Source organism: Haliotis rubra, unplaced genomic scaffold, assembly GCF_003918875.1.
Source record: "Haliotis rubra isolate DU_JTF1 unplaced genomic scaffold, ASM391887v1 Scf1580, whole genome shotgun sequence".
Lineage (NCBI taxonomy): Eukaryota > Metazoa > Mollusca > Gastropoda > Lepetellida > Haliotidae > Haliotis > Haliotis rubra.
The window spans coordinates 3,233-147,411 of record NW_025765537.1 but is presented as its reverse complement, the minus strand read 5'-3'; the positions used below and the strand labels follow the sequence as shown (position 1 = coordinate 147,411).

General features: G+C 40.5%; 6 protein-coding genes and 2 long non-coding RNA genes across 9 annotated transcripts in view; 6 read left to right on the top strand and 2 right to left on the bottom strand.

Annotated features, from left to right (window-relative positions):
* The window catches only part of LOC124271173, a 5,652-nt gene extending 2,147 nt beyond the window's left edge, over positions 1 to 3,505 (bottom strand). Inside the window, exon 1 of the mRNA XM_046706264.1 lies at positions 2,526 to 3,505. Coding sequence (XP_046562220.1) covers positions 2,531 to 3,232 — 702 coding nt within the window. The 5' untranslated portion in view covers positions 3,233 to 3,505 and the 3' untranslated portion in view covers positions 2,526 to 2,530. The remainder of the gene's footprint in view (positions 1 to 2,525) is intronic.
* A 4,473-nt stretch (positions 3,506 to 7,978) lies between these two features.
* On the top strand, positions 7,979 to 29,871 carry LOC124271180. The gene is made up of 7 exons (XM_046706269.1): positions 7,979 to 8,121; positions 15,245 to 15,299; positions 16,088 to 16,174; positions 20,541 to 21,577; positions 22,669 to 22,744; positions 25,285 to 25,374; positions 29,456 to 29,871. Exons 1-7 carry the CDS (start codon positions 8,073 to 8,075, stop codon positions 29,571 to 29,573), a joined length of 1,512 nt encoding a protein of 503 aa, XP_046562225.1. The 5' UTR covers positions 7,979 to 8,072; the 3' UTR covers positions 29,574 to 29,871.
* Positions 29,872 to 35,412: 5,541 nt separating this feature from the next.
* LOC124271179 (O-acyltransferase like protein-like) lies at positions 35,413 to 59,281 on the top strand. The gene is given in 16 exon segments (XM_046706267.1): positions 35,413 to 36,420; positions 37,823 to 37,977; positions 39,815 to 39,911; positions 40,838 to 40,925; positions 43,473 to 43,750; positions 46,189 to 46,368; positions 47,351 to 47,447; positions 47,830 to 47,922; positions 48,735 to 48,900; positions 51,987 to 52,066; positions 54,554 to 54,659; positions 54,662 to 54,675; positions 55,242 to 55,362; positions 56,725 to 56,911; positions 57,651 to 57,793; positions 58,546 to 59,281. Coding segments are annotated over 16 exon segments (2,121 nt in total). The 5' UTR covers positions 35,413 to 36,227; the 3' UTR covers positions 58,669 to 59,281.
* Positions 59,282 to 60,150: 869 nt separating this feature from the next.
* LOC124271177 lies at positions 60,151 to 65,899 on the bottom strand. Its single transcript, XR_006896962.1, has 3 exons — positions 65,771 to 65,899; positions 61,326 to 61,404; positions 60,151 to 61,159 (listed from the first exon to the last, which is right to left on the bottom strand). It is a non-coding gene; the product is annotated as an uncharacterized LOC124271177 (long non-coding RNA).
* LOC124271178 lies at positions 61,433 to 63,810 on the top strand. 2 transcript variants are annotated; one of them, XR_006896964.1, is made up of 3 exons: positions 61,433 to 62,262; positions 62,409 to 62,875; positions 63,766 to 63,810. It is a non-coding gene; the product is annotated as an uncharacterized LOC124271178 (long non-coding RNA). The 2 variants fall into 2 exon arrangements; XR_006896963.1 differs by having other exon boundaries at positions 62,380 to 62,875.
* A 15,982-nt stretch (positions 65,900 to 81,881) lies between the features above and the next one.
* Positions 81,882 to 92,178, top strand: LOC124271174. The gene is made up of 5 exons (XM_046706265.1): positions 81,882 to 81,975; positions 85,010 to 85,137; positions 86,569 to 87,832; positions 91,532 to 91,662; positions 92,042 to 92,178. Exons 2-4 carry the CDS (start codon positions 85,014 to 85,016, stop codon positions 91,602 to 91,604), a joined length of 1,461 nt encoding a protein of 486 aa, XP_046562221.1. The 5' UTR covers positions 81,882 to 81,975; positions 85,010 to 85,013; the 3' UTR covers positions 91,605 to 91,662; positions 92,042 to 92,178.
* A 9,495-nt stretch (positions 92,179 to 101,673) lies between these two features.
* On the top strand, positions 101,674 to 114,658 carry LOC124271175. Its single transcript, XM_046706266.1, is given in 8 exon segments — positions 101,674 to 101,759; positions 103,073 to 103,285; positions 106,547 to 107,361; positions 107,608 to 108,800; positions 108,802 to 109,178; positions 111,018 to 111,141; positions 112,058 to 112,250; positions 112,253 to 114,658. Coding segments are annotated over 7 exon segments (3,411 nt in total). The 5' UTR covers positions 101,674 to 101,759; positions 103,073 to 103,256; the 3' UTR covers positions 112,933 to 114,658.
* Positions 114,659 to 118,946: 4,288 nt separating this feature from the next.
* On the top strand, positions 118,947 to 143,799 carry LOC124271172 (nose resistant to fluoxetine protein 6-like). The gene is made up of 14 exons (XM_046706263.1): positions 118,947 to 119,278; positions 131,599 to 131,745; positions 132,524 to 132,708; positions 133,120 to 133,192; positions 133,522 to 133,590; positions 134,061 to 134,151; positions 134,237 to 134,466; positions 135,427 to 135,594; positions 136,150 to 136,243; positions 137,546 to 137,638; positions 139,208 to 139,370; positions 140,443 to 140,522; positions 142,310 to 142,435; positions 143,646 to 143,799. Exons 1-14 carry the CDS (start codon positions 119,077 to 119,079, stop codon positions 143,782 to 143,784), a joined length of 1,860 nt encoding a protein of 619 aa, XP_046562219.1. The 5' UTR covers positions 118,947 to 119,076; the 3' UTR covers positions 143,785 to 143,799.
* The last annotated feature ends 380 nt before the right edge of the window (positions 143,800 to 144,179 follow it).

The following is a 144,179-nucleotide window of genomic DNA, read 5'->3' as shown; positions in this document are numbered from 1 at the left end:
ACTAAAGTCAGGACATTGTCTCTGTAGATCACTAACATTCTGTAGATCCGGGAGGCTGGGGTCATGATGGTCTGCAGCTTCATCTAGTTGAGCTATGATAGGTGGGATAGAGTCATAAAAAGAACTCAACTTCAAGATGTTCCTTGTCCTCTTGTGGTACCGTGACCTCATTGATGGCTGTGGATTGTTCTTGATGATACTCTCGTCTTGACAAGGCATCAGCATTAGCATGGATTTTCCTGGTCTATGGACAATTTCATACGAGTATTCTTGTAATTCCAATGCCCACCTATGTAATCGACTGGTGGTATGCTTGATGTTCTGCAACCAAACAAAGGGCCTTATGGTCTGTAACAATTTTTTAAATGGTTTGCTAGTGAGATAGATCCGATTGGCCTTAACTGCCTCCCACAACTGCTAAACATTCTTGTTCACTAACTGTCAATTCTTCTCATAAGGTTTTGAGACCTACCCCCAAAGTAATTGCTCTTTCACGACCTTTATCATCAAGCTGACCTAAAATATAACCGATTGCTGATCCAGAGGCGTCAGTCGTAAGAGTAAAGGGCTTTCTCATGTCAGGGTAAAGAAGCCAAAACAGGAGAACTTAGGTCAATTTGGATTTTAATGTTTCAAAATGCAGTTTGGCAATCAGGTGACCATTTAAAGATGGTGTCTTTTGCAAAAGGTTATTCAGTGGATGGGCAATTTTGGAGAAACCCTCTATGAATTTTCGATAGTAATTGCAAAGGCCTAAAAGCTACGGAGATCATTTACGTTTTTAGGAGTTGGGAATGTTCTTACGGCCTCTCTGTTTTTGAAGGATCTGTTCTAACACCATGTTTTGACAAAATGTGACCAAGATACATGACTTCTGAACAAGCAAAATGGCACTTGTTTGGCTGCAGTTTAAGATTGGCTGATCGAAGACGATTAAAACTGCTTGTAAGTGTGACACATGTTCCTCAAAGTTTTGCTGTATATGAGAATATCATCTACATATACTAAGCAAAATGACCATATTAAGCCTTGGAGAGCTCTCGCCATGACCATTTGGAAGGTAGAGGGCGCATTTTTCAGACCAGATGGCATTATTTTCCAGGAATATAGGCCACTTTGGGTAACAAATGCTGCTTTGTGGGCTGTTTCTGGATCCATAGGAATCTGCCAGAAGCCAGAAGCCAAATCCAGAGTGGAAGACTTTAGCTTGTGAGTCTCAATTGCATCAAAGGGCATCTTCCAGGCGAGGTAAAGGGAATGAAGCAGGGGTCGTTATCTTGTTGAGGGGCGCGATAGTCCACCGCAAAGCGGAACTCACCTGACTTCTTCTTTACAAGAACCACTGGGCTTTGCCACGGGGAATTGGAACGTTCAATCAAACCCAACGAGGAGTTCCTGTGTCTGGCGATCAGTTTCAGCTTTAGCTTCCGGGTTCTTCGATAAAGGGTAGATGAACTGGCTTGGCTCCAGGGGTGGTTTCAATTTTGTGCTGGTACAGGTTTGTAACAGTAAGTTGAGACTTATCAGATGCAAAGATATCATTATTTGCATGCAATGCTTGATAAAGCTTTGATTTCTGTCTGTTATCAAGATCAGCCTTACTAAGATCAAATGATATTTCTGATTTGGTTTGAGAATGTGTTGGCTTGTCTGTTTCCTTGATAGGTTGAATAGATGCTACCTCAACTGGATGAGCTACAGCAATGACCTTATTCGAAGGTATAGTTACTGGGTCGCTACAAGGATTTAACAATGTGTAATATGTCTTACCTTGGTTTGGGTTGATGACGCATTTGGCACCTGCCAAGTTCATGTATGACAGCTGCGGCACAGGTTCAAGATTAAGGTCTGAGACTTACCTTGGTGACGTTTCAAAGTTACTGGAATAATCATTTGACTATTGGGTGGTATAGTAACTGCAGTTGTTGTACGGATTAAATCAGAACCAACTGTGGTGAGGGGTACTACTATCAGACCATGATGGAAGGAGATAGAATGTGAAGCATAGTCAATAATTGCTTGATTTACCTGAAGAAAATCTTGTCCTAAAATAATTGAATGCTGTACTGCCTCTAAGACAAAGAAATTCATGCTCAATGGCTACGCCACCTATTGATACCACCAATAGTTATTGAACCATGAATGGAATGCTTTTCACCCCCCTACTCCTGTAACATGTGTAAGAGAACATTTCTGTACCCTGCTTAAATTGACACTAGCCCTTTTAATGTAATAAGGGGAGACAACTGACAAAGATGCACCTGTATCTACTAAAGCATGACACTGACGCATTCCAATTCTGACATTAACAGTATTCATGACCTTTCTGTTGCCTGTGCTCGTTACATTTGTATGCCTGTCCACAAGAGGATTCTTATGAACAGGCGGAGATTCCTATTGTTTCCGTAACCTATTCCGACAAACCCTAGCATAGTGACCTACAATTCCACAATGGTTACAAGTTTGGTCACGAGCATGACATTGTAATCTAGAATGGCCAGAATACCCGCATCCATTGCATTTACCTTGATTATAGGACCGTTGATGCTGGGGCTGCTGGTTGTTGGGTTTCTGGTGCCACTGCTGTCGATGTTGAGACTGTGGCTTCTGCTCCCGCCTCTTGGCATGAGCCCTGGTCTCTTCCAGCTGACCAGCTAGGTCGTTCAGCTGCTTCTGCTGGTCGGTGAGCAGTGCTGCGATCTGGGAGAGGGGCTGGATCCGGTGTTGTGACAGCAGACACATTCGGACTGGAAGTTTTTGTGGCATCTACTGTCTTCTGAGCCAGTCGCACTTGGTCGGAGAGGGCCTGTAGGGTTCTGGCGCCTTGAGGCATCACAATACTTTTCAGGTCTGTAGACAGGCCATTCATTATGACCTGAACTAGAAATACCTCAGGTATCTCCAGGCCTGTGGTCTTCTCCATGACCCTCTCAATGAAGGCCACGCCTGACTCATCAGATCTCTGCTGATCTCCCAGGAAGGCCGTCTGTGCTGCTGAATCCTGGACGTATCTCTGCTTGAATGCTTCTTCAAACGCTGCTCTGGTTGTTGGAGCTGGCTGAAGAGAATCCAGCCATGTGATGGCAGGACCTTCCAAATAGAGAGGTAGTAGATTAAGATATACCTCATCTGTCATCTTCTGGTGTTGGCGAAGGCACTCTACTTTTCTGAGCCATTGCCTGGCATTGCCAGTGCCGTTGAATCTTGGTACCAGGTTTGACAGGCTTGCCATTGCTGTTGGAAGTTGGTCGTTGGGTGGGGTTGGCACACCTCTTGTTCCAACAACTGGGCCTGGTTGGGACTGGCTGGGTGGGGGTTGATCCAGGCTCCTCGCTGATCTGGGATTCAGTCTGGGTGTCTGTCTCACTCTGCTGCTGGGTGTGGCTTCGGGTCTGGACTCCGTAGTTGGTAGGTTGATGATAAGTAGCCATGTACCGGAGCAGATTCTCTACCACGTATAAACTAAGCTTTTTCTGAACGCCTACGGCACTAGTACTTATGTGGCTGTTTGTGGGGAATTATAACTCGGGGTAGAGGATGGCTACTCACACCATTCAAATACAAGTTACAAAGAGGTAGAAATATTGGCCAACATACCTGGAAGCAGAGTTTCGATGCGTTTATTACCAGTCCCAGATATTCTCTGGTTTGGGTCTGGGACTGGGCTGCTTATAAAAGGCAGGTATGTCGGCAATTCAACGTGTCAATGTCGGTAAATTATATAATATAGATACATATCTAGCTGAGTTTGAAGTAATGTTGAATAACAAGACTGGCTGTAGTTTGGGGAAACCTGTAGGTATAGCCCTAGGCTGTGTATCATATGGCGTGACACCGCGGTCGGTAGATTGTAAAATGACTTTGAAATATGATAATAGGTTATAAATTTGACCGGGAGATGAATTTAGTTTTACTACATTAAACTTCGTTATCTAAATATTGTGAATGTTTAGTTTCGAAACTGGATTTTGACAATTACTTTAAAGGGCAAAATTTGATAAATTTTGGCATGCTAACAGACTAATTAGATGCATTTTACCAGATAACATATTATCATATTGAGCCAGAGAGGTGGTGGCTGGTATCTTATTGGTAGACAGGAAATGAGGTTGTATTCTTCATGGTTTAAAGGACTATGATTATGTATTTTCATGATTTATTAATCATATATTGCTAGTTTGCTCAGTGGAAATGTATTCGTATAAATAAACTGATTGTTAGCAACACCTGATTTTCTTTAATATTATTAATTATGTTAATACATTGTTACAGGTTAAATCAAGTCTTAATGAATGGTTGTGTCATTTATGTTATTTTAGAAAAAGGTTCCACACGTCTTAATCTGACCAAATGTTTTCTTATGAGCTAATATTGGTTTTATTTCTAAATTTATGTTAAATTCTTTATTTCAGCTTCGTGAATTATCGTTGTTTGAAGCAAAGTATTATATATTTTATGCAGCATATTCTTACTATTTAAGAGTGAAATAAATGCACCACATCGCATCCTAAATTGAATATCCTGTGATAATATTTTAGTAACTGTAATATGATTATAACATTTCATTTTGATCGTGTATGGCTTATATGACCCTCGTCCCAATGTTATAAGGAGGTTGGTCAAGTTCTTCTTTACAGAAAGAATCGAAAATATATCGTTGGCACTGAGGGAGTGAGTATGGGTTTACGCCACTTTTAGCAATATTCCAGCAATATCACGGCGGGGGACACCAGAAATGGGCTTCACGCATTGTACCCATGTGGGGATTCGAACCCGGGTCTTCGGTGAAACGCGCGAAGGCTTTAACCACTCCGCTACGCCACCGCCCCTTATGTTTCATAAGTCAGCACACACAAGACTAAGAGTGAGTGAGTATGGTTTTACGCCGCTTTTAGCAATAAATTCCAGCAACATCACGGCGGGGGACACCAGAAATGGGCTTCGCGCATTATACCCATTTGGGCAATCGAACCCGTGACGAGCGAACGCTTTTACCACTAGGCTACCCCACCGCCCCTAACGCAGCATTATACCCAACTCACTCACTATTACGTACTAACGACAGTGAATATAGCCATACATTATTGTAAATTCATCGACCAATCAACAGCGACCAGAGCGTAATGTTTTTGGACCAAGCGCGAGTGATTGGATGAAGTGAAAGTTCTGCTTTGTACCACGCCCACATTCTGCATTCAAATTTGGAAATCTGCGCGGGATATTTGAATCTAAAATCATTCTGTTTGAGACCGCCGCCGTGATAATACTAAAGACGGCATTACACTGTCACAGTTATAAAAAATAATTACTGCAAATGTTTAATGATGTATTTGTCACCATGTTTCCGACAAAATTATCATTATTTAAAACAAATGTTGGTTGTCTTTTTAGAAGGTTTACATCCATTTGAAACAGACAGTTATGTTTGTTAAACGTAGGCGTGGCTAAAATTGCAAAGAACCAATCAGAGAGTTGCTGTCGATGGCAGCTCAAAACCGTTGTGCCAGGGACCCGTCCATAATGTATGGCTAGGACTGGTGATGATGATTTTTATGGAGAGGCATGTACCATGTGAATGAAACCCTTAAGATTTATCTACAAAGTCAGTGACCACACCTGCGTGTCATGTACAAAGTCAATGATTCATCCACTTCCCATACGTTTTAAGCATCATTTTTTAAATATATTCATGTACAAAATAGCTGACAACACTACCCATTATCAGGTAGAATTAAAGAACAGTAACTGATGATGGGTCCAGAACAAACCCTGAAACGTTGTACCAAACAATATACAAGAAGATGAAACCCAGAAAAGTCTCTACGTTCAGTAATACAGAGTATCTGAGAGATACCTGCAAAGGATTCCACGTTCCACATAGACCTGAAGGTAGTGCCAAGGATGGTAGCATGTAGTTACGGTAAGATAGATTAAACTGACATGACAGCATTAAGATTTTAAGAAAATAGTCGAAAGTAAAGTTGCTTACCTGGGTGAATTTTCTAGACAGCCAAAGAATGCTTAATTGTGACTTTCGTTCCCTATTGTATACCCTTTCCAGCTATCGTAGATAATAGCACGTACTGATGACACTTACGATAACGTTGTTTAGTTTGACCGTAGTATCGAACATGGTCAGTGAATCTGTACAGTCTAAGTAAACGTAAACGTAACACTGCTATCAGTATAGCAGTGTAACGAATAATACTGAGCCTAAGTTTACTTAGACTGTGAATCTGTATGTCATATAATATTTGCATTGTAACCATGCCCGTTGTCTCCTTGTTAAAAGAAAGATCAATTTGGTCGTAAACGGAGTGAGTGAGTTTAGTTTTACGCCACACTCAGCAATATTCCAGCTATATGGCGGCGGTCTGTAATTAATCGAGTCTGGACCAGACAATCCATTGACCAACAGCACGAGCATCGATCTGCGCAATTGGGGACCGATGACATGTGTCAACCAAGCCAACCAGCCTGACCACCCGATCCCGTTAGTCGCCTCTTACAAGTATGGGTTACTGTAGAGGTCGTAAACGGACGAATCTGGTGCTCGAACTACTACACCAAGCAGCGACTGAAACGTCAAAATGTTTGGATTCAGTTGTACCACACTCCAATAGTGCTTACAAATTGCGTGATTGATAAATTATATAAGAGTATGTCATAAATGCGAATTTACCCGGTTTACTTTGTAGTTATTTTGGTGCGTCTCGTTTCACGACTTAAAGTAAGTCATGAGTACATTTTTATTTATCTTGCTGACAAAGCAAACAAAGCCAGTATTCAACGTGATGCACTCAAAATTCTAATAAATCTTTCATATATACATTTATTATGAAATGTCGTAACGTGTTTAGACACAACTCCAATAATGGTTTACGGCATCTAACTTCCGGTTGCAGCAGACGACGAAAACAAGACTCATTTCAGACGCTTGGGAATAAACAGCCAGGTATTAGGTGGACAATAAACATGTGTCTCTTATCTAATCTTCAAAAGTAGTTAAAAGAGTATTTTTTTGTATATGTTCATTCCAAACAAAATGGGTTTTACATGTGGATGTTCCCATTCAACCCGTCAATGATACCGTCTCTTCAAAATCTTTGCTTTAAACTTCTTCAGTTCTCACAGTCACAAACTTGCTCCAGTTGCTTAAAATAATGGACAATGCTTATTACTATTCCATTTTTCAAAATAAGTTTACATTGTTGTTATTACTGGGTACTGTAGTTTTAAATGTGATTAGATAAGATCTTATGGCAGAACAATGGACCCTAATGCCTCATTCCATCTGACAATTTGGTCTTCTGGATGTGCACCTTGGCTACACTTTTCTGTTTTGTTAATAGATCTTTTTGCAAACGAAGCAACTTCCAGCCAAGGCCTACATCGAGCACATCTGGGTATAGTGCAGAGGCATCCAGTTATATATGATGATTTGTATGGAGAAGCATGTACAATGTCAATGGCCCCTCCTAAAATTTATGTTCAAAGTAAGTGACCCCCCCCCCCCATCATATTCCATAAACACTGTAGAACACACAACTGTTAAACCAGTTGCCAAGCACCCAATCAGCAGTATCCACGCACCTGAAATATAACCACAAATTGAGGCTACAAATAGGAGGAATGATACACCAAATCACTCCAAAGAGATTGATTTGTGTTTGGCCATATTGGGTTTTACCTTTCTATTTAACACACATTGCAGAGTGACAAAAGCAACATTTAGATAAAACATATTGCTTTTGTGAAAAGTCATTGGAGTGTGCCTTTGTATCTTTAATGTTTTTACTTTTTGGATGATCACGAGATAGACAAAGAGTGACCAGGGCCTCATTTGGCAGCCCGAACAGGGACTCGAACAATATACCCATGGACCACGGTCTCATATGTCATGATTACAAAGTACAATATAATCATAAATTAGACTTGAACACTTTTCAAACCAAGAGGAGGCTTCACTATGACTCAATAATGTCTGCATAAGGTTGTGGTTATTCTTTTCTTCTAGCACTTATCTCGACTAAGTAGTACACTGTTTTCTGTTGTTGGTAGAATTAGTAGTCATGAACAACAGGGCAAGAGGAAGGGAAAGAAGAAAATGTCCCTCAAAAGGTAGGTACCTTTCTTTTTCATTATGACTGACTTAAGAGCTTTCAAATATTAAAATTTCATACCACACACATTCATATGATAGCCCCATATCATCACAAGGTTACACCATATCATCTCAAGCCTACACCATATCATCTCAAGGTTACACCATATCATCACAAGGTTGCTCCATATCATCACAAGATTACACCATATCATCTCAAGCCTCAACATATCATCACAAGGTTACACCGTATCATCACAAGGTTCCGACATATCATCACAAGGTTCCTCCATATCATCACAAAGTTACACCATATCATCTCAAGCCTACACCATATCATCACAAAGGTTGCTCCATATCATCCACAAGGTTACACCATATCATCTCAAGTCTACACCATATGATATCATCACAAGGTTACACCATATCGTCACAAAGGTTGCTCAATATCATCACAATGTTACACCATATCATGTCAAGGTTCATCCGACATCACAAGGTTACACCACATCAACTCAAGGCTACACCATATCATCACAAGGTTACACCATATCATGTCAAGGTTATGGAATGTTGTGTTAAGTGTTTCAGGTCACTAGTACATATCTAGAATATGTTCTATCTGCCCAAAAGCTCCTTAATTAATTCTCTGTATTCTGTGTCACCAGTGTATTACATATTGCATTCTTTGGAAGAGATTAAATATCATGTTAGAATAATAGGTTTATATTGTTTTGTGACAAGAAACAAGCCTAGATTAACTTTTCCAGCTAAATGGTAGGCATATGGCTACCATTGTAGAATATCATGGAGTTATAAGGTCTTTAAGCTTACATATGTTATGTGGTATGGCCCAGTTGGAGTTACCTTGGATAATTAATACCACAGTCACATAACTAAACATCAATTGTATTTACTTACTTGAAGCATCAATAATCTGCATGTGTGATTGCTCACAAAGACAGGTAGTGTCAGGGATAATTGTCATAATACAAAGCTGATCCAGTGACATGTCCAAGTCTTTGTTGTCTTCGTTGTGTATTCTTAAAGGTCACATGCAACCAAAAATCAAACATAATTAAAACACAATTATCACTTCTTCATGACATATAATATGCATTGCTGATTATGAAAAAACAAATAAACAAAATTATAAGCGTATAATGCATGCAAATCAAAAGTGCAATATTTTTGTACTTGGGTTTACCTCCCTCGAAGCGAAGCAGCCGGGATACGAACCCAGTCAGAAGCGGGTGGGTGTGCACTCAAGTGTAGCGGCTGGTTCATTAGCAGATGCCGCCTTCCGCGGCTCATTGTGTGTGTATATATAGAGATGTTGGGTTTTGTAAATACATGCTCATTTTTGTGTATAACATTTTGCAATCAACAGACATCATAACATGTCATGTGTTCAAATTATCACACCTGCCTGTCTGTGTAATTACATAATGTGACAGAGACCCGAACTTCGGGCCATAAATCAATGCGTTTTGTTTATGGTGTATAGCCTGATTGGTGTTAAGTTCAAATTGCATGTGGTCAGTGATCGCAGTTGTGTATTGAATATTGTCATTAGCAGACAGGCAGGCAGACACACAGGTGTCAATAAAACAAGACATTGAGTTTTGTCTGTGACAGCGACATATCTATATCACAGTTAGAAATTGTGTCAGCTAAATAATGACATTGCTTTTAAGTATCGAACTGAGAAAGTGACTCGGTAAGAAGAGCGTGTGGTGAAATAGACAAATGAAATTATATAAACAGTTTATTTACTGTCATAACATATAAAAGCTCGCCTGTGAGATATCAACAAAACATTATGAAAATAGCTCACACCAAAGCCTTCACCAGAGTATTCACCAGACAGCCAGCTTCCAAGTTCGCGAAACCTATTTCACTGCGCGCGTGCTATGGCGCCAGCCAGCTGTTGAAACCGGTATTCCCCAGAAAAGTCTGGGGAAAATTAGTGAAACGTTTGAACTCTCGATTTCAGCGCGTTTTTTTTTTTCATGCGTTATTTTTCAACTTTATAAGTTGAATTTGCATTTTGGCTTTGTTTGGTAAGTCCATACGAAAGGTATCAGAATCTGCAAAGTTGTGTTTTACGTTGCATGTGACCTTTAAGTTTTGTGTTTAAGTCACATCAGCAACTCTTGTGGGATTTTAGGACCAAAAGTATGGGATAATAATGTTTTAGGAAGAGTGAAAGGCGTTACAGTTACGAAATCGAGCAGACCCTAATTGCTCATTTCAAGGGGTCTTCTCAGGAAACTTAAGGGTCCTGTAAAGTAATAAAATTGTGAAATTGTAATAATAAGTAAGAGAGATATTTTATCATTCTTGTCAACTGTCCCTAAAATGAATAATATTGTGATGTTGGGGTTCAAATCCTATAGTGGTATGTGAGTGAGTGAGTTTAGTATCATGGGATAATAATTCATACAAAATTCATTATTCATTATTACCACTACAGCAATATATTAGGATTCAGATATTAGGAAAATATAAATATAGAATATTAGTAATAGCTTAGAGAAAGACTCCAGTCAAAAGTTGTAAAACTCATCTCACAGACATACTATTGAAAAGGGATAAATCACGGCTACACAATTTCACAGATATCCAAGATAAAATCCTAGCCTAAGGTATTGAGGACTCAAGCTGTTAGCAACCCTTTCAGTAATTCAGAGTTATGACCAGACGATTAAATGCATCTATTGTAATCCAAGCACCTGTAATTGACACATCAGATTAGGCTCATTGAGATCTAGCCCAGGGTAAGCATCCAAGCATCCAGTAAAAGTGCCATCGAGATTAGTGCCAGTTAAACTAGGATTAACAAGGATTAAGAGTGATTGCCCTGTCTGGTCATTGAAGGACCCACCCCATTTAGTATATTCTGTATTTGATAGGCTAATGTAGGTTACACCCATTTTTGTATCAGTCAACCAATCATAATCTCTTTATTGTTTTAATTGTAGATAAAATGTCTCTATCTTCATTTGTCCATCAGTAGGGTTTAGACTCCCAACACAGGTCAGCTCTAGCCCTCAGCCCAGAGGGTTGTACCGACTCTCTGTGGCCACCCCATGTTACTCCGTTCTTGTAAATAAAAGTGTGATTAGCTTCTTGTGACTTCGGACTCTTTGCTGAGTTAATTCCCCAAAGCAGACCAGCACGCCAGTTAGATAAGGTGTTTCACGGAACCATCACTTGGACCCAAGACCCATATCATAATAGTTGGTGGAGAATCATACAAGCACATGTATATATATTTGCTCATACATGACATTTATGTGTTTTATCACCCCATGTACGTTGTATTAACTGCCCATGCATTATTCCAGGTCATGACTTCAATACATAAAAGTCACCTCTTACAATGCACTAATAGACAATTTATTTGCAGGGAAAAGTATCTTTATGTAATGCGTATTCAGCACAAACCAAAATAGTTACATGTATATTGTTGGCAGCAAGCTAACTCTCTTTTGTTTTGAATTTTTCATGTAAATCATCTGTCTGCATGGGATAATGGAGAAGTCAACTCCAAAATCAGGATGTGGAACCATCACAAGGCCTCCTGGAAACATAAAGAACCAGTACACAGAGCCATGACAAGCCCGATTCCACATCCAGACGACCAGATGACAGCAGAAGGAACTTGTGCCCCAGTACCAAAGAGACAATCTAATTACCATTTACTATTCTACCATTGTCCATCAACTAAGTTTATACCATTGTCCATCTAAGAAATCTTTTGTCCAAGTTTGGGGACCAAACTTTTTCAGACAGTGGGAAGTTATCATGGGATAATAATTCATACAAAATTCATTATTCATTATTACCACTACAAGCAATATATTAGGATTCAGATATTAGGAAAATATAAATATAGAATATTAGTAATAGCTTAGAGAAAGACTCCAGTCAAAAGTTGTAAAACTCATCTCACAGACATACTATTGAAAAAGGGATAAATCACGGCTACACAATTTCACAGATATCCAAGATAAAATCCTAGCCTAAGGTATTGAGGACTCAAGCTGTTAGCAACCCTTTCAGTAATTCAGAGTTATGACCAGACGATTAAATGCATCTATTGTAATCCAAGCACCTGTAATTGACACATCAGATTAGGCTCATTGAGATCTAGCCCAGGGTAAGCATCCAAGCATCCAGTAAAAGTGCCATCGAGATTAGTGCCAGTTAAACTAGGATTAACAAGGATTAAGAGTGATTGCCCTGTCTGGTCATTGAAGGACCCACCCCATTTAGTATATTCTGTATTTGATAGGCTAATGTAGGTTACACCCATTTTTTGTATCAGTCAACCAATCATAATCTCTTTATTGTTTTAATTGTAGATAAAATGTCTCTATCTTCATTTGTCCATCAGTAGGGTTTAGACTCCCAACACAGGTCAGCTCTAGCCCTCAGCCCAGAGGGTTTGTACCGACTCTCTGTGGACCCCATGTTACTCCGTTCTTGTAAATAAAAGTGTGATTAGCTTCTTGTGACTTAGGACTCTTTTGCTGAGTTAATTCCCCAAGCAGACCAGCACGCCAGTTAGATAAGGTGTTTCACACGGAACCATCACTTGGACCCAAGACCCATATCATAATATTAGTTTACACTATTTTAGCAATATTCCTGCAATATCACGGTAGGGGCACCAGATATGGGCTTCACAAATTGTACCCATGTGAGGATATCGTACGCGGCGTGACAAGCAAACGCTTTAACCATTAAGCTACCCCACCACCCCTCAAATCCTATGAAACTCTTACCACTGATTGTGTTTTGTTAGTACCCTGATGTCACAGATTGTGTTTTGTTAGTATGCTGATGTCACAGATTGTGTTTTGTTAGTACCCTGATGTCACAGATTGTTTTGTTAGTACCCTGATGTCACAGATTGTGTTTTGTTAGTACCCCGATGTCACAGATTGTGTTTTGTTAGTACCCTGATGTCACAGATTGTGTTTTGTTAGTACCCTGATGTCACAGTTTGTGTTTTGTTAGTACCCTGATGTCACAGTTTGTGTTTTGTTAGTACCCTGATGTCACAGATTATGTTTCGTTAGTACCCTGATGTCACAGATTGAGTTTTGTTAGTACCCTGATGTCACAGATTGATCTCTGTGCTGTGTATTATTTTGAGAGATATTCAGTATGACACAGCTGTTACAATTAGGGCTCTCACGAGTACTCGGGGCCGAGTCGGGTAAAGCAGGACTCGAGTCCAATTGAATGGACTCGAAGACTCGCAGGGGAGATACCTCTAAACATCTCATGCAATCAAGATGGATGATCGTGAGAAAAAATCCAATGTCTGGACGCATTTGTATCTTGATTTAGTGGCCAAAATACGAAATGCCGTCTTTGTGGCGTTTCCCTTATTTACACAAGCATTTGTCCTGTAAGCACCCACAATATAGCACTGTAGACAGAAAACCAGCTCAACAAGCAACGCTGGGGCAGTTTGGTAAGTTTGATAGCAAAAGTCGCAAGCCTGTTGACAGGAAATGGTATGAAGGTATTACGCAAAAAGCAATGCTTATGCGCGTTAAGGATATGCGACCATTAAGTCTTGTTAAAAGGGAGGGTTTCAGGGCTTTCTGTGAACCATTGAACCCAAATTACCAGGTCCCATGTACTGCCGCAATTCACAACTACCTCATAATGTCGTATGAAGTTTGCAAGGAGAACAAAATATCAGTACCCAAAACAGTACCTGCCGTTGCCCTAACTACGGACGCGTGGACAAGCGTAACCACTCACGGCTGTATCACTGTCCCTGCCCACTATACCTATGTTTGAACAACTTGTTTTCTACATAGATATTCAGTCGTTCTTATCCAGCGTATTTCAGTGTTACATATTCAACAATCTACACATACATACGCATTCAAAATAACATTCACACTTGGAGACCTATATCCTTAATAGTGAAAATTTTAATCACAATGAATACCATTGACGTGATCTCCGTTCAGCAGAGTTTCGGAAGAAGAAATACAGCGTAGTGTTACTCAATAAATGGTTAGTCTTTAGTTTGAAACCAAACCGTTTTCATTATAAGAAGTCTCAAATAAACATCAATCCTGTTTTACATATTCTTTAAGTTCCATAGTCGATCCATCTTTACAAGATACTAGTATCTAATGCAGCACCAATCAATGAACGCTTTATCTATGTATCTTCCAGCTTTGGAACGTGTTTTGCCACATTTTAACCGTGATTAAGGTTAATTGATTATGTGACTTATCGTCCAGGTTAATGTTTAAAAGTTGCTAATATGTCATAACTGCAACGACATATTAATATTAGATAATCTTGAAAGCGCAGTCAAACTTAAAACCAAAAGAAAAGAGAAGTAGATTGATTGGTTTCTTTTCCCGGACACATCCAATCATATTACAGCATTTACAGGCGTAATAAGGTATCACCGGCCCAGCTCATGAATATTAATCACATAATTGATCGCGTAGAACTGGGTCACAGTGACACTTACGTTGCCTTCACATTCTGTTTGCAAATAAAAAGGTAATAGATACTTCCATTGACATTGAATACCAATTGCTTTATTCAGGAACGTTTGTATTCACATATACATGTTGCATTATTCGTAGATTGGAAGTTGGAACAGCTACGTGTATGCTTGAAAGTTGGTTTCAGATAAGCATCCAAATTGTCGGGTACTCGGGTCCGAGTCGGGTCTGACACCTCGAGTACTCGAGTCCCAAATTTTGGACTCGTGAGAGCCCTAGTTACAATGAATTTGTGTCTTTCTGTAATAATCCAGCAATTCTGAACTTATTGAGGGGTGAAAATGTGGATCTGGTTTCTTGACCAATGTAAATGAAAGCATATATCATCCATCATGAGCCATGACACTAGTACCTGACACCTGTTTATGAGGCTGTTGTTTTTGGGTTTGTTTGTTGTTGTTGTTGTTGTTGTTGGTTTTTTTTGGGGGGGGGTCTGTTGTTTAACGCAGCAGTCAGCAATCATTCCAGCTTGGCATCTGGCACCTGGGGTATGTATGTGTTAATGACAGTCAGCACAACTTATATTACATTCTTTAAATTGAATGTCCAGTTGTTTTACTTTTCCTTTTCTTTTTTTCTGCAGGGCAGGAAAGTAAGTACTCACAGGAGGAGGTTGTAACCAACAATGAAGAATTCAAGTAAGTACTAGCCTGATTGGTCTATGTAGTCAACAACACAAACAAGGCTTTTTCACCCAATTGTGTCAGGACTATCAATCCTTTCACAAACATATCAACAATTTATTTCTGAACATAGAGCAGGGATTGGGATAGAGAACTTTTACAATGGGCCATTTTCAGGATTATTAGCCATTTTCTGAATTTAGAATGGGCACTACCCTTGTATCAATAGTAAACTTCCAAATTTTAATGGGCTGTTTTGTATTCTAGTGTGCAAAATGGCCCATGGCCCCTGCCCTTCCCAATCCCTGATAGAGAATTTTCTGGGTTTCATCCTCATTTTATTGTTTGGTACAATGTTTCAGGGCTTCTTCTGACCCCATCATCAGGTAGAACTAAACAACAGTAACTGTTGAACAGTTCTAGAAAGTTACTGTTCTTTAGTTCTACAGTAATTTCTACAGCTCAATAAAAAGAATATGAAACCCAGAAAATTCTCTATGTTCATAAGATAGCATGCATCTTCTAAACTGCCAATAAAGCATCTAATTCAATTCTGATACATCTTCTCAAAAGAAAAAGGATATAATAGCCTTATCCTTTTGGACTACATGTACTTACATAGTGAGATACAAACTTTGTAGATGTTGTTTGCTACAATACAAGTTGTCTAAAGGGCTGCTCAGTTACTACAAGGCTAAAGGATTACATACTGTTGTTTTTAGTGTCCTTCATTAAACAAAAGTTTGAAATGAACCAAAACAAATCATAAGTATGACTTCATGCTAATAAAACTTGTATTTCAGGCAGACGGATTCTCAGATCAGGGTTGTCCCTTCGTTTATCAAGAAGAAAAAAGTAGCTATCCCTGCACATGAAAGAATACATGAACAGTAAGTCCCACGTTTTTATGGTGTTGTTGTGAAATCAAGGCAGTCCTTGTGATGATTTCCAGTATATCTCATGTAGCAATACATATCACCTTACTTGAGGCATGATTAAAAAGTTGCATGTTTTATCAATGAAATTTAACAAAATGCTATTACAATTACATACACACAAAGTTAGCGTTCTATCATGGTGGAATAATTAGTAATGAATTTCTGTATAAATTATTTGGAGTAATAATTTACACAAATTTTCCTTATAAATCATTCCACCAATGTGACCATGATACTAGAATACACATGTACTTTACTAAGAAAGTGTAATCCCAAATATAACATATGTTACATGATAGTTCACTGAAATGACTTTAATTTTATGCTCATTTTAACAGTATTGTCTGATTATAAATTTTAAATGAGCCTGAAGAGCCATCAATTTTGGTTATTGTATGCTTAAAAATTACTTTTGTGCTGCAAAGCAGGATTAATATAGGATTTTAAAAATTGTACAGTTTGAAGTATTAAGCTCAACTCCGAACAACTCTGAAGCCTGTGTCTACTACAGTATGAACAGGCTGTTAGAGTAGGGAAGCAGCTTTTGTGGTTGCCCGAATCAGTGTAGTAAAGCTTTTCTGAAATGAATCTGTCATGAAACAGTTGAAATAAATACTGTGAATAGAAAAAATAAAACATTCCATCGTTTTTTTAAATAAAATGTCAAAAAACAAATCGCTGAAATTTTATGTGTGCTATTTAATGTAAACTCTATGTGTGCAAACATATACAAAACATCATCTTACAGTAAATCTACACCTTGCACTTGTGGCTGCATTCTTAGTTTGTTCCGTCTGGTTAGGTCAAATGTGTTGAGACCTGTATCAATTACTATGAGGCAGAGATAGACCCATCTTTAGATGACATCCAGGCAAGGAATGGGTCATGCCCAGAGCTATTTTTAAGTGGAGGGGGACGTTGAAATGTCCCACATATGTTATGGGAGGATGTTCTATTTTTTTTCAAAATGGTTTTAAAAAAATTCCAATAATTCTATATGTGAATTTGAATGTTATTTACAGACTGGTTATAATGTCAATATTCATTACTCACTCGCTAGTCCTTTTTATCTCAAGGCGTGAATTTAGGCAAGATATGAATTCTGAGGAAAAGAATTACTAGAATCTGTTTTATAACATGCACACTCACTGTTTTGCAAGTCTTGAAAGGGGAAATGGTGACTCATGATACACCGACCACCAGTAAGATGCAGGGCTGGACTTAAGGAATTTTGTTTCAGTATTATTAGGTGCATATTGACATTATAAGCTTGTTGCAAAGGATTAAACCAGGTCCATAAATTCATTAATTTGGAAGCATAAATGTATAAAGTAACAGAAAGAAATAACATCTCATATTTTGAAGTACGCAAATATAATAATTAAAAATGATGAGGTGAAGCCAATGAAAGCATGACAAATTTCACACAGCAGGGATGAAATGCTTCATCAGCAATTTCCAGCTATTCATGGCACACACAGCAGGAATTGGTGATGAAGTGGGATAAATGAACATTAGACATTTTTTTGTGAAAAGGATTAGTCCGAGTAAAATGTGAAAACAAATATCTTGCATCTGGTGTGTGTGTAGAGTTAACATCAGGTGGTATTTTTGGGTAACAGGCTGCTCTGGTCCTTGATTTAAATAGCTAACTTTAGAGCTGAGATTCATACATACATTATTTCAATTGAAGAATTCAATTGCATTTATTGAGATTATAGAAAAAATGGGAAATTATGATTAAACTACAAGAAACTTCATATGTTTATGCTCTGATGGTTGATGTCAGCTCATAACAGCTGATAAGCACATTAAAACTGTCATGACACCAAGCTGAACCACCTGATTCAACTAAATTTAACTCCAATCTTAATAGGGATAGAAATCAATAAGAATATATTAATAATTTTTAGGCTCCAACAAATCCACTATGAGGCGACTGTGCTACACATGACTAATAGGGGTAACAAATATGAATATTGCATAACAGGTACGATAACTTATAAGAAGTCAGCAGTTGATGTATTATACCTTAATTTCGTAAGTGAAACAACAGTAAAACAAATTGACTTGTTTTGTCAAACTTGAAGAGTGTCAACTATTATCCTGCCTGGCTTGAATATATTTTATTTTGCACATAAATAACACCAAAATTAAAGTAAAAATACATTATTACAGATATCAATATTCAATTCTAGTGGCTGCAGATAATGAATTGAATTTGTTAAGGGATACAGTTCAAATCACTAAATATGCAAGTAAATCGTAACAGCCCTAATATACTAAGCAGCAAAAGAAACGTCAGTTTGGAATTTTCCTTCGCAGAAACGGATAACTGTAAACTCATTTAATGTTTTGATTGTATATTTTTGACAACATCTCCAACTTTACCTGAGCAAAGACATTCCTTCCCAAACTCAGAATGGAACCCAGGAAATGGTCTCAAAACGCAACCTGATCTCGGAGATGGTACGGTGTTCTCCATGTTTTTCACGCAACTCATGCTGCACATGCTGTTCACAAGGACCAGCCCTATATAATGCACCCCCAAACTGGTTGAAACAATCACATTACAACGTCAGCAGGATGCCGCGACTCACAACAGCTCAGAGGAACCAGGTGCTAGGAAGACTTGAAGCTGTCCACACTGCACAAGCTGTTGCCAATCACTTGCCATGTCAACGTTCAGACCATCTACAGGCTGCAGCAACGTTTCCGGGCCACCATCACCACAAATGATCGTCCCCGTACTGGCAGACCAAGGGTCACCACCACAGGCCCCCACTGCGGGTCAGAAAATCGATAAACTAGGCCCCGGTTTGGTATCAACACCCCCTACTATATAATACATAACGGTTCATCACAGAAATACGGTGACTATATAGTAGGGGGTGTTGATACTAAACCGGGGCATAGTTTATCGATTTTCTGACCCGCAGTGGGGGCCTGTGGTCACCACAAGACGACAAGAACCCCATGTTGTGCGACAGCATGTTCAGAATCCCTTCATGCAGGCATCCGAAACAGCACGCCAGACAGTGGGAACACACGGAAGACCAATCAGTACTGATACAGTATGCCGACGTCTTAACAGCGGGAACCTCCATTGCCGTAGACCTTACCGTGGACCTATCCTCACCCCTCGTCATCGGCATGAATGTCTACAGTTTGCTGTACAACAACAAAACCAGCGATACAAGCAATGGAGAACTGTTTTGTTCACAGATGAGAGTCGGTACTGCGTATCAACTGCAGATGGCAGAACAAGAGTATGGCGACGACGTGGCCAGCGTTACTCAGATCAATGTGTTATGGAAAGAGACTCAGGGGAGGTGCAAGCATCATGGTATGGTGTGGAATCGGCCTGAAGCAGAGAGTGGGCCCTTGTGGTGTTCCAGCCCTTAGTCCTGATTTAAACCCAATTGAACATCTTTGGGATGAAATTCAGAGGAGACTGAATAATATCATACCAACTGTCCAAGGCCAAACACAGCCGATTTATTGTGCCAGGCCTTTCTCAGAGTGTGGTTCCAGGTGCCATCATCAATCGATTGGTGCACTCCATGCATAGAAGCTGTGCTGCAGATATTGCCGCTCATGGTGCAGTTATTGCCGCTCATCACATTAGATACTGAAGTCAAGAGTCTGAATGGACTGCAAACGTTCACGTAATGTCTTGAAATTGTGCTGAGTTATTCATTGATGTGTCAAGATATTATACACAAAAAATGGTTTTGATCCGCTTATTTAATGTCCATTTCTGTAATGATTTGATTACAGTGCCTATCTAATTTTGAATTCGTACTGATGGTATTTTTTGCTGCAGAGTATATTTATAGCTCACATGTTAGGCAAATTGTGTCTTTGTATAACATTGCCAGTTAAAACAACTGATTTATAAGCTAGGTGCATTGTAATCCAGATAGCATTCGGATGTTGGCCCAACGTTGGCAATGTTTGCAAAACCATTTCCAACGTTGGGTCAACGTCTGAATGCTATCTGGGAAATTTGTTAGCTGGATAAGTAGGCACCACTGGCTCAAAACTTGGACTTCGACTCAAAGAGAGTTGACAGTAAAGTGTTATGATGAAACAATCTCATGTGTTTGCATGGAGCTTCAATCTGTTCTTAAATTTTCTGCCTGAACTTATCATCACTGTATCATTTACAGTTGATTTTAGTATAATTTACATATTGTTAGTTGTGCTGAGCTTTGCCAGATTTTGGCTTTGGACTAATATTCTAGACTAAACTTACAGATTGCACACAATGTCATGGTCAGTATTATTTAATCAGTCAGAGATTTTAATGTTGTAGAACAGAATGCAAAGTTAATGAATCTAATGGACAAGAAGAAATTGAAGGATGTGATGCCCCAGATAAATCCCTTCTTCACTCAGAACATATTGAGGAAACTGAAACAGAAACAGAAGTGTCACATGCACAACAGGAAGCAAAACCAAGAGCCAAGGAATTCAATACTGCAGCTGCTGCAAGCCCTAAGGAGGGTCAACACCCTTGCTGCAGCCATACTCCTCACACCTTGCAGACTGAGACATGTAATGAACCTGTTGGAGGTACCACAGATACTAAGATGCTGGAGTGTTCCCCACAAATTGCAGAGGTACCTGCTGACAGAGGTGACTTGACGACACCACCCGGGGAGACATGTGGAGGTGTGGGTGTCGGTGCGGATGGATGTGAGCATTTGAGTGATGAAATACCAGTCCCAGCATTACCTGATGAAGCAGAAGATGTGTCCTTGATTCTTTCTGAAGATGTACTGAAAAGTTTAAAGCACATCAGTGAAGAATGTAAATCATCTGAAACTGATGATGAAAATGTCAAGTCATCATCAGTAGAGAAGGTGGAAGATATGCACATACATGTAGAGATGGAGGAAGCTGATCAGGATTGTACTGCCCAAGGTTATACATCTGAAGTAGTAATTTCTCCAGTACAAGTGCAAGATACAAACCAGACAGTAACCATGGTGATAGATGTCAATGAAAGTGAAGAGGACAGAAAACGTAGAAAGTGTTTATCCCTGAATACAGATGAAGTGATCTCTGATCATCCTGTGCAAGAATCAGGCAGTGTTGAAGACTTCAATAAAACATCTGATCCTTCATCCGTTAACAAAAGCAGAACAAAGGAGAAAGAAATGTATGACATTACATCAGTACATCAAGTTACAGACGCCAAGAAGAATTCAGCAGGGATTCTGCAGTGCCACTCAGTGGTATCCAGAGAAGCGGGAGAAGTTATTGCACCTGAGATGACTTCTGGAGGTGGTGATGAGAGTACAAGTTCTACCACATCAATGAAGAACACAGAAGCTAGCATACTTGCAGGTATGTGAGTATGTGTTTACAAAATTAATATCAGTGCTTCTTCCTTTCTGAGGATTTACTGAAAGATAACTTTTGATCTCAGTTCATCCCAATGGCAGTGTTGGTTTAATACACTGCATACCCCCTTGTTACAACAGTCTTTAAAACACCAACAATCAATTTTTCCACTACTTCATGACATTGTCTGAAAGTATAGTAATGAGTTGGTATGCACAAATATATAACTTTTACACCATTTAGATAAATAGTTGTTTTAGGGTGTATATTTATTTGGTATTTTCAGTACAATTTTGCAGCAAATGGACTGCAGTTTGAAATTTGCATCTGTTCTGGCAGAAGTGAATGGGTAAATTGGTAATTTTACTGTTATCCTTCTGCCAAGGGAGCTGAACCAGGCTAGGTTATAAAGTAGCACTTTGAAAATGCTTGTCATGTTTTTCTTCTCTTCAAGGAATGGGACACTATGCCCAGTTTGTTATGATATATAGTGATATGTTGATGAGCGGTGGATTAGCCGGGAGGTTAAAGTCTTCATTCATCTTGCTGAAAGCTGTATTCTATTCAATACATAGGTACAAAGTGTAAAGCCGATTGACATTGCTGAATTATTGCTATAAACAGCACAAAACCATACTCACTCACTCTAGTGGTGGTCCGATTAATTGAAATAATCGAAGATTGGTCGCAGTGACTAAACGACCAAGCAATCGATCATGTTTTCTCATAATCGAAAACAAACAATTCTAGAACACTTGTTTTCACTAACAGTATTTTTCACTAGGTTGTTTTTTTCTGTTACATTTCATAAGCACTACAAGCTCGTTCCAAGTCATGATTGAATTTATCTTAAAGGCTCTAAGAAATTTATGTTCCTCCATACTAGTCATCCTTTAAAGATGCGAAATTTTGCCAAAAAAAACCCACAGAACTACATGGTTTTTTTCCTTATTATTTTGTGCATTAACACATTTCATAAATGACACTAACCAATTATTTTCGATGATTGATCGGTTGTAATGAACCAATCATCAATTATGAGATTTTAACTAATTCCCAACACTAACTCACTCTTGTAATTTGATGATGTCCAGGAAGTGATGTAGATGCTGAACTGGACTTTACCGACTCCCAGCTGTGTGAGGTGGTCAATATGGAGGAATCAGCAAAGTAAGTAAAACCCAGGTACTGTCTGTAAATAGACATTCGTGGGATATTCTGAGAACGTATGAGATAGAAGAACAGATGGACCATTGACAGTGAGAGTTGTTCCCTAAGATCAGATAAAAGACATTGTACAGATTCCATTGATGTGACAAGATACATCTGCATCACAATACACACGTACTGATACTGACCATGCAGGGGTGGATACAGTTGTTTGAGAAAGGGTGGTTGTACACTATTGGATGGGGTGGGGGGGGTGGTGGCCTCACTTCATTTTCACCCAAGTTTCATTGATTTAATAAACTTTCAGGACAAAAGGATCCGCCTATGCCATGGTACATATCTCAGTACTTAGGTAGTTAATATTCCATATATTTGGCTTTTTTTTTTAAAATTTAAACAGAATTTAAACATGAATATATAAATACTGTTGTACATATTGTTAATTTCATTGACAACAATATTGATTCATTGATATCATTGCACCCATGGATATTGTTATGTTACAACTGATGTGTCATGAATTTGATAACTCTTTTCATCAGTTTACTTCATATTGATAAAGTCATTGGAGTTGCCTCCCTTTACACATGGTATGTAAATCTAGGCTCAGGCATATTCAGTAGACTAACAACTAGTCTCTGAAATGAACATATTTTACTGAAAAATGTTCATAGTAAAAAAAAATATATAATGAAAAGGAGCCCTGAGACTTTCTTCATTTTCAGAAGCTGAGGAAATGTAGACTTGCCACATTTTCTAGACTTGTGTGGGCTTTCTTGGATATATTTGCTTCAGGGTCTGTACGAGAGACTAGCATATTCAGCTTCGCAGTTGGATTCAAGGTTGATTGTGTACCTATCTGCAGCTTGTAAAGAGCCTGAATTACAGCTGGAATTTCACAAATGGCTGAGATGACCATGTCTTGAAGTAGCCAGGCCGTAAAGCAAAGTCTCATGAATATATATCAACTGGGGACCAGTAGATATTGTAGGGCTAGAACAAAACTTTACAACTTTACAAGCCCAGGTAAAGAACATATTCTGGTGTTAAAACAAAAGGGAAATTTTCAAAATGTCTGTTAACCTGCAGTAATTTGTACAGATCCTGGGCTTGCCATTGAGTTTTACATTCTGCAATTATGGTCTTTGTGAGCCTACTGTCATTGAGCTGGAATAATGAACATTCCTGACTGTGGCTTTAAAACACAAACGAATGTTAATGAGTTTTCTTTTCCATTTTCATTACTGGTGACATGTTTTGATCTCAGACATGATGAAGGCCACAACTCCTTATATACATTAAGTAGTTTGAATTTTGGATAAGTTGAATTTCCATATGTTAGATCTTTACCGATGATTACTAAATTGTAGAATCAAGTCAAATTTCTGAGAAGAATATGATACAGTGTACTCCACATAACTGGACATTGTTTAACTGAACCTGCTCTGTAACCAAAATCCCTAGACATTTCTGATAACAGGCCAATTTTATTTTTTTTCATGCTTTGATGTTTACTGACAATTTCACCCCCAAAAAACAAGAAAAATCAAGAGTGGGAAATTTATTTTTTTCAGTCTTTTGTAGCGAGAAAAATAAATGGTCTTTACATAGTAACAAGTCATATTCTTTGTAATAATTAGAATCTATGTAGAGAAATCGTAGTGGTTAAGAAGGGGCAGAACGAGCGGTATTGTCTTACCACAAATGAATGACCAGACAGAGGGGAGCCATTAATCCTATTTGCCTGACAGGCACTAGTCTGTACCACTTGAAATAACAAATGAAGAAATTTTGTATAAATTAAAGTTCATGAACAAAGTGAAGAATCTGCAAACTTTCTGTTGAATATCACCATAAGGGCAGACCAATTATATACTCATGCCAATAATGGGTGTCACCCCACCCCACACACCCCACACACCCTCTCCCCCCAAAAAATTGAAGGGGGTGACAACCATCATGCCAATAATATTATTGGCATGAGTACATTTCTTGCTTTACTGATTTTTGTCCTCAGAAAACTTAAATTAAAAAAATCACCAACGCAAAAACCCACATGAGTTTCCATGTTAACTCGTTTGGTTAGTTTATATCAACTAAATATAAGTTGACTGAGTTTAGGTTTCACGCTGATTTCAAGAATATTTCATATCACATTAACATTGTGATTTTATTTTTTTTGTGGGGAGAATTAATTATTTTTTTTCCTATTCTTGAAAAAATACGACTGGCGGATCCATAAAACAAGAAATATAATTGTTATTTGGTATTTTTGATAATTATATGGTAGTTAAAGACCTGGTAAAGCCAAATACCATAATTTGGTCTACAAGTCTCAAGGACTGATAACTGGATTGACCGATATCTGGACAATTTTCCCAGTCCCTCTAATGTCCAGTTAGCAAGATTGGACACATTTGGACATTTGCTCTTGTATACAAGTGTTTTGTGGTATATAATTTGTTTGCAGTAGGAGAGATATTTGAGTATCTCCTGTTTAATGACAAAACATGTTGGAGATCACTTTAACTATTTTACAGCCAACTGCTGGTGTTACAAGAAGTTCGTAAACAACGTATGGAAGGAAGGAAGATCATCCATGACCTCATTTTAGATCTGTCACACCTCAAGTAAGACCTGATTAAACATGTCAAGAAAGTACCAGACATGTGTGGCAAGGTCAATGACTTGGTTTTACCACGTATACTGACTTGCAATACAATGTGTGGATGCTGGCTGTACAGAGGCCCAGTCTACTGACTTGCAATACAATGTATGGATGCTGGCTGTACAGAGGCCCAGTCTACTGACTTGCAATACAATGTGTGGATGCTGGCTGTACAGAGGCCCAGTCTACTGACTTGCAATACAATGTATGTATGCTGGCTGTACAGAGGCCCAGTCTACTGACTTGCAATACAATGTGTGGATGCTGGCTGTACAGCCCAGTCTACTGACTTGCAATACAATATGTGTGGATTTTGCTGTACAATGTGTGGATGCTGGCTGTACAGAGGCCCAGTCTACTGACTTGCAATACAAGTGTGGATGCTGGCTGTACAGGCCCAGCCCAGTCTACAATGTGTGGACTTGCTGTACAATGTGTGGATGCTGGCTGTCTACAATTGTGTGGATGCTGGCTGTACAGTGGATGCTGGCCAGTCTACAATGATGCTGGCTGTACAATACTGGCTGTACAATGTGTGGATGCTGGCTGTACAGAGGCCCAGTCTACTGACTTGCAATACAATGTGTGGATGCTGGCTGTACAGAGGCCCAGTCTACTGACTTGCAATACAATGTGTGGATGCTGGCTGTACAGAGGCCCAGTCTACTGACTTGCAATACAATGTGTGGATGCTGGCTGTACAGAGGCCCAGTCTACTGACTTGTACAGAGGCCCATGTGTGACTTGCATGCTGGCTGTACAATGTGTGGTCTATGCTGGCTGTACAGAGGCCCATGCTGGCTGTACAGTGGATGCTGGCTGTACAGAGTGTGGATACTGGCTTGCAATACAATGTGTGGATGCTGGCTGTACAGAGGCCCAGTCTACTGACTTGCAATACAATGTGTGGATGCTGGCTGTACAGAGGCCCAGTCTACTGACTTGCAATACAATGTGTGGATGTTGGCTGTACAGAGGCCCAGTCTACTGACTTGCAATACAATGTGTGGATGCTGGCTGTACAGAGGCCCAGTCTACTGACTTGCAATACAATGTATGGATGCTGGCTGTACAGAGGCCCAGTCTACTGACTTGCAATACAATGTGTGGATGCTGGCTGTACAATGTGTGGATGCTGGCTGTACAGTGGATGCTGGCTGTACAATGTGTGGATGCTGGCTGTACAATGTGTGGATGCTGGCTGTACAGAGGCCCAGTCTACTGACTTGCAATACAATGTGTGGATGCTGGCTGTACAGAGGCCCAGTCTACTGACTTGCAATACAATGTGGATGCTGGCTGTACAGAGGCCCAGTCTACTGACTTGCAATACAATGTGTGGATGCTGGCTGTACAGAGGCCCAGTCTACTGACTTGCAATACAATGTATGGATGCTGGCTGTACAGAGGCCCAGTCTACTGACTTGCAATACAATGTGTGGATGCTGGCTGTACAATGTGTGGATGCTGGCTGTACAGTGGATGCTGGCTGTACAATGTGTGGATACTGGCTGTACAATGTGTGGATGCTGGCTGTACAGAGGCCCAGTCTACTGACTTGCAATACAATGTGTGGATGCTGGCTGCACAGTGGCCCAGTCTACTGACTTGCAATACAATGTATGGATGCTGGCTGTACAGTGGCCCAGTCTACTGACTTGCAATACAATGTGTGGATGCTGGCTGTACAGAGGCCCAGTCTACTGACTTGCAATACAATGTGTGGATGTTGGCTGTACAGTGGCCCAGTCTACTGACTTGCAATACAATGTGGATGCTGGCTGTACAGTGGCCCAGTCTACTGACTTGGCTATACAATGTGTGGATGCTGGCTGTACAGAGGCCCAGTCTACTGACTTGCAATACAATGTGTGGATGTTGGCTGTACAGAGGCCCAGTCTACTGACTTGCAATACAATGTGTGGATGCTGGCTGTACAGAGGCCCAGTCTACTGACTTGCAATACAATGTGTGGATGCTGGCTGTACAGAGGCCCAGTCTACTGACTTGCAATACAATGTGTGGATGCTGGCTGTACAGAGGCCCAGTCTACTGACTTGCAATACAATGTATGGATGCTGGCTGTACAGTGGCCCAGTAATGTGTGGATGCTGGCTGTACAGAGGCCCAGTCTACTGACTTGCAATACAATGTGTGGATGCTGGCTGTACAATGTGTGGATGCTGGCTGTACAGTGGATGCTGGCTGTACAATGTGTGGATGCTGGCTGTACAGTGGATGCTGGCTGTACAGTGGATGCTGGCTGTACAGTGGCCCAGTAATGTGTGGATGCTGGCTGTACAGAGGCCCAGTAATGTGTGGATGCTGGCTGTACAGAGGCCCAGTAATGTGTGGATGCTGGCTGTACAGTGGATGCTGGCTGTACAGTGGATGCTGGCTGTACAGTGGATGCTGGCTGTACAGTGGATGCTGGCTGTACAGAGGCCCAGTAATGTGTGGATGCTGGCTGTACAGAGGCCCAGTCTGTTTCTGACTGCTGTGCTGTGTGCAATGCATTTCACCTTTGATCTGATTTCATATTCTGACCCTTGATCAAATGCATCTGCTTTGTCTAAGACATCTTTTCAGAGCGAATTGTGGTGCCATAGACAACTGTTTAAACAGGCACCTATTTAATGAAATGATACAGTACAACCAGAAATTATTGAGAATTTAAAGATTGTAATTTTTGTATTTTTTCACTCTTTACTCGCGTATTAAATGTGAATATTAGCAGAACATAACTCCAGATTCAAAGACAGGTGAACAGTTAGTATTTTGTCAAGTCACCATGGGCAGCAATGCAGGCTTCAATGCGGCAGGGTATACTACTGATCAAAGAAGTTAGAAAGTCGTGGTCCATGCTGTCCCAATATCGGACCACCTCTTCTTTCATTTCAGCAATATTTGTCAGATTTTTCTAATTGACACTTTCCTTTATAAGTCCCCAAACATTTTCTATTGGATTTAGGTCAGGGCTATAGCTTGGCCTATCTAATAATGTCATATTTTGGGTCCGAAACCAGGCCTGTGAATGCTTTGAACGATGTTTTGGGTCATTGTCCTGCTGGAAAATCCAAACATTTCCATAGAACACGTGAGCAGATGGAAGTAAATGTCCCTCGAGAATATCTGTGTACCGCTCGATGTTCATATTCCCTTCAAATACACAGAGGGACGTTTCCCCTAACACAGATATGCCACCCCACACGTTAAATTTCGGACTCTACTTTGGGGCTGATACAAAGGTTTTTCAGTTTGTTTGGTCCAGAATTTCAGTGTATTAGGAAACAGCCACACAGAACTTTCATCTGAGAAAATCACATTGTCCCAGTTAAAATTTCTATGCTGTAACACCAGTTCAACCTTCACTCCTTTTGTTCAGATTTCATGATCGGTGATGGAATTCCTCGACTTTTCTGCCAACCCATTTCATGCAGCTCAGTTCTAATTGACTCCTTACAGACAGCCACAGTTCCTCTATCAATCATATCCAGCCTTAAGGTTTCCAAACGCCTTCGTTTTTTTAGAAACAAGAATACCAAGCCGCCTCCTGTCACCGACAGTCAATTTTCTGGGCCTACCTGCGCCTCCCTGGTGCTCAATGCCATATCCATTTGCAATATTTTTCAAAACACGATGAACAGTGGACAAGGGATGCCTGTTCTACTTGAAATCACTTTAGCTGATCTGATGTCCTTGTTATAATACTCTAAAATCAACTTCCTCTTCTCTAAATCATCCATACTGAGGATCACTGAAAATGTCGTCTGCTAGCAAGTAAACAAAGGGGGATAACTCTTCACAAACTAATGAAAAAGGATTAACGGAGTTGTCTCTCTGGAATGAAACCAAGCACTTGATAGCTGGTCAAGGTTGTTTATACTAGAAATCGAATTAAACATATTCCTAAAATTCTCAATAATTACTGTTCATACTATAATACGACATATTTACTTATCAAAATGGATCTATATTGATATTATTTCTAATATAATATGTATGTAAAGCATCAGTTCTTCAATATGGCGTCCTCATTTCAGCAAACTGGTACTGCACACAAAACGAGAGATAGAGACAGCAAGACGAAAGAGACAACCTCAGTCATGTGTACAGAACAGAGTCACTGGACAAAGCTTCATCGAACACAGGAAATTTTGACAATGTTGTTTTACCACTACTCAAAGATATTTGGGGCGGTGAAATACCCTAATGCATTTGCTCTTCACACCCTGGGTTCAGCCCAGAAAATGCATTTTCTTCAGTCCCCTGACATGATATTGCAGGAAAACAATACTCAACATGTGTTATCACAGTATGCTATGCATCAACTACACAGGCCAGGCTGCTTGTGTGAAAAGTTTCCTCGGTTGAAATGTATATGCAAATGTATTTCTCTGTCGTTTCATCAAACATTGTGATTCGAAATACAGAATTTATCATATTGCTGGACCATGAATATGTCACCATTGTTTTTTCCTGTCCTCATTCAACATGTTACAGACTTTTGTCTTCTGAAATTGACATGTATTTGTGTTTGTTATTTTCACCATTTACCCTGGGTTTTTCTCCAACGACCTCATAGTCCAAAACCACTTGACTTACTGGAATGAAATCTGTCATGCATTTTACACTTAATCAACACTGAAACTTGACTAATCTGTTAATCCAATTTTCAATATAGCATCAATGTTTGCCAAATTGAGAAAGAATCAGAGAGAGAATGTGATATATTATTATAGTGTCACATGTAATATACACTTTGTGCTGAAACACCTACACAGACAATAGAATATCACATCGGTACAGGTATATATAGACCATGATACGTTAAATCATATGATCAATTAATTTACAAAGATGTTTGAACACATCTGAGTAATGCCATAAATTGCTCGCGTGCAGATAATTTGAACAAATCTGGCATACATTCACTCCAAAGAGCTCATATCACCTTGTGGATGGATACAGCGCTTTATATATACTCATTATTATTATGATAACACCATAATGTAAGTCAACGTTCATGTTACAGTCCGTTAAAAAGGGGACCTCAGTCTCGACTGAGTAAAAAAGGGGCAAGTTCTATATTGGAGTGGACGACTGTACTTCATTTTTAAGTGTTAATGAGGAGACTGCCGCTGCGTGAAGCGCCAGATATTTTCTTCTGTTTCCATGGTTAAAGTTAAACATTGTTAAGGGGTCAGGTACTAGATCCTTCTTAAGCAGTCTGTAGACCCTTAGCTTATTAGTACTAGGAATATTTACAGCATTCCACAGCTCTGAAAACCGGTTTCATCGAACTTGGGATAATGTTGGCTTGAAGAGAGTTAAGTATCCGCCAGTCTTCCAGCAAATCCAGGACATTTAAGTTTCTAGTAAGCTTGTATATGTAATTTTCCAATGAACTCCTCTTTCTAATGACCAAGCACAAATAATACAGGGCAGTCTTTTAATTTCCATGCTGTTTGGCAGAACACTATAGGAAATACTTCTAAGCCTTCCTTAGCGACACAGGATTCCCAACGCATGTGTCCTCTCCTCCTCTCCCCTAAGGCCAAGAAAACAAATTGCATACTTTGTTGTGAAGTGTTGTTAACTTTGTTTATGTTCATACAACCCCAGATGGACACACCTCATAGCACGGGGCGGTGGGGTAGCCTAGTGGTTAAAGCGTTGGCTCGTCACGCCGAAGACCCGGGTTCGATTCCCCACATGGGCACAATGTGTTAAGCCCATTTCTGTTGTCCCCCGCCGTGATATTGCTGGAATATTGCTAAAAGCGGCGTAAAACCAAACTCAGACTCAGACTCAGACCTCATAGCACAATAATCTGGACCCAAGATTCATACAGTGAGATATGCTTTGTGTTTGCTGCATTTGTGAATTAGGCTTTCATTTCACCACCAGACAATACCTCAACTGTACTAAAGTTGATATTAGTCTTAGCTCTCTGATTTGTCTGATCATGTGGCACTGTGCTTCAGTCTGGTAATTGATTGGTCCTTGTTCATACACTCTCTGTATTTCCATATTGTAGTGATCATATTTGTTGGAGTATGTTAGGCATCATTCACCAGCGCTGTTGCAATTGCAGCAACACACGTCTCCAGTATCTCATTCTCTTGATACAGGAAACAGGGTGGTCTGGTAGTCTAATAGCTGTGTGATTGTATGCCATTGTTCAGTTCATAGAATGTTCTACAGGAGACTTGCTCCGAAAACTTGCGCCTACGTTATTGCAAAAAATAGTCTATGTGAAAATTATTCGAAGGGGTTCTTAGTTTTCAATCAACTTCCCCAAATACTCCAACTACTTAACGCTTGCCGGCACCGGGTGGTCAAGTTCGCTAACTTGATTAGCACATGTCGTCGTATCCCACTTGCATAGATCTATGCTCATGCTTCATGCTGTTGATCGCTGAATTGTCTGATCCAGACTTGATTATTTAGTTTGCCGTCAGATAGTTGGGCTATTGCTGAGTGCAGCGTTAAACAACAATCAAACAACAATTAATCACGACCAATTCTTAGCATCCCGGGACAAGTCGTCTTGGAGGTTGCACGATGGAATGATAGACTACATGCCGTAGTAAACAGTGTCCTCTCATGTGGAAATCTGTCATTTTATTTATCAAAATATGTATCTGATCGACCAGTTCGGCTGCTATAGCTGGAATGGCGTCTGGCCGTTCGTCTGCCTAACTATTCCCGATATGAATAGCGATATGCCTGGATATCTCTCGGCTCTTTACATAAGTACACAACTCTACACAGGGTAGCGCCACGACCTAACCACGCTCAAAAAAGTAGAGCAACTGAGCAGATATTTTAAGGTTTACTATTTATGGCAGTTCAAAAGGTTCAGATGGCAACATACAAGTATAATTGTTGTTTTGTTTTTTCTCCCATATATTATGTGGAAAGCGACCGGTACAAAGATAAATAAGAAACAGCCCTGATCATGACCCATTCGCAGTTGAGTTCGACGTAATATTTACACAAGATTGCGTGTCCAACTTGAGAAGTCGTTCGAATGGTGAATACCTCCATGAGAAACACCATGTTTAGTTTTGGTAGAGGAGTAACTTGATAATAACAATACATGAGGTATGGACGCCACAGACACGACACGTCGTCAAGGTTCAAACACGCTAGCTGACTTCTGGAGTTTGGAAACGATAATTGCATAATTTATTTCAATTCAATACGGAAATCGAAAAGTAGTAAGTAGTCTTTGCATTGGGAAACGTTTTCGGCAGTGTTACTTCATGGCCGCCTTCCTGTATGATATCGCAGAGTGTTTTTTGACCCAAAACATTTGCTCAGTCGCCTACACACGAAACAGATTATATCTTCCGAGATAACAGGCAAGCCACCCTTCGTCATTGCTATATATATCTAGCCGAGTACGCTAAGTGCATATCGGCGTCGGTTGAGGGAGGCCGTGTATTTAAAGGTCACATAAACCCTAGGGGGTAAAAATACATAAATCACTAACTCGCATCATTATAAATGAAACCCCGTCATTAAAACTACTCATTTCGACCTTTAATTGACTTAAATCGACCTTTTTGACAACAGTGCACAATTCTCACCCGCGAACGAAATTTCAACCAATCAGAGCGGCGCGACTCTGTGACGTCATATGAGGAATAGCTAGGAGGGCCTGTGCAGAATTCATCTACATTTTAGGGGGTTAAATTATCTTGTTTACAGGCTTGTATAAACCTGAAATCGTGACAATTGTTGTGGAAAATGAAAGCTTTATGTTCTCACAATCTACTGGCATTTAATTTTGTCTCATGCTTTGCCTAGTTTCCGAGTTACAACTTGTTTTCATAGACGATTCTGTCAAAATCGATTGGTGTCTTTAGGCCCTATTTGTATAATGACTGATCCAAATTGATCCCATTTCTGTGTTTTTTTACCTCGATATTTAATCATGTCATGTAAAAATCTGTTTGTATTCTCAAAACAGTGTCGGCCCATAAGTTTTCACATGCAATACAGCAATTAATACTCCCTTGTTGTAACCCTTGTTAGGTGGTATAAACCTACACATGTTATTTGTCATCATTCACTTGATGGTCAGTTAATGAATTTATAACAGGTATAATTAGTGGTAACACACTTAAATTACCCGACAAAGGTTCCCATTTGGCATTTCTTGTGTCTGGAGTAAATATTCAACATTATAAACATCGATCAAAGGATTAACCGATAACACGCTGATTGATTAATTACTTTTATCTTACACAGCGGAATTGTCAGAAGGTAGTGTTTATGTATGTAGATTTACTAATCTATACTGAATACACTCTGTCGTGTCGGTGTCTGCGTAAAAACAACGTCCTTCTTTCAAAGGATTAACCGGCAATACATTGATTGATTGCCCATTATTGGCTAACTAAATTACTGTTTTTAAAGAAAGGCGGACATTATGCAATTAGTTGCCAGGTGTGCTATCTTGGGTGACCAATGAGACTATACATCAATACCTGAAAAGATTTATCACTTTTTCGTATATTAAACTGTTAAAAGACACATCATTTGGAACAGTTTTGTGGATATTGATGGATACATTCCTCGAACAAGGTAATGGCCTGATATTGTTCCTATAACTTTAATCTGTTTTAATTTTAATATTTGCATTTTGTTTTTATTCATTTGTCGTAGCATTCAACAGAATCATTGTTTTCGCCGTGAAGTGTAATGAGACAGGGTGTGTGTGCGAATTATGATTCACATTGGCAAACTATAAAATGTCTAGATATTACAGTTCTGTTATAAATTCACTATAAGTATCAGCAGATCGTCTGCTTTTTATTTAGTTTCAAAATGCATACAAGTATGATAATAAACTAATTAGGATTATAAGACCAAATATAAAGACGCACATTGACTAGTATCTACATACTGGTGAGTGGACATTAACCATGGGAATGTAGCAAGAAATTTATCGCGTAGTATTGTGACTTCGACCCCCACCTCGCTTCCGTGGAAGAAATCGTTATGTTATAAGTTCTGTCATGCAAATTCCGTTTGGTTATGATTCCAATACATATTTAACTACGAGTAGAAAGTAGTCTTGATTTTCTAACTTGATGAAAACAAACTATAATCTCCTTAATTCTAACAGATTTTTTATTTTTAAAATGGCGGCGACTTCTGTCGGGAACATCCGCCAGTCTGAGGATAAATGGTATTTAGGTTTGTTTCCACCGAGTTACAAAATCAAAACTACTTTCTACTGGTAGTAAAATATGTATTTTATTGATGGCCAATAGGATTTTGCATGACAAAGCGTAAAACATAACAATTTCTCTCGTGGCAGCGAGGTGGGTGTCAATATAATACTACTTACAATATTATTGTTACTTCGACCACAACCTCACTTCCTAAGAAGAAATCGTTATGTTACAAGTTGTGTCACAGAAAATCTTTATGGTCATCAATCATATGCATATTTTACTACAACTAGTAAGTAGTTTTGATTCTTTAACTTCCGTGAAGCGATCTGAACACAAGTAAGATATCGTTTCAGGCTTCCACAACTCTCGCTTCGCACTCACAAACATAACCCATTTAGCACGAACTGCGGGGTCCTGTGGAAATCTGTGCATGGGGACACCATCACCCGACCCCTAGGAGCAATTGACGACAAAGCAACGATTCAGCATGTCGTCGTTGATGACGAGAAATCATCAAAATGATGAGCGTGCTACACATTTTCTATACAACTAACTGAAAATCGTTCCTCATATGACGTCACTGCAGTGCTCTGGCGACAGAGTTACGTAACCTGTCTGTGGTTTCGTTGGCGGGCGAGAGGGAAGCAGGCGACTTTTTGGCAACTTTTAATCGCTCGGTATTAATTAACCACAAGTTTTTTAAAGAATAAATTTGGTGTTCCGCATAAGACTAACCACAAATCTTTCATATGTAATGGTTAAAAGAGTAACAAAAAAACAAAGTTTAGTGGTTCTTTAAGGCACGGTCATCGTCATTCAAAGTTGGCCTGGCTCGATCGGTTTCAGTTTGTGAAACCATTTCAGGTGGCACAACCAAAACGTTTTCGTTAAAACCATATTAATATATTCCTTTACGTATCAGTAGAACGAGTGTTATATGAACCCGGTCAACGGACAACGAATCCGTCAACCTCTGGACCACCCTGCCGTGCCCATGGCTGAGTAGTGATTTGGGAGGGGGCAAATCACCCACTGTCCTCCAACGTTCGAATCCACTACAACATTCAACCCTCCTCAAGCTGATAAAACACGCCTTCCTATGTTGACGTAGCCCCATTCAGATAACAGTCACACGAAGAAGGGATGTGTCACTGCTCTTGCACAACTGGTTGTCAGCTGGATTGTGGACAGTTTATCAGTACGTATGTCCTACATGGAGAGATAGTTATCATATAGCACGGGTATAGCACTGATTCATACACATATGTCATTATCGCATAGACACAAAAGTTGTCCCGCTTAGAGTGAGTGTTTCATTTGGCTGTGTCTACACATCGAGAACCAAGTGACTCAGATATTGTTTGCTAACTGTGAGCGTGTGCCAAGTCCAAAAAGGGACACACACTATAATCAGGTTGTTGTTTCAACCACAATGTTCAAAATGCTGCTGTTAGTCACCTTTGTTTGCTGTGTAAGTACGTTATTGGGTCAAGAGGATGCGTATCTTGACATAGAACGGAACCACAGGCTATTAAACGGGAATTTTGAGTCTCAATTTGTTAAAAACCTAGTCATAGATACTGTGTCGAAGAAATTGTTTAGCATCGGAGAAAATGTGGACATGAAAAGCAATACCATTCAAAGAGGGGAGTTTGATGAAGAGGCTGAGAATGCTCCCGTGGACGACAACACTCAGGGGGAAGGTAATCTCCATCAGATGCTGGGGAGTCTTCAGGACACACGAGATGTCTGTAACAACCATACCCAGAACGTGATCACTGGTGTTATGGAAAACAAAGAGTGGGCTCTACAGAGTAAGTATATTCCATATAGATGTGACAATTGTGACTACATGCAAGTTGTTGCGACGGAATATGTGCGTTTCATTGTAAAAAATAACGTGCCTTAAGAATCGTTACCAGAGCCATTTGTGGCAGGACCATATTTCGTCGTTGATGACAGCTTAGTTGAACGGATCGTGACCAATGGTGTTGCTCCCACGGTGTCATTTAAAAAAACGCATTGAAAGGAAAGCAACCTGCACCCTGCTCACAAAGGTCGATCCACACTGCCTCGGATTTCACCGTGCCTCACAAACTAAGTTGGAGGTACGATATGTTAAGTATGGTGAGTCGACAGTAGATCTCGATAACGCGAACAGAGGTCATGACACAACAGCGAGGTCATGATGACCTACAACCATGTCATGACTACATCTACACTGTCACACATATTACCTGCCTAATTAATTATTATAACGGTGAGTCTGAGGCAGAAATGCCCGTGTCGATCCTGCTTAGAACTGATCTTCAGTAACCCATGCTTGTCGTAAGAGGCGACTATCATGATCGGGTGGTCAGACTCGTAGACTTGGTTGACACATGTCATCGTATCCTAATTTCGTAGATCGATGCCCAGGTATGCTGAAGAGGAACACTTTTTATGGATTGACACCTTCTTTATTGCAATTGATGCGACATTTCGTTCGGTGTAGATCCCAACACCGTTATCATTGGCTTGTTAAAGAGTTAGATCTACACCGAAACATCACATCTATTGCTGTAAAGAAGTTGAACATAGAGATTTTTTCTTGGTTACATCTTCGGTTTATTCTCGAGTACAACGTTTCAGGGCTTGTTCTGGCCCCATCATCAGGTAAAACTGAACAGTAAAACATAGAGATTTTTTCTGGGTTACATCTTCTTTTTATTCTCGAGTTGTTCAGTTTTACCTGATGATGGGGCCAGAACAAGCCCTGAAACGTTGTACTCGAGAATAAAAAGAAGATGTAACCCAGAAAAAATCTCTATGTTCATCAAATATCATCTTCTAAAATACCAATCAAGCATGTAAAGAAGTTGTCAATCCATAAAACGTGTTCCTCTTCAGCATACCTGGGCATCAGCTTTTATTTGCCACTTAAAGGGACGATGCCCATGCTTTTGATCACTGGATTGCCTGGTCCAGGCTCGATTTTTTGGAGACCGCGGCCACATAACTGGTATATTGCTGAGTGCGGCCTTAAACAACAAGGCTAACAATCTGAGACGGATTGTGAGGGACTGAAGTTAACTGGTTGAGACAGCTACATACTATAACACTGGCTGGTATACATCTGCTTCCAGCTAAATGTTTTCAGTATTCGTACAGGCCATGTTCACGATAATAGACTTAACCCTGTCTGTAAATTAACACTTTGACCACTGGCATATTTAGTGCTGGATGCGTTCGGTAAGCCCGGCAGTGGCATTCTCAAGGGAGAGCTCAAGTGGCTGGGATCATTTGATGAATGTATGGGAGTCATCACCAATAGGACTGAGGTGGATTTCGGTGCCACGTATTGCAGAGCTCTCTTGCTGCCCCCCAATCAGGTAGGCGATCAAACTGTTTAATACTTGATAGACATCCAAAGAAAACCAGGTTTTGTTGTTAGATATTTCATCATCTTTTGAAAATGACGCGTAAACCAAGTTCAGTAAGACATTAATTCCAGATAATGACTTTGAGGTTAGTGGTCCCAATGCACAGCAGAAACAGTTTTGTCGAAATGAAGAATAGCGTTAGTTTCGGTCTGAGAAAACCATCAGTTATTTTGGTGCAAATTTATAACGGAAATCATGTAGAAATGAGTTAGTGCATGTTTATGCCGCAATTTTCCTCTCATATGACAGGCAGATGGCACCATATCGAACTCTATGCTTGCCGCGTCACGAGCTAAGGATTTAACCACTTACTGAGCATCCATTTGATTTTCAAAGCACTTAGGGACAGATGTCACAGTCAATAACTTAATGTGTGTTTCCCACACTCCATGCCCTTGAACTCTGACAGAACATATGTTCTGCTTTAAATGAAATATCCAAACAGCTGTTTTACTAAAGAATAAATTCACATGCCTGGCATCGTCTTCAAGAACTCATTGCTCAAAATGACAGAACCTGGCAAGAAAGGATTGTAAAGAGTTGTATTGCTCCAACTCCTCACACTCGAAGAGCGTGTCAGCCTCATCACTGTGTATGTTCCAGCTGTCTGCTCTTCCCAGAAGGTGAAAAACGAGTTCTAGTTCTATGTCAAGTTCAATGCAGCAATCTAGGGGACCACCAAGAACAGTTGATTCTGATTGACGACTTCATGTGTGAATCGTGGTCTGGATACAGCCCGGCCTGGGCAGTGACAACAGCTGGACCTGATCATCACAATACAGTGTTGCCTCTGTAGAGTGCCTATCACATCCTTTTATCTCGGTGCCGACACCGACCATTCCTGGTCTATCCCTGGATCAGATTCCAGTCAAGGACAAAGCATCACTCTCAGCTGGAGGTAAAGACGCAGGAAGTCGACTCCTGTTGTAGTGGCGGCCGGATGTTTATCTGGTTAGAAATTGTCCACAGGAAGATGTTCATCAAAGATGAGGCCACATAAAAGACAATCTTCGCTTCACTTTAGAATGAAGCAGAGAGGTTTCGTGAGCTCATCCCTGTCTCTGAAGAAATGTGCATACCACTAACATATTACGAAACCTCTTCAATGCATGTCCTCAGAACAGATAGAAGCTTGTCCATAAGTGAACAGTAGTGAATATCTACTCGCTGCATGTCTCTGAGAGCATTTAATTATTGACTGATGATTGACGGACCATGTAAGTCAGTACGACAAAGGAGCTGTAAGACCGTTTAGAGTCATGTCATTTACTCTGCGCTCGGAATATATGGGACCCCTACAAGGGACTTCTGCTGATCGTCCGGTCCATCGTTTTCAGTGACTATGTTTCTACACCGGTGTCAAGTTAACTGCTGAAGCCTGGCCTGAACCCCCTCTCACAGACACTTTGGAAACATGGCCGATCTTCAGGAGTCGAGGGAAGAGAGTCAGGGTCGCGGTGTCAATTGGTCACACAGCAAATTATGAGGATGCTTGTAAAGAAAACAAAGAAATATGTCACCACGGCCCTGGACAGAATACTATATGGAAATGTCTAATACTATTTTTAATTATTGAGCACCCATTTCTGTTGCAATGAAAAACATTAGTAGGGGTACTAAAACTTGCTGATTACAAACAACAACACCGCATTCGCCTTGAAAACCAAATGGTCGCTTCTTTATCATCTAATATAATCATTTATTGTTTTTTTTTAAAAAACGTGTGGATTTTCTTGTGGTTAATTTACGACACACAGTAACTTTCCCGACTTTTTTTTCATTGCAGACTAATCCTGCAGATCCAACTCAGCTCGCCATCACTCTCGGATTATGCATGCCAGACTCCTGTACTGGACAGGACGTCTCCGCCATCGCCACCGACCGTAAGCTATCACTTATTCGTACAAAATGTTCCCAGGCACATAAGACATTCCTCAAAACTGTCTTGGCGGCGCTTCAGTCGGAACTGCTTCTATACTTTAGATTTCTTCATTGCTGCATCCCCTTAGTTCACCTTCGCCACATGAGTCGACTCATCCAGCACTGTGGCCAGTCCACATTAGAATTAGTTTCTCAAGTTCGCATTGAAAGAGCAATTCGTCACACTAAAGTTTATACAAAGATTGCAGAAAATTTCATTGTGTACCTCTATGTCTTAATCCAATTTAACGTCTCTTCCGTAACATTTCAACCAAATCGTGACATTAACCATTTTATTTGAATCGCTCGTATTGCCACACGAACTTTATGCAGCCAGATCCAGCGTTACAGTGAGCCAGTGAGGTAAGAGTAGATTTTACGCAGCATTAAGCAATATTCCAACAATATCGTGTCTGGGACACCAGAACTTCTCACATCCCGTATTTCTGATGGGAACTATTGTTCGGTGTGAGGAGCCTAGGCTCCCTCATCCCTGATTAAGCACACTCCAGCGATTACTAAAATGGGTTGCAATATCGTTCTTCCATTGCTTCAAGGGGCATTAAACCCGTGAACATCCGGGTTAGACTTGATCTTCAGCAACCCATGTTTGCCATCAGACGAGACTAACAGGATCGGGTGGTCAGGTCCGCTGACTTGGCTGAAACATGTCATGGTATCCCAATTTTGTAGATCGATGCTCATGCTGTAGATCACTGGATTGCCTAGTCCAGACTCGATTATTTATAGCTGGAATATTGCTACGTGTGGCTTTGAACAACAAACATACAAATCCAGGGATATTATAAGATAATATATAATAACTGAATGGCCCCAAGATTATCACTACTTCGATCCCTTATTGATCAGACCCTCTTTTCACTGTCAGTGCTGATGTCTCAGAACATATCCCTGCTGGCGAGTGTCACCTGTTATGAGAAGGACTTCCCCCTTGACACCGATGCCATAGTCGCCATGTAAGTCCAGAGGCTTCGTTCAATGTCATCAACATTTTGCATCATGTACTCGGAGAAGTTACCTCTGCCTGAGGATCTGACAATTTCTACCTATTAGGTCGTGTCGGGTGAACGTTTTACAAAACCGGTTAGCGTCGAGTATTCTGCATATTCGGAACAAGCATTTTGACCTATTTAGGGCTGATTTCTGTATTTCAAAACAAACATATACGTGCAGTTCCGAATGGAGCAAGATAAAAACCTTACCTTACTATCTGAAGAATATTTGGTTTGTGTTGCCTGGGGGTTCAACTGACGCCTTTACAGGACTTGTCACATGCTGACGAACACGATTATCGTAGTTTCTTTACTCTGTCAGTACGGAATTAATACAACCAAAGCCACGCTACCTGCATTGAGAATCCGACAGTAGGACTATGTGATTTGATGCATCAAATAAACAAGAAACGCGACTATGTATACTTCGGGTTTCTTCGTGAAGTGTGACAAATTATTTCGTATTATAATAACTAAATTCAAAAAGCTTCAATTTGAAAATGGAAGTCACAGATATATTCTTTACGTTTGTCGATTCAAAGTATTAAGAAGTTTAGTTTGTCCGGCGGTTTCTTAATAATTTTTGTAAGCTTTTGCACACAATGTATTAAAAGCGACAATATTCACACTGCATTATAGGAACAGTATTCACACCATGCATTATATGAGCAATATTCACAACATGCATTTTTGAAACAATATTTACACCATGAATCATAAGCAACAATATTCACAATGCATTATGTGATTTTTATTTACACCACGCATTATATGAGCAATGTTCACATCTTATTTTATTGATACTATCCCCACTATATATCATATGGATAATACACACCATGTATCACCATGTATCAATGTATGATAAACAATATTCACACCATGCATTCTATGAACAATATTCCAATCAATGTATGATAAACAATGTTCACACCACGCATTATATGAACAATATTCCCATCAATGTATGATAAACAATGTTCACACCACGCATTATATGAACAATATTCCCATCAATGTATGATAAACAATATTCACACCACGCATTATATGAACAATATTCACATCAATGTATGATAAACAATATTCACACCACGCATTATATGAACAATATTCGCATCAATGTATGATGAACAATGTTCACACCACGCATTACATGAACAATATTCCCATCAATTTATGATAAACAATATTCACACCACGCATTATATGAACAATATTCCCATTAATGTATGATAAACAATGTTCACATCAGCCATTTTATTGATACTATCCCCACTATATATCATATGGATAATACACACCATGTATCACCACGTATCAATGTATGATAAACAATATTCACACCATGCATTCTATGAACAATATTCCAATCAATGTATGATAAACAATATTCACACCACGCATTATATGAACAATATTCCCATCAATGTATGATAAACAATGTTCACACCACGCATTATATGAACAATATTCCCATCAATGTATGATAAACAATATTCACACCACGCATTATATGAACAATATTCACATCAATGTATGATAAACAATATTCACACCACGCATTATATGAACAATATTCGCTTCAATAGATGATAAACAATGTTCACACCATGCATTCTATGAACAATATTCGCATCAATATATGATAAACAATATTCACACCATGTTGTGTAAGGAACACTATCCCCATCAATGTATGATAAACAATGTTCACACCATGCATTCTATGAACAATATTCGCTTCAATAGATGATAAACAATATTCACACCATGCATTATATAAACAATATTCCCATCAATGTATGATAAACAATGTTCACACCACGCATTATATGAACAATATTCCCATCAATGTATGATAAACAATATTCACACACGCATCAATATGATAAACACACACCACGCATTATATGAACAATATTCCCATCAATGTATGATAAACAATATTCACACCACGCATTATATGAACAATATTCCCATCAATGTATGATAAATAATATTCACACCACGCTTTATATGAACAATATTCCCATCAATGTATGATAAACAATATTCACACCACGCATTATATATGAACAATATTCCAATCAATTTATGATAAACAATGTTCACACCACGCATTATATGAACAATATTCCCATCAATGTATGATAAACAATATTCACACCACGCATTATATGAACAATATTCCCATCAATGTATGATAAACAATATTCACACCACGCATTATATGAACAATATTCCCATCAATGTATGATAAACAATATTCACACCACGCATTATATGAACAATATTCCCATCAATGTATGATAAACAATGTTCACACCACGCATTATATGAACAATATTCCCATCAATGTATGATAAACAATATTCACACCATGTTGTGTAAGGAACAATATCTATACTCTGCATACTTACCCAGGGAAATAGAATAAGTCTAAAGAATAGCAAAACAATTATGAATATGATTCGTCATTAACTGTATGTTGAATTTGGTTCATTTCAGTGTCATCTGTTCAATATTTGGCTTGCTGGTCATACTTGGAACCGGATATGACGTCATATTCATTCAAATGCGCAAAGGTAAATTTGTTAAGTCAAGTGATAAATCCACTAGGGCGGCGACACCTGTTAATGGCAGACATACAGTTGACTCTGAGAAAGTGCCATTGCTGTCGGAATCAACCTCTGTGAGCATTGAAAATGCTGAGGCGGTACAAGAAATTGGACAGGACCGTCGGCCCGACCAAAACACCGCCAGTAAACCACAAGAGCAAACATCAGGTAATATTTTGGAGCTTTGTGACATTTGTTGGCTTGTTGCTAATATGAGAAATCTTCAATATCTTCTTGTGTACATGTATCGCTTAACTCGACAATATTGATACGTAAGAGAATGTGAACCAGATAAACCAGTGATTAATATTATGAGCACCGTTCAACACCATCGTGGTCCGATGATACGCAGTCATATAAACCACCGGGTCAGCTTTACATAGCTTGTGTTTCGTATTTAATTGTTCCTTGTATATCTTTATCAACAGAGGCGGTGGGGTAGCCTAGTGGTTGAAGCGTTCGCTCGTCACGTCGAGGACCTCGGTTCGATTCCCTACATGGGTACAATGTGTGAAGCCCATTTCCGGTGTCCCCGCCCTGATATTGCTGGAAAATTGCTAAAAACGGCGTAAAATCATACTCACTCATTAGCACATTGTTACTCAGTGTATCGCATATCATGCTTGCGCGTTTGACACTCCTTGAAGGAGTATTTCGTGACTCTATTGGCAATAATCACAACAGCAGGAGTTTAGAGACTATTTTCCAGCAATATCACGGCGGGAGGAACACCATGTTTCGAACCCGGGTATATTCTTAATCCTTCATCAGACGAAGGCAAAACTAGGAAACAAATAGCTATATACGTATGGCTATATAGCTATATGAAACACCAACAGTGATAAGATTACAAGGGGAGCGGGTAGTTAATTAGTGTTAAATTGGTACAGAGATATGGTATTATTTTTCTCACAGTTTTGATCCGACATGTGTTCACCCATGGACATGAAACGCTTGAAGTACCAAACACAAAGCACAGTGAAATATGGAACATGATCAGAGTTATTAATGTCAAGTGACATACTGTTGATATTTAAGAACACATGGCCTATGATATTGTAAACATAACAATTGTTGACATAGATTGATATGGACTTTGAAAAGAGTGTCACACAGGTAGATAACGATAGCACGCAAAGCGATTGATGTGATCAACTTGTACTGAAGACACAGGCTGTCAAATCGATTCTGTAGAATGATGATTATAAAATAATGAATAAAATATGTTCTCCATTTGGCTTTAATAAAAGACAGACTACGAACAGATTACGATTACGAACAGTCAGCGTGTCCGTCGCGCCGCCGATGAATATTTCTTGTTCAGATCAGTGTAGTGATGAAGTGGGGCCTTGTGACGATTTACCGGATTTCTGGATGACACATTCTCTTAGAACCATCTCCCGTGAGGGGTGTACGCTGCTGTCAGTATTCTCTGTTCACAGAATCATCTCCCGTGAGGGGTGTACGCTGCTGTCAGTATTCTCTGTTCACAGAATCATCTCCCGTGAGGGGTGTACGCTGCTGTCAGTATTCTCTGTTCACAGAACCATCTCCCGTGAGGGGTGTACGCTGCTGTCAGTATTCTCTGTTCACAGAATCATCTCCCGGTGAGGGTGTACGCTGCTGTCAGTATTCTCTGTTCACAGAACCATCTCCCGTGAGGGGTGTACGCTGCTGTCAGTATTCTCTGTTCACAGAACCATCTCCCGTGAGGGGTGTACGCTGCTGTCAGCATTCTCTGTTCACAGAACCATCTCCCGTGAGGGGTGTACGCTGCTGTCAGTATTCTCTGTTCTCAGAACCATCTCCCGTGAGGGGTGTACGCTGCTGTCAGTATTCTCTGTTCACATAACCATCTCCAGTGAGGGGTGTACGCTGCTGTCAGTATTCTTTGTTCACAGAATCATCTCCCGTGAGGGGTGTACGCTGCTGTCAGTATTCTCTGTTCACAGAATCATCTCCCGTGAGGTGTGTACGCTGCTGTCAGTATTCTCTGTTCACAGAATCATCTCCCGTGAGGGTGTACGCTGCTGTCAGTATTCTCTGTTCACAGAACCATCTCCCGTGAGGGGTGTACGCTGCTGTCAGCATTCTCTGTTCACAGAACCATCTCCCGTGAGGGGTGTACGCTGCTGTCAGTATTCTCTGTTCACAGAATCATCTCCCGTGAGGGGTGTACGCTGCTGTCAGTATTCTCTGTTCACAGAATCATCTCCCGTGAGGTGTACGCTGCTGTCAGTATTCTCTGTTCACAGAATCATCTCCCCGTGAGGGGTGTACGCTGCTGTCAGTATTCTCTGTTCACAGAATCATCTCCCGTGAGGGGTGTACGCTGCTGTCAGTATTCTCTGTTCACAGAATCATCTCCCGTGAGGGGTGTACGCTGCTGTCAGTATTCTCTGTTCACAGAATCATCTCCCGTGAGGGATGTACGCTGCTGTCAGTATTCTCTGTTCACAGAATCATCTCCCGGTCTTTGCTTTAAGAGGTTGTTAGCATATTCTACAGAACCATCTCCCGTGAGGGGTGTAAGTTGTTGTAAGCATCCCCTGTCCACAGAACCACCACCAGCTGTTTACTACATTGTCCAAATTCTCTTTCTGCAGAACGTGTCCATGGATTCGGTATCAAACTGTTGTTATCATTCTCTGCCTACACAAATGGGGCCAAGCTTCTGGATACGAAGCAAGCACCAGGGAGCCTGACAGCCGTACACGGGATCCGCTTCCTCAGTATGACCTGGGTTGTACTAGGACATGCCTTCTCTAGTGTTCTTTCCATGGCATGTAAGTGCTCTATAGTTGGAAAGTCTCCTTAATACATTTAAGTTTCATTAATAAGTGACCACATACATCGTATTGAATAGCTTATTTCCGCTGATCACATTTGTCTTAAGATTGTTTTTAAGACAATGAAAGTAATACGAACCTTTCCGAAAATACACAAGTTAATCGGTTGGGTGGCTGGTTTGTTGTTTAACGCCGCACTCAGCAATATTCCAGCTTTATGGCGGAGGTCTGCAGATAATGGATTCTGGAGCAGACAATCCAGTGATCATCAGCATGAGCATCGGTATCCGCATATTGGGATACGATGACATGTGTCATCCAAGTCAGCGAGCCGGACCGCCCGGTTCCGTCAGTCACCTCTTACGACAAGCATGGGTTGCTGAAAAACCATTCTAATTCGAATCTTCTCGGGTAAATAATCGGGTTAGAACGTATTCTAGTATGCGATAAATGACAGTTATTTAACATGTTTTTATCCAAAACAGCTATCCTACCTGGGTTGTGTAAATAATGTGTTACTGGTCCCCGCTTTCTTAACGGAACAGTGACGTTCGTAACAAGGAAACCAGGCTGTGTACATATTTCAGTTTTCTGCCAAATATAGCCATGTTTATGTCTTAACAATATTCTAGTTACCAGTTATAAAGTTTGTCATTGCCAGTTGGCCAGGTCAGACTTTTGTCGGGCGTCTGGTGATTCTGATTTCAGGTGGCCTCGATGTTGGTGATGTTTTGTTGTTTTTTAGTTGGTATTTTTTGGTACTTAATATATCAGCTGGCATCCTGATATATTCAACTAAATCTCTGTTACATAGATCATATTTCTTTCTCTAAACTCGCTTTTGTAAATCAGGTACAATGTGTTAATCCCATTTCTGGTGTCCCTTCCGCGATATTGCTGCAATATTGCTAAAAGCGGCGTAAAACCCAACTCACTCACTCACATTTATAAAACAAGAAAATATGCCTCCATCTTTCAGCTAATCTTGCCCCCTTCATCCAAGAAAGCGTCAGCAGGTGGACCTTCCACGGAATCCTCAATGCTCTTGTATCCGTGGATACATTCTTCACATTAAGGTAAGGGGCGACGGGGTAGTCTAGTGGTTAAAGCGTTCGCTCGTCACGCCGAAGACCCGGGCTTGATTCCCACATGGATTCAATGTCTGAAGCCCGTTCCTGGTGTCCACCGCCGTGATATTGATAAAAGCGGCGTAAAAAAATACTCACTCTCTCACATTAATGTAAAAGTACAACCCATGGAATCATTAAATCAGATTTATGAACAACATTTAGTCATCGCTGTTCCATATGTTTAGGACACCGGGTTTTGTAACTTTTGTCAGGTCGCAGTCATATTTAAAATAGTGCCGAGTAGCATTAAACAATAGTGAAAAAGAAACTTTTCAACAGTATTATAAGAAGATCTGTACGAAAACTGATTGTTTGTGTTCTTCACTAGTGGGCTGCTGGTCGCCTATCTCGCCATGAAGGAGCTGAAGAAAGGACGAGGAAAGCTGAACTGGGCCATGTTCTACTTCCACAGATTCTGGAGGTAGGTGTAACCCCAAAAGTTGTTGTACAGAATATCCTCGTGATGATTCCGAAATAAAAATAGTTTCAAATATGAATTTACTCCTTCGGTGCATCATTTTCATATGAAGGCGGGGCGGTGGGGTGGCCAAGTGATTAAAGCGTTCGCTCTTCACGCCGAAGACCCGGGTTCGATTCCCCACATGAGTAAAAGTCCATTTCTAGTGTCCCCGCCGTGATATTGCTGGATTATTGCTAAAAGCGGCGTAAAACTAAACCCACTCACTCACTCATCTGAAGGCATGTCCACTAAAACAAATAAGTACATGACATGTTTACCTTTTCCGCGGAAACCTAGTTTTCAGTGATCCATAATTTTCAGTACTATTTTGCCTTTAACACCAGCTGGTTCTTTTTGTTGAATAATTGAGACGGGTTTTTCGCTGGCATATAGTTGAAATGAAAAGGTAATTGAAGGAATGATTCATAAGCGAATTCAATAAAAGATCTCGGATCAGGTTTGACATCTAACAGAATGTCAGACTAACCTCATATATGTGCTGCATGTCCCTCTTGGCAAGTGACCCTTATTCGAAATTGTTCACTGTCCACCCAGCAACCCGTACAAACCCGAGGTTTTACGCCGCTTTTAGCAATATTCCAGCAATATCATGGCGGGGGACACCATAAATAAGCTTCAACCATTGTGCCCAGGTGGGGATTCGAACCCGGGTCGTCAGCGTTACGAGCCGACGCTTTAACCATTAGGCTACCCCACCGCCCCCTTTCGATTATGAATATACTGTGAGTATTATCATTATCATTGTTGTACAGGCTGACTCCAGTGTACATGATGATGCTGATGTTTTACACATGCCTGTTGCACTATCTGGGAGATGGACCTGTTTGGCCCCAGACGGGTCTGCAGAAGCAGCAGTGTAGAGACAACTGGTGGACCAACCTTCTTTACATCAACAACCTCGTCAACAGGAACGACATGGTAGTTACCACAGCATCAGTCCCGCCACAGCCATCTATATAATCATAAAGAACACTGTGTAATCCGATATGTTGTTCCGTTAGCAAGTTCTTGAAAGCAAGAACATCCTTCATGAAACACGCACGTTAGGCTGAGGCAAGACTGTTGGAACAGGCCTCATAAACGCAACATGCTCCGCGGAAAACTGAGGAGCATGACTTTTCCCGTGAGGAATTCGTATTGTTTGTTTATTTTCTTCTTAGTGAGTGAGTGAGTGAGCGTAGTTTTACGCCACACTCAGCAATATTCCAGCTATATGGCTGCGGTCTGTTAATAATCAAATCTGGACCAGACAATCCAGTGATCAACAGCATGGGCATCGATCTACGCAATTGGGAACCGATGACATGTGTCAACCAAGTCAGGGAGCCTGACCACCCGATCCCGTTAGTCGCCTCTTACGACAAGCACTGGTTACTAGAGATCAATATTCTAACCGGACCTTCACAGGTCTATTTTATTCTATTCTTAGCTGTCGTATATTACATATAGACCAGTTCACGTATTTATATGCATCCTTCAGTGGACTATTGACGCTTGGCAGTGATCGATCTATAGTGGAGATACAGTTTTCATGCTGTTGTATCACGAGGGTTAACTGTGTACTTAGTCTACAGGCTGAAACACAAACAAAGTGTTGTATTATTCGGGTGCATTTATCTATGAAACTTTGTCCAGTCCAAAACGCTAGCAGGGTCGGATTACACAGAGTCTTCGTGGTTAGATAGACTGTCAGTTTTACCCGAAGTCATGGAATGGTCACCTATCCTCGAGCGCACCTGCGAGGAGGGGACCTGCGGGGAGGGGGTCAAATAAGCACCACGTATTATGAACTGGTATCGGGCAAATGAAATAGTTGTAAATACTGACCTCTCTAATCTCACAGTGTTTCACATAGACCTAGTAAAAGGCAAATGACGTGCTTGTTGATGGTAACTGACCTCTCTAATCTCACAGTGTTTCACATAGACCTAGTAAAAGGCAAATGACATGCTTGTTTATGGTAACGGACCACTCTAATCTCACAGTGTTTGACATAGACCAAGAAAAAGGCAAATGACATGGTTGTTTATGGTAACTGACCTCTCTAATCTCACAGTGTTTTACATAGACCTAGTAAAAGGCTAATGACATGCTTGTTTATGGTAACTGACCTCTCTAATCTCACAGTGTTTTACATAGACCTAGTAAAAGGCAAATGGCATGCTTGTTTATGATAAATGACCTCTCTAATCTTACAGTGTTTCACATAGACCAAGAAAAAGGCAAATGACATGCTTGTTTATGATAACTGACCTCTCTAACCTTACAGTGTTTCACGTGGGCTTGGTACCTGGCAAATGACATGCTTGTTTATGATAACTGACCTCTCTAATTTTACAGTGTTACACGATGGCCTGGTACCTGGCAAATGACATGCTTGTTTATGAAAACTGACCTCTCTAATCTTACAGTGTTTCACGTGGGCCTGGTACCTGGCAAATGACCTGCTTGTTTATGATAACTGACCTCTCTAATCTTACAGTGTTTCACGTTGGCCTGGTACCTGGCAAATGACCTGCTTGTTTATGATAACTGACCTCTCTAATCTTACAGTGTTTCTCGTGGGCCTGGTACCTGGCAAATGACCTGCTTGTTTATGATAACTGACCTCTCTAATCTTACAGTGTTTCACGTGGGCCTGGTACCTGGCAAATGACCTGCTTGTTTATGATAACTGACCTCTCTAATCTTACAATGTTTCACGTGGGCCTGGTACCTGGCAAATGACCTGCTTGTTTATGATAACTGACCTCTCTAATCTTACAGTGTTTCACGTGGGCCTGGTACCTGGCAAATGACCTGCTTGTTTATGATAACTGACCTCTCTAATCTTACAGTGTTTCTCGTGGGCCTGGTACCTGGCAAATGACATGCTTGTTTATGAAATGACCTGCTTGTTTATGATAACTGATAATCTGACCTCTCTAATCTTACAGTGTTTCACGTGGGCCTGGTACCTGGCAAATGACCTGCTTGTTTATGATAACTGACCTCTCTAACCTTACAGTGTTTCACGTGGGCTTGGTACCTGGCAAATGACCTGCTTGTTTATGATAACTGACCTCTCTAATCTTACAGTGTTTCTCGTGGGCGATGGCCTGGTACCTGGCAAATGACCTGCTTGTTTATGATAACTGACCTCTCTAATCTTACAGTGTTTCACGTGGGCCTGGTACCTGGCAAATGACCTGCTTGTTTATGATAACTGACCTCTCTAATCTTACAGTGTTTCACGTTGGCCTGGTACCTGGCAAATGACCTGCTTGTTTATGATAACTGACCTCTCTAATCTTACAGTGTTTCTCGTGGGCCTGGTACCTGGCAAATGACCTGCTTGTTTATGAAAACTGACCTCTCTAATCTTACAATGTTTCACGTGGGCCTGGTACCTGGCAAATGACATGCTTGTTTATGATAACTGACCTCTCTAATCTTACAGTGTTTCACGTGGGCCTGGTACCTGGCAAATGACCTGCTTGTTTATGATAACTGACCTCTCTAATCTTACAATGTTTCACGTGGGCCTGGTACCTGGCAAATGACATGCTTGTTTATGATAACTGACCTCTCTAATTTTACAGTGTCTCACGATGGCCTGGTACCTGGCAAATGACCTGCTTGTTTATGATAACTGACCTCTCTAACCTTACAGTGTTTCACGTGGGCTTGGTACCTGGCAAATGACCTGCTTGTTTATAATTGACCTCTCTAATCTTACAGTGTTTCACGTGGGCCTGGTACCTGGCAAATGACATGCTTGTTTATGATAACTGACCTCTCTAATCTTACAGTGTTTCACGTGGTCCTGGTACCTGGCAAATGACCTGCTTGTTTATGATAACTGACCTCTCTAATCTAACAGTGTTTCACGTGGGCCTGGTACCTGGCAAATGACCTGCTTGTTTATGGTAACTGACCGCTCTAATCGTACAGTGTTTCACGTTGGACTGGTACCTGGCAAATGACCTGCTTGTTTATGATAACTGACCTCTCTAATCTTACAGTGTTTCTCGTGGGCCTGGTACCTGGCAAATGACATGCAGTTCTTCATCTTGACACCTCTCATTCTCATCCCCCTCTTCTAGTAAGTAGATGTCTCTTGTGCCACACAGCTCGTGTTGTCTTCTAGTAGGTAGATGTCTCTTGTGCCAAACAGCTAGTGTTTGGGTTACTGAACTAATCTGTTACGAACACTGAACTTGAAATGAAATTGGTTGGTTGGGTTTTTGTTTTACGCCGCACTCTGCAATATTCCAGCTATATGGCGGCGGTCTGTACATAATCGAGTCTGAACCAGACAATCCAGTGATGACCAGCATGAGCATCGATCTGCGCAATTGGGAACCGATGACATGTGTCAACCAAGTCAGCGAGCCTGACCACCTGATCCCGTTATTCGCCTCTTACGACAAGCATGGGTTGCTGAAGACCAATTCTAACTCGGACCTTCACGGGTTTTGAAATGAAGATGTTCGTTGGTATCACAGTTGTTTGTGTGACAACCTATGAGATCTATGGATGAGGCGGTTATGTTGACCGAGGCCCAGCTTTAGAATAAATTTGAGTTGTAACTGTCTCTTATGGACATATCTTTGGTGGCGATTTAGAACATAATGCTTTCGCACTCTTCAATGTATGATAGGCAATGTGCATTCAGGTAATTTATAGGATGCGTAATTTGCATTTCGTTATCTAATAATTAGTATGCGACCTACGCCACGGTTAGAAATTCGTTGTGAATATATTCCACGGTTAGTTAACAATTCCTCTGGTACGTATTCATTAGGTAGTTAATAATTCCTCTGGTACGTATTCCACGGTTAGTTATTCGCATTATACGTGATTATCGGGGTGTAATTCGTATTACACGTAATCCATGGTAAGTAATTCATATGATGCGTGTTTCACGTATTATGATACGTTCTTCGCGTTAGTAATAATTATTATTCATTCGTCTAATACATACTTCACGGTGTGTAATTCGATTGATACGGGTTCCGCTGTGTGTGATTAATATTATACGTATTTAACAGTTTGTAGTCCGTATGGTACGTATATCACGGTTAGTATGATAGTTCCATGCAGTGAATGTAGTAATTGGGTGGGCTGCTTTGTTGGGACTTATATTCCAGGGTTTCGTGTGTCGCCAGACAGGGGTTACCTATCTGTTTAAACTAAACTGATGTGCAAAAGAAAGTACACAGGTTGTGTTTCTTCCAATAAGATAAAAATAACAAAACCTTTTGATGAAATGGAAAAGGTATGTAGAAGCACACTGCAATACACGTGTTTTATCAGCAAAATGACATTGTAACAATAAACAGCGATGTAGTGATGACCACTGCAGACGGTTCCAACGATGCTGGAAGGTCAAGGCCATTCCACGCAGCGGTCGGTAGGCCCATACATGCCAGCAGGACGAGGTCGTCTTGTCACTGTGAATCGGCTTACGCGATGACCCAATGATGTGGCTGCTGATGACGTCACCGTCAACATCCAGTTGCATAGGTGAATAACCCGCAGATAACGATCCTCTGGGGTGTTGTGACTCTGGAACGTCCACTTCTGGGTCGATCACATGTCTGGCCTGTCGTACTGAAACGGTTAAACAGCCGAATTATGGTTTGTCATGTGCAACCCAATGTCCTTGCAATATCGCTGTTGAAAGCACCCATTTGTGTCATTCCTTTGGCCCGTTCTCGTTGCGCCGACGTCAATCTTGGCATTTCCTCATGAGATTTCTGTCAAGTGATTGTTCAGTCTTCACGACAAACAGGTTTTATTCTCTCTGTCAGAAAAGTGCTGGTGCATGGGACAATAATCACAATTTTGCAAAAAAAATCGTGCAAAACACGTACAAATGTTTTTGGTTGCATTTTGGCAAATGAAACATGATGGTTGCGTTCTATACAAGGACTGTTTTTCAATAATTTTATTAGTTAGAACGCATATTTGGGATTGCAACAACAATTACGCCTGTGTACTTTCTTTTGCTCGTCAGTTTACGACAGTATCCGTCTCCTACAAGCCATGCAGGATGAACCAGCGATAACCCATGCTTGTAATGACCGACTAATGAGGATAGTTAGCTGATGCTGTGGGGCATTACTTGTTGGTTGTCATGAAGTGCTCATGCTTTCAGCCAATGGTTTCGCTGGTTGTCATGGAATGCTCATGCTTTCAGCCACTGGTTTTCGTTGGTTGTCACGGAATGCTCATGCTTTTAGCCACTGGTTTCGCTGGTTGTCATGGAATGTTCATGCTTTTTAGTCACTGGATTTCGTTGGTTGTCACGGAATGCTCATGCTTTCAGCCACTGGTTTTCGTTGGTTGTCATGGAATGCTCATGCTTTCAGCCACTGGGTTTCGTTGGTTGTCACGGAATGCTCATGCTTTTAGTCACTGATTCTTTTTGGTTGTCACGGAGTGCTCATGCTTTAAGCCACTGGTTTTCGTTGGTTGTCACGGAGTGCTCATGCTTTTAGCCACTGTTTTAGACCCAGAGAGAGCGTGGACAAACTGGAATATTGACTGTAGCTTCAAACAACAACTCTTTCTGTCTTACTTCCAGTTCGGAGATGCTCGGCATGATTGTGATCGGCATATTCCTGGCTGCGACTCTCACGACTGCTGGTTTGATATCAAGGCTCGACAACTTACCCCTGGCTTCTTGTACCAGACGGAGGGAAACCAGTAGGTTTTCCAGCTTTTCTCTAGCTATATAATTATCGTTTTATTGATTTATAGTAGTGCATGTGGATTTTATGACTCGGTCATATATGTTTCATGTGACTCTAGTAACCTCTGACACTAGCACATGTAAACAAAAGTGCCTCTAATGTTCAGACAGTTCATCAATACACACATTTATCATGAAAGTCAAACTTTCGTCATTATCAATTGAGACAATGGACCCGTAACTTTTTTTGATTACGCGAGAAAATATGCTTACAATATTAGTCGATGATTCGATAGTAGATGCTGCCTTCTCCAAAGTAGACTATGATATCGTTTTCGTAAACGTTAAAAAATCGACGTAAATGAAAATAGTTTCTACGTAGATAAAGTTACTTCCAGATGTAAGTATGTTCTACGTAGATATAAGTATATGTTACGTGGATGAACGTATCTTACGTAAGACGTATCATCGACGTACAAGATATTTTCTGCGGCACTGATACGTCTCTATATTATTCAGCGTAACGAAATGAAAAATCTGCATTACCCATTCCAAATAGTCCAAAGCCTAACTTTTCCAGGGGCCTTGGGTATTTCGCCGACTACTACATAACACCCTACTGTCGGATGGGTCCATACATCATTGGTATAGCCGCCGGGTATCTCCTGTACAAAACCAACTGTACACTCCGCCTAAATAAAGTAAGTCTGAACCTGCAGCTTAGTGACCAAAGCGAAACCAGACAGATTACATGGAGGCCAGATAACAGTGAGTGAGTGAGAGAGATTAGTTTTACGCCGCTTTTAGCAATATTCCTGCAATATCACGACGGGGGACACCAAAAGTGGGCTTTACACATTGTACCCATGTGGGGAATAGAACCCGGGTCTTCGGCGTGACGAGCCAACGCTTTAATCACGAGGCTACCCCACCACCCGATTTGGTAGTAAAACACAGGAGTAATTGTATAGTGATATGTTGATATTATTCAGTATCGCTTGATTAAGAGCATGGGTAACAATGTGTTTCACAGACAGGGTAATTTGTTACAATGAAATGAGGCCTATAGTAATCTCCACTGGGTATTTCGGGAATACTGCAAATGCGTCTGCGCGCATTTCCCTTGAAACCGTTAACTACGTTTAAAACCAAGTATCGTCTTTGTTCTGGCCATAGCTGTATATTTGAGTCGAAATGCGTATGACAAACTACGATCATAATGAACTACGATTAAGAGGCCCCATTGAGTTCGTTATATCCGTAGTCTGCTGTATTCGATGATATGTTCATTCGGTGTTAGTACCTTTCTAGTATTGCGGTTATGTATGAACTGAGTTCTGTCTATAAGAAATTCTCAAACGTTCACACATCAATATAACTGAAAATGAATCTCCAAATAGTAGATGGACGTGCGTGGGGTAGGGGCAAGTTAAAATTACTGGAAGAAATATTCACCTGTGATGAATGTAAGAAGGTTTTTATGATAAATCATTGTGTCAGTTTTGAGAAAGATTTAAAGGGTATAGGGTCTCACTGTTTTGGGTTACGAAGTCTTAAAGATATAAAGGTACAGTGCTTAAAGACATATGGTTCCCCTTTCTAGTCCTTATCTAGATTTAGTAGTTACTGCGAAACTAAGGCACTGTTTATGTGTTGTTATAGAAATCATTACCGGTCACCGGTGTATGAAATAAGCCAAAACACCGCCAGACATCAGGGCTGGTAACTTCAAAATTTTACCAGCCCCAAATGGATTTAACCAGACCAAATATGGTGAATTTACTCAGATGTATGGAACATCAAAAGTTTTACCAGACCATCGGGCTGGCTAGCTGTAAATTTAGACCGTCCGTCAGAAATCTAGACCGTCTTGGGCGGTCGGACGGGCCTTATTTCATACACTGCCGGTCACCTAACAATCTGATAAAAACTCCGTTTATATTTTATAAAATGGGGAAGAAATAGAATGTTTGCATTTCACATGTACAACTGATTTACCACACGTAACATCAGAAAAGAATAAACTGTTTGCGAGAGTTATGCTCGTGCAATTCTTACTTCAGAAAGCAGTGCTTGTCGGGTGGGCTCTGGCAGCTGCTTCCGCTCTCGCAGTGCTTTATGGGCCGTACGAATCAGCCAATGGGACGCCGATGCCGAGTGACGTGTCAGCATTTTACAACTCGGCTCACAGGACAGTGTGGGGCGCTGCAGTCTGCTGGGTTGTGGTGGCGTGTGCAACAGGGAACGGAGGTGGGACAACAGTATCCAATTCTGAATCAACATGTTTAACCAAAATTGGACATCTACTCTTGTACTCCTTAAGTTATTTACAGAATATAAGAGTCTTCTTGAGCTAGAGGGGCATTTATCTTCCAATTTGGAATATAAATTCCGTAAACTATTGATCAAATTTAGAGAGGGTGCCTTACGTATAAAGAATAACGTAGGAAGGTGCCCTGTATGTAATTTACCTGTTACTAGACTGCAACCCGTTACAGTTTCTCTCTCAAAGACCAGTTCTGTACCAGGACGAAGACAGATATTATTTACACTGATCGCCCTCGTTATAAAGAAAATGTACAAAGCGCAACACCATTAGGCCGTTTTGTCTAATATGCCTGATATCGTTTTAACACCCTTACTCTAGTTCCCACACCTCAGCCACATTAAGCCTTTATATCCACACAGTAGGCCGCCAATAGGTGTTGAAACAGAAAGCTTGAACCAAAGGCTATGTAAAACTAGAAATACAAAAAAAAGATGAAATTTAAATCCGAATCTTGACAAATTTTGAAATAAAAATACTAAATTTCATAGAGCATCATTTGGTCAACATAAATCAGGATAAAAAACACCATTACTTTTAAATCTTCTGAAATTGGGTTATTGGTGTCTACTAACTGATGATATGATCATAAGAACATGCATTCAGAATATGATCATAAGAACATGCATTCAGTATATGATCCAATCATTGACCATGTTTCAGGTTTCGTGAACACGTTAATGTCCTGGTCTGGTTTTGTGACTCTGAGCCGCCTGACGTACTGCGCCTATCTCATTCACCCGATGGTGATCATGTACCAGTACATGACACAGAGGAGCCCGTTCTTCATAACCGACGTCAACATTGTAAGTTGTTGTCTAGACAGTCGACCTCCTTAATCCATACTACACACAGGAGCCCATTCTTCAATCCGACGTCAACATTGTAAGTTGTTGTCTAGACAGCCGACCTCCTTAATCCATACTACACACAGGAGCCCGTTCTTCAATCCGACGTCAACATTGTAAGTTGTTGTCTAGACAGCCGACCTCCTTAATCCATACTGCTGGACACTGCCAGGCTACCAACAAATTATGCAGATTGAGTGCCCTGTGGTTCGGGTGCAGCAGGACGTACCAGCTGGGTATGTTTTGTTTGCTCTGTAAAAGGTTTAACGCCACACTCAGCAATATTCCAGGTATATTCCAGTTTTATGGCGGCGATCTGTAGATAATCGAGTCTGGACAATCCAGACAATCCAGTGATCAATCGATCTACGCTGTTGGGATACGATGACATGCGAGCCTGACCACCTGATCCCGCTATACGCCTATGACGACAAGCATGGGCTACTGAAGACCAGTTCTAACCCTGGTATATAACACAAGGGAGTAACAAGTCTTGAATATCTGTTTAAACAAATTCCACTCAAAACGCAAATAGTGAAAAAACGTAGGAATATATCACTGAACATCCGTAATGACACCAGGTGTTCCCCAACAAGGCTAGCTGACGGTAGAACCCGCCTTTCTTGCAATTTGCATAATATATAACTGTTTGCTGTCGCTCTTATTCAAATGTTCACGTACAAAACCAATCACACTTATTTTCATTTCAGGTGTTCAACTTTCTGGGATTCCTCGTGATTACATACGGCCTATCGTTTGTTGTCTCCCTTGTATTCGAAGCACCAATGATGGGCTTGGAGAAGGCACTGTTTAAACGTGAACGACGCAACTGAACTGAAGATATCGTTGGTGAACAGTTACTATGACTTCATTTATGCATGTACATTGAGTTCTTGGGCGAATGGTAATGGCAACATTATCTTTCAAAATGTGCCCTCATGCTTAAGGTTTTTCGGAAATATTCGATTTATTTTACACAATATCACAAAATTTAATGTTTTGCTGTGAAGGAACATTGTAAAAATATTGTATTCATGTTCAGAGTTATCATTTTGCTGAACAAAGAGAATCATCAATGTTTGTGAGAGTGGAATTGTCACTGATCGTGTCAGCAAGAGCGTCACTTCCAATAAACGTTTTAATGAACAAGAGGATGTTCTTGGCCCGGGAGACGGATTCACCCTGATCGTTTGGTTGAACAGGTGGATATTCTGGGTTCGTAAGAGGGGTATTTAACAAATACCGTTATATTGAACAAACTTCATGCTGGTGATATTAATAGGTTGTCTTAATCTTTAATTGTAATTATTGTCTTTAGATTGACATGCACTGAGTACAGAACTGTTTTAAGTTTTCATGAAACGCTCGCCCTGAGTAGCCTATTGTTGATGCGACGCTGAGCAAACAGTCCAACATCTTGTCTCGAAGTAAAAGCTTGGTTCCGTATTCCTTTTTAGTTATGTTATTGCGGCTATCTCGAAACTGGGACAACTGGATGCAATTCTACAACGCTTTTTGACTGTATTTACTCATTGATTCTATCAAAGACACAATCCGTTGCTATACTTTGTTAAGGCATGCTCGCTATACACCAAGCTGACAGACCGACAATGTTATCTACATATGTGGTTGTTGTCTCATCTTAACTACGAATGTTGATGATGTTCCGGGTACTGGCTTTATTGTTCCAAATATTATATGTGGCCAAGTCATGTTTTAATCATTATTTGTTTCATAGTTTGTAAGTTTTAATTTTAAGTACTTGTATATAGTTATTGTATACAACAGAATGTATACATGTCAGATTTTAAGGTTACAGATGTTTTAAATATTTGTACAAACCCTCTCAGTTAAATGTATCCCTGCACTTATGCAATTACTCATTTAACAATAGCCACCCTACTGGGTCAGGCCAGGCTCTGACCCATGCGCTTACATTCTGCACAAGCTTCTTTTGTCCCTCTGCCTCAGTTTCTCTGGTCAGCTTGCCACCTATTGTTTGTTTAGTCTTAAAGGTGGCTGTCACACATAACCTGTTGGCAGTCACATAGATTTTTGTGGAGGATCACATCACTGTGGTATATTTGTGTTTTCTGGAACATTTCTGGATCATAATGAAGATGTTATTATTCAGAATGATCCATGATGATGTATATGATTGATCCGTGACTGCATGAGAGCTGATGCACACTCACTGCCACACAGTGAGTTGTTCCAACATTCATGTCAATAATAAAAGGCTGTCATCTGAGAACACAAGTAGCGTTATGTTGTGTGCGTTCCATCCACCCACCAACATTCACCCCATATTCCGCTACTACATCGACCTTTAGTATCAATAAGTCACAACGGTACTTTAAGCATAAGGAAGATGTTCAGGCATAGTCGAATTGCGTCTGTTGATATGCACAGTTACACAATTCTAACGTTGTCTTAACATTCTAACACCATATAACAGTAAATACTCCCGGCAACACAATAGTTAATGCATGCAGCAATAACATTCTAACGGTAAACATTTGTAACACAAGACCAACGGTACAAGGAATCCAACATTAACGGTTAATGTGAACACGTGACATTAGGTATCACAACAGTCCAGATCATTTCTCTCCCATCAGATCCGCCCCGTGTTACCATGGCAAGGTCGGCGCGCCGTGACCGTCAACAAAAGTAGATACCATTACAGCACCGTGGCCAGTCAAGGAAACAATCTCCGAGACTATATTAACATGTGGTATACCAAAGTCGTGGGACACAGCATTTACAACATTCGCTACCATTAACATTAAGCTGCCACTACAGTTCCAGACGGAACTTGTGTCTCGTGCTGCTGCAAACGTTAGGCATGAAAAGATTGTGGCCACGATCACATGAATAATGAACATGACTTCTTTAAATTTAAACTGAGCGACACCCAACAACAGACAACATAGTAAGAACGGCAGTACAGCTAGACAAGGAGAGTGCCACTTCCGGCTAAATGCCACGCAGTAAATCACACGAGCAACAATAAGAATGAGCATCCCAGCAGGGTAGTAATCCCCATTATGCACAAATCTCCCGCAGAGGACAGACCGACCCCGAACAGCACCAAGTCGACGAATTCACTGTCATTCGGAGAGCACGTTTTAAACACCACCATTGATATTAACTTTAGCATGGTAAGAATCACTAGATATTCGTTCTTCATGTCGGTGGTGTCCTGGTACGTTGGAATGTTGTTATAGTGGTATCCTAGTACAGTGGTATCCTGGTAGGGCGGTACGATGGTATGCTGGTATGGTGGTATGCTGGTACGACGGTATCTTTAGAGAAGATGGTCTGAATTAAAAGTATACACACATTAACACGAAGCCGCTCTAATGTTGCCGTTTATTGGATCAGCTGTCATACCGTGGACGTGTCGGTTCAGTGGATTTACGTTAAGCATGCACGCCAGGTTTAACGTCTATACTTCCATAAAGGCCAAAGATATATCTGAATTTACCTGAAATCAATTCCTATTCGCCTGACTGCAAAATATCGCAAAGAGCGTTGTACCTTCCTTCAGGAATGGGCGTGTTGACCTGAAACAGACAAACGAAACTGCGGCCATTTACTCCCAGCAAACACCGAATGTTTTATACTTGTGCCGAGATATTTACAAAACTGATTGTAAAATACCAAGACACTTTTTCGGCAAAGACAGAAGAAATTATGATTTTTCCTATGATGAAGTAATTGTTATCTTTTCTATCATATCAAAATTACACAAGAGTTGGGTCAGCAACGATCACATTAAAGTCAGATCCTAGTACTCGATAATGCTGAACAAATATCTGAGGAAATCTGACGAAGGGGTCACATCAGAACAACCTCGCGCAAACTCTGACCGACCAATGAAATTACACGTAATGGGATGTACACAGACCTTTGTTGCACGGTAGTGAGAACTAAGATTTGACTGTTCTGATATCAGATCAGCTGTGTTAAATTAAGGGTTAAACTTTAGTTTATAACACTCTCTATAGACAGGATTTTGTCTGGAATATGTGTATTCTTTACCCAGTCAAGTCCTGTTCATTGTGTGAGTGAGTGAATTCATAATAACCGCAACTCAAATTTAACAATCTGTCAACGAACGGCAGTAAAATAACTAGATTAATACAGATTATTCACACCAGGTATCATGGTACATAGAAATGACACACAAGGTATCATGGCATATAGAATGACACACAAGGTATCATGGTATATAGGATGACACACAAAGTATCATGATATATAGGATGACACACAAAGTATCATGGTATATAGGATGACACACAGGTATCATGGTATATAGGATGACACACAAGGTATCATGGTATATAGAATAACACACAAGGTATCATGATATAAAGGATGACACACAAGGTATCATGGTATATAGGATGACACACAAGGTAACATGGTATATAAGGATGACACACAAGGTATCATGGTACATATGATGACACACAAGGTATCATGGCACATAGAATGACACACACGGTTTCATGGTATATAGGATGAAGCACAAGGAAACATGGTATATAGGATGACACACGAGGTATCATGGTATATAGGATGCCACACAAAGTATCATGGCATTTAGGATTAGACACAAAGTAACATGGTATATAGAATGACACACAAGGTAACATGGTATATAGGATGACACACAAGGTATCATGGTATATAGGATGACACACAAGGTATCATGGTATATAGGATGATGACACACAGGTATCATGGTATATAGGATGACACACAAAGTAAAATGGTATATAGGATGACAAACAAAGTAACATGGTATATAGGATGACATACAAGGTAACATGGTATATAGGATGCCACACAAGGTATCAAGGCATATAGGATGACACACAAAGTAACATGGTATATAGGATGACTTACAAGGTGTCATGATATATAGAATGACACACCAGGTATCATGGTTTATAGGATGACACACAAGGTAACATGGTATATAGGATGACACACAAGGTAACATGGTATATAGGATGACACACAAAGGTATCATGGTATATAGGATGACACACAAGGTAACATGGTATATAGAATGACACACAAGGTATCATGGTATATAGGATGACACACAAGGTAACATGGTATATAGGATGACACACAAGGTAACATGGTATATAGGATGACACACAAGGTAACATGGTATATAGGATGACACACAAGGTAACATGGTATATAGGATGACACACAAGGTATATAGGATGACACACAAGGTATATGGTATATAGGATGACACACAAAGGTAACATGGTATATAGGATGACACACAAGGTATCATGGTATATAGGATGACACACAAGGTATCATGGTATATAGGATGACACACAAGGTAACATGGTATATAGGATGACACACAAGGTATCATGGTATATAGGATGACACACAAGGTATCATGGTATATAGGATGACACACAAGGTAACATGGTATATAGGATGACACACAAGGTAACATGGTATATAGGATGACACACAAGGTATCATGGTATATAGGATGACACACAAAGGTATCATGGTATATAGGATGACACACAAGGTATCATGGTATATAGGATGACACACAAGGTATCATGGTATATAGGATGACACACAAGGTATCATGGTATATAGGATGACACACAAGGTATCATGGTATATAGGATGACACACAAGGTATCATGGTATATAGGATGACACACAAGGTATCATGGTATATAGGATGACACACAAGGTATGATGGTATATAGGATGACACACATAGGATATTGGTATATAGGATGACACAAAAAGTATCATGGTGTATAGGATGACACAAAAACTATCATTGTATATAGGATGAGACACAAGGTAACGTTTTTTTTATGACACACAAGGTAACAGCGTATACAGAATGAGAAACAAAGTAACATGGTATATAGGATGACACACAAGGTAACATGTTATATAGGATGACACACAAGGTATCATGGTATATAGGATGACACACAAGGTATCATGGTATATAGGATGACACACAAGGTATCATGGTATATAGGATGACACACAAGGTATCATGGTATATAGGATGACACACAAGGTATCATGGTATATAGGATGACACACAAGGTATCATGGTATATAGGATGACACACAAGGTAACATGGTATATAGGATGACACACAAGGTAACATGGTATATAGGATGACACAACAAGGTATATAGGATGACACACAAGGATCATGGTATATGGATGACACACAAGGTATCATGGTATATAGGATGACACACAAAGGTAACATGGTATACAGGTATATAGGATGACACACAAGGTAACATGGTATATAGGATGACACACAAGGTAAGGTAACATGGTATATATGATGACACACAAGGTAACATGGTATATAGGATGACACACAAGGTAACATGGTTTATAGGATGACACACAAGGTACACAAGGTACACATGGTATATAGGATGACACACAAGGTATCATGGTATATAGGATGACACACAAGGTATCATGGTATATAGGATGACACACAAGGTAACATGGTATATAGGATGACACACAAGGTAACATGGTATATAGGATGACACACAAGGTAACATGGTATATAGGATGACACACAAGGTATCATGGTATATAGGATGACACACAAGGTAACATGGTATATAAGATGACACACAAGGTATCATGGTATATAGGATGACACACAAAGTAACATGGTATACAGGATGACAAGGTAACATGGTATATAGGATGACACACAAGGTATCATGGTATATAGGATGACACCAGTTATCACACGGGTATCATTGTATAAAGTGTGTTATATATAAACGATGACTCAGTTTCCAAATTGTGTTTCAGCACAGAAAGTTTAAACATCGTAATGATATCTTTTTCTTTCACTGGTACGTTTCGGCAGATACCAAGCAGGTTTGTGCTTGAACATAAGAATAAGAACAAACACATTTTGTAGAATCACTGTCCTTTCAAATACATGCTACTCTCCCCTGTCAGATCTGTGTTTTGTGTTACACACTTTACTGCATGTAGCGCTGCTATCCTGAATAATAGTGTGTATGCCTTTCTTAACACATTCGCAGTGAGTGCATTGGGTGATCAGTCATATAAATACTACCCCTCCGGCGTCACACACAAACTGCAATAACAGAAAAGCGTGAGATTACAAATAAGATATCCAGCAATTTGCTGTGGAAATCGTGTTTATACATTCCACTGAAATACTGGTTACCTTTTTCGCGAACACCCGGCATACAAAAGTGAGAATTATAGATACAGTGAAGCCTCGTTAATCTGGACGGTTGCGTTTCTCAGTAAATTTGTCCGGATTGCGAATAGTCCGGACTACTGAATCAAGACCCAAGTTGCTTCCCTAACTATTACAAAAATGACACTAATCTTTGAATGTCCGAATGATTCCTGCATCCATCGGTTGAATATGAGACGTGGTATTTGGTCACATTTCGCAAAGTTAGCGAAGCACACTTGTGACTTGCAGCATTGTCGTAAGGCAAAATCACTTTAAGTCCATGTGACCGCGTCTGTCTAATTAAAACAACAACCCAGTTGGCCAGTTAATTAAGTAAACATCGCCGGGAGGTGTTGTTACGGTTCGTGAACACGACTTACAGTGTCCGGACTGTGAAGCAATTTACTGTTTATTTTACTGATTGGTGACAGCTACTTACCGTCCGGTTCCGGAAACCGAATTTCCGGATTATCGAGGTAAATTATATAGGCATAGATTGGTAACAAGCTGAAATCGTCCGGGAGGTGAGACATCCGGATTATCGGAGTCCGGACTAACGGGGCTTCACTGTATATAGCACACACACACACACACATAATCAAAAGAAGTGACATTTTGGTTCCTACGATAAAGAGTCTAGTCCGCTTACCTTATGTGAACAAATATATGACTCTTTGTAGAGAAGATCAGTATAAAATTCTGCACACCGTTCACGTTCGCTGGAATGGAGGAGCTCAGGTGAATCGAAACCGAAACTTATTTTATTTTCATTTTTGTCTGAAACCAGACTATGTCAAAACTGACTAGCGCCAAAAAGGAATATCCAGTTTGGTGGAAACGGCTCATTTTGTCAGTCTAAGCGGTCCACCATCTGTCAAAACTGATATGGGCAACAACATCAAATAAATAAATAACACGTTTCGTAGTTTTATGTCCACAACCGTTGGACGGTACTGTTCAACATTCACATATGATAACAATTACAGAAGTGAACATTAGGTGACCTCAGAAATAGAAAGATTACCGGTCAGTGTGATGTGCCAACTACTGAGGGGACTGAACAGGTAGGGTGACGTTGGCTGTTAGTTCTACCCAACCAAATTTGGTGGTGAAAACATTTTGGCTACAAAGAAAAACCCTGACTTAAAACATACCTCAAGACAATTGGCATTTTAAGTTCATGTGTCTGCTAACAATTTAGAATTCACATGTGCAAAATATAAATAGGTTTGTAATTTATAATAATTCAGTGTATGTCTATGCAATAATATTATATAAGTATTTGCAGGGAATGAAAGTTCTATAAAATAAAGAAAAGCGTTAACTATACTTGTACTATAAGGTTCCCTTGTCATTCAATTCAGGTGAACAATTGACTTGCACCTGCATGTGTTGTGGCAATTGCCACCGGTGGAACATAATACGCTCGCTCGCCAACATGTGGCTTCATCTGATTGATAACCACAGGACCATGATTTAGGCGGGGCTGTATGATTAACCCTGCTTTGAGTTCTGACACTTCTAAAAGAGACCCGTGAAGATCTGGGTTAGAATTATCCTTCAGGCTAGCTATTCTCGAAACTTTCGTAGCACTGCGAACTTCTTAAGTCCATTCTTAAAACATTGCCTACGATCAAAGTTACGAACTCTTAGGGCTACGAACGTTTCGAGAATACGGGCCCTGTAACCGATGCTTGTCTCCGCGTGAAGATCCGGGTTAGAATTGATCCTCAGTAACCTATGTTTTCGTAAGAGGCGACTAACGGCATCGGGTGGTCAGGCTCGCTGACTTGGTTGACACACATCATTAAACAAGAAACCAAAACCAAACATAAGTCACAGCCTCGTCAAGCCGAAGACCCTGGTTCTGTTTCCACTTGGGTACAATGTGTTGTCCATTTCTGGTATCCTAGATATTCGTGGAATATTGCCTTAAAAAGTGGCGTAAACATACTCACTCACCTACCTCTCAGCCATACCCAGTTCTCGAAAAGGATATGCTTACTAGACTTGATAGTGTAAAATGTCGTGAAACGGTGAGTTTCCCATGCTGTAAATAGGTCACATGACACATTGGTAAAACCCAGACAAGACCAGCGAGAATATAGAGGCGAGGACGAAAAATCTGTTTTACTGAAGGTTCCACTACACTAAATCAGAATCACATGCTCCCTGAGCGAGAACCGTATGTAAACAACTGAAGAGACAGAGACATGTGACAGCTGTGATTGGATGAAATAGTGTGAGATGTTTATGTTTTTTTAAAAGCATATCCAACCAGTAATTAAAACTGACCACAATTTTAAGTATTTAGTGCTGTCATTTTTATCACCATCACTTATGCTTATTGTGTGACAAATATTTTCCAGTAGGTGACATTTGGTGCGGAACTGGGGTTGATGTGTTCCGCTTCCTGTGCTCGCAAAACGAGCCAGACAAGTTTGCCTGATATTTTGTTTTATGGTAGTTTAAAGGCCAGAGTGTACCCATGTGTACATGGAATGGCTGTTGATAGCCTGGATATGTTTTTAAAACATATAAGGTTACTATAGAAGTCAATGGGAAAACATTTGGTGTTGTGTAACCTGTAAATGAAGCCATCGTTATATAACGTTGTGAAGACTCCACGAGAAAGGCTAAGGCCAGGAACATACAACTTAATTTGCTTGAAGCCAGGGTGCCAAGTTGCTTGATGATTCCATGGTAAATATATGAAGTAATAAAACAAAATTTTACGCTCGAACCACAGAGCTAACTCTACTCCTTAATGCTGGACACGTAGTAGCTGTGAAAATAAGACAACTAGCTCACATCATAGACAATACAACTACACGGAGTATTGCAACATGTTTATTTTTAATTGAAATTAAAATATACAACCCAAGTTACGGAGCGAACACCATCTGACCCATTCTGTGCATCACCATGGATATCTACTTAACTACCTCTACATCACCATGACAACGTTGTCAGCCGTCACATAATAGGCACTTCTTCAATAAACTGAAAAATGGCCTATAAAAGCAAAACTGCGCAGTTGGTGGTGTAGCAAAATAAACACCAACATAAACATAATTATTACTACAGAATAACTGTTAAAATAGGATAAGAAATAAATTTACATATTAATAAGAAATCTTTGTCAAATAGCGGAGTTGATTTACGATTCCGGTAATGACATCGGTTGTTTTCATTATCAATAAGTCACAACGGTACAGCACGCGTAAGGAAAATGTTCAGGCATAGTCGCGTCGAATTACATCAATTGATGTGCACCGTTACAGTCTAGCGTTGTCTTTATAGAAAACACAATATTAACAGTAAATACTCCCGGCAACACAATACTAAGGCATGTCGGTTAATGCTACACGCTAACGGTTTATATTTGTAGCACTAGACCAACGGTACAATTAATACAACATTAACGGTTAATATGTGAAGCACTAGATCAGCGATACAAGGAATCCAACATTTACGGTTAATATGTGAAGCACTAGATCAGCGATACAAGGAATCCAACATTTACGGTTAATATGTGAAACACCAGATCAGTGATACAAGAAATCCAACATTAACGGTTAATATGTGAAACACCAGATCAGCGATACAAGGAATCCAACAGTAACGGTTAATATGTGAAGCACTAGATCAGCGATACAAGGAATCCAACATTTACGGTTAATATGTGAAGCACTAGATCAGCGATACAAGGAATCCAACATTTACGGTTAATATGTGAAACACCAGATCAGCGATACAAGGAATCCAACATTTACGGTTAATATGTGAAGCACCAGATCAGCGATACAAGGAATCCAACACTAACGGTTAATATGTGATGCACCAGATCAGCGATACAAGGAATCCAACATTTACGGTAAATATGTGAAGCACTAGATCAGCGATACAAGGAATCCAACATTTACGGTTAATATGTGAAGCACTAGATCAGCGATACAAGAAATCCAACATTAACGGTTAATATGTGAAGCACTAGATCAGCGATACAAGGAATCCAACATTTACGGTTAATATGTGAAGCACCAGATCAGCGATACAAGGAATCCAACATTAACTGTTAATGTGAACACGAGACTTTAGGTATCCACAGCACAGACAAATCATTTCTCTCCCTCAGATCTGCCCCGAGTTACCATGGCAAGGTCGGCGCTCCATGACCGTCAACAAAAGTAGACACCATTACAGCACCGTGGCCAATCAAAGAAACAATCTATCTCCCTTGATACTAACTTTAGCAGGGTAATTGTAGATAATAATTGTCATTTTCGTTCTTCATGTCGGACATTGGCATGACGGTAGTGTGGTATAACGGTATGCTGGTATGATGGTAGCCTGGTACGGTGGTATGCTGGTACGACGGTATCTTTAGAGAAGATGGTCTGAATTACAAGTATACACACATTAACACGAAGCCGCTCTTGTGTTGGCCGTTTATTGGATCAGCTGTCATACTGTGGACGTGTCCGTTCATCGGATCTACTACTTATTATGCACGCCACGTCTGTACTTCATCAACGCCAAAGATACATGTGAATTTACCTTAAATCGATTAATGTTCGCCTGACTGCAAAATATCTCAAACCGTGTTGACACACCCTCCACGAATGGGCTTGTTAACCTGAAACAGACAAACGAAAGTGTATTGTTTTACTCCCCAAGCAAACACCGCATGCTTTATGTTAGGCGCGAGTCAGCTCAGTTGGAATACTGACAACTTTTATTGTGAAATATCTAGACATTTTTTCGGCAAAGACAGGAAAATGCTGAAGTTTCTTATGATGAAGTAATTACTCCCATCAGGCAACATGTATATTGTGTTAGAAGTCATCGCCTTTAATTTTCCGTACAATGATAAGAAAACTCATTTCGACTGACGCTTCCCCGATTTGTTGAGCGACGCTCTGATTGGTCGGATATGACGTCGCTCTGATAGGGTCGGATATGACGTCGCTCTGATAGGGTCGGATATGACGTCGCTCTGATAAGGTCGGATATGACGTCGCTCTGATTGGGTCGGATATGACATCGCTCTGATAGGGTCGGATATGACGTCGCTCCGATAGGGTCGGATATGACGTCGCTCTGATAGGGTCGGATATGACGTCGCTCTGATTTGTCGGATATGACGTCGCTATGGCCTTACGCGTAATGGGATGTACACAGATCTTTGTTTCAGGGTAGTTGGAACTAAGATATGACTTTTGTAACCGGGACAGAGGTCGGATGTTAATAAACCCAGGACACTGGTTACGGGGGTGAGAACTTTTATTCCGAAATAATAACAACACCCTGAAACAATACATGATTCAATAGATACAAAGTCGTAATATATACATAAGATTTAAAATCGGTCATCTCATGTTTCAGATGAAATACTATTATCACACACATTCTGGACAAATAGACTACAAGGGGCGATCACTCCTTGATTTACTGATTACATATACATTTGTAAATGAATATGGTTAAGGTAGGGCATATATATTGTATAAACATGCCCAGATAGAATATATGAAGTATACAATACTACATAAATATATACAATCAAGCACAATGTAATGCCTACCCGGTGTATGGCACTAGGGTGCAAAGTACAGCGCCGTCAAGCCGCCAAGCCAGTCAAACGTACGTATAATCTGTGTAAACAATAATATGGATAAATCCTAACACAGGATAAGCGCCTTGCAAGTGCAGACAGTGACAGTGAAGGTGAAGATTTGAATTAGTAAAAGAGGGCAAGAGTTTGAATGATCCAATCAGATTGGATCAACTAAGGGCACATAATAATGTAATGGCCCTACCTAACCACCCTTAATTAAACTAGAATAACACTGACTGCATAGCTACTGATAGACATGTGTTAAGATGACTATAGTCAGTATCAAAATGACCAGACCTGTTGATAGAAAAACATTCATTGCTATAAATAAGAAATATTATACCTGCAACGCAAAGTGACAGTTAATATCCAAATATACATAAATATCCAAATATACATAATACATAAATATCCAAATATACATAATACATAAATATCCAAATATACATAAGATATACATAAATATCCAAATATACATAATACATAAATATCCAAACATACATAAATATCCAAACATACATAAATATCCAAACATACATAAATATCCAAACATACATAAATATCCAAATATACATAAATATCCAAATATACATAAATATCCAAATATACATAAATATCCAAATATACATAAATATCCAAACATACATAAATATCCAAACATACATAAATATCCAAATATACATAAATATCCAAATATACATAAATATCCAAATATACATAAATATCCAAACATACATAAATATCCAAACATACATAAATATCCAAACATACATAAATATCCAAATATACATAAATAAATATCCAAATATACATAAATATCCAAATATACATAAATATCCAAACATACATAAACATCCAAATATACATAAATATCCAAATATACATAAATATCCAAACATACATAAATATCCAAACATACATAAATATCCAAATATACATAAATATCCAAATATACATAAATATCCAAATATACATAAATATCCAAATATACATAAATATCCAAATATACATAAATATCCAAATATACATAAATATCCAAATATACATAAATATCCAAATGTACATAAATATCCAAATGTACATAAATATCCAAATATACATAAATATCCAAATATACATAAATATCCAAATATACATAAATATCCAAATATACATAAATATCCAAATATACATAAATATCCAAATATACATAAATTTCCAAATATACATAAATATCCAAACATGAAGCGATATCCCTGCAACTGCAATGTAACTGTTAATATACAAACATTCATAAAATTGTTAAATGACTTAAAACTAATATGTACATGACTGTAAAAATACAATATGATATATCTGCCACACACTGCCACACAGTGTCATCAACTTAATCTTCTTCTGTGACAATGTTATTGTCCCCTGATTCTAGTTCCTGTTCTGGTTCATCTTGAGTTGCCTGTCTGTTGCATTGCCAACAGACACTGAAGTATCCACAGGATGTTCATAGATCCTGACTAACTCTTCATCTCCATCGCTATCTTCATCATCATCAGACGCAACTGGATCTGGCTCAGGTTCAGGTGAAGGTTTGCTCTGTTTCCGTGGCTTTGGTGAGGTGAGGTGAAATTGGGTTTAACGTCGTGCTTGAGAATATTTCGCTCATATGACGACGTGCATGCATGTGTATGTGTATGTGCGGCTGCTTGTACTAGCCCAGACTTCATCTGGTTTCATAGTGCTAGCCCACTGAGATACCATGCCGCAGTGAAGCATGAAAACACCACTCAGACACATTATACTGAGTCCGAGCCGACCAGTCCTTGTTGTACCCATTAATGCCGAGCGTCAGGCAGTGACCAACAAGTACCATATTTTAACGCCTTTTGGTATGACGCGGGGATCGAACCCGCGACCTTCCGCTCTCCGGGCGGACGCTCTAACCACTACACCACGGAGGCGGTCCCGTGCCATGGAACTGGGTTTGACTGACATCAGTTTCCCAACGAAATTGGCACCTTGATCTGAGTAAATCCACTTTGGCAGTCCATATATAGTTATTGAAGAAAACTTCAGCTGTGAAAAATTACTGATGCATTAAAGCCTAAACTGTGAATGAAGACCTAAAATAAATATATCTAAGAATTGACAGCCACAAAAAGGCATGTCTGCAGATGAGAATGTCATATTTCGTGTTGAAACGATCATTTTCCGCGATCTTGTTTCGACACTCAGGGGGGTGCCCTCGCTTAACGCGCCATTGCAATAAATATAGATGGTGTCAAGCTATTACAGAAAGGTCTGTAAATTTCTAGATTCGTCTGCCAAATGGCAAAACCTGATATACTTGCAAATATTGAAAATGCGAGGGAAAGCTTAACATTACTCCTTCGCCACGTGTTCTTCTTTCACTGTCCAGCGAGGAAATGGAGTTGCAACTCCACATTTCGTGTGGACAGCGCTTCCACCCTGTGTTCTTACTGATCTTCTTGCTGAGAATGAAAACCTCAGTTTTCCCTGTAAGCTGACCTAAAGGCACAATGTCACACCACACTTCTCTAAAAAACATAATGCATTTCTCTCAAATAATACTAATTGATTACAATATTAAATTGAAATGTTCAAATGAATTAATGTCACGTTGCATAAAATCGACTCTCGCGCCCTCCACCGGCAGAATATTATTTGAAGCGAACCCAATAGAGTTATGTCCCGTGGAGCGCCCTTTACGAATATCCTACGCACAACTTGGAACCCCGCGTGCGACAGTTTTCGATGTACGGAGCAAGTGTTTACATTCCATATATGGCAAGTGTTATCTGTTCGAAGCTGTTCACCTCGAACTTTGAATTGTCGATGTCAGGCGAGTCGTAAGGGATGATATGTCTTGTATTGCATCAATAGGAAGCTAAGTGGGTGCGTATGCCCCTATATATAAAATGTAGGCCAAAATAATGTGGAAAATGTGTGACATTGAGCCTTTAAGTTTTCGACTGTCAAACTCAGGGCTAGAGCGCTACCAGTGGAGACATTTATCAAATAGCAGTGAACAAACAATGCCGGCGGCACGATTGCTTATCAACTGTACACCTTTTTCAAAATTTAAGATTTTTTCAACTATGGCAATTAACCCAATAAAGACTGAGTACCGCTGAAATGTGTTCTTTGCTTACACAAAACCTGTTAATGAGACTATATAATCATGCAACTACTAGCCTTATGTGATGTGTCCATGGAGAGGTAAACGGAAGGTTATAACACTTGACAGAAAGAATCAGTATCCTTTGTGAACAATAAACATATACCCCCATTCCAAGTCATGAACTCAAAATGATTGTCAAAACGGGGAGAACGATTTTATTGGTTATTTAACCACATCAATTGTGACGATGCAGAAATATCTGCAGCAGCAGTTCAAATCCACCCTTAAAACAGAGACCGAGGATAGCTCACCCTATCCGCCTGCGATGAGTGACAGACTACTCCAGCTATCATCACTAATTAATCTTATCAGCTATGTATATGTTGTTTTACCTCACGTACAACTCGCTTCTTCCATGCGTTATTATTATTATTATTATTATTATTATTATTATTAGTGTACAACGTCGAAAGTCCGTATCTAAGACTGTCAAAGTTCAAGCATGTATTTTGAGTTTTTAAGAATCCACATGGTACTTATTCCGCTTGTCTTGAACACTTTCTGTGAATATAGAGAAATTCTTCCCTTGTCAGTATTATGGGTTATGGTTAATCTTTGAGACGGGGATTTGGTGGTAAATTTGCTTCTCTTTGTACGGATTTTGATGTTGCTTTGGAATCCAGTACAAAAGAGGAATGGACATATCTTCAGGTTAAGTCACACGTTCATAGTACCGATGAATGGTTTGGGCTGATTCCTTCCTAGGTTACCTGATTGGTCTCCTATCTGGTATTGTGTGATATATAGAGAATACTACACGGGGTCTGGTATAGAGAATACTACACGAGGTCTGACATATAGAGAATACTACACGAGGTCTGATATATAGAGAATACTACACGAGGTCTGATATAGAGAATACTACACGAGGTCTGATATATAGAGAATACTACACGAGGTCTGATATATAGAGAATACTACACGAGGTCTGATATATAGAGAATACTACACGAGGTCTGATATAGAGAATACTACACGAGGTCTGATATAGAGAATACTACACGAGGTCTGATATATAGAGAATACTACACGAGGTCTTATATATAGAGAATACTACATGAGGTCTGATATATAGAGAATACTACACGAGGTCTGATATAGAGAATACTACACGAGGTCTGATATAGAGAATACTACACGAGGTCTGATATATAGAGAATACTACACGAGGTCTGATATATAGAGAATACTACACGAGGTCTGATATATAGAGAATACTACACGAGGTCTGACGAGGTCTGATATAGAGAATACTACACGAGGTCTGATATAGAGAATACTACACGAGGTCTGATATATAGAGAATACTACACGAGGTCTTATATATAGAGAATACTACACGAGGTCTGATATATAGAGAATACTACACGAGGTCTGGTATAGAGAATACTACACGAGGTCTGATATATAGAGAATACTACACGAGGTCTGATATAGAGAATACTACACGAGGTCTGATATAGAGAATACTACACGAGGTCTGATATATAGAGAATACTACACGAGGTCTGACATATAGAGAATACTACACGAGGTCTGATATATAGAGAATACTACACGAGGTCTGGTATATAGAGAATACTACACGAGGTCTGATATATAGAGAATACTACACGAGGTCTGATATAGAGAATACTACACGAGGTCTGATATATAGAGAATACTACACGAGGTCTTATATATAGAGAATACTACACGAGGTCTGACATATAGAGAATACTACACGAGGTCTGGTATAGAGAATACTACACGAGGTCTGATATATAGAGAATACTACACGAGGTCTGATATAGAGAATACTACACGAGGTCTGATATAGAGAATACTACACGAGGTCTTATATATAGAGAATACTACACGAGGTCTGATATATAGAGAATACTACACGAGGTCTGATATATAGAGAATACTACACGAGGTCTGATATATAGAGAATACTACACGAGGTCTGATATAGAGAATACTACACGAGGTCTGATATATAGAGAATACTACACGAGGTCTGATATATAGAGAATACTACACGAGGTCTGATATAGAGAATACTACACGAGGTCTGATATAGAGAATACTACACGAGGTCTTATATATAGAGAATACTACACGAGGTCTGACATATAGAGAATACTACACGAGGTCTGGTATATAGAGAATACTACACGAGGTCTGATATATAGAGAATACTACACGAGGTCTGATATATAGAGAATACTACACGAGGTCTGATATAGAGAATACTACACGAGGTCTTATATATAGAGAATACTACACGAGGTCTGATATAGAGAATACTACACGAGGTCTGATATAGAGAATACTACACGAGGTCTGATATAGAGAATACTACACGAGGTCTGATATAGAGAATACTACACGAGGGTCTGATATAGAGAATACTACACGAGGTCTGATATATAGAGAATACTACACGAGGTCTGATATATAGAGAATACTACACGAGGTCTGATATATAGAGAATACTACACGAGGTCTGATATAGAGAATACTACACGAGGTCTGATATAGAGAATACTACACGAGGTCTGATATAGAGAATACTACACGAGGTCTGATATAGAGAATACTACACGAGGTCTGATATATAGAGAATACTACACGAGGTCTGATATATAGAGAATACTACACGAGGTCTGATATAGAGAATACTACATGAAGTCTGATATATAGAGAATACTACACGAGGTCTGATATAGAGAATACTACACGAGGTCTGATATATAGAGAATACTACACGAGGTCTGATATATAGAGAATACTACACGAGGTCTGATATAGAGAATACTACACGAGGTCTGATATAGAGAATACTACATGAAGTCTGATATATAGAGAATCCACACGAGGTCTGATATAGAGAATACTACACGAGGTCTGATATATAGAGAATACTACACGAGGTCTTGATATATAGAGAATACTACACGAGGTCTGATATATAGAGAATACTACACGAGGTCTGATATATAGAGAATACTACACGAGGTCTGATATATAGAGAATACTACACGAGGTCTTATATATAGAGAATACTACACGAGGTCTGATATAGAGAATACTACACGAGGTCTGATATATAGAGAATACTACACGAGGTCTGATATATAGAGAATACTACACGAGGTCTGATATATAGAGAATACTACACGAGGTCTGATATATAGAGAATACTACACGAGGTCTGATATAGAGAATACTACACGAGGTCTGATATAGAGAATACTACACGAGGTCTGATATAGAGAATACTACATGAGGTCTGATATATAGAATACTACACGAGGTCTTATATATAGAGAATACTACACGAGGTCTGATATATGGAGAATACTACACGAGGTCTGATATAGAGAATACTACACGAGGTCTGATATAGAGAATACTACACGAGGTCTGATATAGAGAATACTACACGAGGTCTGATATAGAGAATACTACACGAGGTCTGATATATAGAGAATACTACACGAGGTCTGATATATAGAGAATACTACACGAGGTCTGATATATAGAGAATACTACACGAGGTCTGATATAGAGAATACTACACGAGGTCTGATATATAGAGAATACTACACGAGGTCTGATATAGAGAATACTACACGAGGTCTGATATATAGAGAATACTACACGAGGTCTGATATATAGAAATACTACATGAGTCTGATATATAGAGAATACTACACGAGGTCTGATATATAGAGAATACTACACGAGGTCTGATATATAGAGAATACTACACGAGGTCTGATATATAGAGAATACTACACGAGGTCTGATATATAGAGAATACTACACGAGGTCTGATATATAGAGAATACTACACGAGGTCTGATATATAGAGAATACTACACGAGGTCTTATATATAGAGAATACTACACGAGGTCTGATATATAGAGAATACTACACGAGGTCTGATATAGAGAATACTACACGAGGTCTTATATATAGAGAATACTACACAGGTCTTATATATAGAGAATACTACACGAGGTCTGATATATAGAGAATACTACACGAGGTCTGATATAGAGAATACTACACGAGGTCTGATATATAGAGAATACTACACGAGGTCTGATATATAGAGAATACTACACGAGGTCTGATATATAGAATACTACACGAGGTCTGATATATGGAGAATACTACACGAGGTCTGATATATAGAGAATACTACACGAGGTCTGATATATAGAGAATACTACACGAGGTCTGATATATAGAGAATACTACACGAGGTCTGATATATAGAAATACTACACGAGGTCTGATATAGAGAATACTACACGAGGTCTGATATATAGAGAATACTACACGAGGTCTGATATATAGAGAATACTACACGAGGTCTGATATATAGAGAATACTACACGAGGTCTGATATATAGAGAATACTACACGAGGTCTGATATATAGAGAATACTACACGAGGTCTGATATATAGAGAATACTACACGAGGTCTGATATAGAGAATACTACACGAGGTCTGATATATAGAGAATACTACACGAGGTCTGATATAGAGAATACTACACGAGGTCTGATATATAGAGAATACTACACGAGGTCTGATATATAGAGAATACTACACGAGGTCTGATATAGAGAATACTACACGAGGTCTGATATATAGAGAATACTACACGAGGTATGATATAGAGAATACTACACGAGGTCTGATATATAGAGAATACTACACGAGGTCTGATATATAGAGAATACTACATGAGGTCTGATATATAGAGAATACTACACGAGGTCTGATATAGAGAATACTACACGAGGTCTGATATAGAGAATACTACACGAGGTCTGATATATAGAGAATACTACACGAGGTCTGATATATAGAGAATACTACACGAGGTCTTATATATAGAGAATACTACACGAGGTCTGATATAGAGAATACTACACGAGGTCTGATATATGAGAATACTACACGAGGTCTGATATATAGAGAATACTACACGAGGTCTGATATATAGAGAATACTACACGAGGTCTGATATAGAGAATACTACACGAGGTCTGATATATAGAGAATACTACACGAGGTCTGATATATAGAGAATACTACACGAGGTCTGATATATAGAGAATACTACACGAGGTCTGATATAGAGAATACTACACGAGGTCTGATATATAGAGAATACTACACGAGGTCTGATATAGATAATACTACACGAGGTCTGATATATAGAGAATACTACACGAGGTCTGATATATAGAGAATACTACACGAGGTCTGATATATAGTGTTTTCCCACAGGATCCAAAAAGTGGATGGCGACAGACATCCAAAAGATGCGATGCAATGACAGATTCCAAGTATTATGTTATTCATACAAGTGTATATGATTCTTAAAGGTTCAAAGAGCACAGTTATTTCAGTTAACTTCAACATGAAATAAAAACGAAGAACAACCAAGTGTTGATATCCATTATTGTTTTCTTTGTACAGAAATCTTTTGAAAGCATTCACTCTCATATTCTTCTGTTCTTCCTGGACAGGAATTTTGCAACAATTTTGTCCATATCAATGTCAGTTGTGGATTGTGATCATGCTGAGCTTGCTGCAGTTCTTCACACACATGTTTCTGTGGAAACTCTTTCCACGATGTAGACAGTGAGTGGGTGAGTGAGTTTAGTTTTACGCCGCACTCAGCAATATTCCAGCTATATGGCGGCGGTCTGTAAATAATCGAATCTGGACCAGACAATCCAGTGATCAACAGCATGAGCATCGTACTGCGCAATTGGGAACCGATGATATGTGTCAACCAAGCCAGCGAGCCTGACCACCCGATCCCGTTAGTCGTCTCTTACGACAAGCATGGGTTACTGAAGGTTCATTCTAACACGGACCTTCACGGGTTCTGATATAGACAGGATGACTGTAGCACATAAACTCAGAGGCCAGACTATGGATGGACACAGGTTGTCCATGAGTGGCTTGAGGCTTGTTACCCGTGAAGATCCGGGTTAGAATTGATCTTCAGCAACCCATGCTTGTCGTAAGAGACGAATAACGGGATCAGGTGGTCAGGCTCGCAGACGTGGTTGACAGGTCATCGTATCCCATGCTGTTGATCACTGGATTGTCTGATCCAGCCTCGATTATTTACAGACCGCTGCCACATACAAAATGTAGCTGGAATATTGTTGAGTGCTGTGTAAAACTAAACTCAATCACTCACACTTGAGGCTTGTCAGTGTTTTGAGCATGGCTGCAGGCGAGTTATTGTCAACATCATCACAGAAACGTTCCTTTGCTTGACTCCACTCAAGAAGAGTTCGGTCTGTATCCAGCTGCAAGTTCTGGCACCTGTAAGAGACATGAAGTACAGATACGTGTAGCTACTTGTAGGGCTGCGCAATATAACCGGTTTACCGGTATTTACCGGTTCAGACATGAAAACGATACGTATTGCGATACGCTGATCGAAAACCGGTATTTTGACTTGCATTCGGAAAACTTCGTAACACTCGGAAATCTTCGGATATTTCCTTGTTTCATTTGTGCCAAATATTATTCACATTTCTATTTTATCATGATGAAAAGTTGTTATTAAAGCTTAATCAAGCATAGTGATTTTGCTGTGTTTTTGCTCTATGAATCAAGCAATAACTCGATTATAAGTAGTTTTTTTGTTTAAAAATACTTCATGCAATATATCGCAATATGAAAATTCTCTGCAATACCCACCCCTAGCTACTTGGAATATTGACAACAATGAAGTCATAATTATCATATATATAATTTTATGTTACGACGCTTAGTGAGTGTTGTTGTCACGTGGTTATATGTCCTGTAGACATGAGGTGGAATTACATCATGATCTGCCGAGACCACGTTCTGCAAAACGTTCCTGTAAGCGAACAACCTGGATGAAATTGTATTCCCATGGGATAAGGATATTGTGGGTATTTCCTAAATTCTGAAATATTTGGCACATTTTGAGAAATTGATTTTGTCTCAGAATATTACTTAATTTTACGGCATCAGTTCCCTTGTTTGCAACTTTCAGCTTCAGGAACATGCGGCCTCTGTCTGATTTAGCAAGTGAGAAGTTGTCATCCATAAATTATATTATATCTTATGCTTTCATAAACGATGACGAATTTGTCCAACGCGTGCAGAATGCAGACATACATGTAGGCCACTGAACATGAAGAGAATACGGGCCTATCCGCAGCGTTCCAACCTGGACCAGTCAAACCCGTGACTGACTGCATGTGAATTGACCAGCCGATCATCTTTTTGTCGACTCTGACGTCACGCCTAGGGAACCAGTCTGGCACGAGGACCCACGTGGTTCCAATCTAATAATTGCAACAAAACCAAATTTTGTACAGTCACATGAAATCGACAGACCAACTGTGATAATTTGTATCATAATTTTGGACACCCGATTAAAAAAGTCGCACACCTGGCTGTTCTACCAGCAGGTAGTCACGCTCTAACCAATACGGGGGGCGGTGGGGTAGCCTAATGGTTAAAGCGTTGGCTCGTCACGCCGAAGACCCGGGTTCGAATCCCCACATGGGTACAATGTGTGAAGCCCATTTCTGGTGTCCCCCGCCGTGATGTTGCTGGATTGCTGGAATATTGCTAAAAGCGGCGTAAAACCAAACTCAGTCAGTCAGTCTAACCAATACGCCACCTAGGAGGCGGTTAACGAAAGAGGGATGGGGCAACCGCAGATGAAATACGCTAAGAGATGAAATACGCTGTTATAAATGACACATTTACAAGGAATTCTACAGGGAGCAAATATGTAGCTATGAAAAGTAAACCAAATATATATAGGTATGTAATTATCGCACTTTGACATATATAACAAGCAGCAACTTGTTATGGAGTTTCGAACTCATATCTTCAGGGCTGCTACATTCCCACCCACCACAACAGGAAGTGCGAAATAGAGTTACCTCCCCCAAGAAGAGAAGCGTGTGTATTCTCTGGAAGAAATTATCTACCGGTTTGTTTGTGGTATATGCGATATCCCTGCATATAAAGTACTTACGTAGGTATTGCGGTTGGTATTCTTTAACATTAAGGTATATTCATCATGTTTCAACGAAAGATCTACGGTGCTAGGCAATGAAGGATTTGTTATTTGCAGTAATGACCCGGAAGCTGCCCTCAATGGCGTTCTGTGTACATGAGAAACACTTTCTACTAGTGTTTCATCAAATACTCTTTGTTATAGTGCATTGGGTAACTGTAGAAAGTGCCGTGCGTGTTTTAAGAATACTTGGTGTTGATTTGAAGCGTCTTAATTTCACTTTCAGTTTAGAAATCCTGAGCATGCTGGGTTAGTCATTGTTTGCAACATGGAGGTTTCGTTGTTTATTCGTGATATTTCGATTCATTTCGAACTTAAACTGACTATGTTCCATCCTACACGACAAATTTGTATATTTATCCATGTAATGCATCTTTGTTGAAAGTGATAACCTTTTTCTGGGAACCCAAACTGATCAATTTGTAGTGTAACAATCTATCATTGTATCATCATGCAATATGTAAATACATCAATTATCCAGGAATATATCCTTGCTACTGTACATTTCACTTGCTTCATACTACTGTTGGCATCTACACCAAAGAATTGTAATAAAGAAGTTGCAAAGACATAGAATTATCTCCCTTGGTAATCTGAACAGCAATGAAAGTATTTTTACCTGATAAATATTTAAATATAGCTTGAAATATCTGATTATATCTATCCACTGCAACTAATGTATTTCAGCTATTTTCAAGATTTTGAGTGGGAATACTGCTTTGTTTACAAGCAGAAACATCCATGTAATTGTACTCTGTACAATTCTTCCTCATATAAAAGTGCTTTATGGCAGACATCTTCTTTATGAAATTATGAGGTGCTTTTGTTTAGATCCTAAAACCTGTCAAGCAAGAGTGAGAGTGATAAAACAAAGAATCTGTCATCCATACCTAATCTTGTTAACTTTTTATCCATCCTAACCTTTTATTTGTTTTTGTTTTATTATTGTTGATTTCTAAAATACCAATCAAGCACATCATAATTTTTATTATCCAAAAATAAGTATCCCCTGTGTGTATGTGACCTGCAGCCCAAGTGAAGCCCATGTTAGGTGATATTTGCGACAATGGGCAGAGGTACAGAGTCTAATGCGTACAAATACCCTTGAATATTTGTAAATATTCAATAAATTTAATTTTGCATGCGTACACACAAAAGTGTCAAATCTTAGTGGATACATAAAATACCTGAGGTATATTGAGAGGCTCTATTTCAGCACATGCACTTGGCAACTTGCAGTCTTTCTTATCGTTTCTCATATTACAGATCAAATATAAATAAGAAACATGTGAACCAACGTTTAAATTTTATTATATTTTTACAATTAATGGAAAATGGCAAAATACCCAATTGAGTTTGAGTGAGGTGGGTACAATTTATTTGTTTACTCAGAGGAACATTAGGATACCTAATCATGCTAATTGAGATGACTACAAGCGAGTACATAACTCAGTGACCCAAAAGGTTATCTGTAGCTCTGGTAGGGTGGACTAAAGTACTGTCGGAAATAGAAAAAAACTGTATTTTCTCATTCATCACTACAATTTATGTAGTTGATATGTGAAAGTGTGAAATATCTGTTAAACTAAGTTCGGCCTAACTACAGTCTCAGTGGTAGAGAGATAGGAAACGGAGAAAAAGGACTTTACTGAGGGGAAATTAGTGCAAAAATGAGCAATGCAGGGTTTTTTAAGTCCAAAAAGACTTATTTGGAACAGACCATGGCTTCATGCAAATTAGTGTGCGACGATATTGTATTACAAAGGACACTTTTAAATGCCCAATATGAAATTAGACGTAGATTCATTATAAACGATAGCTGGCATAAAAAACAATAACTTTTATGCCGAAACTATTCAGGATGTAGCTACCATGCAGTCACACTGTCACTATGAAAAGAAACAGATAGGAGGGGTCGCCTCAAAAGCAAAACCTGGGGTCGGGCTTAGGGATAGAGATATCAGCTAAGATAATCCTTTAGGGCAATTATACTGGGGAGGTACACGGCACGTCATAACAATTTACAAATAATATCCAGTCCTGTCGATCTTCGGGTGGTCATGCCACCTATATACTACGATGCGTTTCTATGGTTTTCGGGTATCATACTCTCTTACATATCTCAACATAAACTTTATGAAAGAAAGACACGTAAAATGTTAATCAGTAGATGAGACATAGTCAACACACATGATAAAGCACAAAATATCTTTGAGATGACCCCTTGTGCCTGTAGGCAGCACATGCATTTCATGCCAGGTGAGTCGACGGTCTGTCGTCATACCTGGCTGAGCGACCTAATTGCCATCTATAGTCTGATCTATTGTTTTGAGCAGTTATTCGTATTTTTTCTAAGTTTTGCCCGATTTTACGAGTAAACATGCTTTTCTGGATATCGAATTACGCATCCCACTGAACGCCCAGTTAGGCTGAAGTGGGTTATTTCGACATATGATATTTGCAATTGTGTCCATTTTAGGGATACAGAGTAACAGCCTAAAAACAGTTTTTGTCTATTTCCAACAGTACTATAGTATGTAAGGTCCATGTACCTGTGAAGATGCCGGGGTAGAATAGGTCGCCAGCAGCCCCTGTGCTTGCCATAAAAGGCGACTATGCTTGTCGTAAGAGGCGACTAACGGGATCAGGTGGTCAGGCTTGCTGACTTGGTTGACACATGTAATCGGTTCCCAATTGCGCAGATCTATGCTCATGCTGTTGATCACTGGATTGTCTGGTCCAGACTCGATTATTTACAGACCGCCGCCATATAGCTGGAATATTGCCGAGTGCGGGCGTAAAACTAAACTCACTCACTCACTGTAAGGTCCATGTTTGAGGTCTAAGTTGGGTGTTGCAGAAAATATTCTGTGAGGTGGCTGGAATATTGCAAAAGTGGCATAAAACCTACAAACTCACTCACTCACTCCAGATCACTTCCAAATATGCTATGACCAAATAGTCAATGGTTGTCCTGTTTTCCTCTTTGCAGAATAATGTCATTTAACCGGTCAAATGACGGTTGGGGTGACCCTTCACGGTCAAAGAAGAGGAGGTTTGACCGGAACCGTGGACGGGGCTACCATGGCGGCAGGAGGAATGATTACTATTCTCAGAATGGTAGGTAGTCTCAATATTCAAATACAGTCAAATCCCGATGAGTCGAATGCCAGTGTCTCGAATATTATGCATAACTCGAAGTACCTGTCGGTCCCGACCATTCCCTGTTATAGTTGTCATCATTTGATTTCCGGTTACACGAATTCGTCTCATAAATACACACGATGACTCCAGAAGGAAATTTGGTCCCATGAGATTCAAACAACAGCAATCTTGTATACATAAGCCGAAGTCAGCCAATGAGAAGTTGATTGGTGTAGCAAACTGATCCAATTAACAAACCAGGGCGGCTCACACCTTTCCGCCATTGACGGGTGAGTTCAAAAGGCAGATTAGTGATTTTACGGAAATCACTCTCTGTGCTAATCAGACTGGAACTGATAAGGTGCCCCTATTAGTGATAGGGAAATCATGAGGTAAACATATGCTTAGGTGGAGGAATTAGGACCGGATCATCTTTTTTCTACCCTCATAGACATACCTATGTCTCGAATACATCGATAAGTCGAATTTATTACTTGGCCCACAGCGATTCGACTCATCAGGATTTGACTGTACTTGCTAGTGCGACTGCAACAAATTCACCAACAGTCGAATATGATTCATATCACAAATATTGGATAAAATAATACGAAACATTACCCGATTTGCCAGTGATTTAAAGTGACCATTAAAATGAAGCTTGTGGCTGACGGACGAACCGTCATGTATCATGATAGAATTGAAATTATTCTAAAGTACTGTACCCGTTCAAATTGGTCTGCAGTAACCTGTGCTTGTTGTAAGAGGCGCCTAACAGGATGGCGTGGTCAGACTCGCTGACTTGGTTGACCTGTCATTGTTTACCAGTTGTGTAGATCGATGTCTGGTCAAATGTTAATTTTTTAAATAAACAATATAATTAATGATGGAAAGTCAACTGGAACTACAGTTGCTTGCCCAACAGAAAAAAGCACTGGACTCGGACATCGGGCAATGGGTTATTTCCACCCCTGCCATGGATTGTCAGGTCCAGACCTGATATTTTATTATTTAGAGATAGCACTGACTTCCATATTCATAGTGGGTACATTGTGTGAAGCCCATTTCTGGTGTCCTCCCCCTCATCTATTGAACCTACCACATTCTATAGCTCTGACTTCATAGCACTGGCAAGATTGTGATTGAAAATTAATAAAAGCACTTTGTAGTCACTTATTCATTATAATGCATTACTTTTGCCCTGGGAGGATCACATTCTTTCGTGGTTGAACAGTTACACTTGACCATGAAGTCATTGGAATGATTGATCAGCAGTTTGTTCTGTATGTCATGATTCTGTATGAATCGGGCGTCGCTGGAAGAGTAGTAGTACTGACAGTGTTTTCGATAAATTTCAGCTAATTTTTTTGTCTTTCTGTCAGCTAAACAGTGATGTTTTTTCTTTCAAAGACCAGTTGACGGAGCAAGTGCAGGGCTGGATGCAGTGGGTGGGGTCAGCAGGTGGCCCCCCGGGGTACATGTCCGACCCCAGTGGTGGGTGGGGGCAGCAGGGGTACCAGCAGGACGGTGGGTACTGGAGCCACCCAGGCAGCTCGCAGCCGTACTATCCCTCATACAATGAAGAATCTGAGCCTGCTATTTTAACAGTGGCTGAAAGACTGGAGAGGTTAGGTGAATATCTCCGAAGGTATCACAGCAATAATGATGTTCAGGTGATTGAGAAGGGAGTCACTGCCAGCCGTTCAGGCCTCCGAGCTGATTACAGCCACGAAGTGGTTCACAAGGTCGGCAAGAAGTACATATTCACCGGATGTCTCAAACTCAATAAAGTGTTCATAGCCCGAAGTGTTGGTGGAGACAAGCAAAGAACGAAACAGTCGACCTACAGAAAGGCGATCAACATCATCCGAAACAAATCCATCCGACACATACTGGGGCTGAGGGATGTCGGCATACAGATTCTGAAAATTGATGCCAAATCCTTCTTTAAAAAAGATGAAGAGTACGATGACCCTGGTGCTATTGCACTGAAGAGGTTCATTTCAATCGAGAAAGGAGAGATGCAGGTTGACATCCCAGAAGGAACATCCATAGACCAAGTACTGAAGGTGGAGCTGACAGATGACGAGGTGAAAGAGAAGCTGGCGGCTGTTGTTTCCTATTGCCTAGAGACGACGCGACATCCTAATGCCTCACTGATGCACTTGTTGGATCGGAATGTGTTCCGGATGGGGTTGGAGCCCAAGTGTATCGTTAAGTTCCTTGAACCGGATGAAAACCGACCAGCCGAGGAGAATGTTATTTGTGAGTACTACTTGCAGAAGGTTCTGATCGGAACAGGGAAGGGGGAGACTCGGGCAAACGCACATGCTGCAGCCTACGAAAACGCCTACCATAAACTCACCACCATGACAGGCGAGGAGGTTTTTGATGCAGGCAAGCCGACACCAGAGGAGGAAGAGCTAAAAGTGGCCAAAACTGAAGTGTGGGCAAAGTCAAGAACGGAGGGTGTAGAGTCAAACATTGGTCGCTTAAAACTCCTTAGACGAGATCCCATACAGAGAAACAAAGAATGGAACGAGATGGTTATTGTGGAGACACATGATTGGTCATTCAATCGAAGAAAAAATGCATACAGCATCTTGATGATGAGCGCGATGTGGAACGGGATGCTTCTGGAGTGGAGGATTGAACCAGACGAAAAGGGATACAGGTAAATACTGAGGATACAGTGTGTGTGGGGGGGTGGTGGTGTTTACAGGTAAATACTGAGGATACAGTGGGGGGGGATACAGGTAAATACTGAGGATACAGTGGGTGGGGGTATACAGGTAAATACTGAGGATACATTGTGTGGGGTTATACAGGTAAATACTGAGGATACAGTGGGGGTATACAGGTAAATACTGAGGATACAGTGGGGGATACAGGTAAATACTGAGGATACATTGTGGGGGGTATACAGGTAAATACTGAGGATACAGTGGGGTATACAGGTAAATACTGAGGATACATTGTGTTGGGGGATACAGGTAAATACTGAGGATACAGTGTGGGGGATACAGGTAAATACTGAGGATACATTGTGTGGGGGGGATACAGGTAAATACTGAGGATACAGTGGGGGGATACAGGTAAATACTGAGGATACATTGTGTGGGGATACAGGTAAATACTGAGGATACAGTGGGGGGACACAGGTAAATACTGAGGATACAGTGTGGGGGATACAGGTAAATACTGAGGATACATTGTGTGGGGGATACAGGTAAATACTGAGGATACATTGTGTGGGGGGTACAGGTAAATACTGAGGATACAGTGGGGGGATACAGGTAAATACTGAGGATACATTGTGTGGGGGGGATACAGGTAAATACTGAGGATACAGTGTGGGGGGATACAGGTAAATACTGAGGATACAGTGTGGGGATACAGGTAAATACTGAGGATACATTGTGTGGGGGATACAGGTAAATACTGAGGATACATTGTGTGGGGATACAGGTAAATACTGAGGATACAGTGTGTGGGGATACAGGTAAATACTGAGGATACAGTGTGGGGGATACAGGTAAATACTGAGGATACAGTGGGGTATACAGGTAAATACTGAGGATACATTGTGTGGGGGTATACAGGTAAATACTGAGGATACAGGGGGTTATACAGGTAAATATACTGAGGATACAGTGGGGGATACAGGTAAATACTGAGGATACAGTGGGGGGTATACAGGTAAATACTGAGGATACAGTGGGGGGTATACAGGTAAATACTGAGGATACATTGTGTGGGGGATACAGGTAAAATACTGAGGATACATTGTGTGGGGATACAGGTAAATACTGAGGATACAGTATGTGTCACACACTCTACATCCCATGCTACATCACACACACTCTACATAATCGCTTGTCATAACTAACGTATCACACACACTCTACATCCTCGATTGTCGTTACAGGTCATTGGCTCCCTCCCTCTGCAAGCCTTCTGCGTTCTGCTGTTTATATTGTTGACAGTTACATAGACAGATTCTTTAATACAAATGCATAGAATCGGTGATTTACAATGTGATTAGGTTGTCTGACAAAACATCCACTTGCACAGTTTGAGATTGATTGGGTCATTGGATGAAGAGATATTTACAAAAAACCGGGTCCACATGCATTTCATGCCAAACTATACATCCTAGCTTGTCGTAACTAACATATAACTGATGTAGAGTGTGTGTGTGTTACGTTAGTTCACATAATGCGATTTACACAAGGAGGATGTAGAGTGTGTGTGATAATGTTACGTTATTCACTGACAAGGGAGGATGTAGTAGTGTGTGTGTGATACGTTAGTTACCACAAGCAATGATGTAGAGTGTGTGTGATATCGTTAGTTACGACAAGCGATGATGTAGGATGTAGTGTGTGTGATAATGTTAGTTACGTTTATGAGCCGATGATGTAGAGTGTGTGTAGTGTGTGATGTCGTTAGTTTTGACAAGCAATGATGTAGAGTGTGTGTGTGATACGTTAGTTACGACAAGCAATGATGTAGAGTGTGTGTGTGATACGTTAGTTACAAGAAGTGATGGTGAAGAGAGGCTGTGATACTGTATTAACCAGTATTCTACCTACTTTATCTAGATATGCCCAGAGATTGTCTGCAAGAAATGTTGTTTCATGTTTTGAAATTGCAAGTAGAATTTTCATGTTTTTAATGGAATAACTGATGTCATAGCTTTGCTGGCGTTTCAGTGATCACCAAACCAATTATTATGGATAGGTTGTATGTCTAAGGTTAACAGCTAATTATTGTCACAGAATTAAACAAGTTTTAATGCAATGAAGGCTTTTGGAATCAACATTCAAACCCTGAAAATGTATTTGACAGTATAATGGCAGTCCTCAAAAGTTTGATTCTAGATATATTCCTGAAAATATGAAGCATTCTGCTAATGTTCTGTGAAGGTGCCACACCTCAGCATTAATCTACCAGGGTAATGGTAGTTTGTGGGTTATGCAACAATGTTTAATGTCAACAAGCAAGCTCATCTCTTGTTCTGCTGTTGAATTTCTCCTAAAGTACTTTGCTAGAAAATGCACTGCAGTTACTTAATAACAAATATCACTTCAAAAACATCTACCTAATGTGTTTTTGAGACATGCTCTAAAATGTGTTTTTACTGATGAAAATACCCAAAATTTAGAAAAATAAGGTGTAGTGGGACGTTATTTGCTACAAACATTAACTGCTTGTATTACGTCATCAGCATCCACGGTATCGACAGGTGAAATTGACACCTGAGCACACGCTCGGGCGAGGGGTCATCTCAACAGATGTTTTCTACAAAATGTTGAATATGTGTACATATAGTATACAAATCGGTTATGTAAGGGATCATTTGTGTATGTGTGTTTGTTTTGAAATAAACATACGAGTTACTGTACATTGGAAAGAATCCTATCACTTGTGTTATCTTATCGATTGATTGTAGAAATGTGCAACGTTTTAATCAATGTTTTGCATGTGAACAGTATATTTCATTGAAAATATATGGATGTAATTCAGTCAGTTTAATCTAGTTGTGAACATTGGCCAAAGATTTAACGACGTCACTGGTGTAGCTTCTTTAGAATATATATTTTTCTTCTCATAAAGTTTGTAGACCGCCCGTCTAAGCACTCCCTTGTCAAAGTTGTCAAGGCTGGTTTTACGTCCCGGTTTTGCATTTGAGACGGTCCCTGTCTTGTCTGATTTGTTTACAATATTGTAAACTTGTTGGTAAGACATACCAACAGCTCTACAAGTTCTGTATTAAACCATTTCTAAACTAATGAAAGGTTTTCCTGTCTTTTTTAAGCAGAAGAAAACTATAAACCTTTGCAACAATCGACTGCAAATCGTTATTTAAAACTTATTTATCAAGACTTAACATTTACATTAATATTTCTTCAATAAAGAAACGATAATTAATTGGTTAGGGTTAGGGTGGCTCTTGAACGTGCCTGAGAGGGATACTGTTATGTTATGCTTGCATGATGAGGTGTGTGTTGGTGTGTTGAGGTGTGTGTTGTTGTGTTGAGGTGTGTGTTGGTGTGTTGAGGTGTGTGTTGGTGTGTTGAGGTGTGTGTTGTGTGTGTGTGTTGGTGTGTTGAGGTGTTTGTTGGTGTGTTTGTTGGTGTGTTGAGGTGTTGGTGGTGTGTGTGTTGAGGTGTGTGTTGGTGTGTTGAGGTGTGTGTTGTTTAGGTGTGTGTGTTGAGGTGTGTGTGTGAGGTGTTTGTTGGTGTGTTGTTGAGGTGTGTGTTGGTGTGTTGTGTGTGTGTGGTGTTTGTTGGTGTGTTGAGGTGTGTGTTGGTGTGTTGGTGTGTGTTGAGGTGTGTGTTGGTGTGTTTATGTACTGTATGTGTTCCAGATGTCAGATGATCCTGCAGCAGACGACGGTTGGAGAGAGGCAGTTGCAGGGGACCAGCACAGCAGTCCGGTAACTCTATCAGCTTGCGGATGCTCTCTTCAAAGTTCTCTGAGACTCAGACTGTGCTCAAAGTTCTTCTACTCATTGCTCTGATTTGTTATTATGTCATCAGCAGCGAGTGGTAAATTATCAGTTTGTTCAAGTTCTACGAAAGTCAGATAGTGCTCAAAGTTCGTCTACTCATTGCTGTGATTTGAAATGAATGAGTGATCTGCAGTTTGTAATGGCATATATCAAAGGCTCTATTTGACGGAAGAAAACATGCAGCTCTAAATGGAAATATCAAAATTTTCAATAATTTCCTAGAATTTGAGCAGTTCTAAATCGGAAAGGTTTGGTTAACAGATTCATGATGTAATCAGAACAACATTCAGATTCAAACCATTAATGTAGCATAAAAACAACTATTGTCCGTAAATGGAAAATGAAATGTATTTTCTTCTTTTTCAGGTGCTCTCGACAAAGGAGTGCAATGACATTGTGGTGACAGCAGAAGAGATTACGCAAAAGGGTGAGGAACTGAAGGCCGAGAGTGGAGATACTGGAACAGATGACTTCATCATCGTCACCCGGAAGAGGTACTTTCGGGATGACCCTGATGACGATGATGACGACGAGGAAGACATCCCTGCACCACCACTTAAAACTGCGAGGAAGGCTTCGCCAAATGTGGTTAAGGAAGAAGCTGAGGTCAAGTCATCAACTTCAGGAGATCCTTCTGGAGATCCTTCTGGGGCCCCTTCAGGAGATCCTTCTGGAGATCCTTCTGGGGCCCCTTCTGGAGATCCTTCTGGAGATCCTTCTGGAGATCCTTCGGTGTCAGGAGCTGCTGAAGGTGCAGTTACTTCAGATGTTGTTGAAGGCGCTGAAGCAAATAAAGAAAGTAATGGTGATGGAAGCAAGGCTGAGGATGGCGATAAGGATGGCGATGACAATAAGGGTGAGGAAGGGGGCAAGGATGAAGAATGCGATGCTGAGGGGAATGAGCTTCCTAACAGATGCCGCATCAACAAGTGGCATAGGGATGCTATTGAGAAAGTCATGCTGGACTACAAGCAGATGGACACCCTTCGGGATTTGCGCTTTGTGTATGGGTTCGAGCAGGGCGACTGGGATCAGATTAAATACCTGGCCAAGAAAACAAGCTTGAAAATTATGCAGAAGAAGATCAAGGATCGTTTCCTGAAGCTGTACCGCAAGAACACCCCAGATCAGATGGTGGAGATTCTTGTCAAGCTTGGCGAACCCAGTGGCAGATATGAACTTGTTCCCAGGGAAGGGCTGCCATGTCATGCCGACATAGAGGATGTGCTGGATGTAGGAAAGGCTTAAAGGCCATCATTGAGACTCAACAATCATCTCTCATTGGTTTTCATACTGGCTTGTTTGTACCCAACTGCACAGATAGTGTTGCAGTTTGAATGAAACATTGATCTTTATGTGACAACAGGAAATCAACCTCATTTGAAAAATTTGAAATGACTTTATATATTTCCAGACATTCATCTGTTGATTCAGTTCCCGAAGACCACCATACATCATGGCTGACTAGTTCATGCTAAACTGTTTCAGTGGGAAATTGTCTTGTAACATCAGACTCTCCAAAACGCATCTGATAGAAATAGCCTTTGGACATATGACTGAGAATAGACCGTTCCTTTCAACGTCCTGCACAACTATAACACCTTTGGCAGCTTTGTTACATCGTTTGCTGAAGAAACCCCACCATGAGAGAATGTGTTCTTTTTTTATAACGGTGTTCAACGTGAAGTTTGAACATCAAAGGGTACGTGTTGTAACCCCAGTGCTGAAGGCTAAAGTATTGGGTGACCCAATATTCAAATATAACCCCTCAACCTCCTTCATTATGATTGTTTTCAATACATGTTGAGTGTTCCCTATAGCTGAATGACCTCTGATTTCAGATAAAGGCAGTTCCAATTTAATGGTTGGTACTTTCTGCTCCTAAGTCTAAATTCTACTGTATATTCAAGGCCAACACAATTTCCTTTGTTAACCACATAATGATATATTCAGGAAAGTTATGTCTTATGTTTGAATTTATCCCTGCTACAGATTGAGGTTTTATGAAAGACCAAGAAGGAATAACATCTGGCCTTAGTTGCCTTAGGTAATTCAGTCACAGTGATTCCTAACCTTTGAATATTGGGCCAACATGGTTGCCACATGGTTACCACATGGTTACCACATGATTGCCACATGGTTGCCACACGGTTACCACACGGTTGCCACATGGTTGGGTATACAATGTCTGTATGAGAGGTCCAGATTGTAACCATGTTCTGTGTTTGGGTTGTGTTGTGTTATGTTGTGCTTGATGGCAATGGTGAGGATTTTACAGTTCGATTCTCTTTTCTTGGTTACCATGGTTACTGATTATCGTGAAATGAATGAGTGTGTGCCAGGATCTGGTTGAAAAAGCAATAATAATGGGCTTTGAAACACTAACTTGTCTGTCTGCCAACCAGGACTTTCTTTGGTAAAACTTTCATTTTTTAAATGCGTTACTTGCCATGGTGACCTGAATTATGGACAATATAGTTTGAGTATTATTGATATTTACAAACAATTTGTTGCATTATTTTTTTCTTTGCATACTTCTTATCCCGAAGTTAAGTTGTCATGGAAACCTTTTCAATTAAACCAATTCAATATTGGATCATGACGTCATAGCATTGACGTTTTATATTGAGTGACATTATGTCTGTCTCACAGTGCTGATGACAATTTCTGATATTAGTATGGCTAAATATTTTTATTCAGATTTCCTTCATGTGTTTATGGGGGCGGCGGGGTAGCCTAGTAGTTAAAGTGTTCGCTTGTCACGCCGAAGAACCGGGTTTGATTCCTCACATGGGTACAGAGTGTGAAGCCAATTTCTTATATCCCCCTGTTGTGATATTGCTAGAGTATTGCTAATAGAGCCTTAAAACCAAACTAACTCACGTGTATGTGGTTTTCAAAATTGGTATATTTAAAACCTCTAGATCAGATCCATTCCAAAATGAATTGTTTAGTCATCGGCAACAACTACAGATAATGGAGATGAAAGAATGTACAGAGATATTTAACATTTGAAACCTCCATTGGGCCTGCTAATACAATTGGGTATTACAAAACGTGTCAGCTTGTCATTGCTTCTCTCCATTATGCAATTTTAAAATGAGAGTTGGTTCTCTGTACTAGAGTTCTTCATTCCTGTTGTAAGACCTTGCAAGCTGTGCACACATGGATGGGTGACACAGCACCCCCACGTCTGTGGATGGGTGACACAGCACCCCCACGTCTGTGGATGGGTGACACAGCAACCCCACGTCTGTGACTGCCATGCTGTTATTGCTAGGGCAGTCTATCGATATAGATCATACAGATCAGTAATATAGATCGATTATAAAAAAATTATTGGAGACGTAACTTTGAGCAAAAATGCTGAAAGAAATGAATATCTATCCCATGACTTGTGAGTGGTCACTACTAACAATACAGCTTATTGAACATAATGTAGAAACACACCAGGAGTCCTAAATGTGTACATTATTGTACATTATTATCAATAACATATTATGATATTGATAATCATTAATAATTTTAGCCAACCCTAGTTGTTGAGTCACCATCATCAACTACTAGCATCTTCTGTTCCTCGTCCACATGGTTCAGGCTTCTCGGCTTACATCAACCATTCTCCCCAATAAGGAGAATTTAGTCTCCATGATTAGGCCTGTTACTTGGTCCTGTTCCGCAAAGCCATATTAGCGTTAAGGTGATTGTAACTCCCATACTTACAACATCACATCGCTATGCTCCCTTTGTGGTCCAACACCACACCACCTACCATCAGTTCCAGTGTAACCTTCAGGTGGGTGTTGGGAGCAGGACTTACTTCTGCCTCGATTAGTTACTTGTTTTACAAATTTGACAACCTGATATTAGGAAAAAAATATTTTTTGTTGATGAACATATTTTTAATGCTTAACTGGATGTTATTTCAATAATGAAAAAAATTAAGTATATAGTTGAAGAGAGGAATTAAACAGTTAATGGTGCTTTTGAAATTTCTTTGTTCCAACCAACTGACCACTGCACTTGGAACAAATGTACTTCTTGCATGACAGAACTTATGGAGTAAAATCTGAAAACAAGATGGCTGATCCGGACTGGAGAGCAACAGGTGTTTCAATCTTGCTGGGACCATTATTGCCTATGTCATCCCAGTCTAACATCTCTGTATGTGTCCATGTTGATATTGTTTTCAAAGTTTGTGAGTAAATTCTTCTAAATGAGTTTGTATTAGTTGTTGTAATCCAGTTGTTGTACAGAAACACATTCGCATTAGTCAAATATTTGGCTGAAATTATGAGCACATTAACTTTAATCTGAAATAAAACATCTAATGGATGCTCTGTTTCTATGCTTTTATTTAGTGAAACTTCAAGACTTGGCATCTTGGGTTTGTCGGTTTGTTGGTTTGTTGTTTAACGCCACCCTCAGCAATATTCCAGCTATATGGCGGCGGACTGTAAATAATCGAGTCTGGTCCAGACAATCCAGTGATCAACATCATGAGCATTGTTCTATGCATTTGGGATATGTTGACATGTGTCAACCAGATCAGCAGCCTGACCACCCGAACCCGATAGTCGCCTCTTGTGATAAGCATGGATTGCTGAAGACCAATTCTAACCCGGATCTTCACGAATGGTTACTGAAATGTTTCAGTGGTATAAAAGATAAGCACTCATGATTTCAATCCTTGGATTGTCTGCTCAGGGTTGTATTGTTTACAGACTACTGTTATGTGGCTGGAATATTGCCTAGGGTGGCATTTGTCAAACAAAACAATCTTAACTGATGAGATCATTTTTCAGTTATCCTCCCTTAACAATATCTCCGTCCTAGAGAATGTGTCCATGGTATCGGTCATGATGGTATACAATACCCTGGATGGAAGGGATGCTCAAAGCTGCACAACAAACAGAACTTAGTGTCCTAGAGAATGTGTCCATGGTATCGGTCATGATGACATACAATACCCTGGATGGAAGGGATGCTCAAAGCTGTACAACAAACAGAACTTAGTGTCCTAGAGAATGTGTCCATGGTATCGGTCATGATGACATACAATACCCTGGATGGAAGGGATGCTCAAAGCTGTACAACAAACAGAACTTAGTGTCCTAGAGAATGTGTCAGTGGTATCGAGCATGATGGTATACAATACACTGGATGGAAGGGATGCTCAAAGCTGCACAACAAACAGAACTTAGTGTCCTAGAGAATGTGTCAGTGGTATCGGTCATGATGGCATACAATACCCTGGATGGAAGGGATGCTCAAAGCTGTACAACAAACAGAACTTAGTGTCCTAGAGAATGTGTCAGTGGTATCGATCATGATGGCATACAATACCCTGGATGGAAGGGATGCTCAAAGCTGTACAATAAACAGAACTTAGTGTCCTAGAGAATGTGTCAATGGTATCGGTCCTGATGACATACAATACCCTGGATGGAAGGGATGCTCAAAGCTGTACAACAAACAGAACTTAGTGTCCTAGAGAATGTGTCAGTGGTATCGGTCATGATGGCATACAATACCCTGGATGGAAGGGATGCTCAAAGCTGCACAACAAACAGAACTTAGTGTCCTAGAGAATGTGTCAATGGTATCGATCATGATGGCATACAATACCCTGGATGGAAGGGATGCTCAAAGCTGCACAACAAACAGAACTTAGTGTCCTAGAGAATGTGTCAGTGGTATCGATCATGATGGCATACAATACCCTGGATGGAAGGGATGCTCAAAGCTGTACAACAAACAGAACTTAGTGTCCTAGAGAATGTGTCAGTGGTATCGATCATGATGGCATACAATACCCTGGATGGAAGGGATGCTCAAAGCTGTACAATAAACAGAACTTAGTGTCCTAGAGAATGTGTCCATGGTATCGGTCATGATGGCATACAATACCCTGGATGGAAGGGATGCTCAAAGCTGCACAACAAACAGAACTTAGTGTCCTAGAGAATGTGTCCATGGTATCGGTCATGATGGCATACAATACCCTGGATGGAAGGGATGCTCAAAGCTGCACAACAAACAGAACTTAGTGTCCTAGAGAATGTGTCAATGGTATCGATCATGATGGCATACAATACCCTGGATGGAAGGGATGCTCAAAGCTGCACAACAAACAGAACTTAGTGTCCTAGAGAATGTGTCAGTGGTATCGATCATGATGGCATACAATACCCTGGATGGAAGGGATGCTCAAAGCTGTACAACAAACAGAACTTAGTGTCCTAGAGAATGTGTCAGTGGTATCGATCATGATGGCATACAATACCCTGGATGGAAGGGATGCTCAAAGCTGTACAATAAACAGAACTTAGTGTCCTAGAGAATGTGTCAGTGGTATCGATCGTGATGGCATACAATACCCTGGATGGAAGGGATGCTCAAAGCTGTACAACAAACAGAACTTAGTGTCCTAGAGAATGTGTCAGTGGTATCGATCATGATGACATACAATACCCTGGATGGAAGGGATGCTCAAAGCTGTACAACAAACAGAACTTAGTGTCCTAGAGAATGTGTCAGTGGTATCGATCGTGATGGCATACAATACCCTGGATGGAAGGGATGCAAACAAACAGAACTTAGTGTCCTGAATTGATGTTGCTCACCTCTGTCATGACTGGCTGTCCACTTGTGTTTCTGTGTAAAAACTGTGCAACCCACTTCAGTGCTTGTGTCCTATTTTTAAGCAGACAACTTTTCAAGTTTGTCTGGTCCAGACCAGATGTTTCCAGATCACACCCATGTAGCAGGAATATTGCTGAGTGCAGCATAAAACTAAACTCAATCACTGACTCATTAGATATTTGGCGGAATCATTACGACATATTGAAAAAAATCTGAAACATTTTGGTGAAATATATTACTTTACTTCTGTCGTCTGATGAGCCGCATTTTGCTATGCAGAGTTGCATCCCTTGGACACGCCAAAATGGGTTCGAATCAGGTTCACCCGATTGTTTATTGATTTGACCAAGTTGGTAAACATCGAAGATCTGTATCACTCTAAATTTTCATCCCGTCCTGATGAGGGCCATGATGTGACCTGAATACTGCAGATGGAAGTGGCTCGTCTGACTTACATAATATACTCAGCAGCAAAAAAAAAACCAAACCGTCAGTACGAATTCAAATTTAGATAGGCACTGTAATCAAATCATTACAGAAATGGGCATAACAAGCGGATCAAAAACATTTGTGTACAATATCTTGACATATCAGTGAATAACTCCGCACAATTTCAAAACATTACGTGAACGTTTGCAGTCCATTCAGACCCTTGACTTCAGTATCTAGTGTGACCACCACGAGCGGCAATAACTGCAGCACAGCGTCTCATGGGGTGCACCAATCGATTGATGAAGGCCATTGGCACCTTGAACCACACTCTGAGAAAGGCCTGGCGCAATAAATTGGCTGTGTTCGGCCTTGGTATGACATTATTCAGTCTCCTCTGAATTTCATCCCGAACATGTTCAATTGGGTTTAAATCAGGACTAAGGGCTGGTCACTGAATAATGTTGACACCGTTCTGCTGTAGGAAGTCCCGTGTACCTCTGGCAGTATGGGCCCGGCCGTTATCATGCTGGAAAATGTTGTTCGTTGACGTGCGAAATGTGGTATGACGTGGGGTCTGAGACCTTGGTCGATGTAGCGCACCGCTGTGATGCCGCCTCCTCTCCCTGGACCAAGGTTCTGGAACACCACAGGACCCACTCTCTGGTTCAGGCCTATTCCACCCCATACCATGATGCTTGCACCTCCCCATGAGTCTCTTTCCATAACAAATTGGTCTTAGTAATGCTGGCCACGTTGTCGCCATATTCATGACTCTCATCTGTGAACAGAACAGTTCTCCATTGCCTGTATCGCCAGTTTTGGTGTTGTAGGCCAAACTGTAGACGTTCACGCCGATGACGAGGGGTGAGGATAGGTCCACGGTAAGGTCTACGGCAATGGAGGTTCCCGCTGTTAAGACGTCGGCGTACTGTATCAGTACTGATTGGTCTTCCGTGTGTTCCCACTGTCTGGCGTGCTGTTTCGGATGCCTGCATGAAGGGATTCTGTACATGCTGACGCACAACATGGCGGTCTTGTCGTCTTGTGGTCACCCTTTGTCTGCCAGTACGGGGGCGACCATTTGTGGTGTTGGTGGCCCGGAAACGTTGCTGCAGCCTGGAGATGGTCCGAACGTTGACCTGGAAGTGATTGGCAACGGCTTGTGCAGTGTGGCCAGCTTCAAGTCTTCCTAGCGCCTGGTTCCTCTGAGCTGTCGTGAGTCGCGGCATCCTGCTGACGTTGTTATGTGAATGTTTCAACCAGGTTTGGGGTGCATTTTATAGAGCTGGTCCTTGTGAACAGCACGTGCAGCATGAGTTGCAAGAAAAACATGGAGAACACCGTACCATCTCCGAGATCAGGTTGCGTTTTTGAGACCATTTCCTGGGTTCCATTCTGAGTTTGGGAAGGAATGTCTTTGCTCAGGTAAAGTTGGAGATCCCGATGTTGTCAAAAATATACAATCAAAACATTAAATGAGTTTACAGTTATCCGTTTCTGTGAAGGAAAATTCCAAACTGACGTTTCTTTTGCTGCTTAGTATACCTCGAGGACCCACTGGTTTGTTTGTTTGTTTGTTTGTTTGTGTCACAGCGAAGTCAACAATTTGACAGCTATACATCGTCGGCGGTCTAAATAATCGACTGACTGACTGACTGACTGAGTTTGGTTTTACGCCGCTTTTAGCAATATTCCAGCAACTTCACGGCGGGGGACACCAGAAACGGGCTTCACACATTGTGCCCATGTGGGGATTCGAACCCGGGTCTTCAGCGTGACGAGCCAACGCTTTAACCATTAGGCTACCCCACCGCCCCCTAAATAATCGAGTCTATACTAGGCAATATGGTGACTGACTTCATGAGCATCAGTGTACGCAGATGGGACAAGATGAGGTGACAACCTCAACCAAGCCAATAGCGCGCACGCACACACACACACACGCATATACGGCGCCTTTGGTCCTGGACAATGAACAATACGTATAGTGGTTTAACTTTTGTAAATATTCACAGAATGGTTTACATAACATGTGAAACTCTCACCAAGGATGTGAAACAAAGGTGAAACTGGGATTGCAACGCACTTACTTAGCAACGCCAGGTGCGTGCGTGCGTACATATGGCTGTTGAACTCGGCCGGACTAATGCCGGTTTTATATTACAGCGTGGGCCGATCGGTAACCGTTTCTTAAGTTTCTAATATTTCTTACCCCCATGTAGTTTTTCCTATGTTATAGAATTCTACGATTTCTGAACAGGGTAGTGGTGATTAGTTTCGACCAACTGTCTTGCACGTAGCCACATTTGACGTTCATTTCTGATGTACTCCACTTATTTTGCATTTTACAAATTAACGTCGTACAACTTCCCTACTGTCTGTCTGTATACATTAATGAAGATAGGCTCAAAACTAATGACGTCAGAACATGTGGGTTTATTGTGATTACAGTAATATTGTCCTTGCTATGGAGGTGGATTGTGTGCCTTTCAGCGATGTAACAAATTAACTTTCTACAGACATCCATATTTGTGACAAGTTCGTATACATGCCACAATATTAAAAAAATAATTCAGTAAAGGGTAAACTGAGAAAGTATTCTTTTCGTCAAAAGCTGAGGTTATAACTTATAAATTTAAGTTTTTTCATGCTAAAATGGTTCGTTAGTCCATCTGTATTTGTAGAACATAAGATAATATAGAATCTTGTTGTATTGTGTGGGGGGGAGAGGGCCCTGGCTTGGCAACACCCCCCCCCACACACACACACACACACCACCCCTCTTCTGTCCTGAAAGTTTATTAGATGATTATTGAAAATCTCGTGAAAACGGGAGAAAATGAACTGTGCAGCCCAAGCTTTATCCGCCCTTGACTATGGCCTGCCTATATAACATTGATTGGGGATTTTTAGTGGACAATGGTAGAAGAGTTGTCGAACTTCCTTCCGTGAAGAGGGCGCTGTAACGCATGGCTTCACGTTGAACTAACCATGAAGATTAATTTGGGTAAGAACAAAATACATTAATGCTTTATTCCAGCAACTACAGTGCTCTATAAACATATGTATAGATTGTTATTATGTTGTAGGTTAAGAATAATCCTTGCAACCGACATACGTTTGCTTTCATTCTTCGAAATGTATCGGAGTATCCGTTATTTGAAAGGCGTTCATCAGAATACTCACTCATTGTAAAGCACAATGTTGCTGAAAAGGAATGTCTCGGAATCTAGCCTGATGGCTGGTTTAGCACTTTACACACCCAACACATATTTCTAACGGATCCCATGTTTAGTCGAAGCTCAGTTATTCTGTGTCATTTGTTCAGCCGAATGGCTAAGGTCAAGAAACAAAGGAAGTCCCAAAAGAGAAGTAGAGCAGGAAACAAGATTAGGCTTGGCGGAGAATGTTTTTGTGTTTTTATTGCTTTCCTGTGGAATTGCAGTTATGGACTTCAGAATAAATAAAAAGTTATTAGTTCACAAATAGCGTAGGGAATTTGGAAATGAATGTTCACGCGCTGTCTAACACAGGCAGGCAAAAGTGAATGCAGAGTGATAGAAATGCATAAGAACTGATGTTAGGGGAATTGGATAGCCAAGACCAATGTACTTGTAGTGGTAGTAACATTAAACATGATAAAGTCAGACAAAACATTCACAATGAGTATCTGCCTAATTATGCTTATGTTATATATGTGTGTTTTGAGTTACATTAGTGGTTGATGAAATGACCGAAGGGTAAGTATAGCTTGATAAGTGTGTGATTTTGAAAAGCTAGGACACTAAAGCATACCTCAATATCATGCATAAAACTTAATGATAATATAGCCTTAGGACATCTCAGGATGAATTTTGAGGGAAACAGGAGAAAAAAGGAATCATATTTGAAACTGAAGAAAGATAATAAGTTGGTAATCATGGCAACGGAATCGAAATTCTCATCTCTAGCTCTGTGCAATAGAGCTAAATCTTTTTTTGTGATTAACCAGTAACAGCAATAATCACACTGGGTAGATCCTAGAAGACCCTGCTCAGCTCACAGCTAGTGACTGGATAGAGATACTGACAGTGCTTGCACTGGCTTCAGTGCTTGCCTCGGAAAATAGCCTGTAGCATATGATAAACGTGATAAATGATGCACAATGACTGGGTTCTGCTACATGACTGAAAAGCTCCTATCACAGACTGTCATACTATCTCATAGTAACAGTTTACAATATTTTAGCTCTTATCCATGATGGATTGGAAGCAATAACTATGTATCATAGAGCAAAATCAGAATGTGCTTTTAATTTGTCATTTTCTTTTTGATCAACAGGATCCGATTGAAGCAAGACGACACTGAGTAAAACTGCCTTTTGTGTTCAAGATCAGAGTGCCACGTACAGTCTGATCTTTAACTCAGCAGTCGTCTCTTAGCAACGAAATCAGTTGACAATTTCAAGAGAGGTAACTGCACTTACTGAAAGATATATTAGCCCCAACTCTCAGTGCTGTCCGTGATGGCAGGAGATCTGGGGTCCTTTCTTCAGTGAGTTCAGACTTGGGCTCAGTATTTATGTTGCTTATCTTGATGCTGATGGCTATTGTAAGATGCTGAAGATATGGGATGCCTGTTAAAACAGACTAAGTTTCAAATACATTGCACATGCTTTTCTGTGTTTTGAAATAATGTTTTGGCTTGGGGAAGACTTGATGTGAGTAGTCATGCAACTTGTTGGTTACCATGGTTACAAGTGATGAGTTCTGATTGATGAAGATTAGTTCTTACAATGATTACATACCATATACATGTAGTTCATACCATACAAGGCTTTTAGAAGGAGTCAAGATGTGGGTTTTTTGGTATGCAAGTTAAGACTTTAAGCGGTACTTGATTTTCTGTTTGGTGATCACGACACACTAAAGGACAGAATATCTCATGTCAGAGTCATTGTCAAGTATATCTTGGCAACATCTAGATAAGTTTAAGTCACCATCCCCCCAATTGATAGATGTAGTTTTAAAAGGATAGCATTGCAATGCCAAATGATTAGCGATTTTGTGTTCTATACATACATTTCGTTTTTCTTCATTGAGGATAGTGGCATTGTTTTTCCGGTGCTTCCTGCATGTCTTGAAAACTGTCTGTGTCATTTACCCTGTTAAGATGAAAAATAGAGAGTTCATTGTCTGTAGTATTAATACAATATATTTAATTTAATGTTAGTTACGGTAGCTAGTTTTATACAAAAGGGAATATTTAGTCAGCAAATATGTAGAAATGCATTCAAAGATGTAACAATAAAACATTTACATCTGGTTGGTTTTGGAAATGGAGGGTTAAAATATGAAAGAAATATGTGCAGATCAGATAAGATATAGCAGTCTTTCCTTTCAAAAACAAAATCGTTACCAGTTTATATGACTGATCCCAACATGCTTACACCGAGTATGTTATTATCAGTGTCAGAAATGTTTGGGTAGGGTTATTTATTTTGAGTAATGCATGCTCTATCATGCCTAGGGACACAAAATAACCTTCATTTATAAGGAAACCAATCTATGAGATTCTGTTTTAACCAATGTAAAACCTCAGGCATTGCCATTATTGCATTCTTACAATAGAAATCAGCACTTCAAATGAGAGGGTCTCTTTTTCACACAAAACACTACCAATGTAAGAAAGAGCATCAACACATAAGCAGGCTGAAGCTTGGGTGTGTTGCCAGCCTACTATCAAACATGCATGTCAACGGATGGTGATGCAGGATGAAATAGGCTCCATCAACCTAAGGAACTGAATGATGGTCAGCGTAAATGATGGGCAGTGGGGTAGCCTTGTGGTTAAAGCGTTCGCCTGGGTTAAATTTCCTACATAGCTACAATGTGAGAAGCCCATTTATGGTGTCCCTGTTGTGATCTTGCTGGAATATTGCTAAAAGTGGCGTAAAACCATTCTGACTCACCCACTCCTCTTCCATGATCAAGTTGTAGTGTCATAGTACCACCCATGATGGCATGGGACATTGCTCAAGATGTCCACTCTTTCATATGTCAGAGGCTAGTGACAATTATCCCCAGTATTCTAATCTCAAATAGCTGCGGACTGAATGGATATGACCTATGGCGTATGATGGAGACTTATTCAGGAGCCAGCTATACATAGCTGGAATATGGACTGCTTGTCTTACTAGGTTAAGTTTGAATCTAAATGTTGTTCCAATATCAACAATGAAAGGGCACTGTTGCTATGATGCTGTTTATCTCTCCAGTTGTAAGAGGCAGCAGCCCTAATGGGAATACCAAGAATATGAGTGCCTAATCAATCTCTCTCTCTCTCTCTCTCTCTCTCTCTCTCTCTCTCTCTCTCTCTCACACTCTCTCTCTCTCTCACTCTCTCTCTCTCATATATATATATATATATATACACAGTCTCTCTCTCACTCAACACACACACACACATATATCTTGGTATACCTTATATATCAGGGTAACAATATAGGTCCTTAGTAACCTGTGAGGTTTCCAGGCTAAGAATACTGGTCCATACCAACATTTGTAACACGTGACCGAATGGCTCATTGTGTCAGGAGCAATAACCTGGCTGCTTGAGCATCACCATTTTCAGATTGCTGACAATATCGATCACTGGATTGTTTAGACCAGACATGATCATTTAGAGGCAGTTGGAATATTGCACTGGTGGCATCAGCAAACACACCACACCATAGTGATGCCTCGCAGTGACAACCAGTCATTGTGTTTGTGTGAAAAAGAGAACCTTCAGTTTTGCACATGTGAAAGATTTCACCCAAATGTATGTGATTACTCCTTTAGCATGACCAAAATAGTGCAACTTTTGTACTCATTTAATAATTACATTATTGGAGAGCTACTGATATTGTTGTGATCACTTGTTACAATTGTCTTGATCACAATGATTGATATCGAAATAATTTGGAATAACACAATTTATTGTTCTTGTTGTATGCATGTTAATTAGGCTTTCAACATTTTCGGAATGTTAAAGAATATTTGTGAAAGACCAATATAATTAAGATCAGATCTTTTACTCTGACATACCTTTCGATATTAAGACCTGGAGTTGTCACTATAGATCACGTTCGCTAATGAGATACACAGCACCAAGATATGTTAAGTTCTCGGCAGTATGACTATGCAACACATTAAAATCAGTGTTTCTTTTTTGTGTGTCTTGAAAAATGAAGTTGAAAAGGCAGTTCCTGATGTAAACAATGAAAAAACCCACTGTATTATATCATTATTGATATTTTGAAGACAAATGTAACATTATTTTATGAAGCTGACATCTGAATATCTTGGGGACCAACACATTCATTTGCACTGGGATTGGAAGCTCGGTCAGGATTCACCTGATTTCACTTGTGGTGGAATTGTTGTGACATGAGGAATCGAAGTGGTATCATATCAGAGTACAAAATGTGATTTTAATTACTTTCGTTTCAAACAAAACAAATGTCAGAGTATAACCTAAGTATTTAAAAATAACATTTGTTTTGACTGAAATGTTGAAAACAACATTAAAGTTGAGTCATGTAATATGTATTGAATGTAACTTCAGTGTAACAATGTTTGACTTTTTGATAAAATATCCAGTTGCAGAAATGTTACTGGTTTCTATACATTGCACCTATTATATCTCCCAGAATGAAAACAAGTCCGAGTTGAGTATGATATCTTCCCGAAGCTGATTACAAATGTTTGACCTAAATAATTGTATGAATACAAATGAACATGCCTAGAATATTTTTTTTCTCACAAATTTCAGCTATAATCCAAGTCCCAGTCCTGCGATGTATACTGGTGGACGCCGTCCGTACGAGGACCTGGGAGGGTCCGAGGATCCATACAACAAGAAGCGGAAGACCGAAATGTGGAACGAGGGAGGGTATTCTGACTCCTTGGCTCTCCCACCCCCGCCACCCTTTCCATACGGCAACCAGACCAATACCATGAGCAACATCAGCAGCATGAGCAGCATGAACAGCATGTTTGACAGCGGCATGGACAACTACGAGAATCCCTGGAAGATGCCACGACAGTATGACAACATGGGCTCCACGACAGCAGCATCCTCATCCACTGGAGCTGACTGGAACAGTGGTGGTGGGGCTTGGGGAGGGACTGGCTCGTCAGGGTATGGGGGGGACACTGGTTATGGAGGGGGATCCAGTTACAAGGGGGGCTCAAGTTTTGGACGGTCGTCCAATTGGGGTGGAGCAGGTAGAGGGGGAAGGACGAAACAGTTTTCATTCGGTAACCAGTCAGAAGATACAGACTTTACTGATGACTTTGCTGTGTTGAAGGCGGCGGAGATCCAGTACAAGAAACAGGGAACTGTAGACTTTGATAAGATCAGGAAGGCTCTCCAACTGGTGAATCAGCAGTCTGATGGAGGGAGAGTCAAGAGAGGGGGACGAGGAGGAAGAGGGGGGAACTGGAATGATGGGGGGCAGAATTGGAATGACAATCAGAGCTGGAATGATGGGCAGAGCTTCGGTGGCTTTGGAGGCGGAGGTCGAGGAGGTCGTGGTAGAGGCTTTGCCAAGATGACACCTTATGACAAAGCTGCTGGATTTGGTGGTTAGTAAAGGATTCACCATCTCCTAAATAGACATGTTTCATTGATATGGACACTGTCCACTCAGGGAATCCCTCTTGTCAATACATGTACTATTTAGAATTGAATTTAGATTTTAATTCAAATTTACTTCGATGTTTAAAGTGTATTTTTATGAAAATTAACATTATTAAACACCTGTTGAATGTTGACTTAAGGTCAGTACACACCACACCTCTCAGTCGTGCACTATTTTACAACTGTTGCAGGTCAAAACAAGTTCAACAGAGGGATGCGCGGGAATCAAAGGGGTGGCCAAATTGGTCGAGGAGGTCCCAGAGGGCGGGGAAACAGGGGAGGCTTTGGTCAGGTAGCCCCTGTTCACAGTCTGGCTAAAGTGTCTACCATAGATAGCTCCAACATGTCCATGGCAGAGAAGATGCGCCGATTTGCATTGTTCATCCAGAATGACAGCCAGAGAGTCAATGACATCCAGACTATTGAGAATGGTCTGACAGGCAGCAAGCTCGGTCTGAAGTCTGACTATCAAGTAGAGGAGCTCCTGAAAGTCTGCAACAAGATGATGTTCACTGGGAGGCTGTTCATCGGATCGGTTTTCCTGGCGAGAAGTGTTGGTGCAAATAAGAAGGAAGTAAAGCATGAATGTTTCCGAAAGGCTGTGGATGTCCTGAAATCCAAGAGTGTTGCTGCCATCATGAAGATGGATGATGTTGGGACTGAGAAAATGAGAGCCGAACTGCTGGCATCACTGAAGGATGAAGGGAGCTCGAACCCAGTCATGGATGCCCAGAAGAAGGTAGCAAGTCTGGAAGAGGGCAGAGAACCTGCTGCCGGTTTGGTTGGACTTGAGGTCAACTTTGATCAATTGATCCAGTACTTGAACAGTGGGAAGGCCAACTGCAACAATGTCATCAGTGAGCTGACTCAGTCCTTCTCGGCATCCTTCTGTAACCTGAATCACAAATATGTGGAAGAAAATACCCGACTGCCCAATGGGAAGCTATGGTTCAAGGGGAAGCTGACGATTAATGACACATTGATAGCTTCAGCCACAAGTCACAAGAAAAAGGAAGCAAAGCTGAAGACATTTGAAAAGGCCATGGTGTTCCTGAAGACAAAACCCATCTCTGTCATCATGCAGGGTATCTCCCTAGATGAAGCTGAAGACATGCCCACATCTGATCCTTTAGCTGCAGCTGCACAAGGTCAAGACTTCAAAGAGGACAATGCCAGTCTGCCCAGTGAGCGGACTCTTGAGAAACTGAAGACACTCTTGATGTCGGTGCCAGAATTCCCAGGTATTGAATCAGTCGTCAACCTCCTGGACGTCACTGTTCACCAGCTCCAGCTTGTGCCAACTTGTGTCTACAGGAAAGGAGGGGCCAAGGATGTCAAAAGCTCAATCCAGTGTGACCTCTACCTGGACAATATCCTGCTGGCTATCGGGGGAGGGTGAGAAACGCAAAGATGCACAGTGCGATGCTTACGTCAAAGCTTTGGATGTCCTGTCCACAAGCACGGCTGAAATAATCTACAATGACTTCCAGAGACTGACCCCCGAAGACACCAAGGGTCCAGGTGTCCTGGAGGTGTGGGTCAAAGGGCAGAGCAGGACTGGGGAGTCCAACCTACAGAGGCTGAAGCGGATGAAGCTGGACCCGATGGAGCATGGCAAGGACAAGAATGATATCGTCCTCATCGAGCATCACGAGTGGGCGTTCGACCGGAAGAGACAAGCATTCTGCATCCTCAACATGAGTGCTACCCAGAATGCCATGCTGCTGGAATGGAAGATCAGCCCAGTTGGAACATTTTTCAAGTAGGTTGAGTTAAAAGATAAAAGGATTATTGGAGATAATTATTGGAGCAATATCTGTCATTTTTTTATGAAAAAGTGTCAAATTATTGTATAACCTGAGTTAGATAAAGGATAATGAATAAATACTTACCTGATCATAAACGTCGTCTGAAATAACTAATCTTCAACAATCTTCAACTCTGACATTGTTTCTAATGAGACACCATTCCAATCTTATGTCACAGTAACATTTAAATGACGTCATTCATGTTGTCAGACTGAGGTAAAATGTACACTGGTTAATGTGAAGCTATAGTTACCGTAGTGCACATATAATTGTTCTAAATTCTATAAACTCCATCTATGTGATGATGGATAATAAATTATGTCGGACGTCCCAGCTTTGGGACACTTCGGAAGCTGATGGTTTTGTTCTCTAGGCCCTTCTTACATAAAGTGATCAAATTCTTAAAGTACTGTTAAACCAACTGTTTTTGTGCATTTATGTCTACAATTTATATAGTTAATATGTGAAAATGTGAAATATCTGTTAAACAGTGTTCGGCCTAACTATAGTCTCGGTGGTAGGGAGATAGGAAACGTAGAAAAGGGACTTTACTGATGAGAGATTATCGCAGAACTGAGCAATGCAGTTTTTTTCTAAGTCGAAAGCGACTGATTTGGAACAGACCATGGCTTTATGCAAATTAGTGTGCGATGATATTGTATTACAAATGAAACTTTTTAAATGCCCATTTTGAAATTAAAATTAGCTTACTATAAACGATAGCTGTCGTAAAAAATATAAATAACTTTAAGACTGAAACTATTGAGGATGCAGCTACCGTGGAGTCTCACTATCACTATAAAGAAACAGGTAGGAGGGGTCGTCTCAAAAGCTAAACCAGGACAGGCATCGCAGACGGTAGTTGGGACAGGCTAGGAGGCTGGGAGGTCAGCTAAGATAAGATAATCCTTTAGGGGAATTAAACTGGGGAAGGAAACGGCATGTCATAACAATTTACAAATAATATCCAGTCCTGTCGATCTTCGGTTGGTTGATGGGTATCATACTCTCTTACATATCTCAACATAAACTTTATGAAAGAAAGACACGTAAGATGTTAATCAATAGATGAGACGTATACAACGCACATGAAAAAGCATAATATATCTCTGAGATGACCCCTTGTGCCTGTATGCAGCACATGCATTTCATGCCAGGTGAGTCGACGGTCCGCCGTCATACCTGGCTGAGCGACCTAATTGCCATCTATAGTCTGATCTATTGTTTTGCTGATTTTACGAGTAAACATGCTTTTCTGGATATCCTATTACGCATCCCACTGAACGCCCAGTTAGGCCGATGTGGGATATTTCGACATATGCTATTTGCAATTGTGTAAATTTTAGGGATACAGAGTACCAGCCTAAAAACAGTTTGTTTCTATTTCCGACAGTACTTTAGTACAATGAGTGTAAAGTGTGGGTTATATCCATCAGTGAATAACGTAGCATTTACGGTCATTTCAACTATATGCCAGGCAATGAGATATATTATTTTCAAAGTTCTATTCCTTCTTTAAATGGAAACATTTTGACATTTGTGGCATTCAGAATGTTCGACTCTTTGCCTCTTTTTTGGTCCTGTTATCCGGAGACCCCCTTCTACAAACAACCCAAATCCATGTTAAAAGTGGGGAGATCTTCTTGTTCTTCAGGGCCTTGTGTCGCTACGGTTACCGACCTTGGCGCCAGACTTGGTACTGAATGTCAGCTTCTTTGAAAGCCAAGATAATTCCTTGAGAAGTGTTGCAAGTGTCAATTCTGCTCGTTCATCCATGTGACTCCTACTTCCAGGTGTGAGATGTACATCCAGCAGGAACCGGTGGGAGAGGCATGTGCCCCCGCCAAGAACGCTGCTCGCAACCTGTCTGCCGGAGATGCCTTGTTCAACCTGTATCAGACACAGACAACGATCAAGGTGAGGAGTCAAACCCAGCCATACGGTGTGGAAGGATATATGTCTCATGTCGAATAGGGACGCCACACATCTCCTTGTAAATAGTCACATGTTAATAAATTATACCAGAACTATTAGAAAACATGCAAAATATACTACCATTGTGCAATAAACTTAAGTTACATGCATACGTACATACATTAAAGATTTTTTTAACAGAGATGTTAAAAGAGTCACTGCATGGTTACCACGTGTCCTTTTTACTTCGTAAGTCCTGTGTTCATCTAACCATCAACCATTATTTACTGGTCACATACCAGCATCACACATACAGGGACACTTCTCTTTTGATCAATGCATAAAGAAGTCCTACTTGTTGATTATTTGTTAATGAGATGAACTGGACCACCACACACAGATGTAAATTAGAAGTCACATGAAACACAGCATTTCAAGCTGGTTATACACTGAATCCTAGGGGGCAGAGGGGTAGCCTGGTGGTTAAAGCGTTCGCTTGTCACACCGAAGATCCGGGTTCGATTCCCTACATGGGTAAAAGTTTGAAGCTCATTTCTGGTGTCCCCCTGTCGCGATATGGCTGGAATATTGCTAAAAGTGGCATAAAACCAAACTCACTCACTCACTCACTAAATCCAAGGGGAGCAATACTCAAAGAAGACTTATCAACACCTGATGTGAATGATAATATTGAGTGAAGTATTGTGACGCCAAGCATGGTATTGTTGTTGTGAGTTTAAACAACAGTCCTTGCCACCAAGTACAATTTTAACCCAAGAGTCCTAATCGTGACCCCTAATGAAAAAGCACTGGTTCTGATTTTTCCTCTGAAACCCCGTAGAGGACTTTTGTTCTTGAGGAAGGGTGCAGTTTCATTATTGGTGAGGATTCTTAAACTGGATTTGTTTTCCCATTTCAGGTTGTATCGCGAGATGAGTCCAATTTCTGGTTTACCTATGAGACAATCCAGGAGAAAGCTGACAAGCTGAAGGCTGAGAGTGGCGACACTGGCAACGATGACATGGTTCCAGTGACCCCAGATTCCATTACAGAGGAGAAGCCAAAGATGGAAGAGAAGGAGGGCACAGCCAATGGGGAGGGGCAACGTCCGAGCCTCTGATGGCTAACAAGTGGATCAAACTGGTCATGGAACAGATGGTGGAGAAATTTGCCAAGGAGGAAAACCTGGAGGAGCTCCTATTTGGACCGGGATTTCCTCCTGGGGAGAAGAAACTACTGAACTTGATCGCTCGCAGCTATGACCTCCGCTTCTCCACTAAGCAGAACAAGGATCATGCATACTCCGTCATCTTCAGGAAGTTTATGCCAGACAAGATGGCAGAGCTGCTGAAGAAGAATGGTGGCCACAGTGGCAAGTACTCCATCATCCCGAAGGAACTTCTTCCCAAACATGCTGACATCAAGGATCAGTTGATGCCACCTCCTAAACAAGAAGGCCAGAAAGGGAAAGGGTCTGTCACTCAGTCGTTTGAAACATCAGGAGAATATGAAACTGCACATTCTACCTTCTTCGACACTTCAACTTCTGGTTCTAAAACCAAAGTGAAATCTCCATTTTCAAATGTAGGTCGTGGGAATGCGTCCTTCCAGACAAGTACACCCAGGGGTGGGAATAAGGGGAAGCGTGGGCGTGGCCGAGGAAAGGGGAACAAGTTTGTGTCTGGGAACCTGCAAGGGAACGGAGGGGATTGGGAAGCTGGGGCTGGAGTGAAAGACGAAGACATGCCTCAGTGTGACGATAATGCAGGTGAGCAGATGGAATACACAGCTTGATTGTGACGAAAGACTGGGGATTGTATGGACAAAATGGCTACACAGATAGCCAATGATGACTTGTGTAGACCTGCAGCAAGTCTAGTGTGGCAGGTTTTCCAATGTGGAATTGACACTGAATTGTTTGTTTGGAAGGATTTGGAGACTTTGAAAACAGCTTCTCATTTTGAAATGGAGTTCTTTTTAAATTGTGTTGTATTGTCATTTCACCCAGTACCATCAGGTAACTTCATTGTATGCCTTAGAAAACATTGTTCACATTATATCCTGCTGATCAGCCAGGTGGTATAAAGTTTTATACAAGTAATACAAGGGTAGGCGACATGTTTAAACTTCAAGTTTATCTGTGTGCCAATATGTAAACCATTTTGAAGATTTGTGACTCACTCATATTGTTCTTGTTAATAAGTGCTTTGTCTTTGGAATGATACTGTTCAGTATTATTGGATTTATCAAGTATTTCCCAGAGACAAGCAGTGGCCTGAACTTTAAATAGATTTTTTTAAATAATGTGTTTTCTGGGTATATTTCTTTGGTTCTGTTTTGTATCGGTAACTGCAGCAAACTTATTGTATCCAGCAATTCAAAACGTTGTACAATTTCAGACTTCATTCTGTATTTCATTGTGTTTGGCATGCATTTACCTTGTGGGTTGAATGTCAGGTGAAAGACGAAGCTACCCGTTAAACATCATTCATATCGAAGTAGCATTTTGAAAGGGAGAGCTTTATTACCTGTCCTAAGAGTGCTAAATTGAATTTGGGATAACATGTGGCTTGAGATTATATTTATGGTTTCTAATTTTAGCTGATGTGGCTTAGTATATGACTTCTACAGTTTGATTTGTGACTTTTTTTGTAGAGGTTAGCTGTCAGTTTCTGTCAATACAAGCAGGAGGGGTCTATCAGTTGTGAAATGTTGGGAGTGTCACCTAACAAATACCAAGCTGTAGCAGAATGTTTTGTGTGGAATATTTGGCGTTAATTTTCCTTTACAATCAAGCTTGAACGGTTTTAATTTGGCTTATATTTTAAATATCATGCATGTCGTGATAATTCATAAGTTAGATCATGCAGGAAAATCATCAGTTTTCGTGATTAAATTTCATCTGTATAATATTGCAGTGCTAACTCCGAGACAGTGTTTTAGAACCCTATGTACATTACACTTTCATTTCTACCATGATGTCTAACTATTGTTTCATTTCGTAAGGAAAGCAGCATTAAACCCAACTCACTCACTCATTCAGACGTATTGTAATCAATATCCCAGTGGTCTATTCAAGCTAGGCCAGATTTTTGTCTTAAAAACCTGGTTTACAAATCGACTGATTCCCAAAAATTTGAATGTCAAAAAATGAGTTCCTTATTCTAACAGCCAGTCTTAAAAATCTCACCCACTTTATTATGTAAAATATTTTTTCCAACCTGATTACAATTTTTAGAATTCAGAACAAATATATCGGAATTTTGTTTTAATCTTTTCTGCCTGAAGTCTGGACGTATCGTCATGCTGTGCCTCCTATTATGTATATTCTAGTATGTGTACATTCTACAATGACCTTTGCTGCAGTGTAACGAATCAATCAAATTGGTTCTGTAATTCATCATTCAGTCTGGCAGGAGTCACAAGTATGCATTCACTGTTAGGAAACCTTATCCCTGATGTAACAGCTGTCAATCATTATTTCATTGTATCACAAATAGGAATAAAATTCTTGTGGATATTTTTGATCTTATCGCTTTCCTCCCACTTTTAGCTGAAGTTTTCAGCTACAGCCAGGATGCTGTTACAAGTAGGGTTAAACCCAACTCACTCACTCACTCACTCAGGGCGAGAGTCCCTGGTTTGACCAGCTCAGGTCAATATGGCATCAACCAAGGTGGTGATCTATACTGGACAGAATAAGTTAGGGATATTTGTAGTTTTATGATTGATATTTTATCAGCGAGTCAGTTGATAAATAGATCAATATTCATAATTTCAAAATTGACTTATATCCCTAATTATTTTTGTCCAGTATATAACAGGAAGGTAGAATATAGATAGTTATAATTAGAAGTGGTGTTTTCTGAACCTTTACATTGCAGCAGTGACATGGAATTGGATATCAGGCCGCGTATTTGTTGACATTATTAACACAAAGATAAAACTAAAGAAGAAGAGAGGAAGGGTGGGACCTCAGAGCATAAACAATTAAATGAAACAGAAACATCACAATAGTAAGGGACCCTTCATAATTTATGGCTAGGGTGGGGTGGGGTGGTGGTGGTGTGATAATGATTTTTATGGAGAAGCATGTACAATGTGAATGACCCCTCCTAAGATGTATGTACAAAGTAAGTGACCCCCTGCATGTCATGTACAAAGTCAATGCCCCCCCTCCCCCTTCCCATATTTTTAAAGCGTAATTGTAAAATATTTTTATGTACAAATTGCTGACCCCCTACCTCCCCAGAACAAAATGGGTGACCCCCCATTAAAATCATCATCAACCAACCCCACCCACCCCCCAAGCCATAAATTATGAACGGTCCCTAAATGCAGTGTGTCTGTGTTTGTGTGTGTATGTGTATGTGTGTGTGCGTGTGCGTATGTTCCTGCGTGGCCTGGTTATGTAATACGCCCAACATATACAGACCACTGAGGTTGTTAGATGTGGAGATCAGCTGCAGGGCCCTCTTCCTCAAAGCGATCTTAACGCTATGTCCAACCAAGTCATAGCAAGACCATCAACACAAACTTCATACCCGGACACATCCGGTACCTGCATCATCAGCGACCGCGTCGACGGTGAACAGATGTCCAGCAATCCAGGAATTGGAAGTGATACCGGGTACTGAGTTGACCTGGTTGTGTTCTCACTAACATCATATGGCGCTGAGTGAGTGAGAATGGTTTTACGCCGCTTTTAGCAATATTCCAGGGAGACACCAGAGATGGGCTCCACACATTGTACCCATTTGGGAAATCGAAGACCAGTGGACGCTTTAAAAACAGGCTACCATATATCCCGTTAGAACTGGTCTTTACCAAACCATGCAAGTCGTAAGAGACGACTATATAGCGGAATCCAGTGGTCTGGTTATCTCACTTGGTTCATGCATGTCACCGTGTCCGTTGGTTTGACTCTCTGATGCTCTAAAGTGTCTGGGCCGTGGGGTAGCCTAGTGGTTAAAGCCTTGGCTCGTCACGCCGAAGACCCGGGTTCGATTCCCCACATGGGCACAATGTGTTAAGTCCATTTCTGGTGTCTCCCGCCGCGATATTGCTGGAATATTGCTAAAAGCGGCGTAAAACTAAACTGAGTCAGTCAGTCTAAATTGTCTTATCCAGATTCGAATATTTGTAGGCCGCTGTCTAGCAGTGTTAAACAATTAGAAACTGATTGTACAAAAAGGGACGGACGGATCTCATCCATGAATTATTTTTAGTTGTTTATCTTCACGTAGTCAGACTTTGTTTAGTTTGTTCTTTTAACGGCGCTCTCACCAATGTACCAGCTGTATGACGGCTGTATGTAAATGATCGAGTCTGGGCCAAACAATCCTGTGATCAGCATGAGCATCGATGTACTCAACTGGGGTACGATAACATGTGTCAACCAAGTCAGCGAGCCTGACCACCCAATCCCGTTAGTCGCCTCTTACGACAAGCATGGGTTGCTGAAGACCAATTCTAACCCGGATGTTCATATAATCATGGACCGTATGCCGATCGGTAAAAAGTGGTATACCTTACCTTTCGACTATCAGTCACCATGATGTGGTTGCTGTCGACTTTACACTTCGCCCTTGAATCACACCATCCCACTTCGACCCTGAATCATTCACTGTCTGTCAGAAAAACAATAGCCTCGTGCGGAAGGACATTTTTTTTTTAGTATGTAATATGTTGATATACCCTTTCGTTTGTCAGTGAAAACTGAAATGTGTACTGGCAAAGTTTCATTCAGAAACAGGGGCGGCGGTGTAGCCTTATGGTAAAGCGTTTGCTCGTCCTGCTGTAGAGACGGGTTGGATTTCCCACATGGGCACAATGTGTGAATCCCATTTCTGGTGTCGCCCGCCGTGATATTGCTGGAATATTGCTAAAAGCGGCGTAAAACTGAACTCGCTCTCATTCATTCAGAGACCCGTGAAGGTCCGGGTTAGAATATTGGCCTTCAGTAACCCATGCCTGTCGTAAGAGGCGACTAACGGGATCGGGTGGTCAGGCTCGCTGACTTGGTTGACATGTCATCGGTTCCCAATTGCGCAGATCGATGCTCATGCTGATGATCACTGGTCCAGATTCGATTATTAACAGACCGCCACCATATACATGTAGCTGGAATATTGCTGAGTGTGGCGTAAAACTAAACTCACTCACTCATTCATTCAGAAACAGTTAAAACAAACACCTAGTTGCGGGTACAGCAACGTGCAGTAACTTGGACAAAGTACTGTGACTTATGTGTCCCAGTCCACCCAGCTGAGAATGGGTACCTCGTAAGGATGGGAATGCCACAATCACTCGGTGCGCCTAGTGGCTGCAAGAGTTGTATGATCCCCAGGGAGTTGAGATTGACAATACGATGTACCGTTGACTTCTACAATTTACACATTAACGCCAAAATCTGTTCATTTTTTAAAAGGAAAATATTTAGGATGAAAGAACAACGCAAGTCGACATGTAATGAATCAATTTTAGTTTTAATGTTTTTCCCTCCCAAATTTGATGTTTTATATGGTTTAAGCCATTTTGAATTTCTTAATCAGTCTGTAAAATAAATGGCCATATTTCTGAAGCCTCAATGAATCACATTTTACATATATATAGACTGCGCCGTGTTTATTACTGTGCATGGTCCGACAAATCACCGATCATAGTCAGAGCAAATTTTGGGTTCGAAACCAACGATGGAAGTTATCATTCATTTCTAAAACAACGTAATTGTGACAGATTTATTGTATTTTGTCAAGACAAGGTGGTAGTTTAAAGGAACCCATGGTTAATATCACAAAACATGTTTAAATGTTCAGAAAAGAAATGAGTACCCGTTAAGATCCGGATTAGAATTAATCTTAGCAACCAATGCGTGTACGACCAACAGGATCGGGTACCGACTCAGCTAGTGTGGTGGCCACATGTCATTGTGTCCCAGTTGTCTAGATCGATGTTCATGCTGTTGATCAGGGGATTGCCTTGTCCATGCAAGCTCGTTTATTTACAGAACGCCACCAAATAGTTGAAATATTGCTGAGTGTGGCGTTAAACAACAAGCAGAAATGAGCTGCACTATTTCAACGAACAGCGGGGTTCACCGGCAAATGCTCGTCACACTGAATGTAGGTCCGTGTTCGATTCCCCAACTCGGTATGGGAACCCATTTCCTGGATGTGATATTGCAGTGGCATTGCTAACATTATTCGGCGTAAGCCACTCTCACTCACTCAATAACTGAACTACGAGTGTAGCTTGTAGTTGAGACGACCGAGTATACACCGGTGTGTAAGAGCAAGCACAGCCAGCTTTACAATTGGGACGAACAAAACAAAACAAAGAGTTTATCTCACTGTGAAATGGCCGCTCTTCGGAAGGACGAATAGAACTGACTGTGCGTCATATATGCTACCAGTTATACAACCTCGATATCAATGCTACAATAAGATTAACTCTTCAGGTGTATTTTGTAACAGTGTAACATTAATCCTGCCTTACACTATACATTAACGAAAACGAGTTAGTGATCGATGTTGCTTTTACACCGATCTATATATATATGGTGCTTATTATATATTTTTCTATAACTTTGGAGGCTCAGCATAATTGCGTCTTCTGTGACGATCTATATAGACAGGTGTGGTTTCGGGGCAATCGAACGTTAAACCGGGCCAGTTCGAGTTTCTCGTCGTTTCATTGGATACATCAGCACACGAGCCAATCAGAATTCTCAATTCTAAAACCGGTTTGATAGAAAATGCAAGTAAACAAACACATCTTATTTCGGTGGAGGTGCAGTAGGGGTCATCACGTGTTTGTGAACACAAGCGATAGGGACACATATCACATGCTCATGACAGAGCAGTAACGCTATAATTACCGGTCCACAAACCAAAGGTCGCACTGACGGCATATCCACACCAAGCAGTATAGCTTGTCATGATGGCTCTCTCTGCGGGTGGACGCTCAGATTATGTTTCCGCGGTTTTTGCTGCATTTTTGTCAGTGACGATCTTAACAACGGGCACCTGTCATCCGGAGTCATACAACGAAATCGTGAATCGAGTCTTTAATGGAGGTTACAGGACTAGCGATGTGGATCTTGATAAAAGACTTGAGGACACGCTTGAACGCCTTGAAGGTATGGTAATATTATATTAGGAGATGTGGTGACAATTAAAGGCTTGACACGTTTTGATAGCCCAGAAATCTGGACTGGTTAGCGATCGCTGCTGCGCAGACCATGAAACGGGCCGTCAAATATGCCCTTTTCAACTTTATTATTATAACGTACATTTCCAACCATTAAAAAGTTTAACTTCCACTCCCAGTGACTTAAATTATGATAAACAAATGTAAAATTGAAAGAACATGGAAGTCAATATGTACACCTTCATGGGCTGATCCAGGAATTTTGAAAGGAGGGGGTTCGAACCCATGAACCCCCCATTGGCGCCGTCAACGCAAAAAAAAATCTTCAATATGTGATCTTAAGTCATTTTCAAAATGGGTGTGTCTGTGTGTGTGTGTTCGAACCCCCTGAACCCCCCTCTGGATCCGCCACTGCACCTTTATATCTTTTTGCCAACATATAGCATAATATTGATCTATATATTATGTTGTGCTTTATTAGAGACCATGTAATATTCTCTGCTTTTATGCACATTGGAACTTCATAAAAAAATCAGTCAATCTTGTTCTTTGTACTGGGAGCTGAAAGGGTCGTTGTCGGCACAGGTACTACAGATATGTACCCCAGGTACGCTTCTGTATACAGATATGTACCCTAAACAAAGTCAAATTACAGAAATGTACCCGGTACCCTAAAAGGCGGACGAGTCCATATTTACTGAACCCAAAAACGAAACCGCATGTAGTTGTTCCCGTTCAACTGATTCCTAGTGGTATTCCTGTGCATTGCGAAATATCCGTTACTGTGTATTTTCATTACTTACATAACGCAATCAAATGTATCTAATACAACAGTATGAGAGTTCGAGTCAAGAATATGACACAATGGGAGTGGAATCGTCCAAGGGTACGTTTCTGTATTCTTATTATGGCCAAGGTACGTTTCTGTATGTAACGTACCTAGGGTACATATCTGTAGTACCGTGCCGACAACGACCCCTTCAGCTGTAGTGAATGTATATAAAGTGTCTGAGTGAATAATATTGTGACACACATGTTAAAGTGGAAAGGCTTATGAAAACAACTTTATGTTGCCTGTCTTGCATGAGGAATTCCACAACAATAGCGGCGATGGGGTAGACCAGTCTGCCTACCATCATTTTCTTTGGTAAAACTTTCAGTTTTTAAATGCATTACTTGCCATGGTGATCTAAATTGTGGACAATATATTTTGGTTTTTATTGATATTTACAAACAATTTGTAGAAATATGTATAAGTTAAGTTGTCATGGAAACCTGTTCAATTAAAACCAATTCAATATTGGATCATGACGTCATAGCACTGACGTTTTATATAGGGTGCCGTTATGTTTATCTCACAGTGCTGATGACAATTTCTGATAATAGTATGGCTAAATATTTTTATTCAGATTTCCTTCATGTGTTTATGGGGGCGGCGGGGTAGCCTTGTAGTCAAGCGTTAGCTCGTCACGCCGAAGAACCGGGTTTGATTCCCCACATGGGTACAATGTGTGAAGCCATTTCTGGTCTCCCCCGCCATGATATTGCTGGAATATTGGTAAAAGTGGCATAAAACCATACTCACTCACTCACTCACCCCAACAATAACAGATATAGTGGAGAGATTCTGTTGAAAATGCTAAACAAATGAATGAAAAATAAGCAGATATCTTAAATTACAATCAACAAAGATTACATGAGTGATATCAGGCAGTTGTTTGAGGCATGTATAAGTCAATACACAGAAATTATATCTAAATAAATCTTAGTCATCAATAATGGTGGTCCGATTAATTGAAATAATTGAAGACTGGTCGCAGTGAATAAACTTGTTTGCATTAACAATATTTTTCACTAGGTTGCATGACTTCTTTGAGATGCATTTTAGAAGTTGTATAGATGGAGGAAAACCAAGTTCTATGGATAGTCAACTTCTTTCTTGCAATGAGTGCGACCTTTCGGTGTAGGTACAAGTCACTTGCTTGATAACGGTGTTAGTACCTACACCGAAACGTCGCACTCATTGCAATAAAGAAGTTGACATCCATAGAACTTGGTTTCCTTCAAGGTGGCATGGTTTTGTGTCAATAAATATACATTTCATAAGCACTACATGCTCATTCCAAGTCATGACTGAATTTATCTTAAAGACTCCAGGAAGTTGATGTTCCTAACATACTGGGGCGGTGGGGTAGCCTAGTGTCTAAAGCGTTGGCTCGTCACGATGAAGACCCGGGTTCGAATCCCCACAAGGGTACAATGTTTGAAGCCCATTTCTGGTGTTCCTCGCCGTGATGTTGCTGGAATAATGCTAAAAGCGGCGTAAAACCAAACTCAGTCAGTCCTATCATACTAGTAATTAGAGCTCTGATCGTGGCCTAAGTGGCGAGACGATATATCCCGATACCAGTTTAATGAGGCAAGACGATATATCATGAAAGTATTGCCAAGAAACCTGTGACATGCTTATCATCACGATACAATGGTGGCGATACGATATGTATCCCGATACTTTACAATTTCTAATAACAGAGGGGCGGTGGGTTAGCGTAATGGTTAAAGCGTTGGCTCGTCACACCGAAGACCCGGGTTCGAATCCCCACATGGGTACAATGTGTGAAGGCCATTTCTGTTGCCATGATGTTGCTGGAATATTGCTAAAAGCGGCGTAAAACCAAACTCAGTCAGTCAGTCAGTGTAATAACAGAACAGATATGATAGGTAAAATGACTGAAACTTTATTTGTTATACAGCATTCACACACACTTAAAAAGCTGTTCATCTAATAAAGTTTCAGCATTTAATGCTTAAGAAAGTCAAACATATTCAGTGTACCTTGATCTAATATATGTTGAAGACCCGGGTTCGAATCCCCACAAGGGTACAATGTGTGAAGCCCATTTCTGGTGTCCCCTGCCGTGATCTTGCTGGAATATTGCTAAAAGCGGCGTAAAAACCGAACTCAGTCAGTGATCTAATATATATAAATCTGAAAGTGTAGCTTCCCTTGGGAAGTTGTGTTTCTACCAACTCAATGTAATTTATATCAGCATTCAGAATCACTAAAGTCTGCTTTCTAAATTTTATCTTCTCTTTGTTCTCTTTCTTAACAACGCTAAGACATCATTCATAGTTGTAAATAAATGGTGTTATGTGTCAAACAACTAAACCATATCTGCATATTTCAATTACTTGAAGACAATTATTATCAGCTCACAGAGTTTGTAAAATGTTCACACTCTGTGACTTGTACACCAACTCCTTTATTCATGTAACAAAGATAGACAAACAGATTCCTTTAAAGTTCAATTTGTTCTTAAATTTTAGAAGAATTTCAAAGAGACTCTTTTCCTATTCCTAATGCAATACACCTTACAACTTTAAGTTGTATTTAAGCTGTATCGGGATACATCGTCTCTTGTGGCGATACATCGATGTATCATGGACCCTCGCGATATAAATATCCTGATATATTGCCTAAATGTGTTTGTATCGATGCACTCGTATTTCGTAGTTGACGATGTAAACATCGATACTAACGATGAATCGTTACACCACTTCTAGTAATCCTTTAAAGGTCACATGCAACATAAAACACAACTTTGCAGATTCAGATACCTTTTGGTATGGACTTACCGAAACAAATCATCAAAAATGCAAATTCAACTTGCAAGTTGAAAAATAACGCGATGAAAAAAACTGTGCAAAATCGGAGTTCAAACGATTCACTAATTTTCCCCAAGCGCTTGGGGTAAAAGTGGTTTCAACAGCTGGGCTGCGCTGTGCTTGGCTGCGCAGCTTGGAAGCGGGTTGTCCGGCGAATACTCGGTGAAGGTTTTGGTGTGAGCTATTTTTCTAATTAATAATTTAGGTTCTGCCATTGACGTGGATGGAGGGATGGTTAGTTAACTCTTATATGCAGATGATATTGCTCTGTTGGCTGCTGACGAAAAATCTTTACAGCGTATGCTAAATTATGTCTCCTCCTGGTGCAAAAAGTGGCGTCTCCAAATTAACAGTAAAAAAAACAAAATTGTGCACTACAGGCCTAATTCTGTAGCTCGATCTCGTTTTATTTTCAGTTGTGGCTCTGCACAAATCGAAATCATACATGCATTTGGCTACATGAGCATTTGAATCAATGTATATGTAAATACTGCAATTACTCTGAAGTTGAAGATGAGATACATTTTCTAACCTCATGTCCATTTTATTCAGAAATCAGATCTACGTTATGGCTCAAAGCCAATGGAATTAACCCACAATTTGTTAATCTGTCCTAAACAGACCAAACTATATTTCTTATGCACTAGGGGGCAGTGGGGTAGCCTAGTGGTTTAAGCGCTGGCTCTTCACGCTGAAGACCCGGGTTCAAATCCCCACATGGGTACAATGTGTGACGGCGGTTCCCCGCAGTGAAGTTGCTGGAATATTGCTAAAAGCGGCGTAAAACCAAACTCAGTCAGTCAGTCAGTCTTATGCACGATCCTCAGCTCTCCACACCACTTGCCGCTACATTGAACGCTATGTTCAGGCGCAGAAAAGCTACTTTTATAATGTAATAATTTAAACAAATATCCGTGACTATTGTACTTATACCTGTCTTATGTGATATATTTTAATTATATTTTAGCACTTTCGCTATCTTAAAGACTTTTGATTGTAATTTAGTGTCTCATAGGCCATTTCTGTCCGGACAATGTACTGTGAATATGTGTAATTTTTAATCTATTGAGAATGTACGTTGTGTGACACCTAAATAAAAAAGAATTCTTCTCCTAATGTTTTGTTGATATTTCACAGGCGTAGGCTTTATGTACGTTATGACAGTAGATTACCGATTTAACTGTTTATATAATTTCATTTGTCTATTTCACCACATTTTCTTCTTACCGAGTCACTTTCTCAGTTTGATACTTAAAAGCAAAGTCATTATTTAGCGTTGACAGAATTTCTAACTGTAATTTCTAAATGTCGTTGTGACAATCAAAACTCAATGTCTGTTTTATTGACACCTATGTGTCTGCCTGCCTATCTGCTAATGACAATATTCAATACACAACTTCGATCACTGACCACATGCAATTTGAACTAAACACCTATCAGGCTATACACCATAAACAAAACGCATTTATTTATGGCCTGAGTTCGGTCTCTCTGTCACATTATATAATTACACAGACAGGCAGGTGTGATACTTGTACACATGACATGTAATGATGTCTGTTGATTGCACAATGTTATACACAAAAAAATGAGCATGTATTTACAAAACCCAACATCTCTATATATACACACACAATGAGCCGTGAGGGCATCGGCAAATGAACCAGCCGTTTCACTTGAGTGCACACCCACCCGCTTTGACTGGGTTCGGTATCGGGGCTGCTTCGTTTCTTGGGAAGTAAACCCAAAATACTAAATATTGCACTTTTGATTTGCGATTGTACGCTTATAATTTTGCTTATATGGTTTTTCGTAACCAGCAATGTATATTAAATGTCATGAATAAGTGATAATTGTGTTTTAATTATGTTTGTTTTTTTTTGGTTGCATGTGACCTTTAAAGATGTGAAATTTGCAAAAAGAAACAAGAAGAAAAGCTTTGTGCATTAACAAGAAAATTTGATAAATGATGCAAACCAATAATTTTCGATGATTGATTTGTTGTAATGAACCAATCATCAATTATGTGATTTTAACCAGTTTCCTACACCAGTCATCAGAAATCCAAAATGCATTATGTTGTGACAGTGTAACACATGGTTTAAGGTGAGGAAACGATTGTTTCCTTTCTTTTGAAACAATGCCACTGGCCACTGTCAGGACTCAGATGTTATTGTACAAGAGATCAATTGAAAAAATTTCCAAATTGAAGACTGCGCTCTAAAGTTTGGAACTGGAGAAAAAGCGTCTGCAGATGCGTCCGCTATTTTGGTTTGTTTATCAATACAATGAGTGCCGGTACCAATCTATTTTTTTTATTTGTATGGTTTAAAAGTCATGCAAAATGCAATTATATGACCAATAAGCATTATCAAAACTATTAATATGTAATGATATGAAAGAAATACAAATGTTATTCGTATTTTAGACTACATCATGAAAGTTACCTATTATGGTCATGGAAACTGACGATCGTATCAGGTGAACTGCTTCGAGAAAAGTGTACCACAATATATCGTATTGTTAAGTTTGACTTGCAGTATGCTAGTTAGCTGGTGTTATCTCCCACCGCTAACTGCAGCTGGTGTTATCTCCCAACCGCTAACTGCAGCTGATGAGCCCGAGGTGGCAGTGGTAATGTTAGACTGCTGGATTGAAGATAATAGATCAGTGCCTCTTTACTGTCTCAAGTTCATTTTAGATATTTGAAAACCATTTATGTCTTCATCAGTGCATATTGACTGTGTGTATTTTACCTGAAATGCCTCCCTGTGTTGCATAGATAAGTGATCTTCAGTAACCCGTGCTTGTTGTAAGAGGTGACTAACAGGATCCGGTGGTCAGGCTCGCTAACTTGGTCAACACACATCATTGTGTCCCAGAGGCGTAGTTCACTGCTCATGCTGTTGATCACTGGATTGTCTGGTCCAGACACAATTATTTACAGACCGCTGCTATTTAGCTGAAATATTCCTGCATGCAGCATTAAACAACAAACCAACCGACCAACCTCCCTTTGTTTTACTTAAGTCTTTAACTGTTTCGGCAGCGTGTGTTAGTAGATTTGGTCTTATGGGCTTATTTGAGGTACTTTTAGATTTTACAAACTTGTAATTTCGAAATTACTGAAATCATGAAGGAAATTATTCACATATATATTGTTAAGCAACTGACACAAGCTGATAGTCAGTAAATAAGATGACTGTTATCAACTCACATGATGTTAGCAAAACTTAAATACTCGATTCAGATTATGACAAGCTGCTACTACATCTTACTTCCTGTCACCACTTCAGACACTGATCTTTGACTAATTCCATCAATGTCGGAAATTGTTCGTGAAGGATTCTCTTTAGTAATTGTTTATCTTGGACAGCACATGTTAAATACACTTGTTTGCAAGCACAAAATGTCATGATAGGTATCTTTAAACAATTAAATGTACTTGGAGACATAAATAAAATTCGTACTTTATAATATTTGATGCCCAAATTTAGCCAATTTTATTGTATGGAGCCGAAATATGGGGTTTGAATTATTACAATGATATTGAAAGAGTTCAATTGAAAGCATGTAAAAGATTTCTTGGTGTTAAATCCAATACGATGAATACAATGGTGTATGGAGAATGTGGTAAATACCCAATGCACTTGTTTTCAAGTATCAGAGTTATAAAATACTGGTTAAATTTACTGAAGATGCCTTCTTATAGGCTACCAAAGAAATGTTACAATATAAATGATGCTATTCGATAAAAATGGACACACAAATTGGGTTTCTTCTTTTAGAAATTTTCTATTCTCGAAAGGGTTTGGTTTTGTATGGAACGATCAGTATGTTGATTCTGAGGGTAAGTTTGTTTTAGAACTAACACGAAGATTAAAAGATATCTTTTTCTTTGCAAGAATGGTTTGAAAAGTTATCACTTTCCAGTAAATGCTTGTATTATAAGATGTTTAAATGTATTTTTGACGCCGAAATTTATCTTTCATATCTAAATGTAAAAAAGTATAGGATAGCGTTAAGCAGATTGAGATGTTCTTCACATGATTTATTTATCGAAAGTGGAAGATTGAAAAATGTCAAAAAAGAAAATAGAACTTTCAAACTATGTGATCTTTTCTTTTAGTTTGCCCTGCTTATAATTCCCTGAGAAAGTTGTATATTAAGCAATATTATTGTGCCCATCCAAACCTTCATAAATTTTCAGTATTGTTAAATAACAAAACACATACTTCAAAACTTGTCCATGTTTGCTTACTATGCCATGTTGTTTAGGACAGAATATATCTCAGACCACAATGTAACCGACAGTTGACTATTTTCTCTTCTTCATGTATATCACATGTGCGTGTAATATTGATTTATAAATGTGTTGTACTACAGTACCGGAAATAAATGATATATGACATGTTAAACTTGAAGGATTCTCTTTCGTCTTGTATGTCACATGTGCGTGTAATATTGATTTATAAATGTGTTGTACTACAGTACCGGAAATAAATGATATATGACATGTTAAACTTGAAGGATTCTCTTTCGTTGTGTATGTCACAATAGCTGGAATATAATCATTTAATTTTGTTGGATGAAATGATGTTTACTTTTAATGTTGTTTTAAAGTCTTATTGATTGTCTTAAGAATTAAAACACTGAAAGATTATTTGGGGTTAAATGTCTTTTAAATCTAAAACAACAACAAAATGTCTTCACTTTGAAAATTTGAAGACCTTAAGTCTTGCCAATGTACTGAAGACATTCTCTTGAGTTTTAGCTGTCTTAGTGTTTCAGTGGATCTGTGTATGGTGAGTGTATATGATGAGTGTATGGTGAGTGTGGCGAGTGTGTATGGTGAGGTGTATGGTGAGTGTATGGTGAGTGTGTATGGTGAGTGTATGGTGAGTGTGTATGGTGAGTGTATGGTGAGTGTATGGTGAGTGTATGGTGAGTGTATGGTGAGTGTGTATGGTGAGTGTATGGTGAGTGTGTATGGTGAGTGTGTATGTATGGTGGGTGTGTGTGGTGGGTGTATGGTGAGTGTATGGTGAGTGTGTATGGTGAGTGTATGGTGAGTGTGTATGGTGAGTGTATGGTGAGTGTATGGTGAGTGTATATGATGAGTGTATGGTGAGTGTGGTGAGTGTGTATGGTGAGTGTATGGTGAGTGTATGGTGAGTGTATGGTGAGTGTGTATGGTGAGTGTGTATGGTGAGTGTATGGTGAGTGTGTATGGTGAGTGTATGGTGAGTGTATGGTGAGTGTGTATGGTGAGTGTGTATGGTGAGTGTATGGTGAGAGTGTATGGTGAGTGTGTATGGTGAGTGTGTATGGTGAGTGTGTATGGTGAGTGTGTATGGTGGGTGTGTGAGTCATGTATGGTGGGTGTGTGTGGTGGGTGTGGTGGTGAGTGGTATGGTGAGTGTGTATGGTGAGTGTGGTGAGAGTGTAGTGGTGAGTGTATGGTGAGTGGCAGTGTGTATGGTGAGTGTATGGTGGTGAGGTGTATGGTGAGTGTATGGTGAGTGTATGGTGAGTGTGTATGGTGAGTGTGGTATGGTGTGTGTATGGTGAGTGTGTATGGTGTGGTGAGTGTGTATGTGGTGAAGTGTGTATGGTAGTGTGTATGGTGAGTAATGTATGGTGTGTATAGAGTATGGTGAGAGTGTGTATGGTGTGTGGTGTAGTGAGTGTGTGTGTATGGTGTGTATGGTGAGTGTGTATGGTGTGTGTGTGTGGTGGGTGTATGGTGAGTGTGTATGGTGAGTGTATGGTGAGTGTATGTGTGTATGGTAAGGTGGGTGTATGGTGAGTGTGTATGGTGAGTGTATGGTGAGTGTGTATGTGATGGTGAGTGTGTGTGGTGGGTGTATGGTGTGTGTGTGTGTGGTGAGTGTATGATGAGTGTATATGGTGAGTGTTTATGGTGACTGTGTATGGTGTGTGTGTATGGTGTGTGTGTATGGTGTGTGTGTATGGTGAGTGTGTGTATAGGTGAAGTGTGTATGGTGTAGTGAGTGTATGCATGAGTGTGTATGGTGTGGTGAGTGTGTATGGTGTGAGTGTGTATGGTGTGGTGAGTGTGTATGGTGAGGTGTGTGTATGGTGTGAGTGATTGCATATATGAGTGTGTATGGTGAGTGTGTATGGTGTGGTGCATGTGTATATGGTGTGGTGAAGTGTTTATAGTGTGAGGTGAGTGTGTGTATGGTTATGGTGAGTGGATATAAGAGTGTGTGTATAGTGTAGTGAAGTGTATGTGAAGGTGAGTGCATATGGTGAGAGTGTGTATGGTGTAATGATGAGTGCATATGATAGGAAGTGTGTATAGTGTGTGAGTGTGTATGGTGAGTGTGTATGCTGTGGTGAGTGTGTATGGTGTGAGTGTGTATATGGTGAAGTGTGGTGTGTGGTGGTGAGAGTGTATGGTGAGTGTGTATGGTGAGTGTGTATGGTGAGTGTATGGTGAGTGCATATGGTGAGTGTGTATGGTGTGGTGAGTGTATGGTGAGTGTGTATGGTGAGTGTGTATGGTAAGTGCATATGGTGAGTGTGTATGGTGAGTGTGTATGGTGTGATGAGTGTGTATGGTGAGTGTGTGTATGGTGTGGTGAGTGCATGTGGTGAGTGCATATGGTGAGTGTGTATGGTATGGTGAGTGTGTATGGTGAGTGTGTATGGTGTGGTGAGTGCATATGGTGTGAGTGTGTATGGTGTGAGTGTGTGTGGTGAGTGCATATGGCGAGTGTGTATGGTGTGGTGAGTGTGTATGGTGTGGAGTGTGTATGGTGAGTGCGTATGGTGAGTGTGTATGGTGTGGTGAGTGTGTGGTGAGTGCATATGGTGAGTGTGTATGGTGAGTGTGTATGGTGTGGTGAGTGTGTGTGGTGTATGGTGAGTGTATGGTGTGGTGAGAGTGTATAAGCTGAAGTGTGTATGGTGTGGTGAGTGTGTGTATGGTGAGTGTGTGGTGTGGTGAGTGTGTATGGTGTGTGTATGGTGTGGTGAGTGCATATGGCAGAGTGTGTATGGTGTGGTGAGTGTGTGTGTGAGTGAGTGCATATAAGCAGTGTGTATGGTGTGGTGTGTGTATGGTGAGTGTGTATGGTGTGGTGAGTGTGTATGGTGAGTGTGTATGGTGTGGTGAGTGTTTATAGTGTGGTGAGTGTGTATGGTGTGGTGAGTGCATATGGAGAGTGTGTATGGTGTGGTGAGTGTGTATGATGTGGTGAGTGCATATGGCGAGTGTGTATGGTGAGTGTGTATGGTGTGGTGAGTGTGTATGGTGAGTGTTTATAGTGTGGTGAGTGTGTATGGTGTGGTGAGTGGATATGGCGAGTGTGTATGGTGTGGTGAGTGTGTGTGGTGAGTGCATATGGTGAGTGTGTATGGTGTGGTGAGTGCATATGGCGAGTGTGTATGGTGTGGTGAGTGTGTATGGTGAGTGTGTATGCTGTGGTGAGTGTGTATGGTGTGGCGAGTGTGTATGGTGAGTGTGTGTGGTGTGGTGAGTGTATGGTGAGTGCATATGGTGAGTGTATGGTGTGGTGAGTGTATGGTGAGTGTGTATGGTGAGTGTGTATGGTAAGTGCATATGGTGAGTGTGTATGGTGAGTGTGTATGGTGAGTGTGTATGGTGAGTGTGCGTATGGTGTGGTGAGTGCATATGGTGAGTGTGTATGGTGAGTGTGTATGGTATGGTGAGTGTGTATGGTGAGTGTGTATGGTGTGGTGAGTGCATATGGTGTGAGTGTGTATGGTGTGAGTGTGTGTGGTGAGTGCATATGGTGAGTGTGTATGGTGTGGTGAGTGTGTATGGTGGTGTGTGTGAGTGATGCGTATGGTGAGTGTGTATGATGTGGTGAGTGTGGCTGGTGAGTGCATATGGTGAGTGTGTATGGTGAGAGTGTGTATGGTGGTGAGTGTGTATGGTGAGTGTGTATGGTGTGGTGAGTGTGTGTGAGTGCATATGGTGAGTGTGTATGGTGGTGAGTGTATATGAGTGTGTGTATGGTGTGGTGAGTGTGGTGAGTGCATATGGTGAGAGTGTATGGTGTGGTGAGTGCATATGGTGAGTGTGTATGGTGAGTATGTGTGTATGGTGAGTGCGTATGATGAGTGCGTATAGGTGAGTGTATGTGTGAGTGTATGGTGTGAGTAGTGTATGGTGAGTGTTTATGGTGAGTGCATATGGTGAGTGTGTATGGTGAGTGCATATGATGGTGAGTGGTGTGGTGAGTGTGTATGGTGAGTGTGTATGGTGAGTGTATGGTGAGTGTGTATGGTGAGTGCATATGGTGAGCCAGTGTATGGTGAGTGCATATGGTGAGTGTGTATGGTGAGTGTGTATGGTGAGTGCGATGGTGTGCATATGGTGAGTGTGTATGGTGAGTGCGTATGATGAGTGAGTGTGTATGGTGAGTGTGTATGGTGAGTGCATATGGTGAGTGCATATGGTGAGTTTATGGTGAGTGTGTATGGTGAGTGTGTATGGTGGGTGCGTATGGTGAGTGCATATGGTGACTGTTGTGAGAGTGTATGGTGAGTGCGTATGGTGTGGTGAGGGTGTATGGTGAGTGCGTATGGTGAGTGTGTGGGATTGATGACACCTGTATGCTTGTGCACATGAATTTGATGATTTTTCAGGGATTACACGGAAGGATGTGATCACAGCAAGTGCCCGCTATCTGGAGACGTCTGCTGAGGTGGCAGGGGGAGTAAGTCCACAATGTTCAAATGACACTGTACTTCTGGTGGAGGGATTGATAGACAGAGACAGATGGGCTCTCCAGTGTAAGTGAAGACATTAAAATGCATGTTTTTAAATTGAAATTTTGGTGTCCTTTGTAATAAAAATGTGAGAACTCCGAGAATATCCTAGCAGGGTTTTACCTTGTCTCACAATGTACCCCCATCAATACATTTTACAGATCCTTTCTGGTAACATGAGTGTCCTGTAAAGTACCGGAATGGTGGAGTGTACGTTGAACTTCAGATAATTACTTCAGAGCCTGGAATGAATCAGTGGTCATGTCTACAGTGGTCATGACTGATGGTGAAATAACAGACCCCGATAACTGGTCTAGGTATGCCCTCGGTATTTTGGGTTTTCTGCTTCCATTCTCTACATGCGGGACTCACTGTTATGTGTCTTGTAAAACCCAGTCCTAGTTTTGACAGTGAAGTTATGTGACCACTTATAATACTCGTAGAAAGCTAATTTTGTCTTTTCAGAGGTTTGGTCCTATTCCAGATCGTTACATGTGTGATAAAACTTGTGAAATGAGAAGGTGAAATTGACTCCTGAGGATACTTTGTGAGTCTTCATCTACCTTACTCGTGCAGATCTGGGTTAGAATTGGTCTTCAGCAACCCATGCTTGTTGTAAGACAAGGCTCGCTGACTTAGACTTTCACTGTATCCCAATTGCGTAGATCAATGATCATGCTGTTGATTACTGGATTGTCTGGTCCAGACTCAATTATTTACAGACCGCCGCCATATAACTGAAATATTGCCGGGTGCGTCATTAAAGAACCAAACTTCATCGACCTGTTTTGTTTATTTGAAGTTCTGGACTCATTTGGCAAGCCTGGCAGTGGTCTGCTGCTGTATCAGCTCCACTGGCTGGGGTCATATGATGAGTGCAACAGCATCAAGGTCGCGGTGGAGAAAAGTCTGCCAGACAACTCTACCGTGATCACAGAGCCCTTCCGCAGTCAGTACTGCATGGCATACTATCCTGTGACAGCACAGGTGAGTTGTGCATACCATCCCGTGACAGCACAGGTGAGTTGTGCATACCATCCCGTGACAGCACAGGTGAGTTGTGCATTCCGTCCTGTGAAGGTTGATGCATACCGTCCCCTATCACTTCATGTGGGTTTGTGCATACCATCCTGTAGCTCCAGAACTGAGATGGTTAGTTCACAATCATCCTGTGTGTGCAAGTTGTTGAGGAAACAAGTCTCTCTGTGAGGAAACAAGCCTCTCTGTGAAAGGACGAAACAGTAACCAACCGACTCTTCAAATGCAGAACTTTGTCACTCTAAATTGTGTTGAGCTGCATGATTTACTTTATTTCTCCTCAAGATAAAGAGTAACTTAAAGCCTGTCCACTATAACATCGTAAAGTACAATACAGTCACGGCATGTCTTGCTATACAGATGGTGGTGGAACTAGGAACGTGTTTCCCGGACTCCTGCAGTGAGAAGGACGTTGCGATGATTCTCAATGGAGGTTGGTTGCAGTTGCATAATTTGTATTTTTGATGCTTGTTTCAGTTTTTATTATTAATATATATATTTATATAATTGTTTCTTGAAAAAACAATTGGCAAAAAATTAATTTGAAACTGTTTGTATTTAGAACATTTACACAAACTTTTTTGTATATAACATATGTATACGCTTACACGTCAAAAATTTGAAAGTGACAATGTGGCTTTGTTCAGTATGTGTATGAAACATTGAACATTATCAACAGCATTATTTTGTTAAGCAAAGGTTTATCCTGTGTAAGTTTAGCTTTGAAAAGTTATTATCACTTACATTTAATAAATGTTTCAGTCCTAACAGAAATAAACCTCAACTTGACAGTAAGCTCAGTGAGCTGCAAGGAGAGAGATGTGCCCATTTGACTCTGCTGCCTCCGTTGTCATGTGACTCTGCTGCCTCCTCAGTGAGCTGCAAGGAGAGAGATGTGCATGTAAGTATGTTCCTGTAACCATGGTAACTTGACAGTAAGCTCAGTGAGCTGCAAGGAGAGAGATGTGCCCATTGACTCTGCTGCCTCCGTTGTCATGTAAGTATGTTCCTGTAACCATGGTAACTTGACAGTAAGCTCAGTGAGCTGCAAGGAGAGAGATGTGCCCATTGACTCTGCTGCCTCTGTTGTCATGTAAGTATGTTCCTGTAACCATGGTAACTTGACAGTAAGCTCAGTGAGCTGCAAGGAGAGAGATGTGCCCATTGACTCTGCTGCCTCCGTTGTCATGTAAGTATGTTCCTGTAACCATGGTAACTTGACAGTAAGCTCAGTGAGCTGCAAGGAGAAGAGAGATGTGCCCATTGACTCTGCTGCCTCCGTATTGACTNTGTCATGTAAGTATGTTCCTGTAACCATGGTAACTTGACAGTAAGCTCAGTGAGCTGCAAGGAGAGAGATGTGCCCATTGACTCTGCTGCCTCCGTTGTCATGTAAGTATGTTCCTGTAACCATGGGAACAGATTATGTATGCAAAGTGATCTTTAGTGCATATGATTTGTCTTCTTGGTTTTCCAGAGTTGTGTTGGCTATTTTTGCCCTCCTCCTTTTGACCGGGACAGCATTTGACATAGTCTACATCCAGATGCCCAAGTGGAGAAGTGAGGAACTGAAGGTCCCTGTGTCCAGTAACAGTAAATACAGCGCTGATCTCCTGGGACTGTCTGGCAGTAGTCTGTCTTCAGGGGAACACACCCCGCTGCTTAGTGAACACATCCCCAGGCAGGCAGACGATGTCTACACACCAGGTGGGTGGTATGTGATTGGTTGGTGAATGATGATGGTGTTTTCTGATTGGTTGGTTATGCATGATGGTGATTTGTGATTGGTTGGTGATGATGTTTTGTGATTGGTTGGTGATTGACGATGGTGTTTTCTGATTGGTTGGTTATGCATGATGGTGATTTGTGATTGTTTTGTGATGATGTTTTGTGATTTGTTGGTGATTGATGATGGTGTTTGTGTTACACCAGAGTGAGATTGTGTAAAAGGTTTTGGCAGCAAGATGATTCTGGCGTCCTCGGTGTACACCAGAGTGATATTGTGTTGCAGGTGTTGGAGGCAATATGGTTCTGGCGTTCTTGGTGTACACTAGAGTGATATTGTGTTGCAGGTGTTGGAGGCAATATGGTTCTGGCGTTCTTGATGTACACCAGAGTGATATTGTGTTGCAGGTGTTGGCGGCAAGATGGCTCTGGCGTTCTTGATGTACGCCAGAGTGATATTGTGTTGCAGGTGTTGGTGGCAAGATGGTTCTGGCGTTCTCGGTGTACACTAGAGTGATATTGTGTTGCAGGTGTTGGTGGCAAGATGGTTCTGGCGTTCTTGATGTACACCAGAGTGATATTGTGTTACAGGTGTTGGTGGCAAGATGGTTCTGGCGTTCTTGATGGTGTATTGTGTTGCAGGTGTTGATAAGATGGTTCTGGCGTTCGGTGTACACTAGAGTGATATTGTGTTGCAGGTGTTGGTGGCAAGATGGTTCTGGTGTTCTCGGTGTACACCAGAGTGATATTGTGTTGCAGGTGTTGGTGGCAAGATGGTTCTGGCGTTCTCGGTGTACACCAGAGTGATACTGTGTTGCAGGTGTTGGTGGCAAGATGGTTCTGGCGTTCTTGATGTACGCCAGAGTGATATTGTGTTGCAGGTGTTGGTGGCAAGATGGTTCTGGCGTTCTCGGTGTACACCAGAGTGATATTGTGTTGCAGGTGTTGGCGGCAAGATGATTCTGGCGTTCTCAGTGTACACCAATGGGAGCAAGCTGCTCAGTACCAAGCAGTCCTCAGACAGTCTGCGGGCGGTGCATGGGATCCGTTTCATCAGCATGTCATGGGTTATACTTGGACACACCTACTTCTTTGGGCTTTCAATGTTTGGTATGTCCACTTTACATGTTCTATGTCTCGTTCATCTGTGTCTCAACAACAAGATCAAAATGGTATTTCTGTTAACATTTAGATTAAGGCAACAAATACCCTATTGTGGCACTTAGACACTAACCCTTAGACAAGGTGAAGCTGACCAGCCAACTGACCAGTAACAGTTGCCTTCAATAAGTGAGCGAATTTAGTTTTACGTCACTTTTAGCAATATTCCGGCAATATCACGTCAGAGAACACATTGTACTTATGCAAGGAATCTTCAGCGGGATGAGCAAGGCTACCCCACCGCCACTGCCTTCTATGAATCATTTCATGTCTCATTATTTTTATATTTGTTTTTATTGATTGCTATATATATATATATTAAATGAAGACAGTGGTAATCTAGTATATGCCCAGTACAAACAATATAGTAACAGTATTGATGAGCATATCAGTTCAGGTAAGGCTTACCTTCGACTGACCAAATAGTATCCCGTTCTAGATTTGAAACCGAAAAGAAGATGAGGCTGAGATTTGGTAAATGCTTTATGTTTTGTTTTATTCCAGCAAATATTTCAGCATTACCAAACCTGCTGACTCGGTGGACATTTGATGCCATTGATAACGCCACTGTCTCCGTGGACACGTTTTTCCTTCTAAGGTTTGTTCATCAGTCGAACTTACTCACACTGCCCAGTTTGTGTTCTGACATTAGGATCCGGGGTAGAATAGGTCTTCAGCAACCCATGCTTGCCACAAAAGGCGACTATGCTTGTCGTAAGAGGCGACTAACGGGATCGGGTGGTCAGTTTTGCTGACTTGGTTGATACATGTCATCGCTTCCCACTTGCGCATATCGATGCTCATGCTGTTGATCACTGGATTGTCTGGTCCAGACTCGATTATTTACAAACCGCCACCATATAGCTGGGATATTGCTGAGTGCGGCATAAAACTAAACTCACTCACTCTGACATTGGGTCAATGTTGGGACTGCGTCATCACTTACGATGGCCAATGTCGGATGCTGTCTGGGAGGTTACCATGCTTAAAGAACCAATCTTGAACTTTATCCGTGAGCTTAAAATGTCTGTCACTGCAGTTTGTATTTAGTGGTGTAGTTCATTTCTGGAGAAGAATTATCTCCCTTGGAAGTATTCTTAACGACATGTTGTTGTGACACATGGCGTCATGGAGGGTGGTCCGGACTGTTATGAAGGCTCATGGTGTCGTCTGCGAAAGTGAATGAATTATATATTTCTTGAATTTTTCAACATAGTAAATAGATGAACTCGTAACTTGCAGACGGAAACATTCTACGATGATTTGCGTAACATTGGGGTGTTGACAGTAAGGTGAATTAACTCACACATTCAGGTGCCTTGGCTTGTCATGTCTACTCAAAGTGTTTCCCCTTTTCAAGCTGGAAATATCCATAGACTGAGGAAAAGCTTTGGGGTTCCAGACAGTACCATTAAAAACTCAAAAGTAGAATAAACAATACATGTTGAAGTGTCCTCCTCATTCATTTCGTTTTCCCTTACCAAAGCCTTACATAGTTTCTTACTGTATAGTTTATTAGTATATATTCTGTTTGTTCCAAGTATTGGGTTGCTCAATAATGACATCAACCGCTAATCATGGTGACAACCAACACTATATTCTGTTACCTGCTGAGCTGAAATCGGTTAGTTTTTTCTTCATGAATATTTAGTATAGCTCATCGGACTGAAAGTTTGAATGCTGTGTTCAATATGGCTACTTTGGCAGCCATATTAAAACTTAAAAAGTAATTTCTGCCTCAAAAAGACTCTTGTGAAATTGTTCAATAGGCATACCTGGTTCTGTGTACTGTGATGTTGGACTATGAAGTATTTCTCACCCAAGAAGATTATAGTGCACTTAATTCTCTCAAAAATCGGTTTGGCTGTGTATTCCATGAAAACATGGTCGTGTGTTTCAGTGGGCTTCTGGTGGCATACCTGGCACTGAGGGAACTGAAGAAAGGTGAAGGTCGTATCAACTGGTTCATGTTCTACTTCCATAGATACTGGAGGTGAGGTTGATGTCTTTGGTCTTTCTGCTTGTAGTTTGAGAGGATGGTGGGCACTTTTTGAGGAAAAAGTAAAAGTTTTATTCTTTCGCATATGCCTGTTTACTAAAAATGAAATATATGCAGCAACACTGTTCGAAATAGACATCACCCAGATTTGTTCTTGGGCTTATAGGTTTAAATTTAAACCTACTTGCTGTTCATCATGACATATTCCACTGTTTCAGGTTGACTCCGCCCCACATGCTGTTCATCCTTATATATGACAACTGTTTCAGGTTGACTCCGCCCCACATGCTGTTCATCCTTATATATGACAACTGTTTCAGGTTGACTCCGCCCCACATGCTGTTCACCCTTTTATATGACAACTGTTTCAGGTTGACTCCGCCCCACATGCTGTTCACCCTTTTATATGACAACTGTTTCAGGTTGACTCCGCCCCACATGCTGTTCATCCTTATATATGTCCACTGTTTCAGGTTGATTCCGCCCCACATGCTGTTCATCCTTATATATGACAACTGTTTCAGGTTGACTCCACCCTACATGCTGTTCATCCTTATATATGACAACTGTTTCAGGTTGACTCCGCCCCCACATGCTGTTCACCCTTTTATATGACAACTGTTTCAGGTTGATTCCGCCCCACATGCTGTTCACCCTTTTATATGACAACTGTTTCAGATTGACTCTGCCCACATGCTGTTCATCCTTTTATATGACAACTGTTTCAGGTTGACTCCGCCCCACATGCTGTTCACCCTTTTATATGACAACTGTTTCAGATTGACTCTGCCCCACATGCTGTTCATCCTTTTATATGACAACTGTTTCAGGTTGACTCCGCCCCACATGCTGTTCACCCTTTTATATGACAACTGTTTCAGGTTGACTCTGCCCCACATGCTGTTCATCCTTTTATATGACAACTGTTTCAGGTTGACTCTGCCCCACATGCTGTTCATCCTGCTGTTTCAGGTTGACTCCGCCCACATGCTGTTCATCCTTTATATGACAACTATGTCAGGTTGACTCCTGCCCACATGCTGTTCACTGTTTCAGGTTGACTCTCGCCCACATGCTGTTCATCCTTTTACATGACAACTGTTTCAGGTTGACTCCGCCCCACATGCTGTTCATCCTTTTATATGACAACTGTTTCAGGTTGACTCCGCCCCACATGCTGTTCATCCTTTTATATTCCACTGTTTCAGGTTGACTCTGCCCTACATGCTGTTCATCCTTTTATATGACAACTGTTTCAGGTTGACTCCGCCCCACATGCTGTTCATCCATTTATATTCCACTGTTTCAGGTTGACTCCGCCCCACATGCTGTTCATCCTTTTATATGACAACTGTTTCAGGTTGACTCCGCCCCACATGCTGTTCATCCTTTTATATGACAACTGTTTCAGGTTGACTCCGCCCCACATGCTGTTCATCCTTTTATATGACAACTGTTTCAGGTTGACTCTGCCCCACATGCTGTTCATCCTTTTACATGACAACTGTTTCAGGTTGACTCCGCCCCACATGCTGTTCATCCTTTTATATTCCACTGTTTCAGGTTGACTCCGCCCTACATGCTGTTCATCATGGTATATGTCGTGATGTTCAAGTATTGGGGAAGTGGTCCGATGTTCCCCCAGACGGGCAACGACCCATCTTGTAAGACCAACTTCTGGGTGAACATGTTGTATCTGCAGAACATTGTCCGAGACGATAAGCAGGTAACCTTCCTGTCAATCTGCTGGAAAAGCATATTAAGACAGCTCAATAGCATGTGATTTGCAGTGTCTAAAAACTTCAATTTTTACTTTATCCTTACTCATACGTTATTGCTTATCTGCCTTTGTTCTGAGGCGAAGTGGAAACCTCTGTTCCATTGTTCCCTAGTGAACAGTCTAAAAATAGCTCCCCTCAACTGGGCCTCTGCCTTCCCACGCCAGCTTCTCACGCCAGCTTCTCACGCCAGCTTCTCACGCCAGCTTCTCACGCCAGCTTCTCACGTGACCATAGGCTGCTTGTCACTCTCTCCATTATAGCGCCCAAGCTATTTTTATGACCAACGTCAAATAGTGGAGAGCGGGGACAGCTGGGAGGGCCCTTAAGACCATGAGTCAAGATTAGACTGTTTGATAGGGCAGAAGTTTCGACTACACCTCAGAAGAAAAGGGAGATAAGCAATAACGTGTGAGTAAGGAAAAGTATAAAATATTAATTTTATCATAAAAATCACATTATGCATCTTTTGGTCAAATGATTTTGAAGTTGATTCTGGATCTACAGATGATACCTAGAGTTATTTCCAGCGTTTGGTATACTTTCAGAATTATTTAAGATGAAACTCTGACATTGTGAGTTGGTTGGTTTGTGGTTTAATGCTACACTCAGCAATATTTCAGTTATATGGCGGCGGTCTGTAAATAATCCAGTCTGGACAAGACAATTCAGTGATCAACAGCATGAGCATCAATCTCTGCAATTGGGATACGATGACATGTGTCAACCAAGTCAGCGAGCCTGACCACCTGATCCCGTTAGTCGCCTCTCATGACAAGCATGGGTTGCTGAAGGCCAATTTTAACCCGGATCTTCACGGGTAGACATTATGAGTTGACAGTGGTGACCAACATCTGTCTGTCCATCTGTCTGTCCATTAAACATCTTTTCCATTTGAAGTATGAGCTTGAAACTGAGAATGCCAAGCACTATAACAGAACCCTGATTGTTTATTGAGTGGATATAAAAGTCGTTTTCCTCAACTGTGGAAAATTTTCAATTGTCATCATCTATTTTCAGTGCATGGGATGGGCGTGGTACCTTGCAAACGACATGCAGTTCTACGTTCTCAGTCCACTGATATTTGTGCCTCTCTATTTGTGAGTAAATGTTTTGTCTACTGAGCGATGTCTGTCTTTCAAGATCATACCAGTTCAGTGTTGGACTACAGTAGTTGCTGAGCCCACACGTTCCTGTCCTGATGGACTATATTTGTCTTTTCCGGTACCCAGTTATCAAATATGGTGTCATCAGGTATCACGATACAATATTGGTATTATTAAGTTGTGGTTGAATACCCAGATACTAAATATAGGAGGTTTGGTTGTCAACCTGTACCATGGCGCTAAATACCCAGATACTAAATATAGGGGGTTGTGTTGTCAACCCGTACCATGGCGCTAAATACCCAGATACTAAATATAGGAGGTTTGGTTGTCAACCTGTACCATGGCACTAAATACCCAGATACTAAATATAGGAGGTTTGGTTGTCAACCTGTACCATGGCACTAAATACCCAGATACTAAATATAGGGGGTTTGGTTGTCAACCCCATGGCACTAAATACCAAGATACTAAATATAGGGAGGTTTGGTTGTCAACCGGTACCATGGTGATAAATACCCAGATACTAAATATAGGAGGTTTGGTTGTCATACTGACACTAAATAGATACTAAATATAGGGGTTTGGTTGTCAACCCGTACCATGGCACTAAATACCCATGGGGTTTTGGTTGTCAACACTAAATACCCAGATACTAAATATAGGAGGTTTGGTTGTCAACCCGTACCATGGCACTAAATACCCAGATACTAAATATAGGAGGTTTGGTTGTCAACCCGTACCATGGCTAAATACCCAGATACATATAGGTTTGGTAAACCTGTACCCAGATACTAAATATAGGAGGTTTGGTTGTCAACCTGTACCATGGCACTAAATACCCAGATACTAAATATAGGAGGTTTGGTTGTCAACCCGTACCATGGCACTAAATACCCAGATACTAAATATAGGAGGTTTGGTTGTCAACCCGTACCATGGCACTAAATACCCAGATACTAAATATAGGAGGTTTGGTTGTCAACCCGTACCATGGTGCTAAATACCCAGATACTAAATATAGGAGGTTTGGTTGTCAACCTGTACCATGACACTAAATACCCAGATACTAAATATAGGAGGTTTGGTTGTCAACCCGTACCATGGCACTAAATACCCAGATACTAAATATAGGAGGTTTGGTTGTCAACCCGTACCATGGCACTAAATACCCAGATACTAAATATAGGAGGTTTGGTTGTCAACCCGTACCATGGCACTAAATACCCAGATACTAAATATAGGAGGTTTGGTTGTCAACCCATTACCATGGCACTAAATACCCAGATACTAAATATAGGGGTACCTGTACCATGGCACTAAATACCCAGATACTAAATATAGGAGGTTGGTTGTACCGGTTCAGACGTGAAACCGATATGTATTGTGATACAGCTGATCGAAAACCGGTATTTTGACTAGCATTCGGAAAACTTCAGTGAATCTCTCAGAAATCTTCGGATATTTCCATTGTTTACATTGTTCCTTTCCTAGTTTCATTTGTGCCAACATTATTTACATTTTTATTTTGTCATGATTAAAAGCTTTTTATTAAAGCCAAGTCAAGCATCGTGATTTTGTTGTGTTTTTGCTTTGTAAATCAAGCATTAACTCGATTATAAGTAGTTTTTGTTGAAGAAAACTTCTTGCAATATATTGCAATACATATCGCAATACATGCTTTTGCGTCACAATTTATCGCAATGTGAAAATTCCTTGCAATACTCACTCACCCCTAATAGGATGAAATACTTTGTGTCATTTAAACCATAATGTTGCAGCTCCTCGGTGTTGGGTGCCGTTGCTGCCGGAGTGTTCCTTCTGGCGACGTTCATCACTACAGGCGTCATCACTAGCTACTACTCCATCCCTGCAGGCATCACTGAGTTGATGACTCAAGCCCCAGGGTAAGTAGGAAATAGTCACACTGTGGAGATGACAGCTACTAGCTACTACTCCATCCCTGCAGGCATCACCGAGTTGATGACTCAAGCCCCAGGGTAAGTAGGAAATAGTCACACTGTGGAGATGACAGCTACTAGCTACTACTCCATCCCTGCAGACATCACTGAGTTGACTCAAGCCCCAGGGTAAGTAGGAAATAGTCACACTGTGGAGATGACAGCTACTAGCTACTACTCCATCCCTGCAGGCATCACCGAGTTGATGACTCAAGCCCCAGGGTAAGTAGGAAATAGTCACACTGTGGAGATGACAGCTACTAGCTACTACTCCATCCCTGCAGGCATCACCGAGTTGATGACTCAAGCCCCAGGGTAAGTAGGAAATAGTCACACTGTGGAGATGACAGCTACTAGCTACTACTCCATCCCTGCAGACATCACTGGGTTGACTCAAGCCCCAGGGTAAGTAGGAAATAGTCTCACTGTTGAGATCACAGCTACTAGCTACTACTCCATCCCTGCAGACATCACTGAGTTGATGACTCCAAGCCCCAGGAGTAAGTAGGAAATAGTCTCACTGTTGAGATCACAGCTACTAGCTACTACTCCATCCCTGCAGGCATCACTGAGTTGATGACTCAAGCCCCAGGGTAAGTAGGAAATAGTCACACTGTTCCAGATGACAGCTACTAGCTACTACTCCATCCCTGCAGGCATCACTGTGTTGATGGCCTCAAAGCCCCAGGGGAACAATAGTCAGGAAATACTCACACTGTTGGAGATCACAGCTACTAGCTAAGCCCACTCCATCCCTTGCAGACATCACTGGGCTACTGTAAGACATCACTGAGTTGATGACTCAAACCCAGGGTAGGAAAATTGGAAATAGTCACACTGTGGAGATCACAGCTACTAGCTACTTTACTCCATCCCACAGGGAGGCATCACTGAGTTGATGACTCAAGCCCCAGGGTAAGCAGGAAATAGTCACACTGTTGAGATCACAGCTACTAGCTACTACTCCATCCCAATGCAAGCCCCAGGCATCTCTTGAATCACAACATGCATGACTCACTGGATTATCTCTGAAGTCCGTAAGTAATGTAGTCTTGTGAACAACATATGTTTATATTGAAATCAGTTTTGTTTGAGTGTTTGAAACATTCAATCCATGTGCTCCGTGATCACAAAGACAGATGACTTTCCCTTGCAGGAGCGTGGACTATATGTCCAAGTACTATTATAAACCCTGGTGTCGGATGGGGCCCTATATCATCGGTCTGCTCGCTGGTTACATCCTATACAGAACCAAGTGCAAGATCAGGATGAACAGGGTGAGAATCTTCATATAAAAGTGAAATAATGTGAAAATATCAAATCGGACATTTTCCAACCTTGGATAGAATCTTGGCCTAAAAATTGATTTCATGTGAAGTCACAGTCTTTACTACTTTTCGTTTCTGTACGTCTACTCAGTGATATCGTTACTAACGATGTTATTATTATAACCAGGATATTTAAAATTGGAAACTAAAAATATGTTTGATAAATATTTCAGGAAAATTTGAAGTCAAGTTAAGAAGTGTCATTGTGCTTGGAAAGTGCATTGACCAGAGTAACCAAATTCATATCGATTTCTCTTGCATACAACAAATCTAATAAGGGAGATGAGTGGAACATGTGGATTGGGTGACTCATATACCATTTAGGAAATTACTGGTCATTAAGATACTAAGAATCAGGATAT

Bases quoted from the DNA above. Each gene is read 5' to 3' on its own strand.
- LOC124271180 (XM_046706269.1), top strand. From the start codon at position 8,073: ATGAACAACAGGGCAAGAGGAAGGGAAAGAAGAAAATGTCCCTCAAAA. The intron at 8,122-15,244 runs GTAGGTACCTTT...TTTTTTCTGCAG, and splicing joins AAGAAAATGTCCCTCAAAAG to GGCAGGAAAGTAAGTACTCA. The intron at 22,745-25,284 runs GTAAGTAAAACC...ACTATTTTACAG, and splicing joins AATATGGAGGAATCAGCAAA to CCAACTGCTGGTGTTACAAG.
- LOC124271174 (XM_046706265.1), top strand. From the start codon at position 85,014: ATGTCATTTAACCGGTCAAATGACGGTTGGGGTGACCCTTCACGGTCA. The intron at 85,138-86,568 runs GTAGGTAGTCTC...TTTCTTTCAAAG, and splicing joins TGATTACTATTCTCAGAATG to ACCAGTTGACGGAGCAAGTG. The intron at 87,833-91,531 runs GTAAATACTGAG...TATGTGTTCCAG, and splicing joins CCAGACGAAAAGGGATACAG to ATGTCAGATGATCCTGCAGC.
- LOC124271172 (XM_046706263.1), top strand. From the start codon at position 119,077: ATGATGGCTCTCTCTGCGGGTGGACGCTCAGATTATGTTTCCGCGGTT. The intron at 134,152-134,236 runs GTAAGTATGTTC...TTGGTTTTCCAG, and splicing joins TCTGCTGCCTCCGTTGTCAT to AGTTGTGTTGGCTATTTTTG. The intron at 137,639-139,207 runs GTGAGGTTGATG...CCACTGTTTCAG, and splicing joins TACTTCCATAGATACTGGAG to GTTGACTCCGCCCTACATGC.